General features: G+C 42.8%; 10 protein-coding genes across 12 annotated transcripts; 3 read left to right on the forward strand and 7 right to left on the reverse strand.

Annotated features, from left to right (window-relative positions):
- Positions 1 to 14,842: 14,842 nt before the first annotated feature.
- On the reverse strand, positions 14,843 to 20,516 carry atp6v1b2 (ATPase H+ transporting V1 subunit B2; the record flags this gene model as incomplete). The annotated part of the gene is made up of 14 exons (XM_083899133.1): positions 14,843 to 14,979; positions 15,078 to 15,207; positions 15,289 to 15,393; positions 16,395 to 16,477; positions 16,586 to 16,736; positions 16,820 to 16,943; positions 17,041 to 17,138; positions 17,812 to 17,913; positions 18,014 to 18,153; positions 18,237 to 18,314; positions 18,435 to 18,528; positions 18,647 to 18,745; positions 20,045 to 20,100; positions 20,345 to 20,516. 14 exons carry the CDS (start codon positions 20,514 to 20,516, stop codon positions 14,843 to 14,845), a joined length of 1,569 nt encoding a protein of 522 aa, XP_083755259.1.
- A 1,311-nt stretch (positions 20,517 to 21,827) lies between these two features.
- dusp11 (dual specificity phosphatase 11 (RNA/RNP complex 1-interacting)) lies at positions 21,828 to 25,563 on the reverse strand (the record flags this gene model as incomplete). The annotated part of the gene is made up of 9 exons (XM_083909851.1): positions 25,216 to 25,563; positions 24,356 to 24,431; positions 24,094 to 24,225; positions 23,384 to 23,507; positions 23,235 to 23,295; positions 23,104 to 23,150; positions 22,948 to 23,023; positions 22,362 to 22,547; positions 21,828 to 22,290 (listed from the first exon to the last, which is right to left on the reverse strand). The coding sequence occupies exons 1-9, from the start codon at positions 25,272 to 25,274 to the stop codon at positions 21,828 to 21,830; spliced, it is 1,224 nt and encodes a 407-aa protein (XP_083765977.1). The 5' UTR covers positions 25,275 to 25,563.
- Positions 25,564 to 28,491: 2,928 nt separating this feature from the next.
- cUnh18orf54 (chromosome Un C18orf54 homolog) lies at positions 28,492 to 32,979 on the reverse strand. The gene is made up of 14 exons (XM_083909862.1): positions 32,864 to 32,979; positions 32,101 to 32,248; positions 31,849 to 32,005; positions 31,604 to 31,771; positions 31,220 to 31,346; positions 31,084 to 31,135; positions 30,800 to 30,992; positions 30,510 to 30,716; positions 30,343 to 30,417; positions 30,175 to 30,235; positions 29,966 to 30,029; positions 29,678 to 29,875; positions 29,540 to 29,595; positions 28,492 to 28,767 (listed from the first exon to the last, which is right to left on the reverse strand). The coding sequence occupies exons 2-14, from the start codon at positions 32,245 to 32,247 to the stop codon at positions 28,608 to 28,610; spliced, it is 1,665 nt and encodes a 554-aa protein (XP_083765988.1). The 5' UTR covers position 32,248; positions 32,864 to 32,979; the 3' UTR covers positions 28,492 to 28,607.
- A 125-nt stretch (positions 32,980 to 33,104) lies between these two features.
- wdr91 (WD repeat domain 91) lies at positions 33,105 to 42,893 on the forward strand. The gene is made up of 18 exons (XM_083910798.1): positions 33,105 to 33,332; positions 34,737 to 34,873; positions 34,973 to 35,152; positions 35,234 to 35,440; positions 36,339 to 36,422; positions 36,577 to 36,689; positions 38,774 to 38,951; positions 39,113 to 39,340; positions 39,486 to 39,664; positions 39,742 to 39,796; positions 39,920 to 40,015; positions 40,945 to 41,039; positions 41,181 to 41,334; positions 41,433 to 41,541; positions 41,998 to 42,110; positions 42,203 to 42,310; positions 42,409 to 42,498; positions 42,684 to 42,893. Exons 2-18 carry the CDS (start codon positions 34,751 to 34,753, stop codon positions 42,846 to 42,848), a joined length of 2,277 nt encoding a protein of 758 aa, XP_083766924.1. The 5' UTR covers positions 33,105 to 33,332; positions 34,737 to 34,750; the 3' UTR covers positions 42,849 to 42,893.
- A 1,437-nt stretch (positions 42,894 to 44,330) lies between these two features.
- Positions 44,331 to 50,946, reverse strand: hmgcs1 (3-hydroxy-3-methylglutaryl-CoA synthase 1 (soluble)). The gene is made up of 10 exons (XM_083885901.1): positions 50,875 to 50,946; positions 48,972 to 49,424; positions 48,475 to 48,600; positions 48,139 to 48,303; positions 47,283 to 47,451; positions 47,025 to 47,195; positions 46,454 to 46,560; positions 46,229 to 46,354; positions 45,973 to 46,136; positions 44,331 to 45,870 (listed from the first exon to the last, which is right to left on the reverse strand). Exons 2-10 carry the CDS (start codon positions 49,417 to 49,419, stop codon positions 45,787 to 45,789), a joined length of 1,560 nt encoding a protein of 519 aa, XP_083742027.1. The 5' UTR covers positions 49,420 to 49,424; positions 50,875 to 50,946; the 3' UTR covers positions 44,331 to 45,786.
- Positions 50,947 to 53,440: 2,494 nt separating this feature from the next.
- Positions 53,441 to 65,319, reverse strand: ythdc2 (YTH domain containing 2; the record flags this gene model as incomplete). The annotated part of the gene is made up of 27 exons (XM_083909874.1): positions 53,441 to 53,494; positions 53,812 to 53,947; positions 55,171 to 55,307; positions 55,785 to 55,904; positions 55,986 to 56,285; positions 56,379 to 56,575; positions 57,322 to 57,448; positions 57,991 to 58,263; positions 58,347 to 58,466; positions 59,446 to 59,551; positions 59,645 to 59,727; positions 59,816 to 59,896; positions 60,168 to 60,255; positions 60,339 to 60,435; positions 60,550 to 60,671; positions 61,487 to 61,552; positions 61,636 to 61,762; positions 61,889 to 62,012; positions 62,185 to 62,318; positions 62,440 to 62,535; positions 63,111 to 63,267; positions 63,361 to 63,463; positions 63,566 to 63,732; positions 63,807 to 64,009; positions 64,713 to 64,900; positions 64,997 to 65,087; positions 65,178 to 65,319. The coding sequence occupies 27 exons, from the start codon at positions 65,317 to 65,319 to the stop codon at positions 53,441 to 53,443; spliced, it is 3,639 nt and encodes a 1,212-aa protein (XP_083766000.1).
- A 1,194-nt stretch (positions 65,320 to 66,513) lies between these two features.
- psmb10 (proteasome 20S subunit beta 10) lies at positions 66,514 to 69,066 on the reverse strand. The gene is made up of 8 exons (XM_083900326.1): positions 68,945 to 69,066; positions 68,692 to 68,785; positions 68,513 to 68,610; positions 67,491 to 67,631; positions 67,292 to 67,407; positions 67,133 to 67,191; positions 66,845 to 66,996; positions 66,514 to 66,721 (listed from the first exon to the last, which is right to left on the reverse strand). Exons 1-8 carry the CDS (start codon positions 69,007 to 69,009, stop codon positions 66,610 to 66,612), a joined length of 837 nt encoding a protein of 278 aa, XP_083756452.1. The 5' UTR covers positions 69,010 to 69,066; the 3' UTR covers positions 66,514 to 66,609.
- Positions 69,067 to 70,768: 1,702 nt separating this feature from the next.
- On the forward strand, positions 70,769 to 74,393 carry ndor1 (NADPH dependent diflavin oxidoreductase 1; the record flags this gene model as incomplete). The annotated part of the gene is made up of 14 exons (XM_083886545.1): positions 70,769 to 70,903; positions 71,009 to 71,086; positions 71,208 to 71,305; positions 71,653 to 71,751; positions 71,839 to 71,940; positions 72,015 to 72,215; positions 72,292 to 72,419; positions 72,506 to 72,717; positions 72,813 to 72,920; positions 73,085 to 73,199; positions 73,309 to 73,455; positions 73,545 to 73,663; positions 73,897 to 73,991; positions 74,242 to 74,393. 14 exons carry the CDS (start codon positions 70,769 to 70,771, stop codon positions 74,384 to 74,386), a joined length of 1,782 nt encoding a protein of 593 aa, XP_083742671.1. The 3' UTR covers positions 74,387 to 74,393.
- Positions 74,394 to 74,462: 69 nt separating this feature from the next.
- ntmt1 (N-terminal Xaa-Pro-Lys N-methyltransferase 1) lies at positions 74,463 to 77,488 on the reverse strand. 3 transcript variants are annotated; one of them, XM_083886558.1, is made up of 4 exons: positions 77,395 to 77,488; positions 76,138 to 76,297; positions 75,743 to 75,995; positions 74,463 to 75,651 (listed from the first exon to the last, which is right to left on the reverse strand). In XM_083886558.1, exons 2-4 carry the CDS (start codon positions 76,294 to 76,296, stop codon positions 75,395 to 75,397), a joined length of 669 nt encoding a protein of 222 aa, XP_083742684.1. In that variant the 5' UTR covers position 76,297; positions 77,395 to 77,488; the 3' UTR covers positions 74,463 to 75,394. The 3 variants fall into 3 exon arrangements, with proteins under 3 accessions (XP_083742684.1, XP_083742683.1, XP_083742682.1); XM_083886557.1 differs by having other exon boundaries at positions 76,138 to 76,325; positions 77,395 to 77,451; XM_083886556.1 differs by having other exon boundaries at positions 74,466 to 75,651; positions 76,138 to 76,308; positions 77,395 to 77,482.
- A 22,801-nt stretch (positions 77,489 to 100,289) lies between these two features.
- On the forward strand, positions 100,290 to 102,674 carry ier5l (immediate early response 5-like). Its single transcript, XM_083901769.1, has one exon. It carries the CDS (start codon positions 100,367 to 100,369, stop codon positions 101,255 to 101,257), a length of 891 nt encoding a protein of 296 aa, XP_083757895.1. The 5' UTR covers positions 100,290 to 100,366; the 3' UTR covers positions 101,258 to 102,674.
- Positions 102,675 to 106,772: the final 4,098 nt, after the last annotated feature.

Consider the following 106,772-nt stretch of genomic DNA (forward strand, 5'->3'; position numbering starts at 1 on the left):
TTAGTTATGCTACACGACACGTCCCTTCATCGATTCCGATGTTCGCGATCAGGTCCGACACTGGAAATGTGCTCGTCACGATTAAAATCTTTTGAAAATCAGACTAAAATTTGTGTCGTCTGAAAAAACAAAAACTATCTGTGTTAGCGGTGGGTCAAAATATCGATTTGGTGAAATATATATATATCGGCATCCTTCCTCGAACGTCGTAGGAGATGTCCTGGAACGACCCGGACGCCAAATCTCCGTTCTTTAGTTATGTTACACGACATGTCCCTTCATCAATTCCGATGTTCGTGATCAGGTCCGACACTGCTCGTCACGATTACAGGGACACTGTGTAATATTTATGGGTTTATATGACCCAAAATCCACTTTTTTATACATATTATGTGCTCCTGCATTGTCTAGTCGCTGTATAATAGTTTTTGTTTTATTTTCGTAGTGTTTCAAAAAGTCATGTAAAATAACATGGTGGCGGGCCCCGGTTGCATAGCCACTGTTAGCAGCGCGACGCCAGGTTTCTACCGGAGCCTGTAGGGACAAACGCGAGAGAACAAATCAAGCGTCGCTTTACTTGTAGCGGAAGTCCCGCCTCCACTCTCTCCGCTTCGTCTGCTACGGCTGCGGTAGCCTCTCCTCTAGATGGCACTATAAACTACTTACTTCACCTTTAAATCGCCTGAAAATCAGGCTAAAATGTGTGCCATCTGTAAAAACAAGAACTATCTCTGTAAGCCGTGGGTCAAAATATCCAAAATACACCAGGCCGAATATTGATATTTTAATTAACAAATGCTAACGCTAAAGTAAAGTAGTCCCAGCCAGTTTCTGTCACTGGGCGTCACTACTTCATGTCTCCTCACGGTGGCGCTGCTCAAACATATAAGGGGGAAACTTGGGGGTGGAAGTTACCTGGCTTAAGAAGAGAAAAGCTACGTTACGAGATGCTGCATCCAGCTACAGCCCTATTTTCCGAAAGCACTATGAGGTCCGGCCTCCTTGCCCTGTTCCGACGTTTTCTTCAGTTAGACAGATATCGCGATGTGTCGCTATACGATATTATCACAGAATCGCTGTATCGCGGTATTATTGGTATCGTGGACCATGTTTCGCGTGTAGTGGATGGTGAGTTACCCTGTGATTGACACCACTGATCTCTGTATGCTGTAAGAAGAACAACTGCACAAAATGTACACAAACAAACACACACACACACACAAACGCAGGGCAGAGGAGAGCAAACAAGAAGAGAAGCCAAGATTGGCCGACATTACATCTCCATCTCCTCCAATCTGCTGCTGCCTGTTAGTTTGTTCTCTAACAAGACCTCATTTGCTGCCGCGTCCCTCAGGACAACAGCAAGCTCATGTTTGAATAATGACAGAGTAAGGAAGGATAATAACCTCCATCACAGACAGCCCGGTGTGTTTAAACCAGACCAGGGCTGTGCGGGAATAAAAGTGTGTGTGTGTGTGTGCGTGTGTGCGTGTGTGTGTGTGTGTGTGTGTGTTCAGTCCGTACAGACACTCAAGACAAATCCACGTGGCAGGAACACGGCGGATAGAGAGTTCAAACGGATTCTTCCAGAATATGACAGATAGTGGAAATGGATTTCAGAGCCTGTCAAAACAAACAATGCTGCTGGAGGCTGATGCTGATGCTGATGCTGATGCTGATGCTGATGCTGATGCTGAGGCACGGGTACTGACCCACTGGGGGGATTGGAGATGGATGTTAGGGATAGAGCTCTGTGCTCTGTGTGTGCTCCCTCACCACCAGATTCAACTCTGCTCTTCATGAGTATGTGGTTCACACACGGGACAACACACACACACACACACACACACACACACACACACACACACACACACACACACAGACACACACACACAGAAACACATGCACGCACATACTCACAGGGACACACACACACACATACTCACAGGGACACACACGGGCCAACACACACACACACACACACACAGGGACACACACACGCACACACACAGGGAAACACACATGGACACATGCATGCACGTTCACACACACACACGGAAACACACACACGCGCCCACACATGCACGCACAAGCACACACACACAAACGGACACACACGGACACACACACACACACACACACACGGAAACACATGCACGCACATACTCACAGGGACACACATGGGCCAACACACACACACACACATGGACACAGGGACACACGCACACACAGGGACACACACATGCACACACAAGCACACACACACATGCACGCACAAGCACACACACACATACACACACATGGACACACACACACACAGAAACACACACGGGCCCACACACACACAAACGGACACACAGAAACACATGCACGCACATACTCACAGGGACACACACGGGCCAACACACACACACACAGGGACACACACGCACGCACATACTCACAGGGACACACACGGGCCAACACACACGCACACACACAGGGACACACACATGGACACATGCATGCACGTGCACACACACACACACGCGCCCACACATGCACGCACAAGCACACACACACAAACGGACACACACACACACACGGAAACACATGCACGCACATACTCACAGGGACACACACGGGCCAACACACACACACACACATGGACACAGGGACACATGCCCACACACACATGCACAAGCACACACACACATGCACGCACAAGCACACACACACATACACACACATGGACACACATGGACACACACACACAGAAAAACACACACGCGCCCACACACACACACACAAACGGACACACACGGACACACACACACACACACGGGGACACATGCACGCACATACTCACAGGGACACACACGGGCCAACACACACACACGCGCGCGGAAACACACACATGCACGCACAAGCACACACACACATGGACACAGACACACAAACACACACACACACACACACACAGGGACAAACACGTGCCCATACATGCACGCACAAGCACACACGGACACACACAGGGACACCGAGACACACGCACACAGACACACACACGGACGGACACACACAGAGACACAGACAAACGCACGCACACAAATACACATGGACACGCACGCACGCACGCACACAGACACACACACAGAGAGTGATAAATGTACACACAAAGACACACAGAGTGATAAATGTACACACACACAGACACACACAGAGTGATAAATAGCAGCACTTGTGTTATAATCCAGTGTCGCTCTCACATTACAGCACATCACTGCTGCTGTTACTGGATCCAGTTGTGTGTGACTAATGCAGCGCACAGCAGAGCGACCTCTGCAGACCTGCTATCGACTCCCTGTTCACCACCAACACCAACGACAACAACAACAACGACGACAACACACACTGTGATGACACGGACGGGAAACGCACACACACACACACACACACACGTCCACAGGGGAAACAGACGAGTCAGTGTGTGTGTGTGTATGATCTCTTTAGAGTGTTGTGTCAGCGTTCATGTGGTCTTTGATTTATGACGTTGCGAGGAATCAGTGTTTTCCTGTGATTTCAGCTTCTTAAAATGTGAATCATATACAACCAATGTATACGAAGTACTACAGCTGACACGATTAATCGATTACTAAATTAATCGTGTTTCAATCTAGGGGGATTGAATTCTAGAGCACAAAGGATTGACATTTTACTTGCAAAAGTTAGGAATGTGGCTCAGTATCGGTCTGACACTGGTCAATATCATCTGATATCGGTCAGAAAAAAATATAAAAATCAATACAATCCAAACATGCTCATGCTTCACTGTAAAAATGGAAATAAAAATGCATATTTATTTATATTTGGGGCCGTTTATTTCTTCTTTTAGTTGGAGAATTATGACTCACAGCACAAATGTGTTGTTAAATGACTGTATTGGAATAATATCTGTATCGATAAATACTTAAGTATCAGTATCGGACAGAAAAAAGTGGTATCGTCCCAGCCCTAATTTAAGTACTGCATTCTGAAGAGGTTTCCCGCTCATTTGACTCACTATTGCAATACTTCGTGACTCCTGTGGGTGGCGCCAACGTGAAGAGAAGTTAACAGTGAGACAACGGGGCAACGACAGCAGTGACGAGCGTGAACCGCTTCGTTCCGTTCTTCGGTTTCTTCGGTTGCAATTGCCTTGTAAAACACAGATTATCGCAGAATGACGATATCTATGTCGTCGCGGTTCATTCGTCGCTAACAAAACACGAACAAACAGCGAGGAGATGCATATAAAAACGACACAAAACTTTGATTTAGCTATGAATCATTAAAATCAGGACAGCGTGGTCACGTGACTGATGCATCGTCTATCTAAATATAACGGGCCTGAGCTACGGCTACACGCTAATCAATTAGCTCAGCGGCTAATGAGACGGAGACGGGACAAAAGCTCTGCTCTGACTTTAATTAAGCATCAGTGAAAACATACGTGACTACGCTTATGTTTATATACGATTTATATATGTGGTTTTTAATGACTTCATTAAATTCAATGTACGGCTCCCGTAGTCACGGAAGAGCTGTGACTCATCGCCGTAACAACGGTTCTTCACGTCTCAGTCAAACCAAACCACGACATTATGACGTGATTTGACTCCGTGTCAAAGTCCCGTAGTTTAGTTTAATTTTGTTTATTTGGAACGTTTGAAGAATATGACGACAAAAACGAAATAATGAAAAGAAAAGGAAAAAATAGAGGGGAAAAAAATTATAACACAATATGTCCGGAAAGGAGTAATAACACACACACACACACACAGGGACACACACACACGGAAACACATGCATTGCACGCACATACTCACAGGGACACACACGCACGCAAACACACACACACACGCACGCACAAACATACTCACAGGGACACACACGGGCCAACACACACGCACACACACATGGACACATGTATGCACGCGCGCACACACACACACACACAGAAACACACAAGCAAACACACACACACGCCCACACATGCACGCACAAGCACACACACACATGGACACACACAGACACGGAAACACATGCACGCACATACTCACAGGGACAAACATGGGCCAACACACACACACACACACACACACAGGAACACACACACACACACAGGGAAAACACACATGGACACACGCATGCGCGCGCACGCACACACACACACACACAGAAACACACACACACACACATGCACGCACAAGCACACACACACGGACATGCACGCACAAGCACACATGTACACACACACACGGACACACACGGGAACACGGACACACACATGGAAACACACACACATAGAGACACGCACACAGAAACACACACAGACGGACACACACACACACAGACACACACACGGACGGACACACACAGACACACACGGATGGACAGACACACACAGAGACAAAAATTGAGAAAAAAAACAAATAATAACACAATATGTCAAAAAAGGAGTAATAAGAAGATTAAACTTATGTAATAACTTTAACATATTAACATTATCACATATTAAATTATATCTATGTCATACTGTAAAGTTTAGACATTTTGCCTATTTGACACATACACATTTTATTAAAAAATATATATATTATTATTATTATTCCTATATAACATTTTAATAAGCTGTTATTATGGAGTTTATTCTTCCTCTTTATACTTTATGAAAATCCCTTCTTTATACCTTTTTGTTTAGACTGAATCAGGCCTGTACTTTGCCTCTACACACTCCCTTGACCTTTGACCTCTGGTCTGACAACACACACATACACACAGAGGAGACGAGGTGGCCGAGTGGTTAAGGCGATGGACTGCTAATCCATTGTGCTCTGCACGCGTGGGTTCGAATCCCATCCTCGTCGACTAACTTATATTATATTAGATTAGAGGTGAAGTGTTTGTAAATAAAGAGTTATTGAGCAAACGTCAAGTATCGTTAGGTAAAATAATAAAATGACTAAATCTGAATTCAACGTTGTCCAATGAGTTCACACAACGTTTATCAATACTCGACGAGAAGCAGAGTCCATTAAAGGTTCATACGTTCTTATAAATGTAATAAAATATCATATAAAATACTGCAAAAAAAAATAAAACTTTGACTTTCACTAAACTTCAAAATCTTATTTTAAACATGATACAAAATAATCATAGAAGAAGATAAATTAAACAAAAAGCTAAAAAGTCAGCAAATTTTTGATTTTTTCGTTAGCCCCTCCCACTTTCGTTTTTTTGCCCATTTAATCACTTTCACGCCCTGAAAAACAAGATTAATTTGATAAAAAAATAATAATAAGATTTCAACAGGGTCCTTCCACACCTCACAAGAATAGATATTATAAACAACGACAGTTAACTGTACAAAAACAACACGTTTCCTGTCAAAAAACTACTCTAACAACCAATTAATCCCTTTCAAGCTTCTTAAATGTCAATATTTTCTGGTTTTCTTTCAAATAAATCACTAAAAAGTGAATAATAATAATAATAATTTTAGTTTTTTTTAGTGGAGATAACAAGACATTAAAGATTAAGAAACATCATCATTTTGGAGGTTTGGGATTTTTCTCAGAACCAAACAAGTGTACGTCGATTAATCACGTCAGATTAACGGCAGATTAAGCAGAACAAACACACACACACACACAGTTTTTGACCCACGGCCTGAAATATTGATCACACGGAGGATTGTGAGGATTAAACTCACACTCTGATGAATGTATTAACATTATTTGTTTTGATTAAGTTTACACTTTAAGAGCTTTTGTGGTGAAAAACAAATCAAAAGCAACGAAATAACGACACGCTGGTCCAAGTCATTTCTGCGACGACGACAACGACGAGGTGTTTTTATGACAAGAAAGAAGAAGAAAAAGGTCCATTAAAGGCAACACAAAGGACAACAAAAGAGGTGCGAGACGCCTCAAGCCACACACACAACACACACAAACAGACACACAGGGCGACAGTTGTGGCACTGTGAGCAATCAGAGCAGTGGAGAAGGAGCGAGATGCCACATACCTGCCACTACCCATCAAAATCACTGCCTCACACTCGTCTGCTCACATCCATATCAACCTCTGAGAGGGGATAGGAGATAGGAGATAGGAAAGGAGAGAGGAGAGGAAATGTTTCACCAACACTAATTTCATAACTTCATTAGAAATGTAGGACAAGCAGCAGAGTTCCTGTCACCAGCTCCTCCTCGTTTCCTTCAATGAAGCTCACGCAAGGATCCACTTTTATTCTCCCGGCGAGTTAAATACGCTGGACTCATTATGGCGACACATGATGCAAAATCAACTTTTTAAATCATTTAAATCCTTATATTCGGGACTCTGGAGGTCCTATCAGTCGGCAAAGTGTGAACAAAGATGACTCGGCCATGTTTTTGAGCTCCGCTTTGTCCGTAAAACACGCAAGAGTGTTGGCGAAGGTATCCGAAAAAAACGGAAGTCGGCGAAAAGTTCTATTCTTGGCTCCACAGTGCAGCACAGAGTTCTACACAAACTTCCAGCCTCAGAGGATTTATCTGTCCAGTGGATACATGTTATATATGACGGCAATGTGCCTGCTAGAGCCTGCAAATGATCACTTTTCCACATGCCAACAGCTGTTAGCTCCCAGTAGCCTCTGTGGCTGATGTCATTTCCTGTCCCTTAAGTTTCGTTTTACTTTTTTTTTTAAGGTGGACCTAAAGAGATACTACCAAACAGAGCGTTGCGAACAGGGCTGTTTTGGTGATTGAACTGCTGTGGTGCTTCATCCTTATGGTATTTTGACTAGTGTTGTGCAATAGGCATTGAACGCATGACACGTTTCCATGACGACTGACTGAAAAAATACGCGTATGACGCCATGTTTACGTGCCGTGAAACCGGAGTCCAGGCACTGTTTACCAGTTAGCTGCGTTAGCTGCGTTAGCTGCGTTAGCTGCGTTAGCTGCGTTAGCGCCTCCTACAGTGGAACTGGAGCGGTCTGTTTATTAAAGGAAAAGAGCAGCGCTACAAATAACCAGCGTACCTGTGTAACTGCGTATATGTGTTCCTCTGTTTTTAAAGATTAGCGTTACTTCAGAGACTCATTTTAACAATCACGCGTCACGTAAACATGACGTCGCGCACGTCTTTTTACGGTCAGTCGTCGTGGAAACGCGTTAATGTTTGACAGCACTAATTTTGACCAAAGCGTGTCACAGACATGTTCATGAAGACACCAGGGAACTAGCTTAACTTGGAGAAATAAGGTATAATATGACCCTTTTAGTCAAACTACTGATGACGAAAAATGGCCTCTCTGTGAGTAGCAGACATGCTAGCGATGCTCAAGAGTCATCTGCTTTACTGCACCCAGTCAAAACATGGCTGCCAGCAAGGACACGGTGAAAAAAATATACAATATATATCAATATCGATGCTTCATTTTGCTGTTAGACAGCTTTTTTCAACAGGAAACAGAAGTTTTCCACCACACCAAACTCCATTAGGAAATTCATCAATTTTACACCATGACACAGAGGGGTTTTTGAGCCACTGCTGCCTCCATTACCAAGTTCAAATGTGTTATTTTATGACTCCAGTGTTTGAAATCCTTAGTTCAGATTTACCTCGGTGACACAAAGTCAGCAAAGCATGCAGCAGTGGATCAGCAGCTCCTGTGTCGCTGTGAGCTAAAAACCTTGTTTTTCTCTGTGGACTTTGGTGTGGAAAGGCGAGCGGTGAAATGCGAGACCTCTGCCTGGGACGACGCCACGGACTGTATATAAAAAAAGAAAAAAAAAGTCTCCATTAAGACGCCGCTGACCTCGGGGATGAAAGACAAAACCCTCTCAAAATGGCCGCCTACAGGTTTGTTTTCATTGCGGCTCAGTGTGAGGCTGATTTGACACACAAATAACTGGGAGCTGGACTCCATCTGTCCCCTCACACTGAGTTTACTGCACAGACTCTCTTCTCCTCACTCTCTCTCTCTGGGCTAATTCAAGGCATTTTTGGACAAACTTTTGCCAAGATGTTCACACTTTCTCCTCGTACCGAGAACAATGTCTAACACTGCAACTGGAGTCTGACAACGTCAACAAACCAGCTCCTAAAACACAAACAAGAAGCTTGTTTTTGTCTGGTCTTCACAGTCCCACTCGTACCATCTGGTTAGAACGCTACAGGCTCAGTGTGGGAGTTACTCAGTATATCGAAATACATGATATGGCAATACTCAATATATCAGAATAGATGATATTGCAATACTCAGTATATTGCGATACATGATATCGCAATACTCAGTATATCGCAATACTCAATATATCACAATATATGATATTGCAATACTCAATATATTGCGATACATGATATCGCAATACTCAGTATATCGCAATATGATATCGCAATACTCAGTATATCGCAATATATCACAATACTTAGTATATCGCAAAACATGATATCGCAATACTCAGTATATCGCAATATGATATCACAATACTCAGTATATCACGATATCGCAATGCTCAGTATATCGCAATACATGATAACGCAATACTCAGTATATCGCAATATGATATCACAATACTCAGTATATCACGATATCGCTATACTCAGTGTATCGCAATACATGATATCGCAATACTCAGTATATCGCAATACGATAACGCAATACGATATCGCAATACGATATCGCAATACTCAGTGTATCGCAATACATAATATTGCAATACTCAGTATACCGCAATACTCAGTATGTCGCAATATTCAGTATATTGCAATACATGATATTGCAATACTCAGTATATCGCAATACTCAGTATATCGCAATCGCAATACTCAGTATATCACAATACTCAGTATATGATATCGCAATACTCAATATATCACAATACTCAACATATCAGAATAGATGATATCGCAATACTCAGTATATCGCAATATTCAATATATCAGCATAGATGATATCGCAATACTCAATTGCAATATATATATATACACAATACGCAGTATAACACTATATCTCAATACTCAGTATATCGTAATATGATATCGCAATATTCAGTATCACTTTATCACAATACTCGGTATATCACTATATCACAATAGTATAACAGTATATGATATCATGATAATATCATATGGGGACTTGAAAACTGTGAGGGGCAACTTTTCAACGTGACCTGATTAAACCAAAGAACTAAAGAGTGAAACAGTGAAGCATAAAAAATGACATTAAAGTAGAACTAGTTTGCATTTCCTGTGAGAGAAGCAGCAGGAGAAAGGACAGAGGAACAGCTGCTCACTGTCGTATTTTCATTTCAAAAACCACAAACAGCAAACGTAAAAGTAAAAACACTGAGGTAGAACAGTGTGGTCCTACAGTCGTGTGTTTTTTCTCTGCTTAATGACTTTGCCTGAGAGCTGCAAACTCACTCTCACTGATAACACTAAAGTCAGCAGGGACGATAAATAATGAAATAATAATACAAATCTTTGACCGATACCTTTAAATGACGTTACGCAAGAATTTGTGTTTTGTGTGCAGTCATAAAAAGGACCGTGACTTAAGGACGTAAACTACCTGGCAACCGCGGGTCTCTGGGGAGGAGAGACGAGGAGGCGACAAAGCCTGATAATATGTTTCATTTGGATTGTAGTAAACGTATTAAACTTACATAGCCCCCTTTAAGAATTAGATTTTTCAATCATGAAACTAAAGTTTGGTACCTGCACCAAAGAAAATCATCGTTTTTTTTTTTTAAGTTGGCAGTGACACAGCGGTTTTTTTGTTGTTGTTGTTTATTTTTATTACCTGGCAGGGTCACAGGAGCTGCTGGTCTCCTGCTGCCTCATTTGGAAGGTTTTGTGTCACGGAGGTGAATCCGAACAAGTGTTTTCAAACCCCCGCGAGTGACACGGTAGCACATTTGAACTCTGTGACGGATCAACATCTCCTGTGTGCTGTGATGTAAAAATTGCAGATTTTCTCTATGGACTTTGGTGCTAAAGTGAGCAAGAGAGAGAGAGAGCTTTACAAACTCCAGCTCCCAGCAGGAAAAAGGCCGTCTCTGACAGGCGAGTATCTGCGGATTTAATGCGACATGACGACACTTGGCTGTTGATAATGTATCAGAAACCCGGACTATTCCTTTAAATATAACTGAGTGGGCTAAGCCGTCTTAAGCCTCCTCGTGGTGCCAGGTCTGCATAGACCTCTCCTTACTGCAGAATAACAGAAACACCTAATCCTTGTGATTCTCTGACTCCCCTCTCTCCGCCCTGGAAAATATGCTCAGGAAAAGACGGAAGAAGAAGAAGAAGAAGAAGAAGAAGAAAATCACTGCAGTGCATCACTGAGGTCATTTATGGTTTTTGATGTTTTTTGTTCTTTCAAGTAGGGGTGGGGGGGGGAATCGATTCACATAGGCGTCGCGATTCTAATCATCCACGATTCTGAATCGATTCATAAACTTCAAAAATCTATTTTTTTACTTTTTTATTTATTTTTTTAAAGGTGCATTACGTAATAAATCTAAATCAACTGGCCGTAAAATCCTCCTAATATGTCACAGAGACTCAGGAATAATGTTCATATAACAAACTGAACTCACCAACAACAACAGTACAGACAAAATATTTGCATTAAAAAAAGGTTTTTTGCAGACTGCAAATCATGTTTCGGCATGTGGCGCCACCTACCGCCGTCTACCAATCATTGCAGTCAGTAGAGTCTCAGCTGCCGAGCAACCACTGGTTGCCAGTTACGTCAGAAAACGAAACGTAAAAAGACCTCGGTATTTTGAATTTGAATGTAGTAACCGTTTTTGACCACATTCTTACATATGGCGCCTTTAACTTTTGTCTTAAGTTTGCCTTTGTGTGATCACATTATCACATTATCTTATACAAACTGTATTGTTTTGATGCCATAATTCGCCTTAACACACTATGCATTGTATCGAGAATCGTATGAACCGAATCGAATAGTTTCAAAGCTGCAACACATGCAGATTTAACGCAGCGAGAGAGAGTGAAAACAGCTCAGATTAATAATCCCTGCAGCTGATGCTCAGACCAGACTCTGACCACCGTTCCCTGCCTTCGTCTCTCAAAGCTCCACAGGAAAACACTCCACTTCAGACACTTCAGCAAATAACACGCTTTGATTCTCATCTCCAAGTTGAACTTTCATGTCTGACCTGGTGTCTGACTGCAGGAAAAGAAAAAAAAAATCTCCACCTTCAATCTTTTTTTTGTATTATTATTACTTTACAAAGTGCAGAAACTGCTCACATGGACCAACAGCGCCCCCCTGTGGCCGCCTGTACACCTGCCATGTGTGTGTGTGTGCATTTTATGGCACGTTTTCACACTTTATTAAAATGAATAACGACAGCCTCAGTCTCTCCCCGTGGAGGTTAAGTGAATTAGAGACGTCACCTCAGATTCACCTTCAGGTGAAGATCCACCTCACTCCAAACATAAAAACATCTCACAACGTAAATCATTTACTCCGTAATTAAAATAGAATTACGTGTCATAAAGTGTACAAACCCACACTCCTACACAATTAGGATAAAATGCAAATGTGTTACAACATTTTTCTATGAAACGTTTATGCGTTTGTACTCAAATGACTTGTCAAAAACATGAAAAAACAACACAAAAAGATCAAATATGGGTTAGGCGAACAATGAAAATTATTATATATAAATTATGGTATTCAAATATTAATCATGTTAAAAGTAAAATCAGAATTTAAACTGATGCACTGGAGCAAATAAGACAGATTTGAGCTAGGTTTAAGGCAAATTTAAGCTAGTTTTAAGCTAGTTTTAAGACAGATTTAAGCTAGGTTTGAGCTAGATTCACAACATTTTAAGATATGTTTAAGGTAGCTTTAAGACAGATTTAAGCTAGCTTTTAAGACAGATTTAAGCTAGGTTTAAAGACAGGAGAAAAGACAGGCTGTAATCCATTACAGACACCAACTGCCATAAAACACCAAAGAATAAGAAGAATGTTTAAGCTAGGTTTAGTAAAAACTCTCTGGCTCCAACAGCAGCTCAGTAACACAACAAATTCTCAGCTAACAAAACAAACACACAATGAGCAACAGTTCACCACTGGTAAAACAAAAAAAAAACAGCAAACACTCACTTTATCTGGGGTCCATTTTGTGTCATCCTTCAGTCCTGTGAACTTCCTCTTTGTGTTGGCGCCTTCTTTCTCCTGCTGTTAGCTTAGCACCTCGAGGGCTAGCAGATGCTAGCTAAATGTCCCAGTGTCTCCTGGAGGTAAAGTTAATTTTAATGTCAGTTTATTTTTCTTCAAAACATTCGACACAGACCAATACAACAACATGGCTGCCGGGCTCACTTGTGAGCCAAACTATTCACCTGAGTGCCACACCCACCTTCTTCTTAACTCCAACATCCTGTGTGGGCAAAGTCACTTCCTGTCATGAGCTAATTTTCATATCGTTCCCGAACCAATCAGCACTTGCCTCGTCTGAGTCTTAACCAATCAGAGGCAAGAAAGGGGCCAGGTTTAAACTAGCTTAAATTCCTGCTGACACAAATCAGCTAGCTTAGCTGTAAGGCTAACCAGCTAAGCTAGTTTATTCCAAAGCTAATTTGTTATAATTCAATTATACTGACTTCAAACTTGGAATTCTTGGGGGGTTATCTTTAACTAGATACAGAAATGTATAGCATGAAAATGTAGCATAAGCTAATTAATACAAAACACAAAGTATACTAAACTTATATTACAAATAATGATGGAAATATTGATAAATTGGGTCCGTTTGTGACAAAACAAAGCATTTCAGGCAAATAATAATCTACACATTAGCATAAAGGGCTTCAACTAATGTTTATTTACTATTGATTCATCAGTTGTTTTGATTGACTGTGAAAATTAGCTCAATTATTATATACTATAATCATATTAAGGAAGCTAAAATAATTAAAAAAAAAATTTAATTAATTTATCTATTATCAAAACAGGCCCATTATTTAGTGATTACTACTATTAACTGATAAATGAACCATTAGTGATGTAAATGTGTTTACAACTAAACTAATTACTGATGAGAAATAATGAGACGGCAGCTTTTATTTCACTTATTACTTGATGAGGCATCAACAGGAAATGTTCAACGGCAATGCATGCATTCTGATTATTACACCTAATCAATAAGCAATACACTGATCAAAGAGAAACACATAAAGTAATCCGGAGATAATTCAAGGCCGACGTGTTAAACTTTACACGTACACAGAAAAAACGTGACGTAACCACGATAAACAAAGAAACGACATCAACACCATCATCAAGCAGTTAGTTTACACACATTCATATCAAAATAATTCAAACGTCATCTCCTGGTTTCCCTTTTACAGACATGGCTTTTCATGAAAAGTGTTGGATATTCCGTCAGTGAACAGCGCCACCAAGTGGACGTCTATGGACTGACCGTGAGTGTGGATCACGTGTGGTTCATCAGCTGTTAGTGATATTCTTTGTGTCACAGTAAAACTTTGATTATGGAAGTTTTCCCCCCGTGGTCACTATTTGGTTAGTATTAACGTAAATCAATAATCAGAATTTCACCAACATCAACATACGATGATCCTTTAGATCTCTCTGTAAGCCGTGTACTGTATTTCGTTCTGTTTCTGAGCGTTGACGGGGGTCGTTTTCAAGGCCACAAGACGGTCACGGCGTCACAACACTACACTGTATGTAATGTATATGTACATATATGTATATATGCAGCGACGCTTCATATATACATGGAACACGCGGAAGCAGCATTCGGGATTCGGGTTCAGTGTTTGGCTTCGCGCGGGTAAAACTCGGCCAAGGTGCTCTGAGGAATCCGCTTGAGCATCTCTTTGGGGAAGATCCTCATGAGCTGCCACCCGACGTCCAGAGTCTCGAACACGCTCCGGTTTTCGTACGCGCCTGGAGACACAGAGACAAACATAGCGTCGGTAAACATGGCGTCGGTAAACATGCACTCTGCGACGACGACGTCTCGCGGAGGTCACCCTGAGGTGTACCTTGGGAGATGAAGTTCTTCTCAAACTTGGTCAGGAACTCCAGGTAGAGAAGATCGTCGGCTGTCAGGGCCTCCTCGCCCACCACGGCCTTCATGGCCTGAACGTCCTTCCCTATGGCATAACACGCATACTACACACACACACACACACACACACACACATGATTAGAGAGTGACGGCCCTTATGAAGCTGAGTTTGTGTTTGAACTTACGAGCTGGTTGGAAACATCCGAGTGGTCTCTGCGGGTCATTCCCTCGCCGATGGCGGATTTCATGAGACGAGAGAGGGATGGCAACACGTTGATGGGAGGGTAAATCTGAGCAAAAACAAAAAAACGCAAAAAAGATCATGACACTGGTTCACGAAAATAGTCCAAAAGCAGCAATGCAGAACATCACGTCTTGTATCAGAACTCTGAATTTACACAGTTGTTGGGTGGTTTAAGGGATATTTCAGGTTCAAGTATTGTTATATATGGTGGCCCTGAGGTGCAAAACACAAACACAAATCACAAAACACAAACGCAAATCACAAAACACAAAAACATTAACTCAAAACGGAAACACAAATCACACAACACAAACACAAAAGCAGAAAACACGAAAACAACGCAATGTTTTTGTTTTTAATGTTTTCTGCATGTGTGTTTGCGTTGTGAGTTAATATTTTTGTGTTTTCTGCTTTTGTGTTTGCGTTGTGTGATTTGTGTTTCTCTTTTGAGTTAATGTTTTTGTGTTTTTGAATGGCGTTTTTTGATTTGCGTTTGTGTTTTTTGATTTGCATTTGTGTTATTGATTTGTGTTGTGTTTTGTGATTTGCGTTTGTGTTTTTGCACCTCAGGGCCACCGTAGTTATATGATGAGATCCTGACACATCCTAAGCATTAACTGCACCATAACTGCCAACAGAGACAAGAAAACAATTCTTTGTAAACTACTTTTCGCCCCCTACACCAAACCCCATAGAGAAAATCGGCGATTTTACATCACAGCACACAGGAGTCGTTGACCCACTGCTGCCTCCATCTCTAACGCTCAAATGTGTTATTTTGAGACGTCAGTGTTTGAAATCCTTCGTTCTGATTCACCTCAGTGGCACAAAGTGACCACACGAGGCAGCAGTAGACCAGCAGCTCCTGTGTTATTGTGAGCTAAAAACGCTGATTTTCTCTATGGGGTTTAGTGTAGGAGGTTAGGTAAGGCGTAAGAGTTAGATTGAACACTCCTGTGTTTCCTGGTGTCCCCAGGGGCAGCCAGGGGGCGCTGACTCCAGTTTGACCTTCAGTCCAAGTCTCTGAAGAGACGCGGCCATCTTCACCTGTCTGTTGTGAAGTTGTCTGTCCACGTAGATTTGACCCTCGGTGATGTAACCCGTCAGGTCAGGAATGGGATGAGTGATGTCTGTTCAAAACAACACTGCATTATTTAGTGTGTGTGTGTGTGGACACTTTGGACATCAAAACCTGGTCCTAATGATGTGACTGTGTGTGTGTGTGTGTGTGTGTGTACCGTCGTTGGGCATGGTGAGGATGGGGATCTGGGTGATGGAGCCGTTGCGTCCCTCCACTCTGCCGGCTCTCTCGTAGATCGTGGCCAAATCCGTGTACATGTATCCGGGGAAACCTCGGCGTCCTGGCACTTCCTCTCTGGCTGCAGACACCTGAGGAAACACGCAGGGTTTTACTCCCTCATTCGCGCTCGTTCTTTCAGAATAAAAGCTCCCGACGCGGCGGCGGCCCCGACCTCTCTCAGAGCCTCGGCGTACGAGCTCATGTCGGTGAGGATGACGAGGACGTGCTTCTCACACTGATAGGCCAGATACTCGGCTGCCGTCAGAGCCAGGCGAGGCGTGATGATTCGCTCGATGCTGGAACACAGAAGAAGATAAACTTTATCGCTTATGATGCAAACATCGCAGAACTTTGTATTCAGAAGCTGAAGGTGTTTTGACGCCAAGGTCGTACGTGGGGTCGTTGGCCAGGTTGAGGAAGAGGCAAACGTTGTCCATGGAGCCGTTCTCCTCAAAGTCAGACTTGAAGAACCTGGCGGTCTCCATGTTCACCTGCAGACAAACGGAACAGAAGAGTGACGTTTGTTTACACTTTAGAGACAGGAAAACTGAAGTTTGGGGTCAAACCCGAGCCCACACCAAAGTCCATAGAGAAAATCAGCTATTTAACATCACGTCACGCAGGAGTTGTTGATCCACTACTGCCTCTATCAGTGAGTTCAAATGTGTTATTTTGTGACTTTGGTGTTTGAAAAACTTTGTTCAAATTGACTTTTGGCAGAAACTTGCCAAATAATGTCAGGGTACATGAGCAGTTCTTGTGTTTCCATGGACCAAAAAAACTCTGATTTTCTCTATGGACTTTGGTGTGGGGGTTTAAGCAGTTATAATGTAGGTGTAAACTGACGTAGACCTCTGGCAGCCATGTTTTTCCTGTATGTAGCATACTGAAAACATACTTAACCCAAAGAACCCAGAGAGCCTTCTTAGTTCCACGATGATTCCTAAAAGGTTCTTGGGCTACCTAGAATGTTCCTACCTGTAGAATTTGTTTAATGACTACCTAAACCTACTAAACCCTAAATCAACCTGAAGAACATCTGGAACCTTCTTGTGGTGTTTCCAGGAGGATCCTCGACATCTGGAACCTCCATCCTTATGACTAAAAGTTCCTGAAACTACCTGTGGAACCTATTTATTGACTACTTTAACAAGGGACGCTCACCCCCATGGCGGCAAACACGATGGCAAAGTTGTCCTCGCTGTAGTCCATCACGTCCTTGGACTTCTTCACCAAACCGGCCTGCCGACAGATCTGGGCTGCGATCTGAAGAGAGGGAGGGGCGGAGCCAGAGCAGGAAGTACAGAGATGAGCAAACATGGAGGACGGTGGCGTTCAAACAACACGTGTTTTTGCGCGTTTGTACCTCGTTGTGTGGCAGCCCCGCGGCAGAGAAGATGGGGATCTTCTGCCCCCGAGCGATGCTGTTCATGCCGTCGATGGCAGAGATGCCCGTCTGGATCATCTCCTCGGGGTAGATACGGCACTGAGGGTTTATGGGCTGTCCTGGTGGTAGAATCACAAACTAAAGTCATTCTCCTCCCACACCAAAGTCAGCTATCGGTCAAGGAACAGTGACCATGACGTACCCATGATGTCCAGGAAGTCTTCGGCGAGGACGGCTGGTCCTCTGTCGATGGGTTTACCGGATCCGTTAAACACACGACCTGCACACACACACACACACACACACACACACACACACACACACACAGACACACAATGTTGAAAACTCTACGTCCACATCGGTAACGTGGAGCGTTTGTTTGTCTTGTTGTGCGTCGTACCCAGCATGTCCTCAGAGACCGGCGTCCGTAAAATGTCCCCCGTAAACTCGCAGCTCGTCTTCTTGGCGTCGATGCCCGAAGTCCCTTCAAACACCTGCAGGGGGCGAGCACGGGTGAGGGTTTGTAGCATAAAGCAAAGATCTAGACAATTACAATTACTTTGACCTGATGGTGGCGCTGTTAGGTAATGAAACGGTGACTTCTGAACGTACCTGAACCACGGCTTTGGAGCCCGTGACCTCCAGCACCTGGCCGCTCCTCCTGGTTCCATCAGGCAGCGTGAGGTGGACGATCTCTGCGTACCTGGGGAACTGAGGAGGGACAACAAATTATTGTAAAACCACCTGTGGAAACTGTTAAATAATCACTTAAACCTACAACAACCCAGTAAAAGCTTCATAATGACAAGAAAATACAATAAAACTACTAGAAGAACTTCTTCAGAACCTTCTTAATAACATCTTAGGAATCGTTAAACCCCTAGAGCCTTCTTAGCTCCATGATGATTCCAAAAAGATTCTTGGACTACTGATAGAACCCATTCAAACCATGGGTTAGAAGTTCCTAAAACTACCTGTAGAACTTGTTTAATGACTACTTAAACCTTCTAAACCCTAAAATAACCTGAAGAACATCTGGAACCTTCTTGTGGTGCCTCCAGGAAGATCCTTGACATCTGGAACCTTTTTATAAGCTCCATCCTTATGACTAAAAGTTCCTAAAACTACCCGTGGAACCTATTTATTTACTACTTTAACCTTCTAAACCCTACAACAACCCAAAAAACCCCTGGAGCCTTCTTTTAAGCTTCATGATGATTCCAGAAAGATCCAGAACTACTTGTAGAACCCATGTATACCATATAATCTAATGGAAACTTCTTATAAGCTTCATGATGAAGTTCCTCAAACTACCTGTAGAACTTGTTTAATGACTACTTAAACCTTCTAAACCCTAAAATAACGTGAAGAACATCTGGAACCTTCTTGTGGTGCCTCCAGGAAGATCCTTGACACCTGGAACCTTTCTATAAGCTCCATCCTTATGACTAAAAGTTCCTAAAACTACCTGTGGAACCTATTTAGTGACTACTTTAACCTTCTTAACCCTACAACAACCCAAAGAACCCCTGGAGCCTTCTTTTAAGCTTAAGCAGAACTACATGTAGAACCCACTTAAACCATCTAAAGCCTAGAACAACCCAAATAACCTCTGGAAACTTCTTAAAAGCTTTATGATGAAGACTAGAAGTTCCTCAAAGTACCTGTAGAACTTGCTTAATGACTACTTAAACCCTTTAAACCCTAAATGAACCCAAAGAACATCTGGAATCATCTTGTGGTGATTCCAGTAAGATCCTTGAAGTGCCTGTAGAACCCAATTTTAAACCCCCAAAACAACCCAAAGAATATCTAGACCTCCTCATAAAGTTCATGATGATTATATAAGATCTTTAAATTATCTGTAGAACCTTTTTAATGACCATTTTAACCTTCTAACTCCATAATTACCTACAGAACCACCAAAATTGGCTCACAGAGAAAATCTCCATGTTTTGGTTCAGAGAGGAGGACGATGATGATGAAGATGAAGGTGTTCTGAGGTCTTACCTTCACCTGGTCCAGAATCACCAGAGGACCATTGACTCCAGACACTGTTTTATAAGCTGAGGACAGAAAACACAGATTATGTTGATCGGTTTGTCTGGAATGAGGGAGATTATATGAAGAACATCTTCATCATCTTCATCATCATGATTATTTCGGGTGATTTTATGATTGACAGCGACCATGAGAAAGTGATGATGTCATTTATTCGTAATCTCATGTGTTGATCTTCAGGAATGTGTCGCGTCATGTTGCTTTCCCTCAGCTCCGGTCCTCACAAACACGGAGGGACACGGGACTCACTCAGGCGGGGCTGGGAGATGTAATCCCGGCTCACGGCCATGGCGTGCTCCCGGGAGCCCGCGGAGGCGGATGTCGGACCCGCGGCGGTGGAGGCGGGTCTGTTCCCGCTGACAGCGGAGGATATCTCACTCATGGCCCCGTTCACCATCCCTCTGAGCGCCTTCATCGCCATGTTTCACCGCGGCAGCAGCAGCCGTTGGTCGTGACAGGACCTGCGCATGCGCGGTAACCACGGCATCTGCACCAGGAGGAATACTACAAAAACAACAGGTTTTTTTTATTTATTTATTAATTCTTATCTTAACAATTTTAGAATGCAAGTTTAACATGTATTTACCAGATAAAGAAAAAATATATTTTTGGTATAAGTTTATATTATATTTAAAAAATAATAATAAATAAATAAACATCTCAACATTATTGTGAGGTTTAACTATTATTATGACAATTTTGTTTAGTAAATATAAGTTACATATAATTTTTTTTTTTCCGCCATACAAAATAAAGATTTACAAAAGCAAATTTTATGAATATTTAATTTAAATGATGTAAAATTATCGGTTGACATCACTTTTGAAATACAGAGTTCATCTGAAGGTTTATTATCTAAAAGAATAAACAAAAACATGACAAATTATACTCTATTATGGAGTCTAGAAAGTAATTATGTTTCTTTTTAGCCTTTTTTTTTTGATTTTGTAAAAACAACATTTTTTGTTCAGCACAAAAAAGTTAGTTCAGCATAAAAAAATTGTATATTTTCATTAAGTAATACATTTATCAACTAATTGATTAAAAAGTTGAAGACGCTTGAATTAACATCCTTCAAATGAATCAATCCTTCAGATTATTGATCGTTAGAGGGAGCCGCAAAACTGTGGATGAAGAAAACGTGCACATTAAATTAAAACATGTTTCAAACATTTATTCTTGTTGGCAAAACTGAGGTCAACTTTTTTGACTAGAACAAGGCACGGTGACCTCTGACCCCTGGTCCTCTGCCAGAGGGCGCTGGTGTCAGGGGTTTTTAAAACCTGAATTAAAACATATCTATCGGTCTTCTACCGCTTCATCCTCCAGGGGGTGAATTAAAAGATGTTTAGCACAAAAAATGAACACACAAAAAAAGTTCAGGGAGACATTCTGACGCCTTCAGGGACAGTGGGACACACTGTGATGTGTTCAGGGACAGAACTGTGACGCCAATTTTCCTTAAAACTAAACAAATTCACTGCTTTCTCTCGCTTCTTGTGACACAAACTTCAGTTTCCGGTTAGAAAATCAAAGTAGCGAACATCTTCTTAAAGTTGCCCAGAACCTCCTGCGACGCTTTAAACGTAAATTGTGCCGTCTTGTTGTTAAAATCTTGTTCTGCAAATAAATACGTCAATAAAATGTAAACGTCCCTTCGTCCACTGATGCATTTTCAGTCGTAGCTCATTAAACTGTGACGTCAGCACAGTCACGTGATCATGTGATCAGTCTAGTAGCGCTCGTATCTGTTGCTGTGCGTGTGTCTGTGGTGATGACTCGTCTGCTCATCCTTGTCGGTCCAGTGCGAGCGGTGGTGGTGGTGGTGGTGGCGTCGGCCGAGCTCCTCCTCCTCCTCTTCTTCTTCCTCCTCCTCTGTTCTTGAGTAGCGAGGGGGCGGGGCTCTGCTGTGGCTCATGAAGGCGGGCTCCTGTGACGGCGGTCTCGCCCACTGACCGCCGGGGTGAGGTTGAGGCGGCGCCCATTGGTACGGGCGGAGCTGGGCTCTGGCGTGCTGGTGAAAGGAAGGCATGGACGGCGGCTCGCGCAGAAGGCCGCCGTTTCTGCGCGGCGGATCGGGCAGAAGACTGCCACCGCCGCCGCCGCCGCTGTACAGATGAGGAGGAGGATGACGATGATGATGATGCTGATCGTGATGATGCGAGTGGTGGTTTGGAGCTCGTGGAGGGAGAGATCTGTGGGGGAGACCACAAACGTCCATATAGGAAACCAAGAATTTTCCAACTTTGGACCGTACCGTACGCACCTGTGATGCCAGGAGTCACTGCCGTGTCCTCGTCTGTCCTCTCTGTCCTGTCTGTCCCGTCTGTCTTCGCTGTCCCGTCTGTCCCGTCTGTCCTCTCTGTCCTCTCTGTCCTCTGACTCAGAGGATGGACGCTTGACCGAGCAGCCTCTCTGTGGCTCCTCCTCCCACTCGTCCATTCCCTCGTTACTGATGCAAAAATACAATAACAGAGGGTTAAAAACAGCTCAAATACTATGTTACAACACTGCACCAAACTCCATAGAGAAAATCAGCGATTTAACATCACAGCACACAGGGTTTGTTGACCCGCTGCTGCCTCCTTTAATAAGCTCAAATGTGTTATTTTTGTATTTAAATGTTGGAAATACTTTGTTCAGATTCACCTCAGTGACACAAAGTGACCACTAGAGGCAGTAAAAGACAAGCAGCTCCTGTTTCCCCATGAGCTAAAAACACTGATTTTCTCTATGGAGTTTGGTGCAGGAGTTCAAAAAACTCAAATTTTCTACTTCTAACAGTGAGATAAAGCAGTAAAAACATTCTTAAGATATCACAGACTTGATTATTCTGTAAAAGTGTGCGTCACCTCCTCTTTGGTCCACGCTGCAGGTCGTCCAGATAGTTCTTTCTCTCAATGTCGTGGCCCCGCGACGAGTTAAACACTGACAACAAAGGAGAGGTTTAACATCGTACCTTTAAATCATTATCTGATCGCAAATAACGACCGATAATCAGCACTCACAGTGGACGGCCTGTTTAGGATCCATCCCGTCCACGTCGATCAGATACCTGCAGGTCACAAACACCTGGTAAACATAAACGAACACTGGACGATTACGGTGAGGGCGCGGAGGGGGCGTGTCGCGTACGTACCTGCAGATCAGGTAACCTGTGCGGTTCAGGCCGTGAGTGCAGTGGACGCCGATCAGTTTGTCTGCAAGGTAAACATCAGCGTGTAAAAATAAGAACATAAAAGCTCCCTGAGATATGAAATGGTATCATCAATAGTAACGCGCTCTCACCGTTGTTGGCGTTTTCTCGCAGAAACCTGCGAACGACGCGCTTGAAGCTCAGGATGGTGTCGTCGCGAGGAACCTCGTGACCCGCCGTGAAGATTTTAACAAAGTGCAGCGACGCCGGTACATCCTTAAAACACACACACACACACTTAGTCTGATGTTTAACACTGGTATCACATGCTTAAATGTATGTTAATTTGTGTTTTTTCAACATGTTTTTCATCCCTTAAAAACAGGAAATCTGTGTATTTGCCAAAACTGTTGCTCTGGAATAAAGAAATGCATTATTATTTCAACAAAGGCAGAAAAATATTCACTGAGAAGAACATATTAAATCAACATAAGACCATATGGAGTGAATATTTTGGTTTATTTATGTCTATTGCTGTCTGCAACATTTCTGTGAGTGTCAATAAAGGCCTTATCTACAACTTTCCCTATATATATTTTTTACTTTTTTGTTTTTAAAAGGTTTCCCATTGTCTTCAAATGTTTTCATACACAATGGCATTTTCATACTTTTTTATTAAAAGGACCCATTTAAACAAAAAACAGGACTCCCAAACCCCTAGTTCTGTGTGGATGAGAAGCCAATATATAAACAAAATATATGTAGACTTTCTGTTCTGTAGTTTCAGTCGTGTGTTACTGTTTTGTTGTTGTGCATATTGTATAGATTAAGTGCGTGAGTGGTTGTTGTCTTGTTCGTTTACCTGTAGTTGATAGTAGCGCGTCGTAAACGTCAGGTCAACGATCAGACCGAGCTCTTCGTGGTCTTTGCTCAGAGCGTCCAGAAGCTCCCAGGGACCGAAGACGTCAGATGCCGAGAGACGACGGGTCAGAGACTGCAGGACGAAGGACACACACACACACACACACACACACACGGGTGATAGAGAAAGACGTTAATAAGCCAAATAAAAGGCTGTATGTGTGACCGTGTGTGTTTTACAGGTGTGATGAGCGACTCCTCACCCGTTTGAGTGGAACTTTAAAGGCAATGAAACGAGTCCCTTCAAGTCTTTTTCCCACAGCGTTATAATCCAGCCACCTGTGAGGGACAGAGACACAGAGAGAGACAGAGGTTTGTCTTACAAGCGTCTATTTTTACAACAACAATAATCGATAAAAGCAGCTTAGCAGTGGACTTAAAAACACAGTAATAAATATAACTATTTTATATATATAAGTTTAGTCTAAAAAGTTAAACTTAATTTAAAAGAAACCTAGCAATAGTCATATTGTAGTTCTCTCCCAGATTATCAACATGTACCTATTTTAATGGGTTGTAGTGATTTTTGTATTTTACATGAATAATGTTTGTTTACCAGTCACAGATTTCAAAATAAAAGTAACATTTCATGGTTAAAGCAGTAGCAAATATGTGTGATTTTGTGAGCATGTAATCCAATGTACCAGATTTTCAAAATAATTGTTGTTTTTTTAAGTATTGTTTTTTATTATTATTTATACTTGTGTTGTTTTAAAGGGCTTTACATTAGATTGGATTAGATTGGATTATACCTCTCGTCCACTGTTTACACTACTTCTGAAGCTTGAGTCATGCGTTTTATAAACATAATCCATAATCTCATAGGTTGTTTACATTGGAACTATTAGCATTTGTCTTTCATTGACCTCCATCTAGTGAAGTTATTTTTATTATTATATGCTATTTTCGATGAGTCTTGGGTGGAAACTCTATACAAACACAGTGAGTGACGCAGCAATAACCCGGCTACTTTAAAACGGTGTTTAAGTGTAAACAAACCGAGTTAAGTTTCATTTCAGCCCAATCGAAACAAGCCAGACTGTCTTATCTCTCTCTCTCTCACCTGTCCGGTATCCCTCCTCCTCCTCCTCCTCCTCCGCTCCTCTTACCGGGTCGGTGCATTCTCACAGCGTTGATTTAACGGGACTCTTCGTCTGTTTCCAACAAAATGTTAAAACCCGTAAAAAAAGAAAAAAAGAAAACACCCACCGCTTCATTAGCACGTGTCGCCCCAGACACAGTTAGCCTGCGCACAGCGAGACACGTTTAGTTATAATACGCGCACTAATATCTAGAATAATGACACAAATAAAGTACAATAACTATAAAATACGATAACATTCCAGTTGACGGCCTCAGTTAAACGTCATTAAAAGGTTACTGACTCGCGCTCTGAAGGCGGGGACGTGTGAAAACAACTCCACACACCGGAGAACCTGCTTGACTTCCGGGTTCCTCTTCTTCAGATTCACTCAAACAACACGTTGACTCACTACCGCCACCAGCTGGTTAGGAGTGGAACACAGCCAAATCAAATCCAAATTAAAGAAATAGTTTTGTCAAGAAAATTCAAACTTATACACACAATATGTAATGAAAATAAATGTATTCTTTTTTATAAAAATGTTAAAAAAAATGTATTTTTTTAAATACTGCCTACACCAACAGTTACTTGTACAGCGAGTATACTTGGTTCTCAAATTGTGGTACATGTACCACTAGTGGTACGCGAGCGAGTTTAAAATCAGAAATACTGTTCTGCTGTTTGTAACAGTATTTGTGACCAGAGTGCGTCGAAAATTAAATAAAACTATTTCGCCACTGTATTTTGACATTGGTTTACTTCAAGAGCTCAGTATTTTCTCAGGTACTACAGGTATAAAATGTTTGAGAACCACTGCACTAATGTAAACTTTAATTTTGTATGTTTAATGTATAGGGTTAGGGTTTAAACTTCAAAATAGGCTATAAAATACCAATAATAATAATAATAATAATAATAATAATTTGAAGAGAGTTTAGTTGGTGTTCCTAATAAAGGGACCACACAATAATAATAATAGTAATAATAATAATAATAATAATAATAATAGACATGAGTATGGAAGCTTCTTCTTCTAATAATCATTTCCAGCAAAACACAGTGGAATCTTCAAACTGTTGAGGGTAGCATTTTTAATTATTAATATTATTGGAAGAAGAAGTGGAGAAAGTTCTTCAGGTGAGCTTACATCAAAGGAAAGGTCATGATGCTCAACAAGAAACCCCAGATGAAAGGTTTCTGAACGTCAGATGATGGAAATGAAAGAGAAACAGCGGAGAGAGAAATGTAGGTTTAAACCCAGAAGAAGGCAGACATGCCGGCTTTTCTGTTTCTGTGCCTTTCAATAAGTAACCATAGCAACGGGTAAACAAAAACAAGTTTTAATGCAGAGGAGAGAAAATGTCTGATCAAGAAAAAGAAGGAGCAGAGGAGGAGAACAAGGCGGTGTTTTCAGAGGAGGAGGCCGCCGCCGTCGCGCAAAAACCTGTGCCGACAAGAGTCAGGGCGCCAGATACGGTGGACGAGTATCTGAGAAACTTCCTGCGTAAAGTCGGTCTCACTCGGACGTTGAAGAGCTTTGACTCGGAATGGTACAGCGCCGCGCTACAGACGATCAGAGAAGAGCTGAAGAGGGAAGCACCATGTACAGGAGTCTTCATCTCCGGAGCTCCGCCCAGGAGGTCCTGTCTCCTGGACAAACTGGACAAGGTCCAGAGAGAGACCTGGCAGCTGCGCAAGGAGGTGCTGTTGGCGCCGGAGAACCTGGTGAGGCTGCAGAGGGAGACCTTTTTCCACCAGCAGCAGTGCCAGAGGACCACGAAGGAGAAAACCCGGCTGGAGGAGGAGATCAAACAGCTGGAGAAACAGCTGGAGTACCACGAGCAAACGCTGGCCGACCTGGAGAAGAAGCACGAGGCGTCGCTGAGGCAGAAGGCGCTCCTCCGCTTGGATCGGACCTCGGGACCCAGGCGGCGCTGTCAGGAGGCGAAGAAGGAGAGCAGCGTGAAGCGAGAACGCGGCGACAGAACATCGGCGAAGGAGCCAAGACCTCAGCAGACGAGGACTCAGCAGACGAGGACTCAGCAGACGAAGCCTCCGCAGACCAAAACCCAACAGACGAAGCCTCCGCAGACGAAGACTCAGCAGACGAAGACTCAACAGACTGTGAAGCCTCAGCAAACAAAGACTCAACAGACTGTGAAGCCTCAGCAGACGGAGCCTCAGCAGCAGGTGAAGCCTCAGGAAGTGAAGCCTCAGGAAGTGAAGCCTCAGGAAGTGAAGCCTCAGGAAGTGAAGCCTCAGGAAGTGAAGCCTCAGCAGGCAAAGCCTCAGCTGGTGAAGCCTCAGCACGTGAAGCCTCAGATGCTGCTGGCAAAGCCTCAGCTGACAAAGCCTCCGCTGGCCAGGCCTCACATGGTGAAGCCTACGATGGTGAAGCCGCAAACGGGGAAACCGCCGACGGCAAAACTTCAAATGCCAAAGTCTCAGATGGCGAAGCCTCTGCAGGTGACTCACCACACCGCAAATCAGGTGAAGCCACAGCAGGTGGTGAGCAGTTAGAGGAGGAGCTGAAGCTTCACCTCTCCACACCTTACTCATGACCTGAAGACTCACACCAGGTCATCACACCTACAACTCCTCTACATCTTCATCACCAAGATGACACTGAGGACACTGACGTCTCAGATTAACGTAGATGTTTCTCACGTCTTCTGAACAAAGACTAAATCCCGATTTTGATCCGGATTAAATGAGTTCTTATTCTTGCATGACATGAGGCAATGACAAAGACAACTGGAGGGCTTAGAACTATACTGTTATTTATTATTTACTTTGTTTCCTCTTATTATTATTAATAATAATAATGATATGTGTGTGTTGTGCCTGCTCTACATTTTGTCTTTTGTCTCTCTGATGGATTCACTTGTCACTTGTAAATAAAAATTTGAATAAAGTGTCACATGAAGCGGAGCCGATTACTTCCTGGTTGGTTTGTGAGCAAAACAAGACATTTGGGAATATCGTCAGTTTGGGAAACACTGATCAACACCGACAACTCATCAGTAAATAAAGAAAATAGAAGATAGATTCATCAATTATGAAAATATATGTTAGGTTCATAAAAACCCTGAACTGTCCCTTTAAACCACCCTCTGTCTGAGTGAATACTGTGTCGAGTCCAGAAAAGTTATGGCTTATTACTACTATACAGTGAGTGGGTGGAGCTTTGCCCATGCTCCGCCCCCCCGCGTCACCTGACCTTCACCTGCCGCTCTTCAAAAACGTCCAAACCTGATCTTCTGGACTTTCTCCACCTTCAAGTTTAAGCATCTTCTCGTGTAAAATCCACAACTTCATTCAGGTTTGTTTACACCTTCTGTGACAGGAAGTCACTCGTCCTAGTCCAGTTTTCACGAGTCTTTGTCCCGAACGCAGACAAGTCCGTCATTAGAGGAGGCGGAGAACCGTCCTTCGTCTTCATCCTTCTCATCCTCCTCCTGCTCCTCTTCTCGCCGTTTCTCCCTAGGTTCTCCCACCAGGAGCTTCAGACGGTTCAGGTGATGCAGAGCTCTGAGGACGGACACAAGTTTGTCTTTAAGAACATCAGTGGATTTATTATAAGGGACTAGTGCTGTGCTATGGGTTAACCCATGACACGTTTCCAACAACGACTGACCGGAAAAAGAGGCACATGACGTCATGTTTACGTGCCGCGACACCGGCGGAGTCCAGGCACCGTTTACCAGTTAGCTCTGTTAGCTGCATTAGCTCCTTTAGCGCCGTTAGCGCGCCAACAGTCAAACTGGAGCGGTCTGTTTATTAAACGAAAAGAGCAGCGCTGCAAATAACTAGCGTACCTGTGTACTGCGTATGTGTGCCTCTGTTTTTAAAGTTTAGCGTTACTTTATAGACTAATTTCAACAATCCGGAGTCACGTAAACATGACATCATGTGCGTCTTTTTCCGGTCAGTCGTCATGGAAACGTGTCAAAGTGACACAAAATGTGTGTCACTTCGAAAACCCCTCACTCTCCCACACCAAACTCCATAGAGAAAATCAGCGATTTTATAAACCACACAACAACAAACCTACAGTAGTTGTTGATCCATTTCTGCCTCCATCAATAAGTTAAAATGCATATTTTGTGACTTTGGAGTTTGAAATTCTTTGCTCAGATTTACTTCAGTGACGTAAACTTACCAAACGAGGCAGTAGTGAACCAGCGTCTCCTGTGTCTCCATGAGCTAAAATCACTGATTTTCTCTATGGACTTTGGTGTGGGAGAGTGACAAAGTTTGACACAAACTGAAGTTTTCTGAAGTCAATGTATGATCTTGTTACCTGTGCAGTGAAGGTCCACCAGTAAAACTCTCCATCTCTGCTTCACCTTCAGGCGTCTGCAACACAAACAAACTCAGCTTCACAAACCTGAGACACATACGTGTGTGGTGCGTTCAGGGACTCCAAACATTTGTTCACCTGCTGCTTCAGCTGCGTCTCTAACGTCTGAAGCCTCACAGGTTGTGTCGGAGCAGCTGCTGCTGCTGCTTCTGCTTCACCTTCTCGCTGCTGAAGCTGCGCCTCCACAGCCTGGAGTCTGAACAGCATCTGTTTCAGCGCCTCCACTGGACCTGGCTGCTCCCAGATGCTGTCACCATGGAGACCACTGCCCAGAGTCTGGAGGACACGGCAAAAAGAGACAAGACATTGTCTTTTATGTCCTGTTCAGGACTGACACTGAAGAAGCAGCAGAAAAGAAGCCTGTACCTCAGCTCTTCTGTCACTCTGAGCCTCTGTGCTGCCCCCTGCTGCTGATGATGAGTCACTGCAGCTTAAACAAACAGAATAAAAACATTCCTTTTTTTTAAAAGGTAGTTTGTAATATTTATGTCCTGTTTTCTCTTTTCTATGTTCTGTGTCTGTATAAAATTCTAAAAATAATTAAAGAAAAGGTTATGAAAAATAATAATTCTTACAGAGGGAACAAAGGACGATGTGAGGAAGAAGTGAGCAGATCCTCAGTGTTCACCGGACTCACTATAGGACAGAAGCATTCATTTTCACATAAACAAAAAAGAAATGATATTTATGAGAGGAGTAAAGTTAACTAAACTAAATTGTTGTGTTAAGTGTGCATTAGTTACCTGCTCCTTCACGTCTCTGACACAGAGAGTTCAGCACCTGATCTGCTTTCTGGATCAGAGACTCGATCCTATTGTCTGACAGAGGGAGAGACGAGGACAGTGAGCCGATTACAACCAGGACGATGTCTTCATCGACAGGGGTTTATATGGACAAAGTGTTGTTTTACCTCTGAACAGAGACTCCACGCTGCCAGAGGTTCTTCTCTCTGCGGCGAGCTGCGAGATCTGTTCAGCAAACTGAAGCCTGAGATCTCTGAGCGACAGCTGACTGTCCACCTGTGAACAGCTCTCAACATCCTCCACCTCCTCCTCCTCCTCCAGCTCTGCCACCCAGGACGGAGCTCCACGTCTGGCAGCAACAGGTGGAAAAACACCTGGAACAAGAAGAAAACAAAGATTTTCACAACTACTTCTAAATATGAACTTAAACGTGTCTGCTGAGCAGCAAATGCTTTACTGTGGATGTTGTCGTGTCTCAGATTTGAGTCTGAGGGCGGTGGCTCGCTGAGGTCACAGTCCTGGAGCCACGCTGGGCATTTCAGTTCAGACCAGGGAGGGTGTGACGCTGCTGCTGATGGCTCCGCCCACTGTGACGCTGCTGCTGCTGGCTCCGCCCACTGTGACGCTGCTGCTCTGTGTCTGAGCGTAGACTGACAGATGGACGACAGAAGAGAGACCGTTGATTTGGGTTCTGTCAATAACTCAAACCTCTAAGAGGAACAGTATTGTGATGATGATCACCTTAAAGCTGCTCACGGGGAACTCTTTCTCTGCTGCTGATTGACCTATGACCCTGTGGAGAAGACAGGGTTAGAGATGGTGTCCAGCTCTCACAGAACACAACAGAACAGTGAGGACAAGAATCAACAACATGAACCTGGAGCTCCAGGACCGATGGATCAGACGGGGGTCGGTGTGGCTGCTGCTCAGCCCATAACAGGCTCTACATCCTGGACAGGAGGGGGCGCAGTGGAGCTGCGAGGCTCCAGACTGGGACACAAGACCTGGATCCAAAGAATGGAACACAATCAATTTTTTCATTTAATTTAATGACCTGGGAAAAAGAGGGAAGTGTGGGTGGTGCATTTAAAGACCAAGGATTAAAGGGGAAGCGTCTGTGGTACATTCAGAAGCTTTGGATAAACGTGGCAGAGGTGTGAGAGATGCGTTTAAAGACAATGGGTGAAGGTAGGTAGAGATTTGGATGATGCATTCAAAGACCGTGGATGAGAACAAATGTGTGGGAGACTGATTTAAAGACCTTGTAGGAAGGCAGACGTGTGGGTGACAGGCAGAGAGCCATCGTAAGGGATGGACAGCAGCTCGTCCGTCGTCATGGAGAGCCTGTCTCGATTGACGCGGTGACGGAGGGAGCTGACGGGCAGATTCAGGAAGTCCAGCTCCCTCTCAGTCAAACTCTCCCGAAGAACTATGGGTACAAAAAACAACTACAGTATGAGGACGGTCAAACCAACATAAACTGAAATCGTCTCTGTGGTGTCTCACCGTCTTTGTTTCTAAGCGTGCTCGCTCTGAATCTGCTCGGCGTGGACGAGGGACTCTGCGGCAGGACGAGTCTTCCTGTCCCTGACCGGCACTTCTGACAGCTGCTGTCAAAGTCTGTGATGTAGGCGTCCAGCGCCGCGGAGGCGGAGTCATATTTCTGCAGAAAAGACAATCAGTGTTTTGTTTTTGGTTTTTTTAAGTGCAGTCAATGACAAATTAATCATTTGGCCTTATCGTGAAAAGAGAGTGAACCTTGTTTCTGTATCTGAAGGTGGCGGTGGTGGTGGTGGTGTGTTCAGGGACCCGCAGGCTGCTCCTCAGGTGACCGGAGCTCGACAGCAGTGAGGTCACTGTGGACTCTGGAGACAGGAAGTCACCGGCCAGGCTGTCGGGCTCCATACTGACAAACACAACACGACATTAATCGAGGAAAATAATCAAAAAAAATAATCGATTGCTAAGTAATAATCTAAATAAACTAACACAGTTAACTATTGTTGTCTCATTTGTTTGAACGTGACTATAAATCAAAGCGGTGATGACGTCAGAGCCACTGTTCTACGTGTATCCAGGCAACGGCCAGTGAAACACACTGATTTTCCGACTCAAACATGAGCTTAAAAACTTACACTTTTACTTCATACTTCAACAAAAGAATAAAAACAAGCTAAAAAACCGAGCTAAAGTTATTGACGTTTCAAGCGACGCACACTGACGTTAGCTTGCTAAGTTAGCCAACTGTAACCTCACCAAAACAAATCAAAACACTGAGCAAACAGCGACATAAAGAGCTGGCAGTTTTAGTAATTAACTAATTTAATTGCCACTATATAAAAAGTGTTAATAAAATATTTAATAAACGCGTCGTCTCTACTTATTCACAAACTATTCAAAGTTTCCACAAAGCTACGATGATGCTAACGTAGCATCCTGTAGTGTATCTGCTAACATCAGGAAGTTAAACAAACTCAGACAAAATAATATCGACTGGAAATAAATACATTATTTTACTCACTTCTTCTGTTCATGCTCTGTTTTTCAGACGTGAACATTTAAAAAGTCCCGGGCGCAGACGCCGCTCTCTGTGACTTCAGCTGCTCTGGAGTCAGTTTACACAGCGTTAGCCTCGCTAATCCTCTGTGTGTGTAGTGACGGTCTCTGTCCGACAGAGGGCGCTGTGACTGACTGTGTGCGTGTGAGCGCCCCCCGGCCGTTGGGCGTCACATGAGCGGGTCACGTGACGGTCAGGAGGAAACCACAACAGGAAGAGATTCGTTCCTCCGTTGTTGCAAAAAACACTATTTTCTTAACGGATTTTTATCGCGTTAATGAAATGGCGGAGGCGCAGCTCGGAGCTCATACTTTAATATAAAGTTTAAACGTGTTCCGTGTTCGTGGGTCGAAGGTTTTGTTTTGTTTTTTTTCCACAGCGGAACTCCACGGAAAATTCACTCGACTGAAGATAATTTGGATTATCCACAGAGGTACGTTCGATTTAAAACGTGTTTCAGAAAATCTAGGCTCGGGTTAAATGATGCGATCAACATCGGCTCTGTGTTTGTTGATGTAGCGTGAATGAAAGTGGCGTAATTTGTCAATAATCGCTACGCGCAGAAACACAGATTATATCATGTTGACCTGTACATGCGTCCAATTTCTATGAGATTTTTGAATGGAGTTTGGTTTACACGTTGTTTCTTAAATCTCATTCAAAATACAATACTGATGTGGATACAGGACTGAAATTAACATTTTTGTATTATTATTGTTGATTTGTCGGACGATTCTTTTTTTCGATTTGATCAATCGATTCAATGTTTGATCGATATAATCCTCTAAATGATGAAGTTTCCCCAGTGAAACTTATCATTCGATAGAAACTAAGTGCTACGGCTGCTACTAAGGATTATTTTCATAATCGATTAATCTGTTGATTATTGGCTATTGATTGAGTACTTGTTTGATCCATAAAATGTCAGAAAATGGTGATCAGTGTTTACCAAACGTGGAAATTATGATGTTCTTAAATGTCTCGTTTTGTCCACAAACCAACATTATTCCGTTTTAATGATTTATTTGTCGTATGGAGCAAAGAAACCAGAAAATATGAAGCTTAAAAGTTAGTTTGAGTTGCTTTGCAACACCAAACCCCATAGAGAAAATCAGTGATTTTAACATCACAGCACACAGGAGCTGTCGATCCACTGTTGCCTCTATCAGTAAATTAAAATATGTTATTTATGACATTTCGGCATTTGAAATCTTTTGTTTAGATGTATCTTGGTGTCACAAAGGTAGAAAAGGAGGCAGCAGTAGAGCAGCAGCTCCTGTGTCTATATGGGCTAAAAAAAACACAGTTTCTCTATGGACTTTGGTGTGGGAGAGCATCTCATACAGCCGCCCTTTAAAAACAAAAACACTATACTTAAAGGTGCCATATGTAAGAATGTGGCCAAAAACTGTTACTACATTCAAATTCAAAATACAGAGGTCTTTTGGGTTTCGTTTTCTGCTGTAAATAAAGCTTTGTGCTAACAACATGAGCTGTAAATGCAACGTTTCAGCTTCATGCTAACAAAACATGCTACAAAATAAAGCTTTGTGCTAACAACATGAGCTATAAACGCGACAGTTAAGCTTCGTGCTAACACAACACTCAAAAAACAGGATTTGTGCTAACAACATGAGCTATGAAATACAACATGTTAGCTTCATGCTAACAAAACATGCTAAAAAAAAAATTTTAATGCAAATATTTTGGCTGTACTGTTGTTGGTGGTGAGTTCAGTTTGTATGTTCCTGAGTCTCTGTGACATATAAGGACGATTTTATGGCCTTTAGTTGCTTTTTTTTACATAATGCACCTTTAATGTATGTGTATGTTGCAGGGTCAGAGGTCACCATGGGGTCAGCAGTGGAGAGGACGGACGAACACGTGAGAGAGTATCTGATCTACCGAGGCTTCACCGGCACGCTGAAAAACCTGGACAGTGAGATCAAAGCCGACAAGGAGAAAGGCTTCAGGGTAAAGAGAGAGATGAGTTTGATGATTGTTGTTGTTTGTAATTAAAGAAAGGAACGTTTGTTTGTTTTTGTAAGTGAAGGCGTCGTGTCGTCTCCGCAGGTGGACAAGATCATCGATCAGCTGCAGCAGTTCATCCAGAGCTTTGACCTGTGCGGTCTGAAGGAGTACTGGCTCTACCTGGACAGACGTCTGTTCTGCAGACTGGAGGACATCTACAGGGCCACAGTCAACAAGCTGAGAACCAGCCTGTACAGATACTACGTCATCAGCACCATCCAGGTAAACACAGCGTGATCTGCGTCAGCTAAAGTAAACACTCTCTGTGATGCAAACCTTGGTCCTCTGTTTGTCTCTGTCCAGAGAGGAAACCTGGAGAAGACTCAGGAGTTCTTCCAGAAGCAGGCTCTGGAGCTGCAGGGTCAGGCCGAGTGGCGGGACTGGTTCATCCTGCCCTTTATCCCCTCCCCCGAGCAGAACCCCGCCTTCTCGCCGTACTTCTCCCGCCAGTGGGCCGACACCTTCCTGGTGTCGCTGCACAACTTCCTGTCCGTCTTGTTTCAGTGTATGCATATCCTTCAGATGAACGTGGTAACAGAACAAGCGAGATGTTGATGCATGTATGTATACATATATATACACGTGTGTGTGTATGTATATTTATACATATATGTAGACATATACTTATATATATATACACATATATACATATATATACATTTACATACATATATAGTATACACACATATTCATACGATATATACATACATATAGATACACATATACATATATAGACATACATACATTAATATACATACATACATACATATAGATATACATATACATTTATACACATATACATACATACATATATTTAGACATATACATATATAGACATATACTTATATATATATATATATATATATATACACACACATATACAATTATCTACGTATACATATATATACATTTATATACATATATACACACATATTCATATGCATACATATAGATACACATATACATATATAGACATATACTTATATATACATACATATATACACACATTAATATACATACATACATACATATAGATACACATATACATATACATTTATACACATATACATACATACATAAATGTAGACATATAGATATATAGACATATACTTATATATACATATAGACACATATACAAATACACACATATACATATATCTACATATACAAATATACATATATGCAGACATACATACACATACACTCATTTGAAATAACATGGACAAATCGACATTTTAATTCATTTTAAATGATTTGTTTACCAGTTACAGATATGGTTTCACATTTGCTCTTGTCACGTTTTAACTCCATGGTTTGAGGTCACAATAATCTTTAAATCTTTAAAGTGCGTCCTCATGTTGACAGTCTGGTAAACACTGGTTTGTGTCCAGTCCTTAACCGTCTTCCACCTCAGCCCGTCCTCTTGAGCTTCGACGCCGAGGTCCAGAAGATGACGAACGTGACGGAGGAGAACGAACAGTTCCGGCAAATGGTGAGAACATAAATGTCGTCCCGTCTCTGTCTCTGTCCCTGTCCTGTAAGAGGGACACTTTGACATGTCTGTGTGTCAGGGACACTTTGACATGTCTGTGTGTCAGGGACACTTTGACATGTCTGACCCGTCTGTCTCTTCCCGTCTCTCGCAGCTGTTCGCTCTGCAGACGGAGACTCGAGAGCAGCAGAGGGACGCGGACGAGATGTTCCACCACAAACTGCCGGTATACGTCCAGAACATGGACCGTCTGGGAGACACTGAGCTGTGAGACACTTGTCTTTACTGATGAAATTACTTCAAAGATTTTCTTTGAAAATGAGCGGTTTAAATGTCAATAGAAGGAGTTGTTATCATCGTAACACAGCGACTCTGTGCACCCAAGATGGTTGCCATTATTCAAATAAGACTTTAAAATAGATGGAGTTGCAGGTGGCAGCCATCTTTAATCTTCTTTTAAACTGAGAGGAATGACATTTGAGTATTTTTCATCCTTGTTTGACTGGCTGCAGTTTTTGTTTATCCGGTGTTTTATTGTGAAAGTCTAACTTGTTAAAGACCATAAAATGGTCGAGCGTCTGCTGAAGTCAGGCCGGAGAAGGTCACGTGACTTTTTAACCTTAAATATTAATACATTAACGTGTGTTTTCATCACTGAGACACTTTAATGACATTTTTTCAGGCACTTTAACGCAGAAACGACTGCTTTTTGTTTGTTTTAAAGGCTTTTTTTTTTTAAAGTAACTTATTGTTAATAATAGAATATTTATGTTGTTTTACACTGTGTGTGTTGTGATACGGTTGTTGTTGCCAAATAAACAATTCACCTGATGAATTGTTGGGGGTTTTTTTATCAGTGAGATCCAATTTTTTTTATATTTATATATATTTCATCACACTGACACACTGTAGTCTGGGCAGTTTGATACAGGACACACTCAAAGTCCTCTTTTATTTGTGAGGACAAACCTTCACGTAGAGTTTGGCGTCATCAGCGTAGACATTAATCGTCTGGCCTTGTTTTTACTGCCTCCTGGTGGTCACATGCGCACACACACTGACACATTTAACACACGTTCAACGTATTCTGAGAAATCATATTTCTCACATCCCACGTAAGAATTTAATCAGTCAGATTCTGTAATGTTAGTTTTTTTTTTTACGTGCCGCACGCCGAGTCAAAGAAACGTAGAAAAAAACGTTTGTCTCCATGGAAACCACACAACTAACAACAACAACAATAATAATAGTGTATTTTGGTTAAATTGTACTTGATATATGAATTGAGCAGCTCTATTCTGACAGATTGAATTTGATTTTTAAGGAGAGTAGCGTCTGCATAGAAAAGAGCACAAAAAAAACCTACCTCTTGAACCTACAGGGGGCAGCAGAGCATGAAAATACATATCCTCTATTGTCTTGAACTTGCATACTTTTGACAATTTCTTAGATTCAAGGGCTAAATGAAAATAAACACAAAACAAAGTAACACATGCTTAAAAAATACATTGTCGTATGACAATCAGATCTAAAAACTCGACACACTGGACCTTAAATATAAAACATGATGACACAACATCACACTGACACAGATTAATGGAAAATAACACAATACATCTCCAACAAACTGAGCTTCTAAGACATTTCGCAGTCAAACTGCTCGAATCTAGAGATTTCACAGTCGGCAGAAGTCTTAGTTGTTGCTAGCTATCGAGCAATCGATAGCTAATCGATTAGATTTGTGTGTGTTAAACGCTCACATGATTAAGCTTTAAATGAGCCAATCAGACGAAGAGTCACTGAGGTAAGTGACACACTCACAGATCAAATCAGAGTGTTTGATCATCGAGATCATCTGCATAGAAACAAACACTAAAAATCAGCGAAAGCTCTCTTTTCCTGAGCCTATAGGGGGCAGCAGAGCGTTCATCGTGATAAAGAATTAGCATGAGTGATTAAATTAGATCTTTGTTAGCGTTTTTCTTCGGGTTCCTTCGCGATTTTTAAGTTCTTATGCTAACGCGAGCTAAGAAAATCTTCCATATTCCAGAAGCTACACTGTACCACCTCGCCTTAATATTTGGTTCTTTGATGGACGAAACACAAGAGTGTTCCAAGCTGATCAAAGGGTTAGCATGTTGGCTAGCTGGCTAATGTCTATCATATCCAACTTTTGCGGATCACAAATTCGTTTACGTACTTGGTCGATGTGGAAAAACATCTTCTGGAGCTTCAGCGTCACTCGCGAGATCTGTGAGGAACAACGAGAAAACCAAAAAAACAACATGTTTTCAATAGTTACCTGAGCAGATTCTCACCCTTCCATTGTCTCCTTCCACCTTCTTCTCCAGGGACTTGGTGTCGAGCCAGCGAGCGGCGAGCGCCGTCACCACGCCTTCCAGAAACTTCTTCTCCACATTCCTACCGCAGGGTCGCCGCACGCCGGGGAAACCGTCGCAGCTCGGCAGCAGCAGCGGGTCGTCGCCCAACCAGACGACCGCGAGCAGGAAGGAGACGCCGGTCAGTCAGGTAGAGCAAAGAGGAAGCAGAAGTTAGCGAGTGAGGAAGCTGAAACAGAGCGGCTGCACTTCCTCTGACGTCCACTAGAGTAGCCAACCGAGGTTGGGTAAACGTCAACGCTTTGGGGTCTTTGTTCAAACAGTGTCTAAACTTTTAGTGTCTTTCTCCAGCCCGCGAAGACAAAAGAGTCGGTCCAAACAAAGGAGGCGAAGCCAGTCGTCAGTCAGACGCTGAGCAGCGAACCCGCGAGTTCCCCGTCGTCAACGACGACAACAACAACAACGACAACAACGACGGTCAACAACCAGGCGACGAACCAGCCGTCGTATCCGCGACACAAGAGGATCCAGGACCACGAGAAAGAGAGGAAGGAGCTCTTCTCCAAACCACCGCAACAGGTGACCCAGATAAAAATAACACCTTTAAAAAGTCTTATTTACCATTCAGACAAATTATGTCCATATTTAGGCTCCACCCCCCAAAAAAGTCCCTGAAAAACTGTTGGAAATGACTTCATTTGAACTTTTCTCATGTTGCGTTTAGACACCAGAGAAGAAAGGTGACGCTGGGGAGGTGGAGCTTCCTGCTGACTCTGCCCCTGACCTCCCTGACCCCAGATCAGCAGATGGAGGAGGAGGAGGAGGTCTGTCTGTGGAGCAGCCTTTCATCAAACTCAGTCAGGAGGAGTATGGAGAACATCACTCGTCCATCATGCACTGCAGGTCTGTGCGCGCGCACATACACACACACACACACACACCATCATCTTCATCATCATCATCCTCCTCTTGTGTTCCAGAGTGGACTGCTCTGGACGCCGGGTTGCCAGTTTGGACGTAGACGGTGTCATCAAGGTTAATCCTTGTTTTTTTTTTCCCACAAAGGATTAAAATAATCTGCTGCAATTCAAACACATGAAGAATCATCTTCATCTTCATCTTCATCTTCATCATCTTCATCTTCTTCTTCTTCTTCAGGTGTGGTCATTCAACCCCATCATACAGACCAAAGCCACCATCATGTCCAAGTCTCCTCTGCTGTCTCTGGAGTGGGCCACCAAACCTGACAGACTGGTACCAACAACAACAGAACCTGCTAACAACATGAGCTTTAAACGCAACATTTAAATGATGCTAACAAAACAGGCTAAAAATAAAGCTTTGTGCTAACACCATGAGCTACAAACACAACATTTAAGCTTCATGCTAACAAAACATGCCAAAAAACAGACTTCTTGCTCATAACATGAGCTACAATTGCAACATTTAAACTTCTTGCTAACAAAGAATGCAAAAAATAGGCTTAGTGCTAAGAACATAAGCTATAAACGCAATATTTAAGCTTTGTGCTAATAAAACATGCTAAAATAAAGCTTTGTGCTAACAATATGAGCTATAAACACAACATTTAAGCTTCATGCTAACAAAACACGCAAAAACAGACTTCTTGCTAATAACATGAGCTACAATTGCAACATTTAAACTTCTTGCTAACAAAGAATGCAAAAAATAGGCGTTGTGCTAACAACATAAGCTATAAACGCAATATTTAAGCTTCATGCTAACAAAACATGCTAAAAAATAGGCTTTATGCTAACAACATGAGCCAAAACATAACATTTAAGCTTCATGCTAACAAAACATGCTAAAAATAAAGCTTTGTGCTCACAACATGAGTTAAACACAACATTTAAGCTTCATGCTAACAAAACATACTAAAAATAAAGCTTTGTGCTAACAGCATGAGCTATAAACGCAACATGCTTTGTGCTAACAAAACATGCTAAAAATAAAGCTTTGTGCAAACAACATAAGCTATAAATGCAACATTTAAGCTTCATGCTAACAACTCAGCATTCTCTCTGTGCTAACGGAACAACATTTAATTTTCATGTCAACAATAAATTCATAGAAATACAACATTTAAGCTTCGTGCTAAAAGCACAAGCTAACAACACAACATTTAAACGCTTTGCCTATGACAATAATGTGTGTGTTTTCAGCTGTTGCTAGGCAGCGGCGTGGGCACAGTGCGGCTGTATGACACCGACGCCAAGAAGAATCTGTACGAGATGAACATCGATGAGACTCATCCACGGTAGGAAGTGACATCACTGCTCAGCTCATTAGAACAGATCGATCAGTATCATCAACTGTGACCCATCTGTGGGTCCTGACCCAGTCTTTGGGAACCACTGTTATACAGTATTTGATGTCATATCAATGTATTGTGTGTCAGTATCTTGTCTTTAGCGTGCAGTCCCAGCGGCTCGTCGTTCGTGTGTTCGGCGGCGGCAGTCGGTCGCTCCGCGAACGCCGAGTCCGCTCCTCGACTTCCGATACCAATGTTTGGAAAACTGTTACTGTGGGACACGAAGACGGTCAAACAGCAGGTAAAAGATGTCAAACGTCGTCGTCCTCCTCCTGAGGACACCAGGACACGTCTGAGTCAGGGGGGTTTTTTTAATCCGTGTTTCACTCTGTGTCACAGCTCCAGTTCTCATTAGAGCCTGAACCGGTCGCCATCAACTGCACGGCGTTCAACCACAACGGAAACCTGCTGGTGACCGGAGCTGCGGACGGAGTCATACGACTGTTTGGTGAGTCATTAAAATCATTAAGAATATGTACAATTATGTTCTTTTGCTGTTAGGCTGTCGTTGTTCAACAGGAAACTGAAGTTTGTGCCACTTTGGTAACCCGCTCGCTCTCCCACACCAAAGCCCATAGAGGAAACCGGTGATTTTAGCCTGTGTGGACGCAGGAGCTGCTGCTCTACTTGCTGCCTCGTGTGGCGAGTTTGTGTCACTGTAGTCAATCTGAATGAAATATTTCAAACACAGAAGTCGCCCAAATAACACGTTTGAAGTTAGTGACGGAGGCAGCAGTGGATCAACTCCTCTGGATCAACTCCTGCGGTGCTGTTTTGAAAAATGGCTGATTTTCTCTATGGGCTTTGGTGTGGGAGAGTGAGCGGGTTACCAAAGTGGCACAAAGTAAAAAAAAAAAGTCCTTTTACATGATGATACTTATCCGCGCGTGTGTCGGTGGTGCAGATATGCAGCGTTACGAGAGCGCGATGAGCTGGAGAGCTCACGACGGCGAGGTTTACAGCGTGGAGTTCAGCTACGACGAGAACACAGTGTTCAGCATCGGAGAAGACGGAAAGGTACGAGTTCGTTTTTTTAACCGCGAAGACGTCCAAAAGTGTCTTAAATGCTGCAGTGAAGAGAATAAACCTGTGTGTGTGTGTGTGTTCAGTTCATACAGTGGAACATCCATCGGTGCGGGGTGAAGCAGTCGGAGCAGGTTTTACCTCAGGACGCCACCGGGCCATTCGTGTTGTCGGGATACAGCGGATACAAACAAGTAGGTTACCGTGGAAACAGCTGGACGTTATTTATTTTTCTTTAAATGAAATGAAACGCGTCAAAGAAAAAAACGTTGACGTCCAAACTTTTGCTCAGGTTCAGGTTCCTCGAGGTCGACTGTTCGCCTTCGACTCTGAAGGACAACACGTGCTAACGTGTTCCAGCTCCGGAGGACTCATATACAGAGTAAATTCAAATTAAATACGTATTTAATGTCATATTAATGAACATTCAGTTTGTTAGACGTACAACAAAGTGGAATTCTCTCTTAAATTCTCTCTGTTTTTGCTTAATTCATTCTTTAAATACAAAATTTAACACCAAACTTCAGTATTAGCATCATTTCCTGTTTGTTTTTTATGAAATTCCAGTTGACCAATGGGGAGCCGGCTCTGGAGAGCGTGCTGTCGCTGGGCGGACACAAAGCCCCGGTGGTGACGGTGGACTGGTGCTCAGCCGTGGACTGCGGCACGTGTTTGACGGCGTCCATGGACGGGAAAATCAAACTGAGCACGCTCCTGGCGCAGAAGTCGTGACGGACAGGAAGTTAGCGCGCGAAAAAGTCGTTGTCGTTGTCTCAGTTACTGAAGAGATTATTCCAGAATCTGACGAACGTGACCACGTTTTATGATGTGATGCAACAAATAAAATCAAACGAAAATCCCTGTCAGTGTTTCGCATGTGTCTTTCTTTAAAGCTGCAGTAGGCGACACACACAGTACTGTGTAAAGTTTTAGCGTAAACAACAATCAAGTTATGAATATTACTTAATATATTCTGATAATCCCATAATAAGCCCTGTTGCAACTGGATCTGTACCAGAAACACATTTTGTTTTACGCATGTGTGAGGTGCTACTTCCTGTTGAATCGGGTTGACTTCCTGTCAAAAGCAATTAACAACAAAAGTCCAGTTTTTAAATAAAAATATTGGTCTATTTTGTCTTTGTAGCTATTTTTATATTTTCTTTCATAAAATAAAAACATATTAAGGGTTAAAGTTAAGAGTAAGAGTTTCTAGCTACTAGCTAGCTAACAGCTAAGCTAACAGGTGAGTCAGCAGATTTGTTCTCCCTCATGCTTTGGTGTCACGATTGTCGACTCACTCAGGGATGGTTTAACGAATTCTCCATTTTGAGAACTCGTGCTATAGGCTACGTAAAATAGAAATTGACTTATTTCGCTTTAAAGATGTTTTTAAGGAGTACAGCACTGGTGAATATTTAAGCGGTTTCTTATCAAATAAAAAATGTTTGTCGATATCTTTTATTTAAGCTCCACTGTGCATCAATGCTACGACAAAGTGGAAACATTAAGGGATTATACGTACGAGAACGAGTTTAAGAGAATTCGGGAATAATTATATTAGCTTTTATGCTAGCCCGAAAACACATATTTGAGAAAATGGGTCCCAGAGTAAAAACAATATCTTAAATAACAAAAATACAAAACCCATGGCGTTTTTGTGTATATAATGAATATGTAAATGTTGTGAAATGATGATGTCATAGCCCCACCTCTCTCCTTTGCGTTCGCCGTCACTAGCTTTGTCAACATCGGAGAACATGGTCCACGTCTTCTCCGTTTCTGGTGTATTCCTGTGGCTCGTTATTTATACTTAAACGTCGCCACGTTAACGCAAAACTTTTTTTTTTAATAACGTCAAAGATTAAGATCGTACGGGTAAAGTTGTGTTTCCGTGTGTACGAGGCCTGAAATGCTCAAACACCGCACACCTGTGAACACGTTAGCGCTAATCAACACTCCTGTGTGAGTCACCTGCTAACGAGGAGGCGGAGTCAGCGAAACCACACACACACACACACAATGACCAATCACTGAAACACATTCACGTTTATAATGAAAAACAGTCGAGTCGCACGTTGAAACTTCATTGAAATTTATTCAGTGAATCTACGCGTCAGTTATTCACTCGTTCATTTACAGCTATACACTTTTATTAATCTTATTACAGTTTGTACTGTACAGAGGTCATGTGAGTCCTGTGTGTGTGTGACACTGTACAATTGTAAATAATATCTGTACATTATTGTCCGTTCAAAAACAAACGTGCTTGTTGTTGTTGTTGTTGTTATAGTAAGGCTTCTTGAGGTGCGATCGTACTGCCTCCTCCTGAGGCCACGCCCACTTTCCCTCTCTGCCCCGCCCACCGACAGGAAGAGGAAGACAACATTTCAGCTCGAGGTCTGTGCGGCTGAAAACGACAGCGATAGATAGATAGATGGGGGGAGGGGGAGGGGCTTCACAGTGAAACAACAATCATCCGCGACTGAATATGATCTTATCATACACTTGTGTGGAATTTATTGACACCTAGTGGTGAGAAACCATGATTTGTCCATTCTGGGCTACTGTACAATACAGTAATACACGAATAAAAACATCTGACATTTCTACACACTGCAACTTTAAAAAAAAAAAAAAAAAGGTCCCCATCTAACCAACTAACATATACATATATATATATATATATATATATATATATATATATATATATTTCCATGGAGAAGTTGTGTATTCCCAGGTTCCCTGAATGCACCACTGTGATTACACACAAGAATTAAAAACAAACACAACGACGGTGAGAAACGTCGCCACTTTATACTTTACTTTACGGACGGGACACATAATCTGTGGTTAATCTCCGGGTGCAGCGGGAATATTCTATATAATATTTAAAATTAATAGCATAACTTGTGTTTACACAAGTGTGGACGTGAGTTTCTGAGTTAAAAGAAATAACTTGTGCGTGGGGGGGGGATAATTAATCTGAGTCGTTAGTAAAGTTTTAAAAAAAATAAAACAGCACCGTGGATGAAGGGTTTAACAGCAATCTGGCAGTTCCATACATTGCCACTAGAGGGCACTACTTATTTATGATGAGTACATGATGTCGTCATGGTAACGTAACTAGCGTACATGTCACGGTAAAAAGGTGACGATGCTAGTGTTTTTTTTCCAGTGTGTTTTTTTTAATGTGATTGATTATAGATTAAATATTAATCAGATAATCGATTACATCATCAATCACATGATCAATTCATCAATATTTTTCCAAAAACAGGCGACCATGACTCAGCGGGAGAAGAAACTGCTGACGTCATCGTTACTTAGGAGGGGGAGGAGCATGAGGGGCGCATCACCTTCCTGTTGGGTTGCCATGGCGGCAGCAGCAGCATTTTATTAAGACCCGCCCCCCTTGACACCATGTTCATTTCCTCTTCCTGTTACTGGCGGCCAGCTGCCAGGAGGAAGTCTAAGCCCCGCCCACACACACTCGAAGATAAAAACCACGTTGAAAGCAGACGTGCGGTCAAATGTAGCAGGACAGCGAGGGGAGGAGACGATGGGAAGGAGGACGGGCGGGTCCAGTTGTCCTTTAACGTACAGCGATGGAGGGGGAGGAGTCAGCCGTCGTGCTCTGGTACCTCACAGAGGTCACAGTCGCGAGCGCTCAGTTGCTAACGGCGGCGGCGGCCTCGGGGCTCGGCATGGTCGCGGGAATGCGAGGCATCTTCTTGGCGGGACTCGGGATGTGCTGTGGGAGACAAACACAACGGAAAAACGCTAAGTTTTTGTCTCTAAACATAGATAATTTATGGTTTTTGTTTTATAAATACGTTATCGTTTAAATCTTCACCTCGGCCTTCGTGCTGGAGTTCGTGTGAACGAGCTCCGGCTCCCTCGGCAGGTCGTGGACCAGAGGTCTGCGGGCGTACTCCCTGCGATGTTTCTCGTCCACGCGCGTCAGGTACCACGTCCCCGGGAACAGATCGTCCACTGAGCCGCGGGGGACGTAGCTCGCTGCAGGGAGACATGGGGAAAAAAACCAATTAATATAGTCCGCGAACGTGCTTTTGTTGATGCATTCGCCAAATTAGTGAATTAAGTCGTACCTAAGTGATGCGTCTCCTCCCTCAGCTTCATGTTCTCAGAGAAGACGGCAGGTGACACCTTGGTCCTGGAGTCCAGGCGGAGCTTCAGGTCACTGAGGCTGGACACCAGTTTGTCCAGACTGGATCCTGTTTGTTACACACACACACGGCTGTTAGTCTCTAAAACTTTACTTAGATTTATTCAGTTATTTTTATAACACGCTGAAGTGCGGCGTGGCGTCTCACCGGGGGTGTGGTCCTGTGTGACTCCGAGAGAATACAGCGTCGCGGCGAATCCCGAGCCGTACGAGAAAACGCCGATTCTCTGTCCCGCGATCTGTGACGATGTGCGTCTATGAAGAAAAAACAAACAAACAAACACTTTAAAAACTGCACCATCGTTGTTGTTACTGCAGTTAAAGTGTCAGGAATACACAAATAATAAAGTGTTTTCTAACAGGAAACTGAAGTTTTTGAACCACTCACTCCTCCACACCAAACCCCATAGAGAAAATCAGTGATTTAAGCTCAAGTGCTGACTGTTTTAATAGTTTTGTGTTATTTAGGTGAATGTGGACAAAGGATTTAAAACACTGAAGTCATAAAATAACATATTTGAACTTATTGACAGAGGCAGAAGTGGATCAACAACAACCGTGTGCTGTGATGTTAAATCACCGATTTTCTCTATGGGGTTTGGTGTGAGAGCGTAAACGGTTTACAAAGCGACACAAACTTCAGTTTCCTGTTAGAAAAGTCTGTCCAACAGTTAAAAAAAGTGTTAACTAAAATGTGTTTTTTTTCCCTCGAGACTCACTGTGCGATGAGCGACGCCAGGCAGCCGTAGACCGACGGCGTGTACATGTTTCCGTTCAGGTTGGAGATGAGCAGTGAAGCCTTCGTTTTCCTCTCAAACAGATCTGCACTGGCCTTCATGAACGCCTTCTCCACGTCCCGGTCAAAGTAGGTGTCCTCTGGTCGAACATCTCTGTCACACAAACACAAGTCAGTCAATACTGAAGGCAGACCTGTGACGAGGAGGTTAGATTCATGTAAAAGTATGTTCTGAGCGTACCTGAAGGCTTCCAGGCCGCTGAAGGGTCCGGTCTCGGTGTCGGGGTTGGGGTGACTCAGGAAGTCGTTGAGCATCAGTCTGGCCAGAGACTTCTGCACCAGTTTGCAGTACGGAGAGTGAAAGACCAGGAAACCAAAGTCCTCCAGGCTGAAGCGCTTCTCTGAACTCTCTGTCACAAACACAACACCGGGCGTTTCGTCACTTCACTGACGTCAAACTCCAGCCTGTGGGTGTGGTTTTGGATCATCCCTACTAGAACCACACCCTCACTAAATTGGGTAAACATGGTGCTTTTAATTTGTTCAGGTTAAAGTGAGATGTTTGGACCTATTTTACACGACTTAAACTACATTTTTATCTTCTTACAAAGACAGTAAAGTACTGAAAAACAGCTCTGCGGGGTACTGTATTGACAATTTTGAACAGCAGAGGGCAGCATCGCACCTCTCTGTGTTCAACCTGCCAGAAATGAGAAGATGAATAAGTTCACCCACTTTGCTCCATGACCCTGTTCACATCCAGAGAGAAAGAGAAAGTGTCTCATCTCATTAAACTACTTCATGGTCCCTGAACTTAAATAAACGTCTTAGCTAAGCTAACGCTAAGGAACTAAACCCTCTAAACCCATTAAGTTCTTATCCGTGAAGAGTCCTCGTTGCACTGCTGCACGGGACAAACTTCACACACACTCCTGAGAGTCTGCCTCGCTGCAGATGAACAGTTTCTTATTAAATGACGACAAAAAGCACAACTTCGAAATATATTTTCCCCCAGATTTAACACCAGCGGGGAGTAGAGGAGAGCTGCTACATGCCTCACAGGACTGCGAGGGGAATAACAAAAGCCTCACACTCACCTCTCTGCCACTGTGCGTGGATCTTGTTGCGGAACACGGAGTAGCAGCGGTCCAGAGCGCTCAGGTAACACTCGATCGACAGCTTCCCGTCCACAACCGGGTACTCGGACATCAGGTCGGGCTTGTAGAAGTCGTAGGCGTGCTGCATGTGCGTTCCTCTCAGACCTGCACCACACGACACACACACACAGAGCTCTATGTCAGCAACACAGACTCTTCTCACCGCGTTTTAAAATCCTTTGACCAGAATCTGACCAGTACTGATGAGGAGCATCTCATCAGCCCACTCTTTAATCATGTAAATGAGGCATCTACAGACTCAAATCAGTTACTGACCTCGTTCAAATGCCAGAGGAGCGTTCGGTCCGACCAGCATGGCCACGGCGCCAGCGCCCCCTGTGGGCCGCGCACTTCCTGTGGCGTAGACGGCGATGTCTCCAGCTACCACCAAAGCATAACGTCCTGCAGAGAGGAAACAACAACAACAACACTGGTTCATACAGAGTTTGGAGCTTGGTTTGTACAAGAATGGAGCACATTAAAGTCAACAGATAACCAACATTTTTATTGCGTGTTGGAAAATGTGCTAAATAAGCCACAACCTGCAATACTCGTCTGCTCCTCCGAGATCAGTAAACAGATAAGAAATGACTAGATTCTCTGTTGGTTTCCAGCTTTGAAAATGTCACATTCATTAGAATGTTTTTTTTCTTTAAACTAAGCATTTAGCAATCAATAACCGGAGGCAAACAAAAATTAATGTATTACTGGGATTATTAGATTATTAATTACATGACAGTAAAAGCATCGAAACTCAAACAATGTTTACCCACCGTCCCAGGAGCTGGACTCCACCCAGTTGACGGCGTTGAAGAGCGCCGCCGTGCCGCCATAGCAGGCGTTGGTGGTGTCGATGCCTTCCACGTCCGTGTTGCCCGAGTCCTCAAACAGCTGCATGATGACCGTCTTGACCGACTTGGACTTGTCGATGATGGTCTCGGTGCCGACCTCCAGGCGGCCCACGCTGTCGTAGGACAGGCCGTTCCTCTCCATCAGCCTCTGGACCACGGTCAGGCACAGGGAGTTGATGTCCTCGCGGTCCGAGCAGAAGCCCATGCGAGCCTGGCCCAGGCCCACGGTGTACTTACCGGCGGCCACGCCGTCAAACTCCTCCAGCTCGGCCTGGTCCACAAACTGCGACGGAAAGTACAGCTCCAGGGCGATGACGCCCACGTCTTTGGGCCATGGTCCCAGGCAACTGATTGAGGCTGATCCAGGCATCCTGACTGGAGGAGAAACTGTGGTTATTATTAGGGACGCGCTATATCTGTATTGGCAGATAGCAAATACGCCAAGATCTGGTCGCCCTCTACAACTATTTTTGTGTATATTTATTTTGCTCAATGAAGAAAATGTACATCTCCACCTCCAAATATGTTACTTTCACTGAAGAAGAAGAAGAGACGCAGGGGAAACAAGCAGCTACAAGAAGTCAAAGAAGTAAAATGACTGAAGTGTTACTCAATGATCTCCAGCACTGATATGACGTAAAGTCCATTATTGCAAAAGCTCTGTAAGGGAACTTTCCTTTGCATGGTGAAAGTCTAATGTGGTCCAGGACAGAGGTCTGGTCTTTCACACAGGACTACAAACACATTCAGACTGTCCTTTCATCCTCAAGCTAGTTGCCTTTAAATAAAAAGAAAAGTATAACACAACCCATGGCAACAATGTATGATATGACTGTGTTCGTCTATTGCATGAATGTTAACAGCCATACTACTGTAATGGAAGTTAGCCTCAGAAGTCATCTTAATTTTTTTTTTACATAACCTTATGGACACTTAAGTTTGAGAGAAACTAGCTTGAAGCCATCTTGCAGCCGGCTAACATGTTAGCTTAACAGGTTGTATGACATTTATTACCTGGGCAGTTTTACTGACGTGTAACAGCGACACATTTAAACTGAAGATACAGAGATAATTACGCAGATATTTAGTGCTGGTTAATTTAAAAACAAGAAGATCAGCAGGGTCTATCAACAGAGCTGATGCTAGCTAGGTTAAAGGTAAACGGGACTTTAAAGCAGCCGGCTGTGTTTACTGTCTCTGTGGTTAATATAATACTGACCTACAAATGTACACACACACTCTGTGTTTTGCAAACAGATCAAAGATAATGCTAAAAAAAAACGCACACACACACACACGGGTGAGGAAAAAGTCGGTGAAAGGGCAGTGGGATTTCCCGGAACTTGAGTCATCAATGACCGCTAGCGAGTCCTGTAACCCGAGACCCCCGTCACAGCGAAGGCTCCGCCATTTAGTTAATTACGGCTTATTTATTGATTAATAAAGAAGCGACACGGACATTTTACATGTTAAAATCATGAACGTCATCTTTTTTTAACAGACTGGTTTTGGTGATAACGGTCTACCCGGACAATAATAGCGGACGGACCAACTTCCGTGCTAACTCCTAAATGGCTACGCTAAGCTTCTATTCCGGTTATAAACATTATCAGACTGTTTAATATACGTATTAAGATTAATTTAGCCAATAATCTGATGAGTGAACCTGAAAGTTTTAGTCCCGTTTGACTAAACCTGGACTAAAACCAGTGACTCACGCAACACGGTCCGACTGCTCAAACTACACCCAGTGAAACCGGGACAAACACGAGCATTAATGTCGTTTAAAAACCCTTAAATCCGAGAATAGCGGAGCTCCGCTTACCTGTGTACGAAGCGATAGTGACAGGTAACGCTGCAGCGCTGTCAGACACACTCCTGTCCCCGGTACGAGTGTATTTATATGCGACGATGACAGAGCAGCGGACAGCCTGTACTCCAGCACCTGGACTCGCGTCCAATCAGAGCGCGCGTAGACCGCGCACTACATGCGGCGCTACCAGGGCCCGTGGAGCGGCGGCCAATCAGCGCGCGGCATTGGCAACACGCGCCACCGACGTAGCAGCGGGCCAATCGCGTGACGTGTACGATGTCTGGTGAGGGAGAGGCGGCCAACCACAGGGCGGGGTTAATTCCTGGCGCGGCGGTGGGACAGAGCGGCGTGTCCATGGCAACAACATGTGTCCGCTCATCCTGGGAGAGACAAATCACAACTTTCACCGCAGCAAAGTTTCACTGCAGTGACATAAAGTTATTAATCCAATATTTTTTTAAAGAAATTAATGAATAAAAGGCAGATAAATGATCAGCAAAGTGTTTTTTCTGAGACATTTCTGAGCAAAACAGGTGGAAAACAAACACTTAGAGAATCCCAACACAGGTATTATGTAACTATAAAGAGACATAAAAGAAGCGAAAACAACAAAAGGGACAAACAGACACACACAAAACAAGTTTCATAGAGAGAGAAAAAGATTTAAAAAAAAATATAAACAATTGTCACAGAGAAACAAAATACTGTTTAAATAATAATAAAAATAATGCAAACAACCACCACAAAGACACAAAACAAGTTTCACAGAGGTGAAAAGTTATCATGCAGTGACCCAACATAAGGTGAAAAGATAGAACATTGTCAGAGAGAAGCAAAAATACTGTTTAGATAATAATAATAATAATAATAATAATAAAAACAATTGAATAAAGAAATGAAGCAAGCACAATATGAAACATAAAGGCATAAAAAAGTTGAAACATGATCACAAAGATGCAAAACAGACAAAAAGGAACAAAAAAGACACAAAACAACTCAAGGAACGTAATCCAGGGACACATAATCTGTTAAAAGAGATGAAAAATAATCATGCAAAGACACAAAGTGACCAAGAAGGGTAGATAGATATAAAAAATAGATAGAAAATGACCACAGAGACATGGAACAATTTCAAAGAGTTGAATAATTATCATGCAAAGGCACAAAATAACCAACAGTGAAGAAAATGGTCAAAAAGATACAAAAATATATGCTGCAAAACAACCAAAAACAACATAAGGCACGACCACGGAGACATGAAAGTAGTTCAAAGTAACCAGAAAGAGAAGAAACATGGTAAAAAAAAATACTAAACAATAATGAAAATATGCAAAGTTGTTCATAAAGAGAATGAATGACCACGGACAGAAGAGACATTCAAAGAAATGAAGAAGAATTAGACACAAAGTTAAGATGACTGAGGCTTCAGTAACACGTGACTGCTGTACAGTAACCTGAGCAGGTGGAGCTGGTTTTTATAGTTACACTACAACTACACACACACACACACACACACACACATTACTGTCAGGTGTCTGTGGAGAAAAATAAATCACACACTGTCAGCTGTTCTGTTTTTGAGGAACACGACGAGTGCAGTAAAGCAACAGGTGGTGACGACGAGTGGATCTGGAGACGTCTACATCTGACAAGACTGAAAAGAACGCTCACGTACAGGAATAATGTCAGATTAAACACTGAAATTATAGACTGGACTGCTAAAAATCCATTTTATAGACCTGGAATAGATTAGCATGCAGAGATACACTCAGCAGCAGCAGAGAGAGTTGCAGGAGTCGTTCTGTTTCAAGGTTTGACTTGATTAGCGTGACTTAATCACGTGTTTATCCACTGTCCTCTTTGATGGATCACCCATCGTCTGACTGATTAAATCACTCATTTAAAGGCTGTTTTTAATTCAGCTCACCTTTGGTGTGTTCACACATACAAAGCAGACAATGACTCGTCTCCAGAGGACACCGTTTTGACGCGTGGCTGTTTTCAGGGTGACATTTATTTGTGTCTGATCATCATCATCATCATCATCATCATCATCAACACAATCACACACAAGAGCCGGTGTGTCGACGAACTCCCAACAGTCCAAACTTTACCGCTGAACAAACAAAAAAAACAAGCGCCGGTGTTTGTGCAGCAGAATCACAGACGCTCAACAACGCCTACAACGAGAGACGACACGAACGTGTCTGAACAGAACAGTTTAAAACGTGAATCTCGACATCAGGTGAGAGCAAACACCGTGTCTTTGCACTGATTCAGACTGAACAAGTGGGTCATGACATAGTGTCACCGTGTAGTCGATAAATTTGGCCTGTTTATGCTCTTTTTTTAACGTAAAATGGCCGTTTGTGTCACTGTATGTGTAATAATCTGTCCGATTCTGCACAGATTACACTGTAACAACTGGAGCTGCTGCTGTTTAACAGAGAGCGTAACCTGATAATGAGTTGAACTGTTGAAGTCCTTGTTCTCAGAAGACTTCAGACCTGACAGGAGGACGACGGAGCACAGCGGCTCAGCTCCGCCCTCTGCTGGCAGATAATCTCTGCGGGGGTCATCACAGGGTCCAGGGGATGATTCCTGTTGGCTGCTGCTCGTCTTCTGTCAGAGCCTGAGGGAAAGTCCACTCGTTGTTCAGATCAGCGTGTTACATTTGTGACAGATTATAGGCATAAATTAAATCTATATCAACCATTAGTGTGTTTGAATCAGTGAATAATCACTTAAAGCTCCAGTGAGCAACTTCTGTAGTACATCGAAGACACTAAAGGTGTTTTCCTGAAAGCTTCCCAACAATTATGACCTCAAGTACCTTCTATAATTCCATATTATTTGCATATATTTATATATATATGGAAGTGTGGGCTTTTAATTTAATCTGGAAAGCACTTTGGACTCTGAAAAGTGACTAAAATAAAAAGGGAATACCTTCTCTGAGGTGCAGGGAGCGCTGGAGGTCAGAGAGCAGGACGTCCAGAGGTCGTCAGAGAGTCGACGCGTGGGCAGCGAGGCGTCGTCTCTGCTGAGGGTTCTCCTCTGGACCAGACTTGAGGCTGCTGGACTCCTGTGTGACACGGAAGGGAATGAATGAAAGAATGAATGAATGAAGTCAAGCACCAGCTCACACCAGCAGAGGGAGCCAAACCTTTACGCCTCACAGCCCTGAACACAAATCTACATTCATGGATGGATTGTGGGAGACAGAGAGAGCTCTAAAGCAGGGATGTCAAACTCAAATACAGAGTGGGCCAAAATTTAAAACTGAACAAAGCCGCGGGCCAAGGTTGACCAAATTAACCTTTTAATAGGGACCCAAACAAGTTTTGCATTGAATATTGAACAAGCAAGGCTTATATAACTTTATAGTGACATGCAAAATCGAGTTTCAAATAATAATAATAATAATTAAAAAATATCAATGGCATATCAAATGCAGGATAAGCGGTAGATAATGGATGGATAAAAATTGAATGCCTCTTTTCTATTTGCAGCCTTCTGAGGTAAATATCAAAATAAACTTTTTCCACAGGCTAATAATAAATTTGAAAATATAATAACAATAATGAATGAATCAAACATTCAAGCCTTGAAGTAGCAAGAGAAAGTGCATGAATAAAACGTTAATTATTGTTCAGTTTGCTACACTGATTTGCTTTAACACTGAATATGGAACAAGCAACGCTTATATAACCTAATAGTGCAAAATCAACTTTCAAAAAACAAACGAAAAAACATCAATGGCATATTAAATAAAATTTAAATAAAACATTGAATGCCTCTTTTCTATTTGCAGCCTTCTGACGTAAATATCAACATTAACTTTTTCCACAAGCTAATAAATTTGAAAATAAAATAACAATGAATAAATCAACCATTCAGGCCTTTTTACTGCTCAGTTTGCGACACACGGATCTAATCTCATGTGCCCAAGCCAGATACCTGGCATCTTTTCTTGGATGCTAGTTCATTAATGTCGGGGTTCAGGCTTTGAGCTGAGGCAACCTTCATTATCGAACGAAGGTGTTCATCAGTCAGACGTATCCTGTGAGACGTTTTCGTCATCTTCATTGAGGAGAAAAGTTGCTCACATAGGTAAGTGTATAATAATAACGGCGGGCCAGCTCTAATGTTAATTTGATATTGCCTCAAGGGCCAAATGAAATTACACGGCGGGCCAAATTTGGCCCGCGGGCCAGAGTTTGACACCCATGCTCTAAATGCTAAAGGCTCTGGATCGTGTTGATGTTAATCTAGCATGAGCTATCAGAGAACCCGTGGTGACGACACCTGTCAGGGGTGGAGCTGCTGCTGCTGCTGCTGTTCACGGGAGTCAGAGACAAATCTCCTAATGTCATGGGCCAGGGCCGCTGTCCGATCCCCGTGGGCTGCTGCAGGCCGCTGACCCGCTCCTCTTCTGTCAGCACCTGAGGGACAAAAGTCACAGTCAAAGGCAACATTTTGAAAATTTCTGCACAGAGGAAATCTGCGATTTATCATGGTTTTCAGATGTTGTCGAGCCACTGCTGCGTCACTAAAAGTTCAAATGTGTTGTTGTACGACTTTGGTGATTGAAATCCATTGTCTAGTTTCACCTCAGGGAGACTGAGAAGTGGTTTCCTGTGAGAAAAAGCTGCCTAAAAGCCACACGAGTAGGCCGCACGTTCAGCGACTAAAATCTGTTTTTCAAACCATCATGGATCTTTTAAGTTGAACTTCCTCACCTAAATTCAAACAAATACTCACATTTGAGACAAAATGACAGCTCTAAAGATCATGAGGAAGGCTTGAAATTAAAAAATACCCATTTTGTTTCTAATTCATGACCCAATTCTTTAATCTGTGCCCGAATTTTACCGGAATATCATCCACAACGACAAATAAAAAGACTGTGATTTACATACAGACACCAGGATCTGTAGGATGGTCTCCTCTCTTTGAGTGTACACCTTTGAAGGCCAGCGGATCCTCTTGACGAACAAGCTTTGCCACATCTGCTTCATCTTGAACACGAGTCCCGCAGCCTGAACGCGACACAAAACACAAACAAGTTCATTTAAAAATCATCACATGACTCGGATTGGTTGTAACGAGCCCTCCCTCACCTCGGGGGCACAGTGGAAGCTGAGCCACTTGTCCACGCTCATCTCAGCCATGTCCTCTGTGTCGCTGTCGCTGTCGCTGTCGTCATGCCGACGCTCTGAACGAGAGGATCCAGCTGCTCTGGGTACAGAATATTCCAGCACAGGAGAACCGGGTAACATGGCACGGCCTGCAAATACGGCCACGGTGATGGGCGTCACCAGGGAGCAGCAGCGGACGGTGGCTTTTCTTTTTCCTCGACACATCTCATCGTAAATGAGCCAGTTGGTGGGAAAGACCTCGCCGGATTTCACTGAGTTGATCTGAAGAGCCAACAACAAGGACTAAATGTTCATACGTGTGTGTGTGTGTGTGTGTGTGCGAGCCAATCACAGTCGACGGTTGTGTTTTCTCACCTCTCTGAACTGGTTGAGCACAGACGTGGGATGGAAGTGGACCTTCCTGTCCGTGCTGGAGGACGCCGAGGCGTCCTGGTCGATATGGACCATGTTTGGGTACGTGCCGGCCACCAGAGCTGCCTTCACCACCGCCCAGTTCTCAGAGTTCTGGTTCAGTTCGTGGATGTTGCTGCTTCCACGAGGGCGCACGAATCCTGGGGAACAAACGCGACCTTTCACGCTGCGTCTTAAAGCTGCAATGCATAACTTTCAGGGATTTGTGTGAACATTATCAGTTTGCTGCGTCCTTCATTTGAAATGGAGCTGACAAGCAAAACAATCAGCCGTGACTGAGGGAGTGTTTGTGTGTATACAGCAGCAGAGCAGGAGCAGTTATCCCTTAAAACTGCTGAATGAGCGGGGTTTTTTAAGAGCAGAAGAATTCACTTTTGAAGGTTTTCGTGGACACGTCGAGGTTAAAGGTGCATTATGTAATAAATCTAAATCAACTGGCCATAAAATCCTCCTAATATGTCACAGAGACTCAGGAATAATGTTTATATAACAAACTTAACTCACCAACAACAACAGTACAGACAAAATATTTGCATTTAAAAATAATCTTTTGCAGACTGCAAATCATGTTTATGTTTTGAAATCATGTTTTGGCATGTGGCGCCACCTACCGTCGTCTACCAATCATTGTAGTCAGTAGAGTCTCAGCTGGCGAGCAACCACGGGTTGCCAGTTACGTCAGAAAACGAAACCTAAAAGACCTCCGTATTTTGAATTTGACTGTGAATTTGAAGTTTTTGGCCACATTCTTACATATGGCACCTTTAAAAGTAAGAGTTTTTCTTGGCTGCAGCTTCACAGTTTTGATAATGACATGACATGACAAACTTAACACTCTCTCTCACACACACACACACTTGTGAATGAAATGAAAAGAGAAACTGACCGATAGCACGGAGCTGTCCCAGCAGCTGCACCCTCAGGTCAAATATCATCTCCATGGTGGACTGGGACAGGAAGTTCTTCTCACAGAAGGATTTCTCACCTCCTTCACGGCGAGCTCTCTGCCAGGCCTTCAGCGGAAAAACATGGCGGAAACAACACGCCGTGACTTTTTTTTTGACAATAACAGCTCTGGGTTTTTCTTTTAGTTACAAAACCTCTACACTGGGCCTCATTTGATTGATTTTGTAAGTCCCGGGTCCTGTCCAGGTTTTGAGGATCCCCTTTACAACACACCTAGAATCCACCACTTCCCATGCACACCATGAAGCTCAGGTTCCATGGCACTCTACCGGCGTCAGAAATAAGCAGGTGCTCCGGGAAAAATGCAGATTAAATGTCTGGAATTCACATGAGGGACTTTTTATAATGCCACCATAAATATATAAAGTTAAGTATTGCAAAGCGTTGAAAAAGGACACATTTTAATGGTTCGCCCACCATAGTGAATTACCTACTTCAGTGATCTGTATATTGTTTTTATTTTATCGAGGCTTGGATAACCTGTCTGTGCCCTGATAAAAGAAACTTTTATTTCCCAACATTTGATAAAACTGCCCTGGAAATGATCCAAAATGACTTCAAATGATTTCATGCCATGAACTCCACCCACCTGGAAGGCTCGGAGCAGAGCCATGTGGTCGCTGAGGCTGCACGACGAGAAGCGTTTGCGACACTGCAGAGCGGCGCTCTTCTCGCGGCCCTGCTCGGGGAGGACGAAGGGGTCGCGGTAGGCCAGCGCGCACACGATGGTCAGCACGGGGTCCAGACACTTGAGCGCGACGGAGCTCAGCACCATCTTCCCCAGGTGAGGCTCGATGGATATGTCGGCCAGGTAGCAGCCCAAATACGTCAGGTCTTCATCCTGGTCCATGGCGTCGATCGCCTGAGGAGAAAAGTATTTGTAGAAAAAAAACAGAAACAATTCCCGATTTGATTTTTCTGTCTGTTTTTTCATCGTGCTCGTACCTTCAGCCTGTGCACAGTTTTGGTGACGGCGTCTGCAGGAGGAGGCTGTGGAGCCTTGGACAGGAAGTCAGACACTGGACAGGAAGAGGGAACCAGCAGCTTGGTCTGGAGACACAATCCCTAAACACACAACATGACACACTTTTACACTTGTACCATTGATTCAAAGCAAATATTTGTACAATCTGTGAAACCTATAAGAAGAGGTTCTCCACATTGAATGTTTCAGCTGTAAACTGAATAATATAACTAAACTGCCACTGAAACACAAATATTGTAAACATCACATTTAGTACCTTATTTATCTTTTTAAAACCTATATCTATTGAATAAAATGTGGCTCATAATGCCACCGAATGTCTAGTAGCCATTCAATTTCCTCCTTTTTCCAGTGGCAAAAAGAACTCAGTTTCAATGGAAGGCTATGGGGAAATAAATGTCTACTTTTCTATTTAATTATAACATCTATCAAGTGTTTTTCTTGAGGGGTTAAAGGTCTTAGTCACTAGTTTCAGTTCTTCTCCATTAAAACATGATGTCAGTTTTGTAACTTATGTTCACATTTAGAAGAAAATGAGTAATAAAGCACCGACAAATCATGAAACTTCAATGAAATCATGCTGTGGGTCGATTAGTGCTCAGACCTAAGGGTTAAAGGTGCATTATGTAATAAATCTAAATCAACTGGCCATAAAATCCTCCTAATATGTCACAGAGACTCAGGAATAATGTTCATATAACAAACTGAACTCACCAACAACAACAGTACAGACAAAATATTTGCATTAAATAAAATCTTTTGCAGACTGCAAAACATGTTTATGTTTTGAAACCATGTTTTTAGCATGTGGCGCCACCTACCGCCGTCTACCAATCATTGCAGTCAGTAGAGTCTCAGCTGCCGAGCAACCACGGGTTGCCAGTTACGTCAGAAAACGAAACCTAAATGACCTCTGTATTTTGAATTTGAATATAGTAACTGTTTTTATTTTTATGTTACACTTTTATTTAATCAGTTAATATTACTGGGGTATTTTTTTAACAGAATTAGTCTTTTATCATAGAAAAGAAACATAGGATTGTGTGTGTGAGTCTCCACCTGCAGTGGCATCTGCAGCAGGTGTGGAACCTTGAAATCCACCATGTTGTTTAACCTGTGGCGACTGAAGAGGTGGAAGCAGATCCCTGGTCTGCTGCGTCCAGCTCTGACAACACATCACACACACAATATAGACACCATTATTCATATTTATCATCAGGTAAAAAGAAAATCTATGTTTGTGTTGTTTAGGTTTTACCTTCCCTTCCTCTGCAGAGCGCTGGCTTTGGAAATCCAAACCGTCTTCAGCACGGACACATGACTGACGCTGTCAAAGGACGTCTACCAACAGGAATAAAGACACACTCGTTATTTCCTTATTATTTGTTGCCTCACATTAATAACAATAACTCATCAGCAGTGACTCGACCTCTTTGACTTTTCCTGAATCGATGACAAACATCACGTCGCTGATGGTGAGGCTGGTCTCAGCGATGTTAGTGGAGAGAATCTGAGAGGGGGAAGAAATGACCGGTTTGAGTTTAATTCAAAGAGAAACAGGACATTATTAGACTTAGCATTGATGGCTCCGCTCTTTAGGATTTAGGTGGAGGTGACAAAGCTCTGCCAGCAGCAGCAGCAGCAGCATCAGCAGCAGCAGCAGCAGCAGCAGCAGCAGCAGCAGCAGCAGCAGCAGCAGCGGTATGAGGCAGCATTGATGTGGCGAGAAAGGCTTCGACAAAGGCTTCGTTTAAAGTCCTAATTTTAAGATTCAGACTCACAATCTTCCTGACTCCAGGTGGAGAAGCATCCATCACTGTTTTCTGATCCAGAGTCTGTGAGTCTGAGTATACAGAGAACATATGGAACCTGAAACACACACACACACACACACTTATGTCAGAAACACATCCAGCACAAACAGTTTTCATGTACAGTTTTACTCGTGTTACCTCTCAGCAATGGTGACAAATCTTTGGTCTTCACGCTGGATGCGGTACTTTAAAGACACAATGTGAGAGTAATCTGCCACGAAGATCAGCACAGACCCTGAAGACACACACATACACACACACACACACACAAGTTGTAATCCAGATTAATGGTCCATACACTGTTATGCACATGTTGATGATGATGTGGTTGTGTGTCTCTTCTTCTCACCGTCACGGGTGGTGGAGCAGATGTAGTGGAGGAGATCCACGATGAGGTCCAGCTCCTGCTCTTCACTGCTCAGCTCTGAGTGTTCACACTCTTCTTCCAGTACGCTCAACTCTCTCAGAGGACTGCACAGGAGCAGACACGTTCACATACGCTCTGTACTACACCAAAGTCCATACACTCTTAGAAATAAAAGTGCTAAGTAGAACCATATACGGTTCTTCGGCTTGTCCTCATAGGAGAACCCATTTTGGCTCCAGGTACAACTTTTTTATAAAGGTTCCACCTGGAACCCTTTTATTCAGGAAAAGGAAAGGGTTTTTCAGGAGCAAATGGTTCCAGGTAGAACCTCAGCCCTTGTAGAAGAACCCTTTTGGAACCCTTATTTCTAAGAGCGTATGGCTAATCAGCTTTTTTAGCTCAGTGGAGCTCACACAGGAGCTGCTGTCTCCTGCTGTCACATTAAGGTGAGTTTGTGTGATTGGAATAAATCTGAATAAAGGATTTCAAACATGGAAGCCACAAAATAACACATTTGAACTTAATTATTAGAGGCCATGGTCGACCAGCAGCCTCTATGTCCCTGTAAGCTAAAAACACTCTTTTTCTGTATGGACTTTGGTGTAGGACGGTGAGGAGAAGTGACACAAACTTCACATTTCTGGTTCACTTTAATGTATGTAATAATGAAGCAAAATAAATTCACTTTTTTGGAGGATAATTAGACCTAGTTACAAATGGAAACCTTCTTAAAATGATGTGTTGTTCTTTTACAGGACTCTTTGAAACTAATGTCATGTGGGTTACGTCAATTTGAGACTTGACTTCTTTCTCAAAGGACCAATTCCATTTAAATTACTGGAAAAGACAGACAGAGGATATAGGAGCTTCTAAATAAACATGTAATGACACAGAATAAGAAACAAAACTGTAAACTTACAACGAGGCCTGCAGGAGATCCACTGCATCTGGATGTTGGCAGCTTCTGGCAAAGTCTAAAGCCGTCCTGGAACAAGACGACATTTTAAAGCTTTCCTCCACCTCTACTCACAACGACAGGAAAACAAACGAACAAGTCTGACACCGTACCATCCATTAGTGGCCTTAATGGCGATGTCAGCTCCCATGATGAGCAGCTGCTCCATCTGCATGACGAGTCCCCGACTGGCGGCCACCATCAGAGGCGTGGCCCCCATCTCACTGTGTGAGTAGTCCACTACAGTACAAGAACAAGGACTGTTAGAGGACCCATCTTCTGATTCTGCTAATATATCACATTCATATACAGCAAAGTTCTTCGTCATCCAGCGGAGGTTTAACCACAATATCCAAACCTTCGTACCGTGCACATTTCTGTAGAGGATGAGGTCAAACAGCCGATTGAAAGAATCCAAGTCTTCACTGAAGAAGCTGTTGGAGATGCACAAGTCCATCTCCTGCTCCAGCTGCTCTGAGTCGCTCTCCGTCTGTGACACACAAGTCACACCCTGACTGAATCAAGTTCACCTTCACTTCACATTTTCAGCTTATTTACTGAAAAACTTTGTAAAGTAAAACAGGAATTGAAGACCGACTTAAGGAGAATTCTGTTATTGCAGCTTGACTGTATCTGTTATCTGTGAGTGTGTTGTTGTTTACCTGCCTGGTGATGACGCCGCTGTCCTCTCTGTCCAGTGGACTGCCGTCCTGGAGGAACTCTGGCACAGACTCTGGGCTCCTCTGTTTCTCTGCTGCTTTACACCACTCAGTCAGACACGTCTGCTGCTTCTCCTCTGACAACCAGACCAGACCACGTCACACACACACACAAACACACACACACACCAGTTTCTTAATCTGTTTGGTCAGTCCGACTCGTTATACTTATTTTGTTTTTTTAAAAAGGCCTCATACTTCTCGATGTCTCGTCCTTGTCTTGAATGTTGAAGCCTGTGAGCTTCAGAACGTCCTCCAAAAACAGTTCCTGCACTTCAAACTGTCTCCCTTTGACTAAAGCAATACACACATATACACATATATTATTAATAATTAATGATTATCTTTTTTTCTTTTTTTTTTTTACAGTGGGAGTTCGCATATTCATCATTAGCTGACAAAAAAAGTTCCTACACATTTTCCATTTCAAAATTCCATACTTTTCCAGACTTCTCTGATGATTTTAAGTCAATATTAAACATCTGAACACCAATTGTTAGATGCCTATTATGTAAATAAATGGTTTTGAAATCATTCACTCGCGGCCGACAAAAGGTGGCTTGCTCGACGACACGTTTGGAAAATAATAAACAAATGAGAATTGCATGCAGTAACACTAACCATGGAAACTCGACACCATTCTACAGCCAGCTTGATTGGTCTCATATCATCTACAGGTAAGGTATATTGCGTATATATGTATTTTATTTTAATTTAGAAAGTGAGATAATAGTCTGGAAACAACACAAACATTTTTCCATACTTTCCAGACCTGGAAATTACTCTAATTAAATTCCATACTTTTCCATGCTGCGTAGGAACCCTGGAAGCTAAGCTAGTTGGTGCTAATATGGACTAAAGGGACTTACTGTGAATAACGGGGCAGGAGCCAAAGTACTGATGGAACAGGTCTACGTTCAGAGCTGCACTGGACAGGATCAGCTTCAGCGTGGGGATCTGCTGAAGAATACTCCGCATCTTTGTGAGCAGGACGTCGGTGAGACCGTCACGCTCGTCCACATCGTCCTGTTTTTGTTGTTTAAAAAGTGAGTGAAAAACAGATGCCAAACTGGACGAGTAATAAGTGAAGTGAAGTGTATTTGTTGATTTGATGCTCACCATGACGACGTGCGTGACAGTTTTCAGGCTGGAATCTCCCGTCATCAGAGTTCTCAGTAACACGCCGTGGGTGCAAAAGGTCAGCAGTGTCTTGGGAGAAATCCTGAGATTTGCAAATGCAACGGGTGCAAGTCGCTTTAAAGACGCCATTAAATCAAGGACAGAATCAAGTGTCTAAATACTGTTGCTACTGCCGGTGTCTGACCTGTTCTCCAGTCTGATGTGATAGCCCACAGTCTGGCCCACGCTCTCTCCCCGCTCTGCTGCCACTCTCTCAGCCAGGGAAATAACCGCCAGGCGTCTGGGCTGAGTGCAGAAGATCCTGCAGGCCTCACGTCTAACGTGGCAATCGTCCAGCAGGAACTGTGGGATCTGTGGGTTTTTAATCGTCTTGTTTTATCAACTACGATTCTCTCTGAACCAGCCTCTAGTTTTCCTGGGCTCACCTGTGTGGTTTTCCCGGAGCCGGTCTCTCCCACCACCATCACCACCCTGTTAGTTCTGACGAGCTGAACGATCTCCTCCTGATATCCGTGAACTGGCAGCGAGCATCGAAAACTGTCCAGTGCCGACGGATTCCTCTTATTGGGCACCAAGGGATGGCTGCCGTGTAAGAATCCGGTTGGTCTGAATTTGTCTCGACTGTTGTCTGAGAGAAGAGAGTAAGGGTGAATTCCAATTCCTTGCTTAACCCTCATTGCGTGTTTTGACATAAGAAAGATGGCGCCGAAAGCAGCGAAACGAGTATGCTACAAATTAAGTATTTTCTTTGTTAATAGAGATATAAAAATGATGAAAACCATTGTATTATCTTAGTTTAGGCCCATATTATGGATTACTGACGTCATTGTTGCGTAACATTTATTTTTATTTTTTACGATCTTTTGTCAATAGTCGGCCGGTGCGCACACGCGATCGTTTGCTATGGTTTACTTTTCAATAAGCCGTGGTGTGTGGTAACTGTCAGCTGAATATGTCCGTGGTTGTGGTATTTGTATGAGTATCATCTTATAACTAACTGACAACCTAATAACTTGACTGACAAACGGATCGTAATAAATAATCGTGACGTAAATGCGTTCTTCTTCTTCTTTTTTTTGGAGTTGACAGACTGGACGTAGCTTTCGCTTTATTCTGCCCCCTACAGTCTGAAGACGTATCTGCATTTAAGGGGTGTCTCATTTCTAAGTAACAAAATAACCCTCAACACTTGGTTTTGAGGGTTAGTTAAGATTAAGGGTTGAGCTTGAGGGTTAAGATAGGAATTGGCCCTAAGAATATTACACGAAACAGCAAATCTTTGTGGGATTAGGCCACCACATATTTAAATTAGTCAGGTAACGGACACTCACCAGTCTGTACAGGCAGATATGTGCCACTTTCAGTATTGAACTGGATGTCCATGTCTTCCTTATGCCTGGTGGGAAACCTCTGAAAGAAAGACTGGATGAACTGTAAAGACTTCTGGGAGATGGGGAGGGCAGTGGAAGTCTTGTCTCCGCTCTCCCTCTTCCAGACGATGAGGTGTTTCGGTCCTTTCCTGAAAAAGTACGGAAGAGAGAAATGTTTCTCTCTTGAACCACAAACCCAAAAGGGATTATCATGAATTTGTCAATGAATAAATTGTAAAACTTACTCCTTGCTCTTCGAAACGTATCCCAGAGACTGAGCCGTTCGATGAATGTACGCCCGCTCAGTGCCGCTGAAGCAGGAGGGAAAATCCACCTCTGTTTGGGCAGAAAAGCAGCATTAATTACATCAACAAGGGTTTATCTTCACTGTGGACAATGTCCATGTATATATACAGATGAAGATACCTCTCTGGTCACTGGAGCCGAACCTCTCCAGACAGAGATTCACCGCTAACTTGAAATGCTCATCCTCTTCACTTTCCTCTGCCTGTGACGTCACGCTCTGGTTCATGGTTGGTTCTTGTGACGCTGCACCGCTGGTCTGCATGCTGAATTATGACATAAAAACACTTTAAACTCTATAAAAAAATCAGGCAAATTAGCCAAGGAACAATATAATGATTAGTGTTTCGATATGTTCATGTTGCTTATGTCAATTCCTGAGCAATTTTTTGATCAATTAGAAGTCATTTTATTTTTATTTATGAAATTAGTACTACATTTTCTATGTAATTTACTCATATTTGTGGATTATAAATAGACTACATAACACATTTGTTAGTGGATATTATCCTTGCTATGCTTTATCAATATTTATTTAAAATGCGGGATCACATACTCAAAAATATCAGTGATTTATGTCAGAAATCATCACATACGTAGATTCTTCGCGGGCGCCATCTTGAGCATGCGCTGTTTGAATAAGTTTAACATAAAACAACACGGGCGGGAAGAGAAAGTTAACATTTCTCTGTATATTACATATTCTAACCCCTCTAATTACTGTTAAATAAATACATTTAAAATATATATATAAATGTTTCCACAAAATCGTGTGTTAGCAATTTAGCGTTAGCAAAAATTAGCCGAGCAGCTAATAAGAAAACAGGTTATTTTTTTGGTCTTACCTTGTCAATTAATGCTCGTAGATATTGTAGGTGGTGGTTATTGTAATTCAAGTTTTAATTACAATAACCGACTTTTAGAATTTTGAATTTCGCTCCACAGAATGTATATTTTTCTGATTCTCGTTGCTCTGCTAGCGCAATTAGCGCCGACATCCGCGATACATCCGGTCTCGACCCTTCAGAATAAAACACGCATAAAGACAAACGTCATAAAACCTCAACGTGGCCACGTTTTTGTTGGCTAATGTTTTACAGATAACACATTCATCGACACAGCAGGTAATTTTTGCGGTAGCCAAATTCACGTATCACACTGGTCTTTATAGTTTACATTTTTTGTATCAAGCTAACGTTGATAATGTAAACTTCCGGCTAGGATTCAACTACCAAAATAAAAGCACAGGTTACTAAATTATATATCATAGTTTTTAGTTTTTTGTAAATAAAAATAAATACAAACAGATATTAAGAGCAAGCCTTTCCTCATTATATTACAGTAATGTAATATAAGTTTTTTAAGACGATACCAGCTGTCAATCACACTGGTGTCCCCTCATGTGCTGTGATTGATCAACAAATAATCTGCAGACCCGAATAATTTAATAAACAAGAGCCTTTATTACAAAACTACAACATTAAACCACAATTTTTTCCTAATTATTCATATTATTACGATGCATGGACTGGATTTTTATCCCCTTTGTCGTCGGTCACTCTGTGTCCATGACCTGAACAGACTGTTCCACCACGTCCAGACAGAGCGGGGTCACGGTTTTGGTCAGAACGGCTGTGGTGCCGGGTTTGTACCGGTACTGGCCCTCCCTGAAAAACAAAAGAATACAATTGAGCAGACATTTTATGTCATAAAGAAGAGTTTTAAGGTCTTATAGCATCAGGTCTCACTGTCCACTTCTCAGGTGTGTGTGGATGTGTACGGAAGCTCACCGTTTCCCCTTGACCCCGGGCGTGTCGTAGCTTCGCAGATGCTCCACTCCGGCCGCGGTGATGACACACAAGTCCACGTTGCTGCCGGAGCCCAGGTCGCAGAAAATCCCTGCGGTGATGGCGTCTCGTACGAGCTTCTTCGCCTCCTCGAGCTGAAAGAGAGAGAGCGAGAGAGACTTCTTTCTTCTCTGTAGGTCTCTGTATGTCAGCTCAGACACTCACGTGGTGGATAAAGCAGTAGAAATTATGATTTTAATGGATGTTTTGAAAGCAGAGAGTCAGACTCACCTCCAGGTTTGCTTTGAATCTGTCCTCCAACACAGAGATAGCAGCAGCAGCTCCAGAACCTGGAACCAGAGACAATAAAAACACCAACAGAGTCATTATTTTTTTTTTACAGCTTGATCCTGAATCAGTGAAGAGTGAAGTGATCGCACAGACTCGTACCTAAGGCGAGGAAAGGCAGCTTGTCATAGGAGCCGTGTGGGAAAACGCTGTACAGCTGAGGTCCGGTCACGTCGATGCCTCCGACGATCAGAGACGCTCCGATGTTGCCCTGGTACCTGAGGAACCACGCAAACACTTCTGTTTGTCTGTTTGTTTGTTTGTTAGCGTCACAGATTAAACATTAAAAAAAAAAACTAACCTGAACAGCATCTGCTTCAGCTGTCGGATCACCATGGCGATGAGGGGCGGCCGCCCGGTGTTGAGCATGTGCAGTTCCACGTTGGACGACATGATCTGCGTGGTGACGTCGGCGTCCGCCGCCACGCCGGCGCCGCAGCAGCTACAGAACGAGACAACGGCAGAACTTCATCAACAAGGCTGAACACACTTTATTTATTATATATATATATATAACATATAAACATTATTATGTCACTATGAGCCTCTTCTTTTTATAGGTTAGTCGTGAATGTAACCTCATACAGGACCCTGACAAACAGGGTTAGTTAACCCTAACCCTGTTTGACAACAGCAAGATAATAATAATAATAATAATTACAGTCACCTTATCTCTCGCTTTATCTCATCTATATAATCTAATTCCATTATATCAGTGTGTGAAGAACGAGTGAGGAAGAGGAGGAGGATGATGATGATGAGGGAGTAAATTATCTTATTGGGAATAAATCTGCCACTTGTCAAAATATTAACAGTGTTATTTCAAGTGCTCAATATTTTCCTACCTCTTTAGGTGGTGCTTGGTATAAAATGTTTGACAACCACTGATGTAGAGAAATAAAAGAGTGTTGACATCCTTTCTGGTATGTGAAGGCCACCGTAGATCCCTAATAAGCGGAGCCGTTTCTTGCTATATGCAGCTGCGTAGGGCCCCACAGCCACCAGGGGGCCCCCAAACTGCAAGCTCAGACTCATATTTTATAAAATTTTTGAGAATTAAAAGTACCTGTCTTTATTTGCATGTATTGGATGCATTCATTATGCATATATTTGCAAAGCATGTAAGTGTTTGTCGGGTAATCGGAAAAAGTTAGGAATATCTACCTCGAGTTTGAAAAAAATAGGGGCCCCCAAATAGTATCTCGCATGGGGCCCTCAAACAGCTAGAAACGGCCCTGCTTATAAGCTTGGCTAAAATGTGTTAAGCCACTGTTTTTGCGAGGACACCCCGAGTGCGGACGGTGTCTCTCGTCTTCTACTCACTAGATCCTCGGGGCGATGTAGTGAATCTTCAGGCAGTTCTTGTCGACCACCACCATGTCGTCTGTGGCCCTGGTGTCTGCTCCCAGGATGACTCCATCCTGAGGGAAGAGGAGCACAGAGATGAGTCAAAGCAACCCTCACATGTCGTCCATCGTGTCCTCCACAGCAGAGAGACTCGCCTTGAAAACAATCCCAGCGATGGTGGTGCCTGTTTTTCTGGCGTTGGGAGCTTTGAAGCCGAGTTCTGACAGGCCGGACTCCAGCACAGTGTTCCTGGGGGGGGGGGAAATATGACTGAGCATCAGATCTAAGACTAAAATAACACTCTCCAGAGAACCTTCTCACTCTGAAGGTCAACAGTAAATGTTTAAAAAAACAAAAAAGACCTTGTGAGAGTCACACGACTTCATCCGCAGACAGTGTTTTTCTCACCTGCGGCTGTTCTCGAAGCAGAAGCCTCCAGCCTGTGGATCACTGGGCTTTAAACTGTGCAGCATCTTTGGACGAAGGAGGACACAGGAGACGAGGACAGGGCTGAATCTGAAATATATATAAGTCTGTGTGTGTGTGTGTGTGTGTGTGTGTGTGTCAGCAGTTTCCACAAGTTTTTACTTTTACTTTCACTTTTTCAGCTCAAGCCTTCCTGCTCTACACTGTAAAAAATAACAAAAAAGGATGAACTCGACAGCTTTCCTCAGACTGAGTTTAAAGAAGCAATCGTTTCCCCCATTTCACTACATTCCTTTGTTTACGTTGTAGAGCTGCAACGATTATTCGATTATTAATAATTTACTAAATGAAGCATCAACTATTTTGATAATCAATTAATTTGTTTTTAGGGTTTTCTTGGTTGTTATAGCAAGTTTTCTGGATTTTCAGCTTCTTAAATGTGAATATTTTCTGGTTTCTTTGCTCCAAATAACAAATGAAAGAAGACGACGTCTGAGAACATCATACTTTCCAGGTTTGGTAAACAATGGGCAACAATTTTTCCACATTTTCTGACATTTTAGAAAAAGAAAATGATCAACAGATTAATCAGTTTTGAAAACAATCATTAGTTGCTCTGTTTTGTCAGTATATCTGTTACAAGAGTCAGTGACTGAATTATCACATTAAATGTCATTTCTTAGAGTGTGCTGGACAAACTAGTTCCTGGATCAGATGACACGAGTCAAAATAAAAGCCTTAACAAAACAAGACGAAGAGTTAGTTGTTTTTTTTAAGTCATATTTTATGTTGATTATGAGGATTGACTTACAGAATAAATACAAACTGCTCCAACAATGTGATGTTTTTGTGTGTTGAGGTCGTTTAAATGGCTTTGTCAGGTGATATTATCTATTGTTATTCCCATGATTGTAGTTTCAATGTAAGTGTCAAAACATTCCGATTTTCTGTGTATGTCCTTGAACGCAGCACCGGCACACGGACCAATCACAAGGCGTTGCCGTAAAGTGTGACTGTGTGCGTCAGAGCGGTTTCTCTGCCGTGTTCGTTCACCGTGACAGATTCTGAGTGACTTTTAATGAGAGGAGAATAACGGTACGTGACGTCGTCACTGTTTGTTTATCAGTTATATTATACGTTTTTATTACTTTATTTACAAGCACGTATAATTCATTCTTGACAATAGTTCCTCCTGACTAGCTAACTTGTTAGCCTGTTAGCAATGACGCCAGAGAAGAGAGTTACGACAGCGACTCGTCACATTCATTGTTTTCCTCAAGAATAAAAGTTATTTTAAAGATATTTACAAGGTTAAATTATTATTAGAATTAGTGTGAAAAAGTGCTTGTTTATTATAATGAATGAATAAAATAATGAGATATACGTGTGACCTTCAGATATAAGTATAAAGTAGATTGATACAATAATACGAGTAAAAAGCTTCTAAAATGCTCACTTAATATAACAAAGAAATCGTTGAACTGAAAACATTTTCTGACATTGTAATGAACTGTATTTATGGGATGTTATGACTAACTTGTCTACTATAAGATTATATCATACACAGATTGTGTCTGAGACCACATTAAGACTACTATTATTAATAATTACTAAGTTAATCACTGATTAAAACAAATTCTCTGATATTTCAGCTTCTTAAATATGAATATTTTCGTGGTTCTTAGCTCCACATTAATGAGAAATCATTAAAACAAGATAATTTTCAAGATCAATGTGTGTGTGAAAACTACATTAAAAGGTACAGTAGGTACGCTTGTAATCGTATGTCATTGTAATTCAGTGATAATGTCGGAGCCCACTCTCCTGGTTCTGTACGGGAGTCAGACTGGCACGGCTCAGGACACGGCCCAGAGGATTGGACGACAGGCCAAGAGGAAGTGGCTGCAGGTTCAAGTGCTGCCTCTGGATAACTACAATGTGGTGAGTGAAGTTATAGAATAGTTACCGAGAAGGTGAACGCTCCAGCAAGGAGATGGAGATGATGACGCTGTGTCCTTCATGTGTGCGTCTCCTCTTGTTGGACAGGCGAACCTGATCTCAGAGTCTCTGGTGGTTTTTGTCTGTGCCACCACTGGTCAGGGAGACGCGCCGGACAACATGAAGGTGAAAACACAAACAAGTGTACACTAGTAAAAACATTTATTTACAATTTACAAGGTGGTAGTCTTTGTCTCCTATAAATTTACCTGTTAAATCCTGTTTTTCTTTCTGTACATGACTCAAGAACTTCTGGAAGTTCCTCTTCAGGAAATCCTTACCTGCTGGTTCTCTGAGTCGTCTGGACTGTGCCGTCCTGGGCCTCGGGGACTCTTCGTATCCAAAGTCAGTCTTTTTCACCTTTACATAGAACTAGCAGGCACACACTCGATGTAAATAAGGCTTGTAGGAATAATAGAATTAGCCACTTAACAAAAGGCTTAAGAACAATGTTTACTGCTGTATCTCGCCGTTAGACAGCCTTTTCCACTCTCCTGAACCAAAGCCCATTGAGAAAACCTGCAATTTTTTTTTACAAAGTTGAGATTAAGCAACAAATCACATTTATTGTTAGTTAAGTGGCTAAAATATGTTTTTACGTGTCCCCATGCGCCCTTTAGGTACCTCATACAACCACACACAAAACCATGAACTATCCCTTCAATAATCAGAATCAACTGTTTGGTTTAAAGGTTCAACTTTGTGGCTAAGAAGCTCCATAAGCGGCTGCAGCAGCTGGGAGCCAGCCCACTGCTGCCTGCTGGACTGGCAGACGACCAACACGACCTGGGGTAAGAGGCCGTGTTAGTCCCTGAACGTGAAGTTTTCTTTTCTTCCTCTGTATGTCGTACCTTCACGGTCATGTGTGTTTGAAACAGGGCAGACGCCGTGATCGACCCGTGGCTCACGTCACTGTGGGAGAAGGTGTTTGCCTTGTACCCGTCTTTGGCTGCCATGACTCCGCTGAGGGAGGATGAACCGTGAGTGTCCACAGAAGTTAACCTGTTCTTATTCTGTGTTTTTTTAATTTATTGATTTAGATTTTATGTTCCAGACTTCCTCCGACGTACACGTTCCACTTCCTGGATGATGTGACAGCAGACGGCGACAGGTGCAGGATTTCCACCGAACAAAGTGTTCCCTCTCAGTCTCGTCCCTTTCCTGCCAAGCTGGTGTCCAACAGGAGAGTGACAGACGCGTCACACTTCCAGGACGTCAGACACATCGAGTTCGACATCAGCGGATCCAGAATCCAGTAAGTGAACATCGAAGTTAAAGAGATGGTTTTTAAGTGTAGTTGTAGGATTATCTGTGATGATGCTGTTGTGCAGGTTCAGCGCCGGTGACGTTGTGATGATGCATCCGTGCAACGCAGCTGAAGACGTCCAACAATTCTGCCAACTGCTCAGATTAAATCCTGAGGCGACGTTTGCACTCAGAGCAACAGACAACGCTGCACGTAGGTGTATTTGTTACCTCTTTTTATGACGTTTTCTGGCATCCGAATATTTGTCCAAACTTGATTCTTGGAACTCGTCTCCTCAGTTCCTGCCAGGCTTCCTCGGCCCTGCACCGTGCGCCACCTGGTGGAGACCTACTTGGACATCGCCGCCGTCCCTCGCCGCTCCTTCTTCGAGCTGCTGTCGACCTTCGCCACCAACGAGCTGGAGCGGGATAAGCTGAAGGAGTTCAGCTCAGCCGAGGGTCAGACTGACCTGCACAGCTACTGCAACCAGCCGCGACGCACCGCACTGGAGGTGACAGCAGAGGACGCTGCAGAACACATTTTAAATCTTAAAAAAAATTGTCTTTTAATGTACTCACAGAGACTGTGACGCTCGTGTCGCGGCAGGTTTTGACAGATTTCCCTCACACGACGGCAGAAATCAAAGCGGATTATCTGCTGGACCTTTTCCCCGAGATCCAGCCCCGCTCTTTCTCCATCGCCTCGTCTCTCAAGGTACGTAAATCATCCTGTGGGTGTTCAAACACCTTTTTCCAAGGTCAAATTCAAGCACTTTTCAAGAGAAGCAGAACTTTCCTTGTCCAAACCCTTTCACCCTCCTGGAAAAACATTTTTTAGTCTAGTTTGTACTAAACTCCATTTCCTGTGTCTCCACACAGGCTCACCCCAACAGGCTTCAGATCCTGGTCGCCATCGTTCGCTACAAAACCAAGTTGTACAAACCGAGACTAGGTCTCTGCTCCACGTGGTTGGCCTCTCTGGACCCTGCACAAGGTTTTCCACCTCTTCCTGACATCATTCTCATGATATAACCCATGATAAAGAAGAAGAATACTTGATTCTCTTTACTCACCCACTCAATCGTCTGCCGATGCCGTTACAGGAGAGGTGTGTGTGCCTCTGTGGGTGAAGAAGGGGAGTCTGAGGTTCCCCGCAGACACGGACACGCCGGCGATCATGGTCGGACCAGGGACTGGCGTGGCGCCGTTCAGGTCGGCGTTGCAGGAGAGGAGAGCGGAGGGAAAAACAGGTGAGGTCTTTGACCATCAGCTGATGATGTCATGTGATAGCTTTCTTAGACTCCTCCTCTAACTTTTTTTTTTTTTACCCACTCTTCAGAGAACGTCCTGTTCTTCGGCTGCCGATCTGAGTCCAAAGATTTTTACTTCAAGTCAGAGTGGGGGACGATGATGGAGGCGGGACATCTGAAGCTCTTCACTGCCTTCTCACGAGATCAGGTCTCACACACACGCACTTAATATTCTTCTGAGGACACTGCATTTGGACAGGATTATCTCTAACCTTAATCCAAAATATAAACAGTTCCTCATAAATGAGGTTCTTCCTCATTAGGATATGGTTTTTCTTCTGACAAGGTCAATGTTTACACATAAAAACACACATTTTCAAGAAGGAAACATGGTCACAATCTCACCTCCTGTGTGAGTGACATGAGCGTTTGTGTTCTCAGGAGGATAAAGTCTACGTGCAGCACCGTGTGACAGAGAACGCCGAGCTCCTGTGGGACTTGATCGCGAATAAACATTCCTGTTTTTACATTGCTGGGTGAGTGAGTCTCAGGTCACACAACACAACACAACACAACACAACACACAAGTGTTTATTTTACTCTTAGACCATCTTTTCCCCATAGGAAACTTGAGTTTGTTTCACTTTTTTTCTCTATGGACTTTGGTGCAGGAGAGTGACGATTGGTTTACAAACATCAACTTGCAAATAACTAATACATAATCAATATCCACCATATTTAAGTGTTTGTTTGCTTGTGTGTCTCACCTCTGCTAATTCTACGCAGAAACGCTAAAGACATGCCGGCCAGCGTGTGCGACGCTCTAAAAGGCGTGTTCCAGCAGCAGGGACGCATGTCCGCCGAGGACGCCGAGCAGATGTTGGCAGCCATGGAGAAATCGGGACGACTGCAGAGCGAGACCTGGTCGTGATCACGCGACCGAGACTCTTCACGTTACAAAGAAAGAAGCAGAATAAAGGATCAGCAAATAAATGATATGGTTGTTTTTTAAATTATTATTTAATTGTATATTTCAAATGCATTTGTGGCAAAGTGTGATTTTGACCTTAAAAACAATATAAATATGATAACGCAGAAGACATTCCACTGCCTTGACACAGGACAAATGTTTATATTAAAAAGGACGTATGTTACATGCAGTTCATGTTGTTGCTTTTCCTGATTCCACACTCTGCCATGTAAAAACTGAAATGTTGTAAATGATTTAAATACGATGATGCATCCAAGTCTGAAGAAGCTGTAAACACTGAATTTTGACACACGTGTGAAATGAACCAATGTCAATAAACTGGCTCTAAACATGAGAAGTCACTTCCTGAATGGCTTTTTGTTAAATAATCAAGTTTTTGGGTGGAATAACCATTATCTATTAAAGGGATAGGTCAGCATTTTTAAAGTGTGGTTGTATGAGATACATAAACAGTGTTTAGACTGAGTTTTTCATCAGGAAACAGCAGGATGTAATCTGCTCACTCTCCTACACCAAAGTCCACTGAGAAAATCGGCATTTTAAGCTCACTGGGAGTTGAGCTGCTTGTCTACTGCTGCCTCATTTGGTGAGGTTGTGTCACTGATAAAGATAAATCAAAACAAATGATTTTAAGCAGCGTTGGATCAACATCTCCCGTGTGTCATGATTTAAAATCACTGATTTTTTTCTATGTGTTTTGGTGTGGGAGAATCAGTGTCAGTACCTCATGCTACCACACTTTAAATAAACTCAAACCGTCCCTTTAAAATCTGCAGCTCAACTGTTGTCGAGTATGACCTCTGACCTGAGAGACACAAATTTGTCCATCTTGACACGGACAGAAGTCACGTGACTGGCGATAACGCACACATTTCAGGAACACGTCATTCCAGAAACATCGAAGAAAGAAACCCGCCACTTCCTGTCACATGTGGGAGGAGCTTTCCTCTATCTGAGCGCCAGTGTGTGAACCTGGAAAATCTCTTTAGGGAAGTTCTTTTGTTGCTCCTCGTGGACGATGCGTAGGCCGGCCTTGGCGACCAGACTGTGAACGATGGGCAGGTCGCGGCACACGCTGCTGTCCACCTCGTCGGGGACCACGCCCTCGTACGACACGTTGTCCTTGATGATGACGAGGCCGTTTGGCCGCAGCGCCTTCTGGCAGCGCCGCAGGAACTCCACCAGGTGTTCGTCTGTCAGATGACCTGAGGGCAGAAGGAAGGAAGGAAAGAAACGTCACCAATTCCGGTTGAATGTCAACGACTGGACCTGGATCTGGCCGTGCCTCGGACTCACCAATGACCCACTGGATCCAGATGACGTCGTAGCGCCCGCTCTCTGGGACAAAGTCCTGCAGGCCGGCGCAGAAGTAGTGCCCCACCCTCTTTCCGTCATCTCCCAGGTATGTCTTGGCTTTGTCCAGGAACTCCTGCGTCACGTCCACCAGGTCCACGGTCTTGAAGAGCGGCAGCAGCAGGCGTTTGGTGATCCTGCCGATGCCGGCGCCGCAGTCCAGAGCACAACCCGCACTGGTCTTCCCATCGCCTTCCTTCAGAGATTAATAATGTAGTTTTTGTTTTCCGTTTTTATGATTTTCAGTGCAGTTTTTGTGTTTGAACACCAGGTGGAGCTTTAGCACAGGAAAGCAATGAAATGTAGTGATAATTGAGGATGTAATTGAATGTTCTTACTCCGAGGAACTTGTGCAGAAACGCTTTGGATCCGTTGAGGTCGATGGTGGAGATGGTGCCGTAGCCTCCCAGCATCCCGTCCACCGTGGGGGGAACCTCCTTCCAGTAACCCTCAGCGTTGGAGTAGAAACTCGTCTCATTCTGTGCGATGTCACCCATCCTGTCAAGAGTCTACAGGAAATGAGACACTGAGATTTTACAAAATAAGTCTCTTTTTATTCCTGTTAGTCCCCAAACAAAACGGTGATTTTGATTATTTTCTTTCAGTTTTTCCTAATAAACATATCAACTTGTTGTCTTTTTAATAGTTTGTATTGGGTTAAATATCACATTTTTCTGACATATATTGAACCTATGGTTTGTTTTGTGATATAATGTGTTAATTACCACATGAGATACTATCAAAATGTACACGTGGGATTTTAAAGAGCTGAATAGTTTCTAATATTGTGGATGATAGTTCTTTATTAAATTGGCATATTAGAAAATTTAACTGCAGCCTTTTGATTTGTAATAATAGCGTTTCAAACTGAGATTATATATTGAAAAACAACAATCTATATATATATATACACACACACACACACACGTGTGTTTGTGTGTAATTATATATCGATATATAGAGATATATAAACAAACTTCACAGTAACAGTGTCTTTATCCGATACCCAGAATGCAACACACACACTTAGGAGGTATAGCTATGTGGCTTCAGTTGGAAACAGTTCAGCTGTCAGTGACCATTTTAGGACACACACACACACACACACACACACACACACACACACACACACACACTTCCATGTATTTATAAATATAATCACACACGTAGCTCAGGTATTTATTTTGTCATCATTCAGCTGCCAGGCTTTATAAAACGACCGTTAACCGTATAATTACTCGTAAATGTCACCAGCATAAATTTAATTAAAAGTTAATAAGTTAACTCCAGTTTAATTAATATTAAATATCATCCTTTAATACTAGACACTGCTAAAGTTGAGCAGCAGCTACTACTAATAACACGCATTTATTCCGACGTGTTTTGTTGTTTCCTGTGACGCTTTTTTGTCAGACGTTAAATTAACTTGATGCTAACTAACGAGGCCCCTGCGCGTGCAGCTACAGCAGGACTAGCAGCTAGCTACTTAGCTGCGGAGAGCTCCGTTTTTCCGGTGAACCAACAACTTTATTTGACTCTATTTTTTTTTATTTTAAAAACAAACTTGATTCCGAGTGAACTTTTTACACACTGACCTGGTATCGTGTCACCACCGCTGCCGCCGCCTCCTCCTCCTCCTCATCAGCCCCGTGTCTCCGGTGTCCGCCGCCGGTCGCTGCGTCACTTTCCAATTTGAGACACGGACGACGTCATATCCTTATTTGGTTCAGAGGAGAAGCGGCGGCGGCGACAACAGCTCCCCCTGCTGGTGAGTCACAGCCACTCACCTCTGCCAGGAAACACACAGAACAACATCATTTAATCCTGAAAACAAAACCAAATACACTTAAACTTCACGAGTATACATACATATATGTTTTTATAGAACTATTAGAATTAATTATTATACTTATTATCATTTCAACTATTTGATTAAGTTAAGGAGAATACAAACACAAGATCATTGTTACTATACTTTAACTACTACTACTTAGAATATTAACAATATAATACTATCATTTTTCTATTTTTTAATTTATCCTTTATTTATCCAGGTTAGTCTCATTGAGATTAAAATCTGTTTTACAAGAGAGATCTGGCCAGGATGGGCATAATATATATAGTATATAGTATAGTAATAATAATAATAATAATATATTTAAAATAAAATAAATAAAGATACAAAGTGCTTTACCAGATTAAAATGTTATCGTTCAAATCAAATCCAACATAAAAAATTGAGTAATAAAAAAACTGCTTAATAATAGCTGCTTAATAAAACAGATTGATATGATAAAGAGGTAACACATAACTATATAAATGATGGAAATACATTTATTTTAGGAATATCTAGTGTTATATAAATAATTTCATTTAAAAAAAGAACATTTATAATCATTTTCCAGACATTCTTTTATTGAAGCCTCATGGATAAAAAAATTAATAAAGAATTTATCTCATTATATGTGTGTTTGCATCAAAGTCTTGAGCTGCAGTTCAACAGAGTAACCACAGGAGGGCAGTGCGGTATAAGAGCACCCACCTCCATCCTGTTCTACTTCTGAGAAAAGACTGAACACATTATAAACCGATGATTAATTTATTTATTTTTGGTTAATTATTCATTTTAAAAAAGACACCTTCCAATGGTGATTGGAGGGAGCAGAGTACAACAAACACACACATTATTAATATATTAGCATGTTTTCCCTGTTTTACAAAATAAATAAAACGCACATGAAGTGATTAAAAATAATCAGTCGTCATCAGCACGAGGACTCTTTGAGGGACAAATCAGACAAATAAACAATTGTCAGGAAAAATAAGGGAAATAACTACAACAACATAACCTCACTGTGAATTAAAGTGCAATGCAGATAAATATATTTAAAAGCATATAATAAATAAGTGATGTCAAACTACAGGCAAAAACAAACTTGCGTGTGTGTATTATTAAACTTGTTATAATGATTATTTCAGCAGGCTCTTACACACTGAATGACCCAGTGGTGAACGTGACGGCCGAATGAACGTCGTTACCTCCAGTCACCAGTGGGGGGAGCTGTAGTGCTGAACAAACTGGCAACTCAGCATCATCAGTTCCTCTGGAGGACTTCTTTATTCTGCACGTAGGAAGGAGACAATATATAAGCATACGTGTATATATAGTCTTTGTGCGTTTGTGAAACTGCTCACTTTCCCACACCAAACTCCATAGAAAAATGCTATGTTTTTAGCTAACTGGGGTCACAGGGGCCGCTGGTCTACTGCTGCCTCGTGTGGCCGTTTTGTGTCACTGAGGTAAATCTGAAATGAAGTGGCAAAAATAGCACATTTGAACTTTCTGGTGCAGCAGAGGTTTATCAACTGTGTGCTGTGGTGTAAAAACAACACATTTTCTGTATGGGCTTTGGTGTGGGAGAGTGAGCGGTTCACAAAACAACACACACTTCAGTTCAACAACTGTGTAACTGCAATACACATAGTCTTAAGATATTGTAGACTTAAGCTAACATAGATGCTATTAGCTGAGCCTCTGTTTTTCTTCGTGTCCCCACTGAAAGAGCCTTGTCATCCCCTTAATGTTGGCGTTAGCGCTAGGTTGCTTACTAGCATGCTAAACTAGACAGTATCATGGAGTACACTTCGTTGTTTCACATGAGGGACAATCACTTGTAACAGCAGCAAAATACAAGTATAAAAAAGGCAATAATATTAAGATAAGAATTATATAAATGTATAAAGATTAATTAAAAACATGACTAGCTACCTAGCTACTTCGCTACCCAGCTACATAGATAGATAGATAGATAGATAGATAGATAGATAGATAGATAGATAGATAGATAGATAGATAGATAGATAGATAGATAGATAGATAGATAGATAGATAGATAGATAGATAGATACTTTAATTTGTGCCAGAAATTCAAGCATCCAGGTCTTCAACAGAACATGATGTCACGTTTGTGACTTGTGTTTCCATTGAGAGGAAAATAAGCGATAAATCATTGTGAGGACAGCTGGTATTTCCACATTTAGCCAAAACTGTCGCAAACCTCAAGGCTTCAGAAGGAGAGTTTATTATAAAACTGAAATACAATTTAAATTTTTATATATATACTGTATATGATCTACAGTGTGTGCTTGTAATTGTGAAATTATGACCTCAGAGTTCAACTGGAATGCACTTTCATGTCCGTGGTGGGAAATTTCTGAGATGCAACTGAAAACAATTCAAAAGACACACTCTCACACACACACACACAAACACACAGTGTGTAAGTTTCATGCTTTTTTTTTTTTAATGGGCCGGGACGTACTGACCCGTGATTGGTCAGAAGGGGTATGTAGGTGGGCAGGGCCTCTTGGGGACAGACACTGTCGCCACCTAGTGTATTGGAGATGAACATGCTTCATTCAGCTAGTTTTTTTTTAATTTTGTGGAAACAAACATGGCCGCCATGACAGTTCACAAGCACCTGGACTTTAATAGATACTCCCCGCCCCTTTCATGCTTTCGAGATGTTATGATTGACAGCTGCTACTGACCCGTGATTGGTCAGAAGGGGTATGTGGGTGGGCAGGGGGCCTCTTGAGGACAGACACTGTCGCCACCTAGTGTATTGGAGTTGAACACGCTTCACTCAGCTAGTTTTTATTTTTATTTTGTAGAAACAAACGTGGCCGCCATGACAGTTCCCACAAACACCTGGAACTGCCCCCTAGTGGCTGGATGTACTTGATGAACTGATACGCCCCGCCCCCCTTTTCTATGACAGCAGATAGTTTCTGTTCTTTTAACGGGCATCTTTAATGAGACGTTTTTTGATTGACAGCTGATTAGTCAGGAGGGGGCGGCGGTGGGCGGGGCCTTGGAGATGGACAGACAGAGAGACAGAGACAAACAGAGACAGACATATTAAAACTTGTCTTTATTGGGAAACCGTCCACCACTGAGCTCAGCAGTGAAATTAGATATTGATCCGTCCCTCTCTCTGCCTCCTGTCTCCTCCCCCTCCCTCCTCGTCTCCTCTCTCCTCGTCTCCTCCCCCCTCTGCTGTTCGTCTCTCTTTAAATCAAGTCTTCGTCTCCTCCTCTTCCTCTCTGTCATTTATCCATCACTGCTTTACATCCTCTCTCTCTCTCTCTGGACACGAGGACAAACGTCAACATTGACCGACTGGTGACATTAGAGATTATTATTATGTTTATATCTAAAACACACATATATGATGCAAGTTTAATCAAACGCACGTCTTTTACGTGTATCATGGAAACAACACACACATAACAAACACGTTTTAAATTATAATTTTAAAAGAAAAAGAAAATTCTCATACTCTCTTTTCCCTCCCTCCCTCCCTCCCTCCGGCTCACCTTCACTCATCACCTCAGCTATTTTCCCTCCTCTGTTGCCAGGCAACGGACAGGAACAGCATCACATGGAGATGTCAACACCACAGGAAGAGCTTTGCAGGGAGACACATCGAGTGGAAGTTCCATGAAGGAGGCAGCGTCTCTCTTTTCTGTCTCTGTTGTTGTTGTTTGTTGTTTTTGTTGTTTGAAGGACAAATTAAAAAGATTCTAGCTTAGCTTAGCATTAGCCACAGACCATCTGTAATGTTTGCAATGATGTCAGAAGGAAACCAAATAGTGTGTTAGTCCGACTGAAACTGGACTAGAAATGGGACTGAATCAAAGTTCTCATAGTCAGACTAACAGACACACATAAATAATAGAAGAAGACGACTTCAGGAGGTTCTTAAGGAAATAGATTCTAGGAAAACATAGAATGCTAACAACTAGCTCATGTAATCAGTGAAACAGGAAAGTAACAAGCTATAAATAGGGGGCACATCGCCACCTAGTGTAGTGGAGGTGAACACACTTTTTCAAATCTATTGTAGTATAGTCTACACTACTATAGGGTGGCAACTAATTATTATTCACTAACTAATTCATAATTTTCTCGATTATTCCAGTACTTTTTTGGTCTGAATCATGTCAGAAAATGTCGAAAATGTTGATCTGTGTTTCCCAAACCTGAAAAAAAATCATGATTCAGTTTTAATGATTTCTCTGTTACATTGAGTAAAGAAACTATAGCAAATATTCACATTTAAGAAGACAAAAAAATCAGAGAAACTTTTAATAAGTTTTAATTATTGAACAAAAAAAACCAACACTCAAAGCGATTAATCGATTATCAAAAATATTTAGTATCTGAATAGTAATTAAATAATAATCGACAAATTGAATAATCGTTGCAGCCCAACATGACTATATATGAAATAAAAGTCATATTCTGGTTTCCTCCTGAAGCCAACCAGGAAATAAGAATACACTGAACAGCCACTAGGGGGCAACTTTACTGAACTTCACTGAGATTTAATTTTTTTTTTTTTTTTAAAGTTTATGAAATCAATCACGAGTTTCAACAGAACATGATGTTCATTTACAAGTATTTTTAAAAAGTCTGTTTTTGGTCGAACAGAAAGTTTTATTTTCCTAACGTCATGTCCTGATCCTCTTAAGTTGTTCAGCGGGGGATATTTGTGATAATCAGAAGCAGTGTGCTTCACACACACACACACACACACACACACACACACACACACACACACACACACACACACACACACACACACACACACACACACACACACACACACACACACACACAGAGAGGTATTCTCCTTAAGACACTGCAATAGAACAGACTAAACAAAGCCTTATCCCAAACCTTAACCATAACCACAAAACTTAGTCCTAAACCAGTTCCTAAGAAAAGAGGTCCTTAAGAGGTAACACATACAGGAAACACACACACACACACACATCACACTTGTTTTTATATCTTAGTGAGGACACATAATCAACATAAGACATTTCCTAGCCTCTTACCTTAACTTTAACCATCCTAACTAAGTGCTTAACCCTAACCCTTAACTTAAACCTAACCCTTAAACCAGACAAAATGTCCACACAAAGATAGGTTTGTGGGGTTTTTGGACCTCACAATGTTGTCAATACAAGCACACTACACACACACACACACACGGGTTTGTGCAGCTATTCTTCTCAGGACTTCTCGTCATTCAAAAGAAGGTTCTGCCTCATTAGGACCAGGTTTTGGTCTCCATGAGGACCACTGGTCCTGACAGGGTCAATGTTTTTTTTTTATTCACAGAAGGTCCTAAAGAGGTAACACATACAGGAACGAATACACACACACACACACACACACACACACACACACACACACACACACACACACACACACACACACACACACACACACACAAACCCGTCAAACTGCTGTGATTCAACTGCCTTCCCCATTCCAGAGCTATCACCTCACAGAGCAGTTTCACACAGACAGAAAGAGGGTAGGGTGTGTGTGTGTGTGTGTGTGTGTGTGTGTGTGTGTGTGTGTGTGTGTGTGTGTGTGTGTGTGTGTGTGTGTGTGTGCTGCAGGGAGGGAGGGAGGGAACATTCCAGAGATAGTAGACAAAAACAGAAACAGAGAGAGACACACATCACTGTAATGATACTCTGCATACTGAATATTCCCCCAGAGGCTTTTTCCATTACACCAGAACAGAGGAGCTGTTCGCCACATCCAACACACATTTGCCTCTCTCTCTCTCTCCTTCTCTCTCTCTCTTCTTCAGACACATTGTGCAAATGTAACCTTTTGCAAGCCCCAGCCTCCTCCTCCCTCCTCCCTCCTCCCTCCTCCATCCCCTCCCTCCCCTCAGCACCACCCACCCCCGCTCCCCCATCCCCAGGAAGTTGGTTAGCCACTTTACTGCCAAGAAATATGAAAAACTGGCAGGCTGCCCGTTTCATCTGCAAACACACAGCGAAAAGAAAAAAAAAGAAAAAGAGAGGATGGAAGCAGCGGGAGATGGAGGGAGGAGGGAGGAGGAGGAGGGGGAGGGGTGGAGGTGACACAGAGGAGAAAGCTGCTGCTGCTGCTTATGCTGCTGCTGATGCTGCTGCTGCTGCTGCTGCTGCTGCCATGAGGAAGAAAGAAAGAAAGCACATTAAAAGCAGAGCAGAGAGAAAGAAGCTGCAGAGATAAGAATGTTCAGTCAGTGTGTGTGTATGTGTGTGTGTGTGTGTGTGTGTGTGTGTGTGTGTGTGTGTGTGTGTGTGTGTGTGTGTGTGTGTGTGTGTGTGTGTGTGTGTGTGTGTGTGTGTGTGTGTGTGTGCTGGAGGAGGACCACTGAACACTGCTACACAACACAAAACACACTGCTGCACAACACACACTGAAACACAACACAACACTGATACAAAACACACTGCTACATAACACACACTGATACACAACACAACACTGCTACACAACACACACTGATACACAACACAACACACACTGCTACACAACACAACACACATTGCTACACAACACAACGCACTGATACACAACACAACAGACTGATACACAACACAGCACACACTGCTACACAACACAACACGCACTGCTACACAACACACTCTGATACACAACTCACAGTGCTACACAACACATACTGCTACACAACACAATGCACACTGCTACACAACACAACACTCACTGTTAAACAATACAGGTCAGAGAATCTTCTGCATAGAAGGGTTTATGTAAATTAAGTGGGTGTGGTCTTTGTGGCCAGTGTGGAAGTGTCTGAAATGTGTATTCTCTTGAATGTCCATTAGAGGGCGAGTCCATGTATTTGTATGGAAAGCTTCTATTGTCCTGCTAACAGCTGCTAACAGCGGCTAACAGCTGCTAACAGCTACTAACAGCTGCCTTCCATTGTAAATACTTACGAAAACAAGTTCAGGAGAATATTTTTGGATTTTTAAAACAATCCCAAAGTGAAAAAAATATCTCAAAACACTTTTTCTTCTTGTGCTTAGAGTTTGTACTCAGTCTTACTTTTTACTTTTTACTTACAAAGTCAAAGTTTCCCCTTAGCGACAACTGAAGTTAAGTTACTAACTAATGTTAGCAGACGTTGTACATACAGTCAACCGCAGCGGTGTCCATCTTTATGTGCGGTTTAGTCAGTGGCATTACCGCCACCTGCAGGACTGGAGTGGAACACCTTGTTGAAGTCATTCAAGTTTTTCCATTTTGTTTTTAGTTTTTTAGGTTCTTTGAAGAGGAAAGAAAATTAGAGGCTCTCTAACTCTCAAAGTTTTCACGTCAGTAAATCGTGAAAAAATAAGCTTGAATCCAAAGTATTTTCAGAAGTTACCACACGGTCACTTTTTATGCCCCGCCCCTTCTTCCCTCTCATTTTCCCACCTAGCTTGCGCGCGGCCGCGAGCAACTGTGCTCTATTTGTGGACATCGGGACAATCTCTTTCATAACGCCTGTTTGTTTTTTGTTGTTGTTGTTTTATTATTATTAATCTTTTCATAAAGGGAAAAATCTTGCATCTACCCCTGCATCGAGTTTGAAAAGTGATCTCATTGCGCGAAGAGTAGAAAAAAAGGAAAAAAGAAGTGCGCGCGGAGTGTGAACGCACCATCACACATGTTACTGCTCATTACAGCAGCGTGAGAGGATGAGGCTCCAAACCTACTTTTCAGCAACGCCTTTGAAATAACAGCCTCCACAGCTGAACACACACACACACACACACACACACGCACGCACACACACACACACACACTCCTCTCTGCTGTATTGCTTCTATAATTCAAATTCTGTCATGCTTGTTCCAGACTGCTGGCTCCAGTCTCTCTCTCTCTGTTCTCTCTCTCTTTAGGAAAAAGAAGCGGGGGAGAGGGAGGAGGAGGAGGAGGAGGAGGAGGAGGAGGAGGAGGAGGAGGACAGGGGGGGGAGAAGAAGAAGAAGAAGAAGAAAAGCTCTTTGAGGGACAAAGCTAACAGCACCACACACAGACAAATATAGCGAGTGTGAAGAAGCTGCGGGAACGCTGAGCATCATTTGCTCGCTCGCCCGTCTCCAGCTCTGTTCACAGCCTTAAAAGGGAAAAAACCCGCCAATTTAGCCGCGCACTTGCGTACAGTTTGGAACGACGGCGTGTCAGTAAGTCACAGGGATGTTTTTCACGTCTCCAAAAAACACGCCAGTCTCTCTCAAACGAAAGCTCCTGAACCACAGACTGTGGTTTCAGTTAAAAGTGTAACCTTAGCCGCGTTTGAGCACGTCGTCGTCATGGTTACAATTACGTGACACATGACGAGGTTAGGTTAGCGTTTCGACCGAGGTGACACCGACCCTCTAAATCCCCGTAAAAAAAAGGGTCTTTTGTTTTTATGTCGTTTAAAAAAAAAAAAAAAGAAGTTTCATCCACACACACAAAAAAAAGCTGCAGTACATATGCCAGGCCTCTGTGTGGCACTGTTGCGCTGCCACACAAAAAAACCCCCCCAGAGAAGCAGATGTTGAGCATGCGCATAAAAGGCATGTGTGCGTTTCAAAACAAAGCTTTATTTGAATACGTAAACATAACAAAGTATATAATCACACAAACAGAGACAGAATAAAGAAAGTTAGCTCGACTAAGGACAGGAAATGAAAGTTATCGTTTAGCGGAAAAAAACAAACTCCAGACACAAGTAGAAGAAGAAGGTAAGTGACGGCAAATGCAAGATGACGTTCTATAATAGGCTAACGCGCGTTAACGCATGACATGACGACCGACCGGAAAAAGACGCATAACGTCATGTTAACGTGCCGCGACACCGTAGTCCAGGCACTGTTTACCAGTTAGCTCCGTTAGCTGCCTTAGCTCCTTTTAGCGCCTACAGACGAACTGGATCGGTCTGTTTATTAAACAAAAAAGAGCAGCGCTACAAGTAACCAGCGTACCTGTGTAACTGCGTATGTGTGCCTCTGTTTTTAAAGTTTAGCGTTACTTTACAGACGCGTTTTAACATGACGTCACGCGCGTCTTTTTCCAGTCAGTCGTCATGGAAACGCGTTGTGTGTAGCCCTAGTATAATTGGTTGTCTACGCAAAAACGAAATTGGTGTTGTGAGATTTTTAAAAAGTAGCGTTTTTTATGCTAATACGATAAAAGAACTGGCAGACTCATTTAGACTATTTTTTGTCTCTTAGTTTAATCCGAAGCGTTGACCTACCTTCAGACAAACTAGCAAACAACATGACTTCAGTTTTCAAGAAGCTGCTTCCCAGCCTGAGTCATACCGTACCAGTCCAGCTGGTGGCGCTCTCTCTTTTCAAAAGGAGACAACAAAGAAGAAGGTCACCATGGATTCTTACTTGAGTATTTATTAGAGGAACACGACTGGTAACCACACAATGTACAACCAAGTCTTCTGTGGTTGTAGCGCTAATTAGCGCTAATTGTACATGAGGTCGAACCTAAACGTGGAACACTGGACGTTTATCTTAGCAAGAATACGCGCGCATGCGGAAATGTATAGCGGTGCTCTGTGAATCTGAAAAGTATGGCACAGGCCCAAGAGTAAAGTCAACTAGCTGGTATTCAAAAAATGTAGAACATCAACACGTGTTACCTGAGCGGGGGGGCTTGAACAGACAGTCATTGGGTTCATAGTAGCAGGGCTAAATAGTGTTCTAGTCTAGTTTACCTGAAACCAGGTCAAGCCCTGCCTTGGTTTGGGTCTTGTAGCTACCGTAGCTTTAGCATCTCTACTGTAGCTGCGGTAAAGCTGCTAAATAATAGCACAGCACGGCTGCTTTAGCTGTTTAGTGATTAATATAATACTGGATGTCACATAAAAGACAGTCTGTCACTCAACTAGATGAACAAGAGCAGTTCATTTTACTCTCAATGTCCAAAAAGTAAACAAAAATCTTCAGTAGCTGCCACAGATGCTAGATGCTAGTGCCTAGCTAGCTGTTGTTAGCTACACATGGAAATTAAGGTGTTAAGCGCCTTCTTATGTGCGGTTAAACTCATTAAAACATCAGTGGACATTTCAAATGAATGACAATATATATTTGAGTCTACAGTTAGCTATAGCATTAGCCCTTGGAGTAGTAGTCAGGCATTTGTGTTAACTAGCACGAGTAGCGGCTTTGTCCCGCAAAGTGAGGGTCGCAGGGAGCCAGAGCACAGCTACATTAGCTGTTTAGCGATTAATCACATAAAAGACAGTCTGTCGCTGATGAACAAGAGCAGTTTATTTTTTAAGTCCAAAAAGTAAACAACAATCTTCAGTATCTGCCAAAGATGATAGATGCTAGTGCCAAACATAGGTGCTACAGCAGTAGCTAGCTACTTAGGCTCTCCTGAGCGGAAACACATGAGAATTAAGGAGTTTAGTGCCTTGTTTAAGTGTGGTTAAACTCGTTAAAACCTCTAGCTTTAGCTCTAGCATTAGCCCCAGGAGTAGTAGTCACATATAATCCCCTTGGTCGCACTTGTGAGCGTCTATTACTTTGTCGCGGGGAGCCGGAGCACGGCTACATTAGCTGTTTAGCGATTAATATAATACTGTATATCACATAAAAGACAGTCTGTCGCTCAATTTGATGAACAAGAGCAGTTTATTTTTACTCTCAAAAGGAGTTTTTGCTCCTTCTTAATAAGTGCGGTTAAAGTCATGAAACCCTCTAAGCGTTAGCTCTAGCATTAGCTCCAGGAGTAGCAGCAGTCAGGCGTTTGTGTTTACTAGCACGGGTCACGTGACACACACGATCCCCGTGGTCGCGCTTGCGAGCGTCTACGGCTTTGTCGCGCACAGTGAGGGTCGAGGGGAGCCGGAGCCGAACCCCGGCTGACGCTGACACTGACACAGGCCAGGGTGTAAAGGCAGGGCAGAGGGGGGGGGGGGGCTGGGGTCACAGCCTGGACAGGTCAACAGTCCATCACAGAGACAAACAGCCATTCACGCTCACAATCACACCCATGTACCCTTTGTGGACTGTGGGAGGAAACCGGAAAAACACCCGGACGTAAACCCACAGAGACAGAGAGGACGTCTGTCCTCCTGAACATGGACCCTTTTTTGCTGTGAGGCAACAGTGCGAACCACTACTCCACCGTGTGTGAATACACCATTATGTCTGGCCTGGTGCGCACACACACACACACAGTGGCCCCCCTCCTTTTTAAAAATAGACGGCATCTGTGGACTTCACAAAAAAAACAACCCATAAAGTCTTATTTTACCTTCCCTCAGAATAGATTTGATAACGTTTCTTAACGGCCGCTGAAACAAAGCTGCAGGGCCCTCCCCCTCCTCCCCCTCCTCCCCCCTCCCCACCTCCTCCCCCTTTAGCTGGGTACACAAACACAGCGGCTGTGTGTGTGTGTGTGCAGGAGAAGAAATGGAGGCGCAAACACAGGCACACAAAGGTAGCACAACCTGCTCCCTCCATCGCCGGCCCGCTAATCGGGCGTCTCTGCTAGCCGCTCGATCCATGCCTGTCGCCCGTTACACGGCCACATTGCCATGGCGACCGGGGTCTGAGTAATCATTTGTGCAATGACCCCTATTCTCCAGAGGAAAGACGGAGAGCTGGAGGAGCTGGAGGGGGGAGGAGGAGGAGGAGGAGGAGGCTGGAATGAAAGCAGAGCCAGCAAAAGCAAGGGAAAGGAGGGAGGGAGGGAGGGAGGAGGAGGAGGAGGAGGGTGAGCAGCAGAGCAGAGCAGAGGGACCCAGACAGAAAGAAAGAAAACAGATTTTCTTTCTACCAGCAGCAGCAGCAGCAGCAGAGAAAGACGCTTTCATGTTTTTATATCACGAACAGAACTCGTTCTCTAACAGCAGGGAACGCAGCGACGGGTCCAACAACAGTTTGACACATATGTGCTGCACACACACACACACACACACAGTCGACAATAGTGCAGCAACTTTTCTCACTTTCATCTGAACCAGTTTTAAAATCATTCCTCTTAAAGGAATAGGGTCGGGGTTTTTCAGAAGCGTGGCTGTACGTGGTGAAAACACGGCTGCTAGCTGCTAGCAGGGACACTGTTATGCTAAGAGCATGCTAAGTACTTAGTTATTATGCTGCAATTAAAGTTGATATCAGCATCGTGCTTTATCAACAATCTCTGCTGCTGCTGCTTATGTAAATGACACCGTAGTTCTATAAACACGACTTAACTGACTCAGAACTCTCCTTTCGCCGCAACCTGTCTAGGCAGATGGCCGCACATCTTTCAGTCTGGTTCTGTCAGAGATTTTCTTCCAATTAAAGAGCCTTTTTTTTTGTTATTATGCTGTAATTAAAGTTGATATCAGCGTCATTCTTTATCAACAATCTCTGCTGCTGCTTATTTACATGACACTGTAGTTCCATAAACACGTCATAACTGACTCAGAACTGTCTTATGTAAACCTATAACTGTCCTTTCACCACAACCTGTCTAGGCAGATGGCCACACATCTTTAATTCTGGTTCTGTGAGAGATTTTCTTCCTATTAAACAGCATTTTTTTGTTATTTTGCTGTATTTAAAGTTGATATCAGTGTCGTTCTGTATCAACAATCTCTGCTGCTGCTGATATAAATGACACTGTAGTTCTATAAACACGACTTAACTGTCTTATCGAAACCTATAACTGTCCTTTCACCACAACCTGTCTAGGCAGATGGCCTCTCCACTGACCCCTAGTGTTGGGATTCTCTTCTGCACCTTGAGATAATACGTTGTGAATTTTTTTATCGAATTTCCCAGCAGAAAACCCATGTTGGCCAAACGACACCGTTGTTTTAGCGACATTAGCCAAATCTTGCTACGAAGTCGGACTTAACCGCGTCTCCACCACTAGGTGTCAGACATGTATGCGAGTGAAAGTTTGTTTCTGTTAGTACTTAAATAAATCCCTGATGTTCTTTTATTTTGGAGGAAGCAGAAGAAACAAAGCCTTCAGACTCTGATGTGAGCACAGATAACAGCAGAGCGATCACGTGGAGTCTCTGCACAGAACAAAGGCTGGTTGAACTGGTTTGGTCTCCACCGGCTCTTTCTCTGGAATGACACACTGTGTTCACACAGAGGCAGAGCAAAGAGACACTGAAACCAAAACAATGAGCTGGAAAACACGCAAGAAGAAACTGCTCTGAAAGTTCACTTGTGGAAGGAAAAAGTTCATTGAATGGATCGTTAGGGTTAGGGTTAGGGTTGTTTTGGGTGGAACTGAATCATTAGAATCAGTTCATTTAAAAGATTCGTTCACAGAATCGTGAAATACCACTGAAACACATGTTTACATGAGCGCCGTTTGAAATCAGCACTCATATCCACTTATTGATCGGCGCAGCTTCAATATCACTGACAGCTCGATATACGCAGTATTTATTTACGTATAATATTCCAAGAAGTATTATTGTTATGACCTGAAACCTCACAGGAGCAATAATTGTTATTATTAAAAACACATTATCAACGACAAAGCGGACGGTTTATTAACCCTGAGGCAGAACCTGAACATGAGTCTGGACAAAGTCATTAGTGTCAGTAGGGGGCAGTGTTTACGGTCTGAACACGCTTGTATCTCATCCTTCTGTGACACACTGAAGTCGGCGTTTAAAAAAACTCTTTGTTCACTGTTCACATTTACATCAGTAGCACAAACTGACCACACGAGGCAGCAACAGACCAGTAAACACTGGGTCCTTGTGAGCGTAAAAACACTGGTTTTCTCTATGGCCTTTGGTGCAGCAGCGTGAGTGACGATAACAAACATTAATATAAGCAGTTATTAAACAATGCTAATGTTGCTAATGATGACATTTACTTAAGTACTGTACTTAAGTATCAAAAGTCATTGTCTGATATAAAAGGTACTTAAGTTTTAAAAGTTAAACTATTACATTAGATAGAGCCATGGTGGTAAGGAGAGGTTGTGGGTTCAATTCCTGGCTCTAATATACACTTTTAGAAATAAAAGTGTGTAGTAGAACCATATAAGGTTCTTCGGCTTGTCCTCATAGGAGAACCCTTTTTGGCTCCAGGTCGAACCTTTTGGAGGGTTCCACCAAGAACCCTTTTAAAACCCTTTATTCAGGAAAGGGGTTTTAAAGGGTTTGACATTTTGAGAGAAGGTAAACTTTTTCTTGTGCTAGATTCCTTTTTTGTTGATTCTTCTGGATCAAAATGTTTCTTACTGGAACCATTAGTGTTACCAAGAACCCTTGAGAAACCCTTTCTTTGGGAAAAGGCTTTTTCAGAAGAAAATGGTTCCGGGTAGAACCACAGCCCTTGTAGAAGGACCCTTTTGGAGTGTACCCCAGCCGTTGACCTGGCAACCCTTTGTTCGAAGTTCCCTTTCCTCTGAAAAATACCAATAAATACATCCATTTTCCAAAGTCTAGCGCCTCTCCTGGATGACCTGTGCAACAGCAGCTGGGAAAGTTTAACATTTCCTCAAACTTCTGCTGCGTGGTTCACCACAGAGGAGCCGAGCAACACGTGACGCTCTGCCACATTCATTCAAAGTGAACCAGGAGCATTTTTCTGCAGCTCGTCTTCGCCTGAGAGCAGCGATAATCTGCTCTAGAGAGCGAGAGACGAACCAACCGGTGTGAAACCACCTTTCCATCGATTCTCATATTGATTTGGCTGTAATTGGCAGCAGCTTATGAGCAATAAAGCCATCATTGACTTATGGAGGAGCGGTGGGCAGAGATTATTACATATGTCGTCCACTCTTTTTTCCTGATTCTACGTGTCACTCAAACACCGCCTCCTCCTCCCTCCGCCTCCTCCCCCTCCTCCACCTCCACCCTGAGGCTGATCAGCGACATGGATTCTTCCCTAAAGAATGATGATCATCAGAGTGTGATGTGTTTGACGCGTACAGGAGGAGGAAGAAGAAGAAGAAGAGGAGTAATATCGCGGTTCCTCCCGAGCGTCAGCGTGAGGAGAAACAGACTCGAGTCTTCATCAATAAATCATCGCTCTTTCACGCTTCGCTGCTTACCCCCCCCACCCCCCCCCCCTCCTCTTCGGGATAACGTGATTGGCTGCGAGAGCTGCTGTGCGAACAATCAGCCCCCTCTCTGCATTTAAAAAATTTAAGGGGAAGGAAAGCAGGGAGGCGGTAACCGTGGCTACAGATGCAGCAGTGTGGACGGATGCTTGTGGACAGTGGTGGTGACCACACACACACACACACACAACAGCATCACCTGCGACTGTGCTGCAGTGCTGCTGCAGAGAGAAGAAGAAGAAGAAGAGAAGCAGGAAACAGAGGAAGATGAAGAGGGTTTTTGTCAGTAAGAGTGGAGCAGTGAGGCTGAAAAGATGAGGGAGGACGGGCGGGTGTGCTGCACATACACTGAGGAGAGGCTGAAAATAGAACCAGAGAGAGAGAGAGAGAGAGAGACTGCAATGGAATGGAAGAATGAGAGGAGTGATGAGAGCACAGGGAGAGGAGAGGAGGGAAGGAAAGGAAAGGAAGGCAGAGTCTTTCTCTCTCCCTGAAACTGAACACGGCATTAATCATATTTACTGACAAAACTACTAAAATAGTCACAGAAACAAACACAAAAAAGGATAAAAACGTGCGACCGTTTTCACTACGAGTCAATAAGTAACGACAGCGTGTTAAAAAAAACTACGTAAAACTGTATCCGTTTTCAAAAATCAGCCTAATTTCTCTTGTAAATACAGTGTAGGCACATTAAAGGTGTGTTTAGCTTAGCTTAGCATAAAGACATGGAGGACGTAAGAGGTGGAAAGTTAAAGTCTAAAATGATGACATCACTATCAAAGTTAAAGTGTGTTCACGATTGTTAGCGTCACAGCTAGGTAGGTAACCAGCAAGCTAATCCACGTAATGTTACATACACATTATGTGGTTTTTCATACGTAAAAACAAGCGCTGTGCAAAAGGTTAACGCGCGTTAACGCATGACACGTTTCCATGACGACTGAGCGGAAAAAGACGCGAATGACGTCATGTTTACGTGCCGCAACACCGGAGTCTAGGCACCGTTTACCAGTTAGCTCCGTTAGCTGCATTAGCTCCTTTTAGCGCCGGCTAGCTAGTCTGTTCATTAAATGAAAAGAGCAGCGCTACAAATAACCAGCGTACCCGTGTACTGCGTATGTGTGCCTCTGTTTTTAAAGTTTAGCGTTACTTTAGGGACTCATTTTAACATTCGGGAGTCAAGTAAACATGACGGGAATAACTACGAATCTAGGCCTAGCCATTGTTAGCAATAGCAGTCTGTACCAGTATAGCACACAAGCAGCATTAAAAATGCAACAGTAGTTTGTGTCCGACAAATAAAACAGAAGTGTAATAAAGAGTAGGGTAAGAAAGAGTCAGAAAGTTTTCACGTTTTTTTTTAGCCATCTTGGAATTCTGTGTCAGGGTTTATGAGGTCGCTCTTGAGGGGACTACGAACTTGGAAATTCCAACTTCGGACTACAACTGGAATGCACCGATACTTCGGGGGGTGCTCCAGTTGAAACGTCCAACTACAAAATCGGTAATTCCTACTTCTGACTACAACTAGAACACACCATTACTTCGGGGGGTGCTCCAGTTGAAACGTCCAAATACGAAATCGGTAATTCCTACTTCTGACTACAACTGGAACGCACCATTATTTTGGGGGTGCGCCAGTTAAAACTTCCGACTACAAACTCATAAATTCCTATTTCTAACTACAACTGGATTGTGCCATTACTTTGTGGGTGCTGCAGTTGAAACTTCCAACTACGAACTCGGAAATTCCTACTTCTGACTACTAACTGGAACGCACCATTATTATCCTTATCTGTATTGACATGTGGTACAAAAAAACGCTGTAAGAAATGTGACTTGTGATGTCATTAAAGGTCCAGTTTGTAACATTTGGCGAGGTTTATTGGGGAATACATATTTTATCATATAGCCACAGCTGCTAGCAGTTAGCTGCTTTGTTAGCGACTGCTAGCACATGCAGTGATACAATCGTAGGACATAATTTGGTGTATTTATACTTTAGAGAAAATGTACTTGTGGAGTTTTGTGTTATTGTGACTCACTGTGATTCTCAGTTCCATCACAAGCCTTTACTTTACTTTACCGTGTGTGTGTGTGTGTGTGTGTGTGTGTGTGTGTGTGTGTGTTCCTTTAATTTATTTTTAGGATAAATCAGAGGAGACTGGTGAAGGCATCACAGGAACACACTCCTCTTTGCAAACAGCTACCCCCGATGGAAGAAAAGAAGAGTGTGCCGTGTGTCCTGTTCTGCATCGTTCATTCATCATTCACAGCCTGTTACAACCCAGCGTTCACCTCCCTCCTCCTCCTCCTCCTCCTCCTCCCCCCTCCTCCTCCCTCCTCCTCCTCCTCCTCCTCATCCTGCTGCATGAGATTCCACATCGACGTTTTTTTCTTTCCCCTCCCCGTGCTCTGTCCGAGGCTGAGAACAATCCTCCTGTCAGTCTGAGCAGGAGCAGCAGCTCTGTCCCACCTCACAGCCCCCAATTTAGAGACGGCAACACAACACTAATCACACACACACACACACACACACACACAGACACACACATGCACACACACAGATACACACACACAGAGGACAGAAAACTGATGCTGCACTGGCCTCTACAGGTTCAGCACAGGTTACTGCACTGAAGATCTGACAGGAGGCCACTGCGGCGCTGTCACACACACACACACACACACACACGCGCGAGCGCGCAAATGAACACACACACAGGTTTGTGCTGCTATTCTTCTCAGGATTCTGCATTGACTGCACTTACACCCAACCCAGATTATGTTTAATCCTAACCCCCAATTAAAAATCTCAACCCTAACTCTACTCAGCACCTCAGGAATAAGGGTTCTGCCTCGTTAGGACCAGGTTTTGCTCTCCCAGCTCATGACAAGGTCCTCAAGAGGCAACAAAGACAAGAACACACACACACACACACACACAGGTTTGTGCAGCTATTCTTCTCAGGACTCTGCACTGCACGTAACCTAGACTATGTTTAATCCTAACCTTAATCTAACCCCCAATTAAAATTGTAACCCAAACTTCACTCAGCACCTCAGGAATAAGGGTTCTGCCTCATTAGGACCGGGTTTTGCTCTCCATGACGACTCTACCAGTCATGACAAGGTTCTAAAGAGGTAACAAAGACAAGAACACACACACACACACACTCACGCAAGCACACACACAGGTTTGTGCAGCTATTCTTCTCAGGACTCTGCACTGACTTGCATTCATCTTTAACAAAGCTAACTAACCTAGCTCATCCTAGGTTAGGCTTAGATTAAGGTTGAACCTGAGCTTAATCTGGTTAATCCTAACCTTAATCTAACCCCCAATTAAACCCTTACTTTACTCAGTACCTAAAGAGTTAAAAAAAAGGTCCTAAAGAGGGAACAAAGACAAGAACACACACACACACACACGCACACGCACACACACACGCACACACACACACACAGGTTTGTGCAGCTCTCCTTCTCAGGACGCTGCACTGATTCATCTTTAACAAAGCCCTACAAAGCCTAATCTATAGCTCATCCTAGGTTAGGCTTAGATTAAAGTTAATCCTAACCTTAATCTGGTTAATCCTAACCTTAATCTAACCCCCAATTAAAATTGGAACCCTAACTTTACTCAGTACCTAAAGAGGTAAAAAAAAAAAAAAAAGAAGTCCTAAAGAGGTAACAAAGACAAGAACACACACACACACACACACACATGGTTGGAGGCGTTAGCGGGCGACAGTTATCCGTCAATATCCATCTATCAACGACGGGTTATGTATCAATAATGTATCATTATTATTCTGTCAGTGTTTCTTCTCACCGTGACTCATCTAATCTAACTGTGTGTGTGTCTCATATCCAGGGGCGCTTCAAGAGATTTTAGGGGCTCCTGGGAAAGATAACCAGGGCCCCCTCCCCCCACATACAGTAAAAAGTGAAGGAGTTTGCTGACGTCCAGGTTATGTAAATGTCATCGTCCACTCGTGACTGTGACCGTACACAATCACCCTCTATAAGGACAAGGTTTGGTGACCTTAGCGCTCGTGGTCCAGGTGTAGGACGGAATAATGGAGTGGAGGAGGAGAATCTGGGGTCAGGTTAACGTGTGGAACACATTTTAAGTATGAACGGAAGAGCAGGAGTGAACATGAGCGCAACTCTCTCTGGACAAACACAGTGTCCTCTGCAGCTTTGTGACGCTTCACTTATGACGCTTTTCCACCACACGGTCCCGGCACGCCTCGCCTCGCCTCTGCACGGTTGAGTACGTTCTCCATTACTATAGCTCCTCCTCAATGTGGGCGGAGTCATCATAGCAAGGCTGCATGAAACGGCCGCGACAGCAGTTGTTTGGGTGTGATCGTTAGAATCAGTCGATTAAAAAGAATCGTTTCGCAGAATCGTTCGGTACTTCCTGCATTCCTACTTCTGACTACAATCGGAACGCACTACTGCATTACTTCGGGGGGTGCTCCAGTTGAAACGTCCGACTACAAACTCGGAAATTCCTACTTCTGACTATAACTGGAATGCACCATTACTTCGGGGGTGCTCCAGTTGAAATGTCAGACTACAAACTTGGACATTCCTACTTCTGACTGTAACCGGAACGCGCCATTACTTTGTGGGTGCTCCAGTTGAAATGTCCAACTACAAATTTGGAAATTCCCACTTCTTACTGCAACTGTAACACGCCATGACTTTGAGGGTGCTCCAGTTGATATTTCCGATCAAGAACTTGGAAAATTCCTACTTCTGACTGCAACTGGAACGTACCATTACTTCGTGGGTGCGCCAGTTGAAATGTCCGACTACAAACTTGGAAATTCCTACTTCTGACTGTAACTGGAACTCGCCAATACTTTGAGGGTGCTCCAGTTGATATTTATGATTACAAACTCAGAAAATTCCTACTTCTACTACAACTGGAATGCACCGTTACTTCGGAGGTGCTTGATTTCAATCAGCCGATTAAAAAGAACCGTTTCACAGAATAGTTCAGTACTTCCTGCATTCCTACTTCTGACTACAATCGGAACGCGCCATTACTTTGAGGCTACTCCAGTTGATATTTCCGACTACGAACTCAGATATTCCTACTTCTGACTACAACTGGAACACACCATTACTTCAGGGCTCCAGTTGAAACGTCCGACTACGAAATCGGAAATTCCCACTTCTGACTGCAACTGAAACGCACCGTTACTTTGAGGGTGCTCCAGTTGATATTTCCGATAACGAACTCGGAAATTCATACTTCTGACTACAACTGGAATGCACCGTTACTTCAGGGCTCCAGTTGAAAGGTCCGACTACAAACTCGGAAATTCCTACTTCAGACTACAACAGGAATGCACCATTACTTTGAGGGTGCTCCAGTTGTCCAACTTACAATCGCCGGCTTTCAGCAGTGCTATCGCTAAATACACATTAAATATTGACATTTTAAGACATTTCCTTTGCTAAATGTTGGAGATTAACGCATGTTTTTTTGGGATTTTTAAATCTTTTTAACGTTAATCTAGAGAATAAAAACCCACACCGAGTTACATCCAGTCACCGTCTCCAACAGGAAACTGGAGTTTAAAAAGCGTTTACTCTCCTGCACCAAAGCCCATAGAGAAAACCCTCACTTTTTTACCTCCCGGGGAAACAGAGGCTGCTTTTCTTCTGCTGCTTCGTTTGATTAAGTTTCTGTCGCTTCAGTAAATCTAAATGATGAATTTTACACTCAAAAAGTTTTAAAATAAGATGTGAAATTACCGACGGAGGGGAAAAGTGGATTAACACCTCCTGTGTGCTGTGAGGTAAAATTGATGCTTTTCTCTATGGGGTTTGGTGAGGGATTTAGAGTGGAAATAAAGCAGCAGATTTTTGTCTTTTGTTTCACGGTTGAAGTGCGTTTCTCTGCCTTCTGCTTCTTCTTCATCTTCACAGTGTTCAGTCACCTGTAGGTAAATCACTAACTCTGTATAAGTGCCTTCTTTAAAAAGCACAGACTGTGCCTTTAAGCTCCACCCTCGTGAAGAGGTGACCTCAGAGCGTGGGGGGCGGGGCATGCGGTGGGGGGCGGGGCCTGATGTGGTTCCAGTGGGGATGATTTTTTTTTTTCTTCTTCTTCTTATTTCTTTTTTGGGAGGAACCACCTAGTGGTCGTTAATCTGAATCACTCCTCATCTGTGTTTCTGTGAGTCTCAATCTCAATCCAGACTGAACTATTTTAGAAGAACTTTTCCTTTAATCTCAGGAAATGGTCTCACAAACACAGAAGAAACGTGATTTTTTTATTTTAATAATGAAACAAATATGTTTACTATTGATTCTTTTTTTGACTGGTGCTTTTCAAAATAAAATACAATTTCCTTCCATAATATATAATTTTTTTTTTTTTAACTTTTATTTAGAGAATTTGAATTTGAGCTCATGCGTTTTTTCTCCACTGGAATAATTTGTGGAATTATAAATAGTTTGATTAGTCCAATCTATTTCAGATTACACAATTAAATAAATAATTCACTATTTTGGGGGAAATTGGGGAAACTTCATAGACGCGACTGACAGGATTCATGTTAGGATATAAACATATTTTACCACAGAAACTGTGATAAACTGTAATAAACCGTCCATTTTAAAGGTTTAAAGGTGCAATGTGCAACATTTAATAAGGTTTATGGGCATAAATGTAACAAACTATCAATAATATGTTTGTTTTATCGCAAAAATAAAACATATTATCATTATTAGTGACTCCACACTGAGTAAAAGCTCTTGTCTCAGCAGCAGAAAACAGAAACTAGTCAATAAAATAATTATATTATAGTACAGTAACATGTTAATAGTATAATACTAATAATAATTGTGTAATAGGAGAGTAATTATATTGATGTGATGAGATAATACCATTAAATATGCAGTTAATAGCTTTGTAATAAGTGTTTTAATTACTGTGTAATAAGGTAATATTTCATGTTATATTGTTAAATTTTGTTCCATATACAATTTACATATTAGTACTGTTGGAATAAGATGATAAAACCATAATTTTACTTCTCTATTATAAAGATTATATCCATTTTGTTGTGTTATTGATAAATAAATGATAAACAAATCCAATAAGAACAAAGTATGGATGTATTTCTATGACGCGCATCATAAGGACACTAATAAAAGTGTGCATTTATGTTATTTTCCTTCTTTTTAAAGTCGTATCTGTGTGATTGTGACATGTTTTTGTTTTTTTCCCTCGCTGTGTTCCTGCACGCAGCTGAAATGTGGACTCTCCTGTTTCACAGCTTGTCTGGAATTTGAATAGAACACAGGAACCGCCGGACGCTCATTGGTCCTGGAGGAAATAGTTCCAGAGCGCGCGCCTGTCACTCAGCGCAGCCGAGGCCGCTCATTGGCTCGCGGCGAAGTGGGCGGGCCCTGCCTCTGGACTATATACAGATTGTGGTTTGAGGACATCTGCAAATGATCGCAGACTCTCACAGGGAGGCGGATCTGCGCTTCGATGTTTCTCCACAGAGCTCACTGGAACCTTTCTCCCCGAACAAACACACTCTCACGGCGGGCAGGCGAGCGTCCTCTCCCGGTCAGGAGCTGGGGGTGGACCGGGAGCACGGGTCCATCATCGTCGCCACCATGGAGTGCGCAGCGGACGCGCAGAGCCTGATCTCCATGTCGCTGATGAAGATCCACAACTCCAGGACGCAGCGAGGAGGCATCAAGCTGCACAAGAACCTGCTGGTGTCCTATGTGCTGCGGAACGCGCGCCAGGTCTACATCAAGGAGAAGTACGCGGAGATCTACCGCATGCAGCAGTACGAGGAGGTGATGACCGTCTGCAACGAGATCCAGGAGCTGGACCCGCTGGAGCTGGAGCTGGACGCGGAGGAGGTGAGCGGAGAGGAGCAGGAGCAGGCTGCGTGCTGCGGCGAGGAGGACAGAGGCGCGGCGGCGGCGGCAGCGGCAGCGGCGGCGGCGCACGTCCGGGCAGCGAGCTCTCTGCTCGGCTGCTCTCCTTTCCAGGACGGCGACACGGAGCCGGAGCCGTGCGACTACCGCAGCTGCTGCATGGAGGCGTCTCCCGGCTCGTACTGCAACAAAACCACCGTGCTGGACTTGGACACTCATGTGGTGACCACGGTGGAGAACGGATACCTGCACCAGGACTGCTGCTGCTGCGACGCGCTCCACTGCGGGCAGGGCGCGCAGCCTCTGCCGCAGCCGCTGCCCGCGCCTCTGCCGCTGCCGGCGGCCAGGAAGCGGAAGGTCGAGTTCGGCTGCTGCGTAAACGACGCGGAGGATCCGTCCGAGTTCACGGCGTCTCGGAAGAGAGCGAAGCGCGAGGACTGTTGCGCGTTCTTCTCCGGCGACAACTACACGGACACTTCCAACATCTCCAACCTGATCTCCATCTTCGGCTCCGGGTTCTCGGGGCTGCTGAGCCGGCAGGCGGACCTGGAGCAGATCTGTAGCAAACAGGCTCTGGCCAGCCTGGGCGCGTGGACCCGGGCCATCGTGGCTTTCTAATCGGACACTTTATGTGTGACAGAGACCGGGTCTGGTTGTTTCTCCACAGAGTCCAACAGTGAGCGGAACCACATGGAGAAACCAGCTCCTGCTGCTGTTTGGGAACAAGGACACAATGCGGTTCACGATATTATTGCGATAATTGTAAATTATCATTTTTTAAGATAAATGGGTGGAGCCTTCTGTTTATATTTGTACACCAAAAAGACCTTTAGTAACATGTTCTGGCAGCATTTTCTTTAGTTTCTCTGAATATTTGTATTTATTTACAGATTAATTCAGATCAACTAATGTTACATAAACTTAAACATGTTACAAATGTTACAAAAAAGACCTGAAAATGTTGCAAAAACAACATTAATGCTACGAATATGTTACAAAAGATAAACATTTTTATGTGAAAAAACAGTTTTGTGAACAATAATTGGAAACATGGTGGCTCCCCCTAGTGGCACTTCAAAATAAATCACTACGACTGTATGTTGGTATATGCTAGGCAGCGGTTTTTAAGTCACGTACATGAAATATTAGCGATAATGGAAATTAACTACGGCCAAATCGTTGCTAGTGCTTTTTTATAGCATGAAATCTTGCGATTCGTGTTCCCACAGAAACAGGAGCTATGGTTTTCTCATGGTTCCACGATCACTGAGGAACTTTCCGTCAATATTTTGTTGCTTTTACTGAATGTTTTCTTCCAGAAATGTTCCTTTTAAGCAAAAACGAGACTTTTCTTGAAGGTTAAAGCTGATTAAACTCATTGGAAACTTCAAAGAAACGTATATATCAGCAAAACAATCACATTAAATTAAGATTATTGGTGTTCGGTGACATCACTCACTCACATGTCGGCGTCATGGCCTGGACCCCGGTCTCCGTCTGCGGTGGAGAAGAGAAAAAAAAATCAAACTTTATTTTTGCAAGAAAAAAAAGAAAAGAAAAAGAAAAGTTATTTAAAAAAACGGAGGGAGGAGGGATTTAACGTCAATGGAGGAGGAGGAGAAGGAGGCGGAGCTTGTGCCATAAAAAAAAAAGAACACTCTGTGACTTAAACCCGATGACGTGGATCGACTGTCGTTGCCTTAAATCCATGCACACCGCTGCTCTCTACTGACACCAGTGGACGCACAGTGAAAGTGACTGAATGTCTCTGTTTTTTGTTTTTTCCCCCCTTCTTCGTCAAAACAAACAAACAAACAAAAACAAACCTGGTCTTTGCACATCCTGATCAGTATGGGCGGTCACGTGACAACGGTACCAGCTCACGTCACGTGACTCCTCCCCCCTCGCGGCGCGTCATCAGGTCATTCTGTGTGACATCATCGTCATGATTATTGATCCTTTTGTTTTAGAAAGGTTTTAAAAAAACAACAACATCTGCGATATGAACCAAACTACACAGAGTATTCTCTCCTTATCCTTGTTTTTTTATCATTTGTGTGTGTTTGATAACGTGTAGCTCTCCGGGTGAAAACTGTTTCAGAGAATATTTGTAAAAAAATTTATAATCTTAATAAAAAAAAATATATAATAAACATGAGCTCTTTGTGTGACTTTTTGTGTTATGAAGCATTTTGTTGTCCATACATGAGTTTTGGTGACTGATAAGCTTTATTACTAGTTAATAAAGCGTTTATTAATGCTTTATAACATGTTTATAAGACATGAATAAGACATACTTCATTGTAATAACATAATAATGACATATTATAAAGGTGGTTAACAGTTTTGGGAACTGTTATTTACTTCCTGGTACAGATTAGAAGAAGAAAGTGACAACAATACAGCCATTTAGCTTTAGCTTAATGTAATTTTTAATTAACTGGTTATAAACACATTAATAATACAAACTTTCCTTGAGTAATATGGAGCAGATATATATAATAAAGGTAGTTGATGTAGTTTTGAAAACTGCGATTTACTTCATGCTAGATATCAGAAGAACAATATAGCCATTTAGCTTAGCATAGTGTAGCATTTACTAATAATTAATTAACTGGTATTAACGGTATATTATAAATGTGTTTGATGGAGAAACTGTTATTTGTTGCGTTGTAGAGATTAGAAGAAGAATGTGATAATGTTTTATGGCCATTTAGCTTAGCTTGATGTAGCATTTACTAACTGCTTATAAGACATTAATAAGACAAACCTTTCTTTGGTTATTATGGTGGTTGCAGTTTTGGAAACTGTTATTCACTTCCTGGTACAGATTAGAAGAAGAAAGTGACAACAATACAGCCATTTAGCTTTAGCTTAATGTAGCATTTGCTAATGTTTAATTAACTGGTTACAAACACATTAATAATACAAAATTCCCTTGAGTTATATGGTGCAGATATATATAATAAAGGTAGTTGATGTTGTTTTGGAAACTGCTATTTACTTCATGCTAGAGATCAGAAGAACAATATAGCCATTTAGCTTAGCATAGTGTAGCGTTTACTAATAATCAATTAACTGGTATTAAAGGTATATTATAAATGTGTTTGATGGAGAAACTGTTATTTAGAGATTTGAAGAAGAAAGTGATACTGTTTTATGGCCATTTAGCTTAGCTTGATGTAGCATTTTCTAACTGCTTATAAGACATTAATAAGAAAAACCTTTCTTTGCTTGTTATGGTGGTTGTAGTTTTGGAAACTGTTATTCACTTCCTGGTCAGGATTAGAGGAAGAAAGTGACAACGCTACAACCATTTAGCTTAGCATAGAGTAGCATTGTGCTATAAGCAAAATAAAACATTAATTTCAAAACAATAAGAACATATAAACCTTAACATTACCTTATTTTTTTTTAAACGTCAAGTCATTTTTTAAACATAAAGTGATTTACTTTGTTGTTTTTGGTTTATTACAAACACAGCAACAAGAACATAAGACTAAAGAAGAATAAAATTTAGAATTTAGATATAAATGTATAGAGTAGAAATAATAAAAATGTTAAAATCAGTGTAGGAAATGGAAGCATATCATCATCTTCCTCACTTGCAGTTTTTGCTGCAGCATGTATGTGTTTTGTCATACATGTATGTTATATATATACCTTTATATGTATAAAACAAATGCTGATGGTGCAATGTTTGCTGGGTTTTTTTCCCATGATGCACCAGCTGCTCCTCTCAGTTAAATTCAGAGTCCTGTTATCTCTGCTCTGTGCCACATGGTGGTGTTCTTTAAAATCAATGAATGAAGATATAAGCGCACAGGGCTGTGAACGCACCGGCAGCACAGAGGGCTGACCCTGACACACACACACAAGTATGCACACACACACACACACACACACACACTCACTCACCCCTCATCCTCCTCCTCCTCCACTGCTGCTGCTGCTGTTCCTGCTCTTTGCTGCTGCAGCTCTGCAGACCATAATAACTCACAGTGGGTCGGTCGTAATGGAAATGATGAGGCAACATGAACGGCGGTGTGTTGTGTAACTGTGGAGAAATGGGACACAGTTATAGTTATGAGGACGAGGAGGACGAGGAGGAGGAGGAGGAAGAGGAGGAAGTGACATCTGATTATTCACAGACAACGACATGAAAACAGCTCAAAAAAAAAAAAGAAGAAAGAAGAAGCAGCAGCTGTGATGGTGAGCGACGCCGTGGAGAAACGGTTGTGGTGAAGACACAGCTCCTCCACCTGGACTGACAAAGACTGACACCACGTCTGAATCAGTCCTTGAACACACCACGTCCTTCACAATCATTATCATATACGTGTGTATATTATTATTATTATTATTATTGTTATCATTATCTTCATGCTTATTTAGCTCATTTTATGTACAAATGTGATTTCATACATAAAATAAAGAAAGATTGGTGGAATAAAACATAGATATGTGACTTTATATGAGTTAAAATATGAAAATAAAAGAAGAAAAACTGAAAAAAATGAGTATTTTTTTTTATCACCTGGTCCACATTAAAGGACAATACCAGGTGGCGGGGGTGACATGAGGGGGGGGGGGGGGGGGAGGAGGGGGTGAGGAGCATTGTTGTGTAGGGTTACTGAGAGGAGGAGGGGGGAGGGCAGTCTGGAGGGGAGAGTGAAGGGGGGGGGGGCAGGCATGCTTTGTCAGGAGTGGGGGTTGATGTGTTGGGGGTTTGCAGAGGAGGGAGGAGGGGGGGTGAGGAGGCCACATGTGACAGCAGGAGTGTGTGTGTGTGTGTGTGTGTGTGTGTGTGTGTGTGTGTGTGTGTGGTGGGGGTGTACTGTGGGGAATAGGTTTGTTGGGGCGGGGGGTGGTGGTGGAGGGGGGGGGCAGACAGGTCAGCCAGGTTACAGAGGTCTGTGGGGGGGGAGGGGGTTGCGGGGAGGGGTGGATCTGTCAAGAGGATCTGATGCACACCAGGTCCAGGACGACCAGATCCAGGTCCAGGTGTTGGGACCACCCTACGTATACAGGAAAACAACAAACAAACAAAAAAGTTCAAGAAAAATAAACCAAAAACAACAACAAAAACACATATATATCGAGTTTAAAAAGTACTCACAATAACCAAGTATCATCAAGAATAGAGAAATTATTTAATAAGTGACTGTATATTGAAGTGCCACAAGGGGGCGCTGCATCATGACCTGAAGATTTAGTATAGTCTTAGTATAATCTTATTTGAGACTCTTTTTAAGTTAAAATTAATTTTTATATGACGAAATGTAATGTTACAAAAGCTTGTTGCTAGGATACATATAGCTTGTTGCTAGGACACATACAGAATCTTAGATAAAATCATTCCGCGATGACTGGAAAGATGGAGGCGCCCCCTGGTGGCACCCAAAAATATATTTTTTTATCCAACATCGCAACTGGAACACTGGTCACTCCCAGTTCCGACTTCTGATGTAAATGGAACGCACCACGAAACCCAGTCTGCACGAGGAGGTGGAGCTGTAGAAGAAATGAGGGGGAGGAGCTTAACGCCACTCCCTACAATATCCCCTGCTTTGCCGTTCTACTTGGATGGAACACAAACTCACAAAATGGCCGCCAGGTTGTATTTAAGAAGAAAAACTCATCAGAAAATGAATCATCTCCTCATGATACTTACATATGAACCAGTGGAGTCACCCCCTGCTGGGCAATCCAGAAAATGCAGGTTTCAGACACTTCCACAGTGGCTTCACATTTTCTGGACAAAGAAACAAAATGTCCATGTCTGTAACCGGTCCATAGTGGTGAGAGACATTTTCTGTGTGCACTGGAACGTACCAAAAACATTAAAGACGGGGGGGGCTGACTGTTTTATTTTCACTGTTTTCCAGAAGTTTCTTTTTATTTCGTCGACTCCTGAAAATGAAGTGGACGAACAGAAGGTCCAGACCTCAGCCTCATTTACATATTTATGTAAAACGAGGCATCTATTTGCATATTTAATGAGGAGCAGCGGAATAATACACTCACACCAGGTCACGTTCTTATTTATGCATACTGTTAAAAAATAGACCACACCCTTATTTTCATATTTGCAAGTTAACAGAATATATGACTGCATCTAATTTAAATAACA

This window comes from Microchirus variegatus (assembly GCF_963457635.1).
Source record: "Microchirus variegatus genome assembly, chromosome: 1".
Classification (NCBI taxonomy): domain Eukaryota; kingdom Metazoa; phylum Chordata; class Actinopteri; order Pleuronectiformes; family Soleidae; genus Microchirus; species Microchirus variegatus.

What these genes read in the sequence shown, in the direction of transcription:
- cUnh18orf54 (XM_083909862.1), bottom strand. Translation starts at nt 32,247, where the DNA reads ATGGAGCCCGACAGCCTGGCCGGTGACTTCCTGTCTCCAGAGTCCACA. An exon ending in CACGCTTAGAAACAAAGACG is followed by an intron (nt 31,772 to 31,848) that starts GTGAGACACCAC and finishes TTGTACCCATAG; the next exon opens with TTCTTCGGGAGAGTTTGACT. An exon ending in CACGTCTGCCTTCCTACAAG is followed by an intron (nt 31,347 to 31,603) that starts GTCTTTAAATCA and finishes CTTTGGATCCAG; the next exon opens with GTCTTGTGTCCCAGTCTGGA.
- wdr91 (XM_083910798.1), top strand. Translation starts at nt 34,751, where the DNA reads ATGGGGTCAGCAGTGGAGAGGACGGACGAACACGTGAGAGAGTATCTG. An exon ending in CGTCTGGGAGACACTGAGCT is followed by an intron (nt 36,690 to 38,773) that starts GTGAGACACTTG and finishes CTTCTTCTCCAG; the next exon opens with GGACTTGGTGTCGAGCCAGC. An exon ending in CGAAGACGGTCAAACAGCAG is followed by an intron (nt 41,335 to 41,432) that starts GTAAAAGATGTC and finishes TCTGTGTCACAG; the next exon opens with CTCCAGTTCTCATTAGAGCC.
- hmgcs1 (XM_083885901.1), bottom strand. Translation starts at nt 49,419, where the DNA reads ATGCCTGGATCAGCCTCAATCAGTTGCCTGGGACCATGGCCCAAAGAC. An exon ending in CTGGCGTCGCTCATCGCACA is followed by an intron (nt 46,561 to 47,024) that starts GTGAGTCTCGAG and finishes TTTTCTTCATAG; the next exon opens with ACGCACATCGTCACAGATCG. An exon ending in CACACAGGACCACACCCCCG is followed by an intron (nt 46,355 to 46,453) that starts GTGAGACGCCAC and finishes TGTAACAAACAG; the next exon opens with GATCCAGTCTGGACAAACTG.
- psmb10 (XM_083900326.1), bottom strand. Translation starts at nt 69,009, where the DNA reads ATGCTGCACAGTTTAAAGCCCAGTGATCCACAGGCTGGAGGCTTCTGC. An exon ending in TGCTTCGAGAACAGCCGCAG is followed by an intron (nt 68,786 to 68,944) that starts GTGAGAAAAACA and finishes CCCCCCCCCCAG; the next exon opens with GAACACTGTGCTGGAGTCCG. An exon ending in TACATCGCCCCGAGGATCTA is followed by an intron (nt 67,632 to 68,512) that starts GTGAGTAGAAGA and finishes CTCGTTCTGTAG; the next exon opens with CTGCTGCGGCGCCGGCGTGG.
- ntmt1 (XM_083886558.1), bottom strand. Translation starts at nt 76,296, where the DNA reads ATGGGTGACATCGCACAGAATGAGACGAGTTTCTACTCCAACGCTGAG. An exon ending in TTCTGCACAAGTTCCTCGGA is followed by an intron (nt 75,996 to 76,137) that starts GTAAGAACATTC and finishes TAATCTCTGAAG; the next exon opens with GAAGGCGATGGGAAGACCAG. An exon ending in CTGGATCCAGTGGGTCATTG is followed by an intron (nt 75,652 to 75,742) that starts GTGAGTCCGAGG and finishes TTCTGCCCTCAG; the next exon opens with GTCATCTGACAGACGAACAC.
- ier5l (XM_083901769.1), top strand. Translation starts at nt 100,367, where the DNA reads ATGGAGTGCGCAGCGGACGCGCAGAGCCTGATCTCCATGTCGCTGATG.